Here is a 124,191-nt window from a genome sequence, read left to right on the forward strand (position 1 = left end):
TCTTGTGCTAAATGTTGACGTTTCTCTGCGGGTAATTTATTTAGAATTACAGGGACTAGTAGTGATCCATACGTATCGTCTGTCTGTCCGAGTGACTCGAGACCTCTTACATACGTTTCTGTCTTATCATAATAGTTACGGAGACCAGTAATTGTATTAATTGGAGCCTGTAAATCAAGTAAGGCCTGCATGTAGGTTTGGACGATTTTATGAGTTTGCCCGTATCTTTCCTGGAGTAATGAAATTGCTTTGTCGTAATTTGTGTTCGTACATTGTCGCAAACGGAAAAAGTTCTTTAATAATGGCAAAGAACAGAGTAGCACCTCTGAAACAACTGACAATACCCAGATTAGAATTGATGGCTGCCGTAATTGGAAGCAGACTTTTAGCACACATTAGGAACACTTTGCATATAACCCGTGCAGTTTTATGGAGTGATAGCCAGATAGTTTTGACCTGGTTAAATTCAAAGAAAACTTTAAAACCATTTATTTCAAACCGCGTTAAAGAAATTACAGAGCTAACAGAAGAGTTGACTTGGCGATACTGTCCAAGTGAGTCAAATCCGGCTGATTTACTGTCAAGAGGGATAACCATAGACAAATTCAAAGACAACCGACTTTGGATGCATGGCCCAGATTGGCTCACAGTAGAAGATAATTGGCCAGAATGGCACACAGATGAAGCAATAATTTTATCCACTATTGCACAGCAAGAAGTCGTAGTAGATACCGTACAAGCTACACAGAACAAATTTACTATACACATGATACAAGGGATCGGAAATGTCATCGATTTGAATAAATTCAACTCATTCAAGAAACTTCTTCGAATTACTGCTTACTTGAGAAGATTTATTACAAACTGTAGAACACGAGCTATACAAACAGGTATGTTAAACACGATCGAAATACAAAACGCATCTATAACGTGGATACAATACACACAGAAAAAGCATTATTCAGAAATCATTCAAGATTTGCAAACAGAAGAGGGGAAAAACACAACCTTGTCAAACAACTCAAATTATACATAGCTAAAGACAAATTAATTCGCTGCGACGGACGCATTCATAATGCACCTCTTGAAGAATATACAAAATTCCCGATATTGCTACCCGCAAAGGACAAATTGACACAACTTATCATAATGGACGCACATGTAACTCATTTTCATTCAGGATTATCGAGTACCGTAACATTACTACGCCAAACCTATTGGATTCCATCGATACGACAAGTTATCAAGAACATTATACATAAATGCGTGATCTGCAAGAAAGTTGCTGGTCGACCGTATGCCGCTCCAGATCCACCTCCTTTACCTAAAGACCGACTAACAGAAGCACACCCGTTTACAGTAACCGGGGTAGATTTTACTGGCGCCTTGAATGTTAAAACCATAGATGGACTTACCAGTAAAGTATACATTTGTCTATTTACTTGTGCAAACAGTCGTGCTGTACATTTGGAAGTAGTGATGAATTTATCTGAAGAGACATTCATATTAGCGTTTCGAAGATTTGCCAGTAGAAAATCATTACCAAAAATTATGATTTCAGACAACGGTACAACATTCATTGCAGCTGCCAAGCAATTAACAAGATCATCATCCGTTATAGACAAACTGAACACCTTGGGCACTACATGGAAGTTTATACCAAAAAGAGCACCGTGGTATGGTGGATTTTGGGAGAGGCTTATAGGACTAACGAAGGACTCTATCAAAAAGGTATTAGGGCGTTCATTGATTCAGATTGAACTATTAAGAACCATTGTTACGGAAGTTGAAGCTATACTCAAAGACAGACATTTAACATACGTATCATCCGACCCGTTAGATGAACCGCTCACCCCGTCCCACTTACTTTACGGGCGTAGAATAACATCACTACCTTACCCTACGAATCAGGAATTGGAACATTCACAAAATGATATAACACATAAATCTACAAATAAACTGTTTAAGATGAAATCACAGATTATTCAAAGTTTTTGGTATAAATGGAAACATGAGTATTTAACAGCTCTACGAGAATATAATCGCAATACAGGGAACAATAAACAGCTGATTAGCATTGGAGACGTGGTACAAATCTATGAAGATTCGCCGAGGATAAAATGGACACTAGCCGTTGTCGAAAAACTCAATGTAGGAGGAGACGGACAAGCAAGATCTGCCGTCATACGGACAAAAAATGGACTAACATCGCGTCCGATCACAAAACTGTACCCACTTGAAGTAAGTTTGAATAGCGATGATGACAATACAGACGGTGCAACTAAAACATGTCGCAAAGCTAAAATGGTTGCCATGGAGAAGATAAAGAAATGGACTAAGTGAATTATACAAAGACTTTAAATGTGTTAATAGCGAGATTCAATTTAGTTTTTCATGGACATTAATTCATTTGAGAAATGCTTAAAGTTTTCAGTTATTTTATTTTCTTAATGGCTAAATTCAATGTAATTTAGTAATTTTTTGCTAATTTCACTTTTGTGCGGCCCCCAGTATATCGTAAATACCGCACACTGGACGTTTACTATGTACCGCGCTTTATGTAACGTCACGTCACCTTGACGTGTTACTATGCTTTTCTAATACATCTATCAAATAGTCAAGACGTCTTTTATTTCTATCACCCACTTTATGATAAGTCTGTTTGACGGACGGATTCTAGCGATTACATGACCTTTCTGCTGTATTGATCGTTAATATGATCTTGTCCTTTACATTAATGACATATTTGTCGCGGAACGTAAATAATCTGTTTGACGGACGGATTCTAGCGATTACATGACGTACTGTTGTATTGATCGTTAATATGATCTTGTCCTTTATATTAATGCAATAGTTGTCACTGGACGTAAATAATCTGTTTGACAGACGGATTCTAGCAATTACACGACCTTACTGCTGTATTGATCATTAATATGATCTTGTCCTTTACATTAATGAAATATTTGTCACGGGACGTAAATAATCTGTTGGACAGACGGATTCTAGCGATTACATGACCCTACTGCTGTATTGATCATTAATAAGATCTTGTCCTTTACATTAATGAAATATTTGTCACGGGACGTAAATAATCTGTTTGACGGAAGGATTCTAGCGATTACATGACCTTACTGCTGTATTGATCGTCAATATGATCTTTCCTTTACATTAATGAAATATTTGTCACGGAACGTAAATAATCTGTTGGACGGACGGATAATAGCGATAACATGACCTAACTATTGTATTGGTCGTTAATATGATCTTGTTCTGTACATTGATGAAATATTTGTCACAAGACGTAAATAATCTGTTTGACAGCAATCAATCTAGCGGTTACTAAACCGGTGGCAACACAGATAAAACGACACACTAAAAGACAACTTAAATTGAAATGCATAATTAAATTACTTTTTCTACAGAGTTATTCTATAAGTATATGCGCTGTATAACGTTCATACACCAATGACACATAGCTATTCGATAGATAGAAACCATATATATCGCTCATTCACCAATGAGACAGATTTATCAGATGGGTATAAACCCTATATAACGCTCATACACCAATCTACATGTACATTGTAGCAAGATAGCAGCTGCCTTAATTTACAAATACACGATAGTTAGTAGTATCGGTTTAAGGGAAAAAGTAAAAGTTTGAAAGTTATACAATTGGTTCGTCCCTTCGACTCTTATCTGCTAGTACATAGAGGAAGAGAGCAAATTATGTTTGAAGACTCCAATCTTCATAAAAAAGAGTCAGATACTGATTGCCATCAAGAAAAGGAGAAGTAACACCAGGAAAATAAAAGTCGTCCCGTTTGTCATACAGCTGTAAAACTTTCTTTAAAAAAACCTCTTGCCTGATGTTTTCCGTGTTTCAGGTTTTTTTTTTTGTGTTTCTTGTTTTTAATGGGAATGAATCATGCAATGACTCTGACCATGAATACATATTATAAAATGTACTATTTAGTTTCTCTATCGGATAGTTTCGAACTTTGTTATTCTTGAGTCTTTTTATAACGTACTATACAGTTTTGTGTATTCTCATGGTTGATGTCACATGGTAATTGGTAGTTGTTTATATCCTTGTACTTCGGGCTTTAGTAGCAATGGCGATCATATCACATCCTGTCGTTTTATGTATAACATGATAATAAACAACTTACAATTTCTTAAAGCTGTATTTATTATAAAAAAGAACAAAAATATTATGCAAAACAGTAAAAACATGTAGATAAATAAAAATGTAAAAAACAAATCATTAAATACAACAGTAAAGCTCAGAGTATATAAAGTTAATTATGTTTTCTACAAGCATCCGTGCAGTATGTACTTGGTGGACATTTATTCTGGTTGCATTGGGAGACACAAAATTGGTCGGCATACGGATTTCGACTCTTAAACAGCGGAGTAGCTTTGCATGTACCAATTTTATGACCTAAATTTTATGACCTAAAATTGGTAGGAAGCTAAATGGGCGTCCTTGTTGAACACCGGTACCAGTACTAGAAAACTGACTGGTTCCTGACGATGAAATACCTATATCTGCACAGCCATAAAACTGTTCTTGTGGTCCGCAACCAATACAACATTTATGGTTGTTATCACAATTATAGGAGTTCCCTGCAAAAAAATAAATAAATATTGGAATTTTACATTCATTTTTTTCTATCAATTTTACAAAAAATATATGTTTGTCTACATTGTACATAACAATTTGTCAAAAACAATTGATGACAAAACACTATGTAATAAATTAGCCCAAAGTATCAATCTGTTTTCTGCTCGTTGCTGGGGTTGTTGTCGCCTCGACACATTCCTTATTTCCATTCTCAATTTTATTTTCTACGCCAGTATATATTGCAACCTGTGTAAATGGAGCACTTGTCAATGTTAAACAACGTATTTTGTTTTATAGGGTTTGATTTCAGCAAGTTTCACTGTAACTTTGACACTTTAAGAAAATACGCCGTCTGCAGTAACCCTCTTAATGTAGCTTTCAGTCAAACGTCTAGTAACACACAGAAATATTGAAATATAAATACAAGACAGTAAAGATTGTTGTTCGCCATTATGATCAGTATGAACCGGATGCATATACGGATAGGAACATACTGTCGTCAGTTGCTGTAATTAATTGATTAATAAAACAGTGAGTTGAGTATTGTTACAATATAAAAATAAAAAGATTTGCTTTAAGGAAAAAGAAATTTCCTAAAATTGTATATAAATAGGTAGCGATAAAAGAATGTCTTACCCGTATTCCATTTCCACTGTAAAACGCACTGCTTGCATACCAACCCTTGAGGGAGTACCAAATGAACTGTATATGTACCAATTGCGCCTGGTTCGTAAAACTTAATCTGTCCACTGGGTTGTTGCAGTAGATATCTATCTAGACATGCTTGTGTAGCTGGTTGACGTGGATTATTTACTGGACAGAGACGGAACTCAAAGTATCCAAGATGAGTAGCAGTGACTTGGACTTTTACCGCAATTGTCTGTCCTGATTTATAGTGTCCCGTAACAATACCGTTTGCATATTTACCTCCAGCCTCGTTATCATGAGCTTCATTCCAAGGGTCTCCGCATACTCCGCATTTTCCACCATTCACTGCCCATTGTTTCTGTAATATATAAGGTGTTCAGGTACATTTCAATAATGTACAATAAAAAAATGGGATTGATTTGATGTACTCATAATAAAAACAGGAATGAAAGTTTAGTTTTCCTAAGAATACAGATAAAAGATATCGAAAAACTTGGAAGAAGATGAAAGATAATTTGAATTTTAAACCAACAAGTATTGAGTAATATGGTAAGCTACCGTAACATGATAATAACTATTTTCATTTGACAAAAATATCAAGAAATTGAATACTGCCATTTTGTTTTATCAGAAACAGGAGTGAAGGTAATACTACTTCATCCATTATCCATTTATTCTCATTCATGAAAAAACATGTTAAATGTGCCATTTTCTTATTTATTCTAGACCAAATACAACGAGCAAAACTATAAAAAATATCAAAATGGCATAGTAATGTTCAACTACCGGAGGACATGACCCTAAAACAACCGGGTGCACTACTCCAACTTTCTAAAACGTACCCATTCAATTTTTTCATGAAGATGTAAGTTTCTTTTTAAAATAACACGGTATATTTGAATAATTATCCCACAACTATTAAAACAGCATTGATGAAACTGCTTATAGTTAACACATTACTGATCCAAAGATTTGTCTAGTATAACTCAGATGCTATATTTATCAGAGTTAAGAACTAGATGAAACAGTTCGTTTGTACTGATTAGTTATTAATTTTCACTAACCAATTCCTGTACTTTGTATTGTATACTTTGATATATTTGTCTTGATACTTACATTGAACCCACCACAATATAACTGGTTATCGTTGTAATTTTTAGGTGTATTGTATCCATAACGCCACATCGTAGATCTACCGGGAGGAGAAATTAGTCTTCCGTGTCCCAAAACGGATGCAATAAATGCGACCAGTACTGTGATTTGCAGCAACATATCGATATCCTGAAGAAAACCATGTAAAAGTAAATAAATACATTTTTTTCCATATTTTATAAAAAAAATCTGTGCATGTTCACTGTCAAGATAATTTACAAGTGTTGACAATGTCAAAACCTTTTCTTATGTATTCACTGGTCTTCACGTCTAGTGAATAAGCAACTGTTTTCGTCTTATTATTTGGAAGTTATACAACTATGAAATGTTTTAAATAAATGTTTATTGCGTTAAACACAATATTGCTTGTAAAAACGAAAACGTATATATTTTCACTTACTTCTGTTAAATGCTGAATATTGCAACTTTTAGCTGTTTGTATACAATGGTCCAGATGCTTCCGTATTTATAGTAAAAAACACGGATATTCAAGATGATCAGTAAAGATTAATTAGTTTACTTTTAGATAATTCATACTTTAGTCTCTTCGAAACGTACGTATTTTTGGGAAAATAATTGATTGAACTTCTTTAGTGATCTGCACTTATATCTTTTCAAGGTTAAAGTGATCTCGGGCCATTATAATGGCGTATGTGACGTCCCATGCTTTGTGTTAACTTGAAACCGTTACGTTCATCGTATCACTGAACGTCACAAAACAAGGGATTAGCAATATACCCTTACAAATTGAAGAAAAGAAAAGGAAAATGTTAAAGAAACACTCGGTTTAATTATATCATTTTAACTTTACTTTCTACTATATATAGATGATAATTCAAAATTTGGTGACTATGTTATACACATCTATTCCATCGAACTATAGATAAAAGACACAGCAGCTACAGTTAAGTCTGTCTCATGTCTTGATTTACATCTAGAAATTGACAATGAGGGTCGGTTGAAAACAAAGCTGTTCGACAAACGAGATGATTTCAGCTTCCCAATTGTGAACTTTCAATTTCTAATTAGCAACATTCCACAGTGCCTGCATATGGAGTATATATCTCCCGCTTAGTACGATATTCCCGCGCTTGTATATCCTATTATGATTTCTTGATAGACGGTTGTTTCTAACAAGGAAACTATTAAACCAAGAGTTCCAAATGATTAAATTGAAATAATCCCTTCGTAAATTGTACGGACGACATCACGAGTTGGTTGACCGTTATGTAAATAAACATTTCACAAATGTTATCGGATGTTTCTTACGTCGTAACTGCAATAGCCTACCCTTTTTGGTGAATGTGACCTACCGAATTAGACTATATATAGCTATTTACCGGGTTTGTAATATTATGTAAAGCAGGATCTGCTTCCCCTTCCGGGGCACCTGATATCACCCCAAGTTTTTGGTGGGGTTCGTGTAGCGAACATTCCAGAAGCACCTGTATATCGAGTATAAAACTCCTTGTTGATACAATTTACCATTTTTCGTCATTTTTCGTCGTTTTTTGTTTTTTGTTTTGTTTTCCTTTCCCTCAATGAACTCTTATTGCCTGTTGATTGTATATCTTTTATTTAGAAATTGGTTGTTTGTCACAATTCCCTTACGAGTAGGTTACAGTAGCAACTGAGGGGTTATCATTACAACTATTTAAGAGACCAATTCATATATGTACTCAAAAAGAAGATAATATTTTCCCCACTTGTATTGTTTTCTTCAGAATTGACGTTTTCTTAGTGATCTTGACTTAAGTTCTTTTTTATTTATTTTTGGTGTTGCTTGCCCGTTTTCAGTGGCATGCTTAAACGCGAATACGATTACCGATACTTTACGAACAAATGGTAATCATTATATCTGCAATTGTTCGATATCTAATAAATTCAATTTCTGTCTAAATTGAAACAAAATTTAAAACTCTCTTGATAACAATAGAAAAGAAAGACAAACGGAAAAATAAACAAAATATAGAATTATTACGAAAGACTAAGTTATCAAACCCCATAATTAATTAACCGACCAAATGATTCAATTAATGACTGATAACCGCTTGTTTCATATTGTCTAAAAGAAAGGGAACTAGATTGTTTCTTGTGATCTGACCAGGATTAGGAAGTAAATATGTGTAAATCACAAACAAGATAAATAACAATTATTTCCTAATGATTTCTTTGCTCGTAGTCATTAAGAAATTTGTGTTAAAAACATGTCTGGATATGAAGAAATGAGGAAGTAATGTCCGACTTCTCGTTGAAATTTGAGACCAGAGAATTTTGAGACCTCCTTTATTTTACTGTTCTGCTCTAAATCGTTATAAATAAACTCATCATAGATACCAGGATTACATTTTGTATTTACGCCAGACGCGCGTTTCGTCTACAAAAGACTCATCCGGTAACAAAATCTTTCAGCTTAAATTGGCATAAACATTCTTATATTGCAACAGCATGATAAATTTGTTCGAAGAGGATCATTATTCGGCAAAACAATGATTTTTACGGCCAGGCTTTCCTATAAAATCCACCAGGGATCTGCCAAATGAAGAAAATTTCCAATGACTAGATGTTTACCCAGAAAGACAAACAAAAAGTAAAATCACAAAAATACTGAACTCCGAGAAAAATTCAAATGTTCAAAACGGAAAGTCCCTTATCAAATAGCAAAATCAAATGATAAAACCCATCAAACGAATGGACTACAACTGTAATATTCCTGACATGGTACAGACATTTTCAAATGTTTGAACCTGGTTTAGGCACTCAATTGACCATATAGAATATCAAATCACAACACACATTATCACCAGATAAAAAAACCTTTTTACTTATCAATAATAACATCAGGCGTAAGATGAATGCTCTGACCTTCAGATCAATGAGTAATGCATGTATACAATAATTCATCTGGGAAACAACGGAACTATGTTGCTTTGTGGATGATGCTAACAGGATTTGGAAGTACTTGTAACTACACAAATATAATAATTCTCCTTTATCTTAAAGTATATAAACTTTACTCTGAATCATTAAAAATCTGCACCAAGACAAGTTCACCTTGTACTTAGATCTCTCAATACATCCAATATATATTAAATTAAGTAGTGCAAAGTTTAAGGGGGTTCCATGCATAAAAGCTTTTATGTAAAACAAATACAATAAACTTCGTTTCTTCGACTATTTTATTTTTCAATATTTAATGATATTAAAACTGACTGTTTATGTTTATTGTTAACAAAGAGCAACATGATTGGTGCAGCATGACTGATCACAACATTATCCATCCCATATTTAAGTGCCATTTTGTATTACAGATTGCTTTTTAAATAAAATGTTGATAAAAACCACTTCATACCAATTAAATACTGTGTTTCCTGGCTAATAGGCTATAACAATTAGTCAAACCATATGTTGAAATCAAAAGCAATAAAAAGTAGAGGTCAATCGGGCTTACTCTGTTTTATTATAACATCAGGCCTGTTACGTCCAGACATTGATCAATGTGTTATTTTATACACAAATTATTTTCTACTTTTTAATATCGTCCTAAATATGAATGAAATAATTGCAATTTGACATTAAATAAGCAGCAGCATCTAAATTAATTGATCTCTTATTTCTCTTGTTGGGGCACCCAAAGTAGCGGAAGTATTTATACCCCTGAACTTACATCCTTGGAGTATTCCTCTTCCCTCTGACACGTCATAAGTCAGAAAAAACAAATATTTGACTGAAGAATACCAAATCATTTTATCGTTTAACCTTAGTAGTATTTAGCCAATTCTGTTTCTTTTCTAGGGCACATAGCTCCTTACGTGTTAAAGTACATAGTATACAGCCTTGGCTTTCACATGCTTCAGTTCCAGTGATCCCGATGAAAGGAAAACTACCAGCTGCAACGCCCCCAATATACAAAATTGTTCTACGTTTTCTAGCACTTTACTTGTAATACAGCTGTTGTATGACTGCTAGTTTCCGACGGTATCATCGACTAGGAAGTCAATGCTTTGATACAAATATGATTGATAAGATTTGTAATTTGTATTCTTCCTTTTTGTGTTGAGATTTTTTCCTCGCACAAAGTCTACCATACATTGATTTTGGTAACTGTTCATGCCCCTGTTTTGGCACATCGCTCCTAAAGTATTCAAAAACTTATAAATCTGTATACATTTTTATATATAATGGCATTCAAATTTTATGATTTTGAGCGTTTGGACGAAGGTTTATCAAGAAATTCCTTCGATTTACCTACATTTATAAAGTGTTATTTTAATTTTATTTAATCATACAAGTACAGTTTGAACGAATCAGCAATATATTTTGTAAAGGGTTTTAGTACACAAACTAGCTATGAGTGTGCATAAATTCAGGATTTTTAATTTCTGTAAATATAACAAAACGACATTTGATATGTTGGGGTGAAAGTATGCATCTGCAGGATATTTTTGTTTTTAAACTTAGACCTTAATAAATATAGTTTGTTTATACTCATGATATGCATCTGGATTTCTGCAAGATGATGATATACTTTTATTTTACATATTTGATACGATGTTGAACACAAAATGTTTTAGGATTTTTTTCAAAAGGAGGGCCAGTTTTGTTTGCTAAACATGAATTTACAACCTAGACCTGTTATATCAACTGAAAATTTAAAGATAAACTGCTGTACCCTATTTTTTTTTTATATCTTCACCTATTATGTCTGTTTGTTTTGTTAACGTATCGTTGTCAATATAAAGGAATTTGATGCGACTGTCATACAAGTGAGAGGTTTATCTAGCTATAAAACCAGGTTTCTACGTAATAAATGGCTATACCAAGTCCGGAATATGACAGTTGTTCAGAGGCAGTTACCGTATGGACAACACTACATTATGTTTTCTAGAAAGTCATTTATAGGGTATTCTCGAAAAACAAATTTTAAAAATACATAATTATACGAAGTATTACAATGACCTATTGAAATCAAAAAGCTTAAACTCGCATCTGATCAATTTTGCGTTAGGAAGTTGAATGAGTATACATTTTAATAGCCTTTTATCAGTCCGTTATCACTCAATGAACCTTGTTTTACAATTCTTCTTCCACTTATATCATTTAATGTTATGACCATATTTGTAAATCTTATTTACAATTTAAATGTTAAGATAAGAAATTGAATGGTCGAAAATAAATCAGCAAATCGAAATATTTATTTGAAATTGATAAAGATAAAATAATGTAAATATTAAAACAAACAATAAAAACAATGGAAGTTATATGAACCACGTTAGTTTTCTTTTTGTGTTCAAAGCCTTTTGCGTATTTTCCCAGTCATAATACAATGACATGAAGGCGAACAAACGTCATACACCTGCTGGTCAACGACAGGGACTACCCTTTTACACCATTGTGGGATTAACAGATGTATAGGTCACTTATCAATACTCAACGCAGTTTTACATTTTAAATACGTATGTTGCGAAGAGATTACAGAATGTGTTATCTTATAGTAAACTTATTAATCCGCGTGTATTCACTGCTATATCCGTCACTTTTCCTATAAATATGGAAGCACATGTAACATTGTATACAAACAAAAGCACGTGGAGAACTAGGTAAGAAATAATAAGTTGATTTGCCTCTTAGCTTTATATATTACAATATAACATGTATTGTCATACTACAAGATCAAAAATTATATAATGTAAATCATTTTTTTTTTAAATGTTTTTATATGTACGCTTTTTTTCGCACAACGATGAAATAAAGAAACTGGCATCCACGAATTAATCAAATTTATTTGTGCAACTTAGTTGACAAAAATATTTATGTGAACAACACATTATTAATAATATTTTATATACAGGTTAAGTACGCTTTGTATAGCTGCAATTTTCACTCATTCTTTATCTTCAAAATAAGCTGATATCTTTCCCAGTATTGATGTAGAGCTCGATATGTTGCAATTTTGACATATGTCTAATCTGAACGGCCGTCTATTGAAGTCTTGATGTCTTCAGGTTTTAGTGATGTTCGGTCGCTGTCCCATTATTGTATGACACACACGATCTTCTTTCATAATTGGTGTAATTAGGGCTAGCATTGGGTCAGGGTTTTAATTCAGTATGGTGATGCAGCATCTTAAAGCCCCAGTCCCACTAGACCACGATCGCACCACGCTCACCGCGATCTAAAATAAATTTAGATCGTGGTGAGGTCGCGGTATGAGCGGCATGAAAATGTTAATTTTCGTTGCTTTCACGATGCTACTACGTCCTAATTACGCGTCTACAACGATCCCGCTACGATTAAACCACGTTCTCACCGCGCTTATTCTGCGACCTCACTACGCTTATAAAGATCTTTCTACGCTCTTCACGTTCTTACTACGACCATACCACGAGTTATCCGATTGCAACACGATATTACTGCGATTATAGCACGTTCTTACCACGATTATACTACGTTCAAACCGCGATCTTACTCCGTTCTCAGCAATACCGTCAATATCGTGTTTCATATTAATATAGTTCCATTCCTTCTATTTCTGATTAAAACGGAGATTTCTCAAAAACAATACATTCATGCCACCAAAATCTACTAGAACACGTGGGCGTGGTGGTAGGGGTTGATGTAGAGGCAGAGGGAGCAAAGTATGAACGCCATACTAAACTCCAAATAGTACACAAAAAACTAAAATAAAAAATAGTACAAGACTAACAAAGGCCAGAGGCTCCTGACAGGCGCAAAAATAGTGGGGTTAAACATGTTTGAGAGATCTCAACCCTCCCCCCTATACCTCTAGCCAATGAAGAAAAGTAAACGCAGAACAATACGCACATTAAAATTCAGTTCAAGAGAAGTCCGAGTCTGATGTCAGAAGATGTGACTAAAGAAAATAAACAAAATGACAATAATACATAAATAACAACAGACTACTAGCAGTTAACTGACATGCCAGCTCCAGACTTCAATTAAACTGATACTATACACATAAGTAGTATAATACTTGTCATCAAGAGATGTCGGAACGACCAATCAAACCTAAATTACAACCTATTGCTGGTCCATAAAGCTCAAATGACGATATTTTAGAGAACGATAGCAGAGATGACACAGATGTGTCAATATATGTAGAAAAATGTGGTATGAGTGCCAATGAGACAACTCTCCATCAACGTAAACATCTATAAAAGTAAACCATTATAGGCTAAGGTACGGCCTTCAATGCGGAGCCTTGGCTCACACCGAACAGCACGCTATAAAGGGCTCAAAAAATACTAATTTTAAACCATTTAAACGGGAAAAACAAACGGTCTATTCTATATAAAAACGAGAAGCATGGTTGAGCCGTTAGAGCAAATGGATAAATACATTCAGACAAACAAAATCTAGGGAGTTTTTTTTATATATTTTATGGGAAAATGACAATAAAAACAATGGTCGTAGTGTGAACGTAGTAAGGTCGTGAGAAGAGCGTGATAAGGACGGCAAGGGCGTGCTAGAATCGTACTATGGTCGTGAACAGCGTGGTAAAGTCGTAGTGGAAGCGTAGTTGGGTCGCGGTGAGAACGTGATGGTCGTCGTAAGGTCGTGATAACGTCGCTGTGAGATCGTAGCGCAATCTCTCCGAATAGAATCACGCTTTCGCTACGCTCTCGCTACGATTGTACAGCGACCTTTGCGATCTTCCTACGATCTTAGTGCGCTCTCACAACGCTTCTACTACGACCTAATTTCGCCACGACCGCACCACGATTGTTTTGAACATGTTCAAAGTTGGCCACGCTCTTCACGATCTTGAAGACCTCACCACGACCGTGGTACGACCTTACTGCGACCTACACGATCGTACCACGATCATCAAAATTTGCATTTTTTTCACAGATCGTAGTGCGATCGTGGCCTAGTGGGACTAGGGTATTAGTTTATCATTTTGCTCCACATAATTAGCTCCAGCCTCCTTTGAACAATAATTTTGTTCCGAGTTCCACCAATAAGGTTTGTGGCTACAGATGTTGTAATGATGGTTCGACAAAATTGCTTTGAGCCCAAAGGCAGCCATGGAACTAGTGCTTTACATATTATATATTTTTCTTATGTTGCTTACTTCTTGTTGAAAACAACCAAAACTTAATATATTTACTTCTATAATGAATTTGTAAGCATTTCATTTTATTTTATCACTTGTACTTTACAGGAAAAGAATATGTTGTGTCAGATTTTTACATTAGCTACATTAATTGCTGCCGTTTACGGGCACGGTAGGCTTATCTCCCCTCCTGGAAGATCCACAATGTGGCGGTATGGATACAACACACCTAAGAATTACAACGATAACCAGATGTCTTGTGGAGGGTTTTATGTAAGTTGTTATAGATATCTTATTTTTTAAACTAGAAATTAACCACAATTTAAACGAAGAATTAATAAAGTTTTATTGTAACAAAGTAGATATGAGAAAAATATTCCCTTCATACTTATAATAAGGAAAATGTGCATCGTTAATAAACTGGTATTATAATAGCTCCTGTTGAATGTTTATCAGCCTTGTCCATATACCAAGCATTAAATATACGTGTATTTCTTTCTTTCAGAAACAATGGACACTAAATGGAGGACAATGTGGAGTATGTGGTGACCCTTGGAACGAGGCTCATGACAACGAGGCTGGAGGAAAATATGCAACAGGCAACATTGTTAGTCAATATAAGACAGGACAAAATATTCAAGTTAAAGTTCAGATCACTGCTACTCATCGTGGATATTTTGAGTTCCGTCTTTGTCCGGTTGACAATCCACGTCAGACAGCCACTCAAGCTTGTCTAGATAGAAACGTGCTAAAGCAATCAAATGGACAGTCCAAATTTTATGAACCAGGAGCAATCGGAACATATACAGTGGATCTTATTCTACCTCAAGGTTTAACCTGTACGCAATGTGTATTACAGTGGAAATGGAATACTGGTAAGATAATTTGACTGAATTTGTGAACAGTTGTCTGATACATAAACATTAACTTTTTAATTTGATATATCTCTTAATTTTTCATAAAAAATTGCTGCTATTAAGTATTGAAATGTTTGACGATGGTAGATGTGCAAGAAGTTATAGCATGATGCCACAAAATTCATTTCTAAAATGTACACATACCGTGAGGTTAAGAGTTTCGTTAATACAGATAGTGTATCTATTATGTAACAGCATAATGGGTAAAATCACTATATAAAGATCAAAATTGGGAATATATGTCCTTTCAATTTTTAACAATATTTTGACTAAGATCACACATCCATTAACGCAAAAAAAAAAAAAACAGGCCTGCATTTACAGGTTTTGACAAATTTGAGTATTTATCTATCTCTTAAATATATAAGAAGAACAACGTTAATCGATATAAAATGCTATTGGTACTCATTTTAACGACTCAATTAAAGCGTTTAGTTGCCTTTTAATAACCTTATATTTATATATAACCTTGTCTGAAACACAAATATCTTTGTCTTAATGATATACAGTTGGTGCATATTAATCTCTGACGAGCTAATGTTTGCCTTTGTATTATTATATTTTGTTTCTGCAAATTCGGACTGTTGGTATTAATTATTATTTTTAAGTATGCAACAATACTATTAGAAATATGTAGAATCCTTAAGGTAACACCCAGAACTAATAAGTTACGTTTTGCTACCAATTACAATTATTTGGCATACTATAATGTGTTAGGATATGAAAATTGTTTTCCATACTTTAACAAATATTTATTTTCTTCTTGCAGGAAATTCATACAACTGTGATAACAACCATAACTGTTGTATTGGCTGCGGACCACAAGAACAGTTTTATGGTTGTGCAGATATAGCTATTTCATCGTCTGGGACAAGTCAGTTTTCGAATACTGGTGTTCACCAAGTACGCCCAGTGGGGTTTTTACCCATTTCAGGACAAAACGTTGGAACATGCCAGGCAACCCCACTGTTCAAAAGTCGTTATAGATATGCCGATCAATATTGTGTATCTCAATGCAACCAGAACAAATGTCCACCGCGCATATACTGCACCGATGCTTGTAGATCTCACTAAAAACTCTTTTTGCAAAATCTATACTCATTTTACTGAAATGTTATTTGATACAAACTATTTTTTTATAATTGTATATATTTCTATACAGATATTTATTTACTGTTATTGCATAATTATTGTGTGGTTTTTTTTTACATTAAAATCATAATTTTATAAACGCATTGTCTTTTTATATACTTTAGATAATTAGTTATTCTTTTTAAGTTTTCAGATATTTTGTTATTTACGTACATTGTATTGTCATCCATGAAAGCAGTTGAGATAAGAAAGACACATCTACAGTTCAGTTCGTATATGAACAACAAATGTATTTTACATTTTAATGTAAGTGTGCCAGAAATCATATCTGATATTCTTCCTCAGTCATAATAACCTTCCATCATTACCGAACTGAACAAAGAAATAAATCGACGGGTGCCGTATACGGTGCAGGAAATGCTTACCCTTACGGTGCACCTTATTTCCCTCCCGGTTTTTAGTGGAGTTTGTGTTGTTTCTTATTTCTTATTTATAACTGTTGGTGTAAATGTCCCTTGGTTTTGTGAGTCCTTGTTTACTCCTTGGGTTTGACTGTTATTGTCTTATTACCGATTTCGTCAGATGGAATACAAAAAAAAAATAATTCCAAAATCACAAAACCTTTTCATGATGATTTTTTTTGTCATGACGAAATATACATTAAAACCAAAAGATATAACAATGAAAGCAATGTTTTGTCGTCTAGGATATAAGACAAATATATTTGTTTATGTAATAACATTAGGGATCATGTAGATAAAAGTATAACATTCACCTACATATATTAAAAACAACTGCAACGTTGAATCAAAATATTAAGAGAACATATCCTATAACATAGTAAATGGATTATGATATGTCTGACTGATTTAAACTTGAGGAAATTTGGATTAAACCAGTTATAAAGTACTAAAATGTATCCAGTACGTACAATTGAAACCATCGTTTTATTAACACATCACCCATTATGCGAATATATACATAAGTGAAGGTTTACAATCGCACGAAATCACAACGCTGGTCACCGTAAAACTAATGTAGTAAGGATTGGAATCGTTTGTCCTTACAACTTTGTTGTGGCAGTTTTTGTGAAAAGAGCACGACCCTTTTACTGAAGTACATATAGTGGTTGCGTGCATCAGGGTAGCGTATTGTGATTACCAAACTTCATGCTCACTATCTAATATCAAAAAATGAAGATTTATTAGATTTTCGTTTGAAATCGTAAATCTGTGTGAATAACGAGGAAAACATCAAGGTTCTAGTTTCAGTAATATTTGTAATTTCAAGTTCACGGGGATATATGAGATGCACTTAACTAAAGCTTGCACTTACTATAACCCACGCTCCATACACGATATTTAGCTCCAACAATTTAACTAATTTCAATTTTAACCAAACTTTTCAAATGATTACTAGTATTCTATAGAATATGCTAATCTTGTAATCATTTGAAAAGTTTGGTTAAAATTGAAATTAGTTGTTTTTAAATTGTTGGAGCTAAATATCGTGTATGGAGCGTGGGTTATAGTAAGTGCAAGCTTTAGATAGTAAACTTATTTCAAAAACCTACAATTCAACTGTACAGCTTAAACTTATATCCGCGTAAACAAAGTGTATTCTCATTAAAATTTAGCTACGGACAAAACAATGTAATAAGAGTTTATTTTTAATTTTTATCATTTTTTAAATAGAATCGCACAAACGCTTGTCGACACGATATTACTTCAAACAAATAAAATTAATCAGACAAAATTTAGTTTTAAGTAATATTTTAGACGTCTCGATAGATGGTGTGCAGATTAATAGTTGTCATGATTAAATGTTAAAACCACAATAGTCTAAATTGATAATAAATAGAACAATAGCAGTCAATTCCACGTCCTTGAATAATCTATTGTTAGTGTATTGAATTAAAAAGACAGCAATATTCTTAAAAGTATATATATACATGGTCGGAGTAACGTACAGTTTGTGTAATAAATATAAAAAAGGTGATCAGTATGGATTACACAATTCTTCTGCTTGTGACATTTTGCATAATTAGCAAACTTGTATGTGCAGATTTATGTGAACTAAGTGCTTTATTTGCAAACTGCTCAAAGCGTGGTTTGTCGGAAGTTCCTCAGAATCTGCCGGATTATATAACTAAACTCGAATTATCAGACAATAACATTACAAAGATAGAACCAAAGGCATTTAAACGATATGGTAAGCTAGTAGTTTTACACTTAGCACACAACAAAATAAGTATCTTAGACAGTGATGCATTTATTGGCTTATGCGAATTAAAGGTGCTTTCTCTAACAGGAAATCTATTAGATCATACAAAATATCCGAACAATGTTTTCCGTCCGCTAAAGAACATACAAGAACTTTATCTGAATCGAAACCTGAGACGTACACCTCCGTCTAAGCAAGAACAAACTTGTAAATACTCCGACAAAGCCTTCAGCTGGATGGTTAATCTAAACATTCTGTCAATAGATTTATGTGGAAGCTCAGATTTTGGCATCGGATTTCTCAAATTGATACATTTGCAGAATCTTACATTTGATTATTGTCTAGCTTACAATTTAACTCGAAAAACCTTTAGTAATTTTCGAAATTCCAACGCCACTGTGCTGAATCTCAGTCGATGTGAACTGTATGAAATGAGAGAATCTATTGACGCTGGAATTTTAGATCCTTTTTCAAATGTGACAAGTCTGGATTTATCAAACTCATATTTTAGCCTGAAGCACGCCCTGAAGCTTTTGTTGCCATTCCGTAATAAGAAAATGGATATGATAAATTTTCATCGTGTAAGTCGGAATGATAGAAGCAGTCCAAATAATCCATTTAAAGTTGTTATAACAAGTGAAATGATGCAGTTTCTTAGAACTATCTGTGTGAAATCTCTTATCCTGTCATACAATGGAATTGTAGATGCAAAACCCAACTCATTATTTGTTTTTGATCACCCAGAGTGCTTTGTGAATATTATAGTATCAGCAAATAGTTTATGGTTGGAATATCCTCTCCAATACATCGAGGTTCAAAAATTATTAAGAACTATGATTAATCTTCGACTATTCGATTATTCATACGTCCCGGTTAAGTTTACAGATATGAACTTTATACTCCCGTCAAATTCAGTGATCTCAAACAATCACATGTTATATACAGATAGAACCGTAACCAATGTAACGTTGTATCTTCCACCTAAACTGGAACAGTTGCGATTCAGTCATGTAATGGCGGCGTCCAAACTGTTCAGCGTGATAATTAGAAATACACTTGCACTGAAAATGTTAGATTTATCGTATGTTTCCTTCAAAGAATTTCCTGATATTTTCATGCCTGAAGGTAACGTTATAGAACATCTAGATTTTTCAGGAATAGATTCTAGATTATATGTTGATAAAGGAGTTACTGAATTAATGGGAGAAGTAAAAACTCTCCTCGTACGTGATGCTAAATTAGACCTAACATTTAGAAAACGAAAAAATGTCTTTAAATATTTAAGAAATCGAACAATTAGTATTTATATTTCTCATAATCATATCTGGGCCCTTCCGAAAACATTTCGTGTCATGACCAATTTAGAACACATTGATTTATCTTATAACTCATTCCGAAGATTTCCGAAGATATTGAAATCATTATATAATCTCAAAAAAGTAGATTTGAGATTTAACAAGTTACTAACCTTAGACAAAAAAGTTACACAGTGGGCTGACGATGTAAGGAAAAACCATAATTTGTCATTACTATTCGCAGGGAATGAATTTGCTTGTAGTTGTGAAAATCGACACTTTTTGAGGTGGTTAACACAAACCAAGGTTTTATTGGACAGAGACGGGCATTATCATTGCCGATTTCCTAATGGAACAAGAACAAATATTACTAATGTTATGGAACAATTCCATGATACATTTTCAGATTGCGATGCAATCGCTTGGTTACGTATAGGTGTCATTTGCATCGTTTCGTCCTTTGTCATCATTTGTTTATCAGCTATACTTTATCAGTTCAGATGGAGAATGGCATATTTTTTCTATCGAAAACTAAAAATGAACTATTCAATTGAATCGGACGATGTTGAATTCAGGTATGACATCTTTGTTGCATATGCATCTGATAGCTGCGAATGGCTTAAAGGTTCATTAATACCGATACTTGAACAAGAATGGAAATTGAGTGTTTGTGTGAAAGATCGTGATTTTCCGGTAGGGGAAGACCGAGCAGATACTGTCATCAACAGCATGCGAAATAGTAAATTTATAATTTTTATAATTACACCAAAATTTATCAAAAGAAAATGGGGAAAATTCGAAATTGAAATAGCTAAATATGAAATGTTTGAACAAAGAAAACAGAAACACATTATTGTCATAATGAAAGACGGCACATCAAAAGAGGACGTTCCTATTGAATTTAGTCTTATATGGAAAGATGTCATAATGATCGAATGGCCAAGCGATGATGTGAATACCGAAAATGTGTTGTATGATCTAAAGTTACAATTGAGTTGAAATTGTGGTATCACTTTTAGGAAGTGGTGTAATAAACTGTAAGTTTGATAGAGCTATCTTACTAACATGTTCATATATCAATGAAGAGTTATGAATATTGACATAAAGAGACGTTCAATTTACGTTTTGTCCTAACTTGACTGGTACAAAACTGAATTTATCTATTCTTTGCAAAACAATTGGGATATGTTTTCCTTCGATTAACTCTTTTTATAAAAGAGAGACGAAAGATACCAAAGACACATTCAAACACATAGATCGAAAATAAACTGACAACGACATGGCTAAAACGAAAAAGAATACCTTACAAATAATAGTACACAAGACACAAGAAGTAAACCTATATAGACTAAGCAACACGACCCCATCAAAAACTGGGGGGGGGGGATCTCATAATCATGTATAAACATCTCGACAAACCTTAGTATGCTTTAATTTTGATATAAAGTATGTGCATGTGAATAACTTCAAAATTCTCTTTTTAAATATTGAAATAATTATTTTAACAATAATTTTATTTCCTGTTTATTGTAATTATTGTAATAACATATATCTATATCATGTTATTTTGCTATAGACATTCATTCATTTAGTTCATAAACATAGGTTAATGTAGTCATGTATAGCTTTGGTGCATTATGTATGTAAATACATACTGCAATATTGAAGACATTATTAAAACACAATAGGTGCGCATTGTATCAATATACAAAGACATTGTATAAGATGTGACATGTGAATACAACTGCAAATGTATATCAATTTAATAAAACAAAATTTATCATTTATAACTTATGTAATGTAGTATTGTATGATGTCACGGTATTCCATTGACCTTGGATATAAACAGCGATGTATGTATTTTAGTTCCATGCCGATTGCAGATCCAGTTTACTCCTAGCTCACACTCATAACTTCCTAAAAAATAAAATGTTGAACTTCAGAACTTTTAGGAATAAATACAGTATTAAGATATACAACTACGAGTATTGATCGAGGATAGCCTTACAAGACAACGAACGTATCAACTTGACAATAGATGAAGATAACACAATATTTTTAATCAGCAGTGCAAATTTGACTTTTATTTATAATTTATGCAAATATTTATCTTATGAGTATATGTAATAAGGAAATAGTTTACGAATGATTTCGTCGCACAAGAAAACCCAAAAGCAAAAAAAATTAAAAGGTCAAACTGCACTGAAGAAATTGTCATCGAATTATAAAGTTTTTAATATAATGGAGAATGAAGATTACATTACTACATGTACCAGTATACTTTTCATAGTATAAACAGATATTTGCAATTGTACGTAAATAAGTGTAAACATATGTATTGGTATACAGGTATAATGAGTGAAAACACAAAAGATTAAAGGGTAAAATATTACATGAAATAATTGATTATTGGTCAATACTGAATTATTTAGCAACAAGTGAGTTAAAAGGTAAAATATTGCCGCATAATATCAATATCAACTGATATAAAAACACATGTATTTTTATGAAATTTCGTATAAATAGTATCCACGATTACCATTAATACCGTAATTTCCACCTAAACTATCGATTCGTGAAAAATTATAAGTATCGACTCCAAAATCTACTTATGTATATGTATTGCACAGTAAGACTATTACTCACTAGTTCCGTTACAACATTCAACCCCCACTTAACTGTCGTGTCGTGGGAAATTATAAGTATCAAACTAGAGAAATTTATTATATTATAAGTTCTTATCAATAAATACTATAATGTCTTTATATTTCCAATAACACAAAACGATAAGCATAAGGTGTTTTCAATTTCCAAATGCCATATTTGCTTTAATTGATCTGAGAGTCGTTATTTTACCGCTGCAACTAACCCTTTGGGATAGTCACCATTCTTAAGTAGGGAAATATTTGATAAATATTTCATATGCCATTTATACCTAATTAATTTTCGTGGTTATTTGACGTGTTATAGTGAGGTGCTATCCTGCAAGTTACGATGGACACCTTATCGTTGTTTGAAACTAGTTTACAATGATAAGAAATAATTCTATTTTTAATTGAAGTGATAATATGTGACGTCCCTTTCCGTATAAACAATTTGGTTCTGAGTACATGTTTTCACTTTGAGAAAACGTTTCAAGCATTCCAAATGAACGTTTTCAATTATATCATTTTTCCCATATCAACAACAATAAAGGAGGATGGGCTTAAGAACTTACTCAACAGGTCTATCCGACATTTAATAGACATAATATGTGTTCTGTCCTTCTTCAGTGCTCCATACATAGCTTTCGTTGCTATTTGTGGCAAATTTCTCTTGATTTGCTTGAATGGGGGCATAGAATTATTGGCTGTAGTTGTGACTTTTACAATGCTGTGTCTTGTCCACCACATCGTAGATAGTCTGTGTCCAAAACAGATACAATAATTTAACTACTATGCTTCGCATCAACACATTATGTTATTGTTTTGCAAAAAAGAAATATATCTGAAGTCCATTTTCACATTTTTGTCATTACTCTCTCCGTTGTGCATTTATGTTTATAAGCATTTGTTTTAAAGTATACACGTCTTGCAAATATAGTTACTTGTTTCGTGTTAAAAGTCGGATAATATATATTTTAAAGCGTTATGCATAAAACTGTTAAATTTTCAACTATTGTGGTGCATCATAACTTGTAAAAAATAAAACACTTTATAAGTTTTCTTATAGTTTTGAAAGTCTGATATATCAAAGTGTTTCTCTTGGTAAACAATGCGCCGAATGCTTCTGTATTACGTTTTGTGAAAGTAAGTAACGTATATTCAAGATAATACTTAAGATATGGTGATTGATAAGTTTGTTTGTAGGTATGTCATACCTAAATCTCTTTGGCACATATATATTTTAGAATAAATAATTGATTTATCTTCGCTAGTGATATGAACATATTACGTCTATTAGTATGTTAGATCAATATCTAGTCCTAACAATTATGTATGTGTCGTTGCATAGAGTGTGTGAATTGGACTTAGTTACGTTCTTTATCCTAAACAAAATCAAAAGTAAAAGACTGAGTTACCCTGCAAAGCCAATGATCATCAATGCGGGAGTAAATCTTCAAAACCTCTTAACCAATATCAAATGAGTGTTAAAGATTATCTCCCGTATTGGTTTTTGCACATTTCGACTAAAAGGTATAAAAAGATTTAGTTTAAAATTCGAGTACTAGAAAGGCTTAAATCTCTTAGAAATAGTCGAATCAAGAAATAATCTATCAGTTTGGATATAAACAAAATGTATTTTTATCTCACGGAACACAAAATGATAAAATAACTTTGTGTTACTTTTTGCTATGCATCTTCCTCATAAACACAATAGAAAAATGCACTCTATATTTTCATCTTAAATATATTATTGATATTATAGATATTTTAACCAAACATCTTAATACTCTAAATGATGAAAAACTGCAATGGTTCTGTATACAATCCGTTCCCATTTCTAATTAGTTTGACGCTGAATGGGGAATGGTCTAGGTAACAAATATAGAAACTTCACATAGTTAAAAAGTAAAATCATTGAAATTCCAAAGATTGACAACATTAACAACATAAACGAACCAAATCAAACCACCAAAAAATTACTCAAAGACTTTCAAAATTGTTCAATTTTACATACTAAACGTTCACACAAACAAATCCGTATTGTATTGGAGAATATTAAGCGCATGCAATATTTTATCTCGAAGAATAGGAACTATGGTCAGGATTAGGAAGTATATCATATAAATACAAACCATGGAGAAAATAACGCTTATTTATCTCTTCATTTATGTTTTACTGTTAAAGATAATTTAAAAATTTCCTCTTGAAACTTGTCTGTGTTTGTGACAAGAACAAAACAAAAAACCAGCAGTTGATTTTCACATTGAATGAAAAGACTATGTTTAAGACACTTGCATTATGTAAAATGAGGTAAAATGAAATGGTAGCAAAAACTTAAAAAAAAACCAAAAAAACTGATCCAAACTACTTATTGAAAGCATTTAACTTGTATATGATTTTTATCACTATTCTGCACAGAAACACCTTCTTAGTGCTATTTCTTTTTACACACATTCTACGGTGGAAGATGTAATAATCTTCCAATCTGGTGCAATACATTTGATACATGTTACCAAGCTGACATCTTGAAAAAAATCATATAACAACACAAACTGGAAGATGAACTTTGTAACCTTCAATTTTCGGTGACTAGAACTAGAAAATATTATTTTATCTGGGAAACTGGGGAAACCGTTCTTTGTTGTGATACTACCCGGATATGAAAGAAGATTTTATACGACAAACGGAAACAATTATCTAGTATCTTATGATATATGTACTTTACTCAGAATCATTACCAAACAATCTACTATAAGTACATTTCAGTGTACATTGGTTTGTTTTTATCATAGCCTCCAATATTTAAAATGCATGCAAAAATTATTAATAAAATGTGGCTGTCCTGAATACCTTTATAGGTCATATTACATACAAACAAGCGATTGGGATATTTTGATGTAGTGTGTATTCGCAAGTCGTTTTATTAATTTTTCCAGAGGACGCTTGGTAGACATCCCATCAGTTTCACGGTTTGATTCACGAACGGTTGACCGATACGATCAGCCAAACTCAAATCACAAGCACATGTTTTTTGCGGTCTTAAATCTTTGAATCCCAGTCATCTAATCTGTTAATTTAACCGATGTTAAAAATTCCTATGATACATATATAAATATTGTGGACAAGAATGATTTCACATGGCCAGTAAAGCTTGCATAACAGGAGACGCTTAGCCTGTCTAAGCACCATGTTTTGGTTCGTTTAATTCCCTCAGTTTTTGTTTTTATCTTGATTTGTACCTCTTTGATGGATTTATAACATTTCAATATCAGTAAACTGCTATTTTTGCTTATCATAACATTTCACTAAGTAGCATATTAAAATACCACTGATTTGTTCGGTTTGTAACAAGTATCGAGAAGTATGAAAGCTGGGTCTGGTGTAGACTGTACCTTAATTCTAAGGTTGTGGGTGGATTTTCGATTATAAGTGTGGTTGTGTATTCATAAAACACATTTTTATCAAAAAATGTAACAGATTTTTGACACACAACCCTCTATATGAACCACAGATGATTCCTTTATTAGTAAAATTCGCTAATACTGGTAAATAGTTACCAAAGGTACCAAGATTATAATTTAATACGCCAGATGAGCGTTTCGTCTACATAAGACTCATCAGTGACACTCTCAGATCAAAATTTTTATAAAGCCAAACAAGTACAAATTTGAAGAGCATTGACGACCAAGCATTCCAAAAAGTTGGGCTAAATACGACTAAGGTAATCTATTCCTGGGATAGGAACATCCTTAGTTTTTTGAAAAAATCTAAGTTATCAAACAGGATATTTATGAAAATGACCATATAATTGATATTCATGTCAATACTGAAGTTCTGACTACTGGTCTAGTGATACCCTTTGGGACGAAACGTCCACCACCAGTGGCATCGACCCAGTCGTAAGTGCATACAGAAAAAAACCTCATAAAAATCCCGCCACAAATTATTTGTGCATGTTCCTAGCCAGGAGCCTGTAATGTTTGCTGTTTCTCATAATTTGTTTATAGCTTCTTGTTTTGCATTGTTTGTTATTTTATTTTGTCGTTACACCCCTGTCCCAGTTAAAGGGAAGGGTTTGATGTCAACATACTAGTTTACTTCGTCATATTCTCTATGTGCATTTCTAAAGTCAGGAATCTATTATTCAGTGGTTGTCGTTTGTTGGTGTTTTACGTATTTGTTTTTCGTTCATTATTTTTTTACACAAACTAGGCCGTTAGTTTTTCTCGTTTGAATTCTTTTACATTTGTTGCCCCTTAGTTGTTAATTTCTTTGTCATTTAGTCTCTTGAGGAGAGTTGTCTCATTGGCAATCATACCAAGTCTTCTTTTTAAATTTAAAGGTATAACTAATACACTCTATATCATCTATTGGATACTTTCCATGAACATTTTTTACACGAAAGTTTTAATATGATTACACAATTATTGCACTAGAAACTATCATTTCAATAGAACATGTACCAAACTGACAGACAATCAGCAGAAGTACCAGATTATAGTCCACTATCAGCAGGACCGATCCAATGATGTGTACTTGACCTTTAGGTCTTCAGAAGTATACCTTGTAAATGATGCGTATCGAACAGATAGTCCATCAGCTACAGCAACGACCCAAAGATTTACCGAACTAAAAGGCCACCAGAAGTAGTATCGACCGATAGTATACCGATCTGAATATCAACAGTCAATGATACCGAACAATGTTAAATTGATCATACATCGATTAAAGTGCATACATCATGTTGTTCTAAAATAATTTCCATCAGTCACAAGGAAGCTATTAAACCAAGAGTTCCAAATGGTGAAGTTGAAATCATCCCTTCGTAAATTTTACGGACGTCATCACGAGTTGGTTGACCGTTATGGAATAACCGTTTCACAAATGATATCGGATATGTTCCTTACGTCGTAACTACAATCCCCTTCCCTTTCATGAATGTGACCTACCGAATTAGACTATTTACCGGATTTGTTATCAAATGAGCAACACGACGGGTGCCACATGTGGAGCAGGATCTGCTTACCCTTCCGGAGCACCTGATATCAACCCTAGTTTTTGGTGGGGTTCGTGTTGCTTATTCTTTAGTTTTCTATGTTGTGTTATGTGTACTATTGTTTGTCTGTTTGTTTTTTTCATTTTTAACCATGGCGTTGTCAGTTTGTTTTCGATTTATGAGTTTGACTGTTCCATTGGTATCTTTCGTCCCTTTTTGCAGTAGAGATTAAAAATATATCAGCAAAACATTAAAAAAAGCAAATGGACCTTTATAGATAGGCTAGATCAGTTTTTATGTAATATAGAGTTGAAATGATACTTAGAATACTATTGCATAATAGATTAATTTATTTCTAGACAAAATGTATATGTATCAATCAGTAATATCAGTTGTTAAAACATTCAGCACCGATTGTAGGGTAAACATAGTCCATCAGGAACAGTTTTGAATCATTGGTAGAAATTGTATGAGCTGTACATTTTCAGATGAAATGCATCATTACAGTGAGTGCTAGTAAATAAATTTGAGGTCAATTTTGAAAATATATCCTTTGAAAAATTGATTCATTACTTTATGTCGATTGTTAAGGCATATTTCTTAATAAGATTAAATAATTAATGATTTATCGAACATCGAGAAACCACTTGTACCTAAATATTACTAAGAATATCGTCAAAGACTAAGGACTTTGTACCCCAGGAATAGAATATTTGGCAGGAAATTACGAAAATTTTAATCCTTGATAATCTTTAATTTAACACCTTATTTGATATTTTTGACCTTAGATTCGAGCGTCATCGATTAGTCTTTTGTAGACAAACAGCGAGTCTGGTGAGAAAAAATTAAACCATTGTAAGCAGAATGAGTTTAATAAACAAATCGATAAAGCGGACTTATGTAAATGATAAACGCAACATTCATAACACTGTACCTTATAACCACGTAAATGTTTGTTATTTTTCTTAACCTTTTGCGTCTTTCTTCAAACGAAAAACAATGAAAGTCAAAAATATGGAGGCGAACAAACGTCATAAACGACATGGTCATCGACTGGTAGTTCCCTTTTTATTAATAGTAGGATTATCAAATGTACAGGCATTTTTCCCTTATCAAAACAACATTCGAATTATTACATACGAATCATACGTATGTTGCGAAGAGATTAAAGAATGTGTTATCTAAATGTAAACTTATTAATCCTAGTCCATTCATTGTTATATCCGTCTCTTCTCCTATAAATATGGAAGCACATGTAAAATTGTATACAAACAAAAGCACGTGGAGAAACAACTTCAAAATAGGTAAGAAATATTAGTTTATTTTCACCGTAGCTAAATCTTTAGGCATATACATTTTTGTCATAATATTTGTAAGTTTTGATATAAATTCTTAAGATTTTTCGGCATCAATCACATTAAAATGTTATATTTCAGTGATGTGTTTTGGATGTGCAATTGACAATAATTGCGTTATTTGGAAATTAGGTATTGCTTGTAGACCTTCAATTGTCCCATTCCAAATATATTTAGACTCATTGATTGATACATATTAAAATAGTGTATAGACACCTATATATTGTTGAGGTATGATTTTTCCCATCTTCTTAACCAGAACTGCTTGATTCTAAATTGTTGAAACATCAAATATTGATATTTTACTTTACGTGTATATGAACTAATTATTTAATTTACTATTCTTTATAACACATTATTTGGAATTCACAGGAAAACAATATGTTGACACAGATTTATACAGTATGTACATTTATTGCTGTGGTCTTTGCGCACGGTAGACTTATATCCCCTCCTGGTAGATCCTCAATGTGGCGTTATGGGTACAACACACCTAAGAATTACAACGATAACCAGATGTCTTGTGGAGGATTTTATGTAAGTCTTCATACATACCTTAGGTTAAACTAGGAAAGGGTTCAAGTTGAATTAATGAAAACATAATGGTGTCTTGTACGACTAGATTTCAGAAACTCAGAACTGTCATTTACCTTACAAGAAGGTAATAAATGTGCATCTTTAATATACTAGAATACTAGTATATCTTTGAAAGAGGGACGAAAGATACCAAAGGGACAGTCAAACTCATAAATCTAAAACAATAAAAAATCTAATTTGAAATATGCATACTTATATCATGTATTTATGGTTCCCATCACAGTGCAAAGCTGTTTGTTTTATTCGATATGCACGCCATATTGACTTAACAAATTCTATAGATAACTTATTTTCGTGAGCGACTTATTTTCGCGACTTCCACGAGTAAAATAAATTAACACGGATATAAATTGTCGCGAATATGTCATTTAAATAGAGTAAAAGTAAGAAAACCGCGAAGAAAGAGCTCATCGCGACATAAAGTATCCAAGAAAAAAGTTTGTTTACAGTAACAATTCTGAGGGGTTGCCTCATGATTTGGCTAACGCTCTTTTATTAGATTCAGATATTTAACTCGGCACAGGTTCAGGACGGAGGACGATTTTAAATAAGTACATTAATGATGTAGTATGGCTAATTCAGACCCGATAAACAACATAAGCTTCATGTTCACGTAGTTTGTGAATCTGATACTGCGCATTAACTTTTGAGAAAAATTAAACTTCCATTTACTATAATTTTTCAGAAACAATGGACAGTTAATGGAGGAAAATGTGGCGTATGCGGCGACCCATGGAACGAGGCTCATGAGAACGAAGCTGGAGGAAAATATGCAACAGGAACTATCGTTAGTCAATTTAAGACAGGACAAAGCATTCAGGTTAAAGTTCAGATAACTGCTACTCATCGTGGATATTTTGAGTTCCGTCTTTGTCCGGTTAACAATCCACGCCAGCCAGCCACTCAAGCTTGTCTAGATAGGAACCTACTCAAACAACATAATGGTCAGTCGAAGTTTTATGAACCAGGAGCAATCGGAACATATACAGTTGATCTTGTTCTTCCTCAAGGTTTAACATGTACACAGTGTGTATTGCAGTGGAAATGGAATACAGGTAAGAAACATTATCTTATTTCAATCTATACAAATAACTAGAGATAAACAATTTAACAACTTTTACTGATAACCATAGTGATAATATAAAATTGAGAATGGAAATGGGGAATGTGTCAACGAGACAACAACCCGACCATAGAGCAGACAACAGACAGAATATTCAGAATATGTCTCCGTAAATCAATGCTGGTCTTTATCCACCTTTAAAAATGAAATACCACACTTTCCTATTATATATTGTGGCCTTAACTGATCATGTGAAATGATCTGAAATATTGATTTCTTTCAATGTCACATATTTTCAACAATTCACGTAATAGGTAATAATTATTGTATGTATATATTTGAGTTATTTTACTAGCACCAGGAACTAATAACGTACCTATTTCTATCAATTACAATAAGTTTGTCATATGCGTTCTGAACAGTTAAAAGCTTGCTCTGCTTGTTTATTATGTCTATTATTCTCTGATATTGTTTATTCTTTCAGGGAACTCATACAACTGTGATAATAACCATAACTGTTGTATTGGTTGTGGGCCACAAGAACAGTTTTATGGCTGTTCAGATATAGCTATTTCGTCGTCTGGAACAAATCAATTTTCTCATACTGGTGTTCAACAAGGACACCCAGTCGGATTTTTACCTATTTCAGGACACAATGTTAGAACATGCAAGGCAACACCACTTTTCAAAAGTCGGTATCCCTATGCAGACAGATATTGTTTATTACAATGCAACCAGAATAAATGTCCACCAAGTACATACTGCACTGATGCTTGTAGAATCCACTGAATGTGGACACATTTTACAAAATGTATACTCATTTACCTATGTTTTATTTGATAGAAACTTTATTTTGTTTACAATGTTTTTATAAATGTATTTATTGCTATTGCATAATTGTCGTTTTTTATAAATAAAATCGTTTATTGATAGATTTAGGTTTTTTTCAAACAAAAACAACTAAGTAACAGTCTGCAGAGGCGGTAAAGAGCTATTAATATGACAAAAGAGACGGATAGATAGATATTTTTTTCTTAAAGTTACAAGTTTAGATAGTAATATGAGGCAGGCATTGCCTGTATAAGGGGACGAAATCTGTATAATTTTTTTTTTTAATTCAAACATATTTTAACTCAAAATCTGTCAAAAAAGAAACGGTAATACCGTAACGTTTCTGATTTGATTTTGGTTCTGTTGTTAGGGATTTTAGTTGTGACGTTATTTTAGTAATGACGTCATATTCAATGATAACAAAGAAACGCTATCATCAGGTAATGTTTTTTCATATCAACGATTCTGACATGACGTCCTTCAAACGCTTTGAATACACACCCGTGGTAAAATATGAATATATTGTTAGAGCTGTCCCAATCGTACTCCCACGTCATATGCTTTTTTATGAATAAGATATACGTCGTCATAGAACGATGACGTAATAATATAAGCATTTTACGGGTAATACACGCTTGCCAAACCAAAAATCATCACAACAAGCATGAAGGAAACGAAAACAAACGATGCTTAAATGTGGTATAAGCAATACATAAGACATTATAAGTAAATTATCATTTAAATTCATTCAAAACTATCTAAATACGTTATTGTAAATACCTCAAGCATGTCACCAGTTCAGTTTGCTCCGTTCTTTTTACGCCAATTTAATAGTGTGTTTATTTATGAGGTCGGCAAATAGTGCCTCCACCTAGAGCGCTTCGATCCAAAAGAATTGCCGTATTTGTCCTATCGCTCAGGGTAAAATATTTGTCATAAAGGGCCAACCCGTGGTAAAATGACGATATATTCAAGCCCCATGAATTATTTCTTAAATAATTAAAAATGAAATTGTTATTGTGTTCCTTCCTATATTTTACTGGACTGATAAATATATATTTCACTCAAAGTCTCATGTCAAACGAGACCGGAAGAAGGAAGTAGATTTCTGCGCAAATGCGGGAATTAAAAAAAGTGACAAAAAAAAGTTAACGATTTTGAGTTCATCAGTACAATGAAAATTTCGGGAAATTTTCTCGATTTTTTTTTTTTTTTTTTTAATTTTTCTATTGTTATAGGGTACTTCGTCCCCTTAATACACTGTATCCATGAAAATAGAATACTCTTTAGAGCGTTTTGCAACACTTCCATCGAGATTGATTGGGGTTAAACTTAGAGTGCCCTTATATTTGTAGAAATTGCACAAAAGGAACTAAAAAAATAACAGCATACATGTGTGAATTGTTTAAAGATTTGATTAAAGAAATAAAACTAAATATTTATAACACAAAATTGAGGTGGAAATTGCCTTTCCTAATCATTTCTTTTTCCGAGGAAATATTAGTTTCTATTGAAGTGTAATTAATTGAATAATCAGATTCAATTCTTTGTCAGTTTTGTGCAGTGCATGCATTTTTAACTTGATCATCATGTGCAAAATTTGTTAACATTAGGACTTTCTATAATCACCTCTTCTTTCAAAGTTAATTTGCCATTGGTTAGATGTGTTTTATCATTTAATTTTGCCATTTGATTAGGGACTTTCCGTTTTGAATTTTCCTCGAAGATCAATATTTTTGTATTTTTATTTTTTTGTCAACAATTTAGCTATCTAATATTTGACCAGAATAACTATTTTACTTTTGAATTCACAAATGATAGATGATTAAGAATATACAAACTAAAAATTTAAATCAATGTTGTTTTGAGTGGTATTCAGTCGAATTGTAGGTATACTTCTTTTTGTTACAGTTGATCAACAAGGTTTCCAGTTTACAAGCCATCGGGGTTGAAGTGTGTTACTACCTTAAATTGAAACGGCAATGGCATGTATAATGCACGTACAATACGTTAATACGATAAAATAAAGAAGTATGAGTAAAAGTGCCACTTCGGTTTGAACAAAATTTATTTGTTTTAATTAAATGCACATGGAATCAGTCGTTCTAGTCCGATATAACCTCTTTTTGATATTTGAATGAGAATATCAAAAGTAGATTTGTCAGATTTATACACGTCTCTATCTATTTGATACCATCAAAAGCATAATGAAAATAATTCGATTAATCTACACGTATGCATCAACACTGAAGTACTGCCTTCGATACTGACGGTTTACTCAACTAGATTAGTTTTGATAAGAACAAAAAAAAAATAAAACATAAATCAACTAACTTATCAAATAATAAAGTAGATGGATTTTGATAAAAGCTTGTCCGATAAAAAGTTATGTATCCAAAATGTATTTGCTTAATCTATTTATCAGGTTAGTAATAAGGAAATCATATCATCTCATTTGTTTCCAAACAATTGGTATACAGGTATAATGAATGAAAACACAAAAGATTAAAGGGTAAAATATTACATGAAATAATTGATTATTGGTCAATACTGAATTATTTAGCAAGAAGTGAGCTAAAAGGTAAAATATTGCCGCATAATATCAATATCAACTGATATAAAAACACATGTATTTTTATGAAATTTCGTATAAATAGTATCCACGATTACCATTAATACCATAATTTCCACCTAAACTATCGATTCGTGAAAAATTATAAGTATCGACTCCAAAATCTACTTATGTATATGTATTGCACAATAAGACTATTACTCACTAGTTCCGTTACAACATTGAACCCCCACTTAACTGTCGTGTCGTGGGAAATTATAAGTATCAAACTAGAGAAATTTATTATATTATAAGTTCTTATCAATAAATACTATAATGTCTTTATATTTCCAATAACACAAAACGATAAGCATAAGGTGTTTTCAATTTCCAAATGCCATATTTGCTTTAATTGATCTGAGAGTCGATATTTTAGCGCTGCAACTAACCCTTTGGGATAGTCACCATTCTTAAATAGGGAAATATTTGATAAATATTTAATATGCCATTTATTCCTAATTAATTTTCATGGTTATTTATTTGAAGTGTTATAGTGAGGTGCTATCCTGCAAGTTACGATGGACACCTTATCGTTGTTTGAAACTAGTTTACAATTATAAGAAATAATTCTATTTTTAATTGAAGTGATAATAGGTGACGTCCCTTTCCGTATAAACAATTTGGTTCTGAGTACATGTTTTCACTTTGAGAAAACGTTTCAAGTATTTCAAATGAACTTTTTCAATTATATCATTTTTCCCATATCCACAACAATAAAGGAGGATGGGCTTCAGAACTTAATCAACAGGTCTATCCGACATTTAATAGATATAATATGTGTTCTGTCCTTCTTCAGTGCTCCATACATAGCTTTCGTTGCTATTTGTGGCAAATTTCTCTTGATTTGCTTGAATGGGGGCATAGAATGATTGGCTGTAGTTGTGACTTTTACAATGCTGTGTCTTGTCCACCACATCGTAGATAGTCTGTGTCCAAAACAGATACAACGATTTAACTACTATGCTTCGCATCAACACATTATGTTATTGTTCTGCAAAAAAGAAATATATCTGAAGTCTATTTTCACATTTTTGTCATTACTCTCTCCGTTGTGTATTTATGTTTATAAGCATTTGTTTTAAAGTATACACGTCTTGCAAAAATATTTACTTGTTTCGTGTTAAAAGTCGGATAATATATAATTTTAAAACGTTATGAATAAAACTGTTAAATTTTCAACTATTGTTGTGCATCATAACTTGTCAAAAATAAAACACTTTATAAGTTTTCTTATAGTTTTGAAAGTCTTATATATCAAAGTGTTTCTCTTGGTAAACAATGGCGCCGAATGCTTCTGTATTACGTTTTGTGAAAGTAAGTAACGTATATTCAAGATAATACTTAATATATGGTGATTGATTAGTTTGTTTGTAGGTATGTCATACCTAAATCTCTTTGGCACATATATATTTTAGAATAAATAATTGATTTATCTTCGCTAGTGATATGAACATATTACGACTATTAGTATGTTAGATCAATATCTAGTCCTAACAATTATGTATGTGTCGTTGCAAAGAGTGTGTGAATTGGACTTAGTTACGTTCTTTATCCTAAACAAAATCAAAAGTAAAAGACTGAGTTACCCTGCAAAGCCAATGATCATCAATGCGGGAGTAAATCTTCAAAACGTCTTAACCAATATCAAATGAGTGCTAAAGATTATCTCCCGTATTGTTTTTTGCACATTTCGACTAAAAGGTATAAAAAGATTAAGTTTAAAATTCGTGTACGAGAAAGGCTAATTAAAATCTCTTAGAAATAGTCGAATCAAGAAATAATCTATCAGTTTGGATATAAACAAAATGTATTTTTATCTCACGGAACACAAAATGATAAAATAACTTTGTGTTACTTTTTGCAATACATCTTCCTCATAAACACAATAGAAACATGCACTCTATATTTTCATCTTTAATATATTATTGATATTATAGATATTTTAACCAAACATCTTAATACTCTAAATGATGAAAAGCTGCAATGGTTCTGTATACAATCCGTACCCATTTCTAATTAGTTTGACGCTGAATGGGGAATGGTCTAGGTAACAAACATAGAAACTTCACATAGTTAAAAAGTAAAATTATTGAAATTCTAAAAATTGAAAACATTAACAACATAAACGAACCAAATCAAACCACCAAAAAATTACTCGAAGACTTTCAAAATTTTTCAATTTTACATATTAAACGTTCACACAAACAATTCCGTATTGTATTGGAGAATATTAAGCGCATGCAATATTTTATCTCGAAGAATAGGAACTATGGTCAGGATTAGGAAGTATATCATATAAATACAAACCATGGACAAATTAACGCTTATTTATCTCTTCATTTATGTTTTGTTGTTATAGATAGTTTGAAAATTTCCTCTTGAAACTTGTCTGTGTTTGTGATAGGAACAAAAGGAAAAACAGCAGTTGATTTTCACATTGAATGACAAGACTATGTTTAAGGCATTTGCATTATGTAAAAGGATGTAAATTGAAAGGGTAGCAAAAACTTTAAAAAAAAATCTGATCCAAACTACTAATTAATAGCATTTAACTTGTATATGATTTGTATCACTATTCTGCACAGAAACACCTTCCCAGTGCTATTTCTTTTTACACAAATTCTACTGTGGAAGATGTCATAATCTTCCAATCTAGTGCAACATATTTGGTACATGTATTGCTATTCAAAATACAGATAGTATTAAACGCATAATGTTTAAACAAAAAGATAAAATCAACTCACAGAATCTATTAGTGAACTCGATTGGCCGAATTGGACGTTAAACAAGCAACCAAAATGTTATCAAGCTGACATCTTGAAAAAAAATCATATAACAACATAAACAGGAAGATGAACACTGTAACCTTCAATTTCGGTGACTAGTACTAGAAAATACTATTTTATCTGGGAAACTGGGGAAACCGTGCTTTGTTGTGATGCTACCCGGATATGAAAGAAGATTTTATACGACAAAAGGAAACAATTATCTAGTATCTTATAATACATGTACTTTACTCAGAATCATTACCAAACAATCTACTATAAATACATTTCAGTGTACATTGGTTTTGTTGTTATCATAGCCTCCAATATAAGAAATGCATACAAACATTATTAATAAAATGTGGCTTTCCTGTATACCTTCATAGGTCATATTACATACAAACAAGCGATTGGGATATTTTGATGTAGTGTGTATTCGCAAGTCGTTTTATTAATTTTTTCCAGAGGACGCTTGGTAGACATCCCATCAGTTTCACGGTTCGATCCACGAACGGTTGACCGATACGATCAGCCAAACTCAAATCACTAGCACATGTTTTTGAGGTCTTAAATCTTTGGATCCCAGTCATCTAATCTGTAAATTTAACCAATGTTAAAAATTCCTATGATACATATATAAATGTTGTGAACAAGAATGATTTCACATGGCCAGTAAAGCTTTCATAACAGGAGACACGTAGCCTGTCTAAGCACCATGTTTGGGTTCGTTTAATTCCCTCAGGTTTTGTTTTCATCTTGATTTGTACCTCTTTGATGGATTTATAACATTTCAATATCAGTAAACTACTATTTTTGCTTATCATTACATTTCACTAAGTAGCATATTAAAATACCACTGATTTGTTCGGTTTGTTATAAGTATCGAAAAGTATGACAGCTGGGTCTGGTGTAGACTGTACCTTAATTCTAAGCAGGTGGGTGCATTTTCGATTATAAGTGTGGTTGTGTATTCATAAAACACATTTTTATCAAAGAATGTAACAGATTTTTGGCACACAACCTTCTATATGAACCACAAATGATTCCTTTATTAGTAAAATTCGCAAATACTGGTAAACAGGTACCAGGATTATAATTTAATACACCAGATGCGCGTTTCGTCTACATAAGACTCACCAGTGACGCTCTCAGATCGAATTGTTATAAAGCCAAACAAGTACAAAGTTGAAGAGCATTGACGACCAAACATTCCAAAAAGTTGGGCCAAATACGGCTAAGGTAATCTATTCCTGGGATAAGATCATCCTTAGTTTTTCGAAAAAATCAAAGTTATCTAACAGGATATTTCTAAAAATGACCATATAATTGATATTCATGTCAATACTGAAGTTCTGACAACTGGGCTAGTGATACCCTTTTGGACGAAACTTCCACCAGCAGTGACATCGACCCAGTGGTAAGTGCATACAGAAAAAAAAACCCATAAAAACCCCGCCCACAAATTATTTGTGCATGTTCCTAGCTAATTTTTGCTGCTTCTCATAATTTGTTTATAGCTTATTGTTTTGCATTGATTGTTATTCTATTTTGTCGTTACACCCCTGTCCCAGTTAAAGGGGAGAGTTTGATGTCAACATACTAGTTTACTACGTCATATTCTCTATGTGCATTTCTAAAGTCAGGAACCTATTATTCAGTGGTTGTCGTTTGTTGCTTTTTTACGTATTTGTTTTTCTTTCATTATTTTTTTACACAAACTAGGCCGTTAGTTTTTCTCGTTTGAATTCTTTTACATTTGTTGCCCCTTAGTTGTTAATTTCTTTGTCATTTAGTCTCTTGAGGAGAGTTGTCTCATTGGCAATCATACCATGTCTTCTTTTTAAATTTACAGGTATAACTAATACAGTCTATATCATCTATTGGATTCTTTCCATGAACATTTTTTACACGAAAGTTTTAATATGATTACACAATTATTGCACTAGAAACTATCATTTCAATAGAACATGTACCAAACTGACAGACTATCAGCAGAAGTACCAGATTATAGTCCACTATCAGCAGGACCGATCCAATGGTGTGTACCGGACCTATAGTTCTTCAGAAGTATACCTTGTAAATGATACGTATCGAACAGATAGTCTATCAGCTACAGCAACGACCCAAAGATTTACCGAACTAAAAGGCCACCAGAAGGAGTATCGACCGATAGTAAACCGATCTGAATATCAACATTCAATGATACCGAACAATGTTAAATTGATCATACATCGATTAAAGTGCATACAACATGTTGTTCTAAAAATAATTTCCATCAGTCACAAGGAAGCTATTAAACCAAGAGTTCCAAATGGTGAAGTTGAAATCATCCCTTCGTAAATTTTACGGACGCCATCACGGGTTGGTTGACCGTTATGGAATAACCGTTTAACAAATGATATCGGATATGTTCCTTACGTCGTAACTACAATCCCCTTCCCTCTCATGAATGTGACCTACCGAATTACACTATTTACCGGATTTGTTATCACATAAGCAACACGACGGATGCCACATGTGGAGCAGGATCTACTTACCCTTCCAGAGCACCTGAGATCACCCCTATTTTTGGTGGGGTTCGTGTTGCTTATTCTTTAGTTTTCTATGTTGTGTCATATGTACTATTGTTTGTCTGTTTGTCTTTTTCATTTTTCAATTGATGAGTTTGACTGTCCCTTTGGTATCTTTCGTCCCTCTTTTGCAGTAGAGATTAAAACTTTAAACAGCAAAACATAAAAAAACAAAATGGACCTTCATAGATAGGCTAGATCAGTTTTTATGTAATATAGTGTTGAAATAATACTTAGAATACTTTTGCATAATAGATTATTTTATTTCTAGACAACATGTATATGTATCAATCAGTAATATCAGTTGTTAAAACCTTCAGCACCGATTGTAGGGTAAACATAGTCCATCAGGAACAGTTTTGAATCATTGGTAGAAATTTTATGAACTGTACATTTTCAGATAAAATGCATCATTACAATGAATGCTAGTAAATCAATTTGAGGTCAATTTTGAAAGATGTAATATCGCTTTTAAAATATATCCTTTGAAAAAATGATCCATTACTTTATGTCGATTGTTAAGCCATATTTCTTAATAAGATTAAATAAATAATGATTTATCGAATATCGAGAAACCACTTCGATCTAATTATTACTAAGAATATCGTCAAAGACTAAGGACTTTGTACCCCAGGAATAGAATATTTGACAGGAAATTACGAAAATTTGAATCCTCGATAATCTTCAATTTGACACCTTATTTGATATTTTTGACCTTAGATTCGAGCGTCATCGATTAGTCTTTTGTAGACAAACAGCGAGTCTGGTGAGGAAAATTTAAACCATTGTAAGCAGAATAAGTTTAATAAACAAATCGATAAAGCTGACTTAATGTAAATGATCAACGCAACATTCATAACAATGTACCTTATAACCACGTAAATGTTTGTTATTTTTCTTAACCTTTTGCGTATTTCTTCAAACGAAAAACAATGAAAGTCAAAAATATGGAGGCGAATAAACGTCATAAACGTCATGGTCATCGGCTGGTAATTCCCTTTTTATGAATAGCAGGATTATCAAATGTACAGGCATTTTTCACTTATCAAAACAACATTCAAATTATTACATACGAATGATACGTATGTTGCGAAGAGATTAAAGAATGTGTTATCTAAATGTAAACTTATTAATCCTAGTCCATTCATTGTAATATCCGTCTCTTCTCCTATAAATATGGAAGCACATGTAAAATTGTATACAAACAAAAGCACGTGGAGAAACAACTTCAAAATAGGTAAGAATATTAGTTTATTTTCACCGTAGCTAAATCTTTAGACATATACATTTTTGTCATAATATTTGTAAGTTTTGATATAAATTCTTAAGATTTTTCGGCATCAATCACATTAAAATGTTATATTTGAGTGGTGTGTTTTGGATGTGCAATTGAAAATAATTGCGTTATTTGGAAAATTAGGCATTGCTTGTAGACCTTCAATTGTCCCATTCCAAATATATTTAGACTCATTGATTGATAGATATTAAAATAGTGTATAGACATCTATATATTGTTGAGGTATGATTTTTCCCATCTTCTTAACCAGAACTGCTTGATTCTAAATTGTTGAAACATCAAATATTGATATTTTACTTAACGTGTATATGAACTAATTATTTAATTTACTATTCTTTATAAATAAAGGCAACAGTAGTATACCGCTGTTCAAAACTCATAAATCCATGGACAAAAAACAAAATCGGGGTAACAAACTGAAACCGAGGGAAACGCATTAAATATAAGAGGAGAACAACGACACAACACCGAAACGCAACACACACAGAAACGGACCAAGCAATAGACAAAACACCACGAGAATAACAAATATAACATCAAAACCAAATACATGAATTAGGGATAGACAAGTACCGTGCCACGTCTTATCTAAAAAATAAGAGAAAACACAAACGACTCAACGTTAAAATGCAACACACACACAGAAACGAACAATATTATAACAATGGCCATCTTCCTGACTTGGTACAGGACACTTTTAAAGGGGAATAAAAGTGGTGGGTTGAACCTGGTTTTATGGCATGCCAAACCTCGCACTTTAATGGCAAAGTTAAATATAACATTGAAATGACAACATAATATTACAGGACTACAATACAAATAAAAAGGAGACCATATTAGACAAAGAAAAGCATGATTAATAGATAACAAAAAGCATCAGGTTTAAAATTCAATACGCCAAAAACGCGTCTAGTCCACACAAGGCTCAATAGTGACGCCCAGATATAAAAGATCGAAAGTGAAAAAAGTACAAAGTTGTACAGCACTGAAATCAAAAGTTGAAAAGGTTTTGCCAAATACGGCATTGTTTGTATAACACATTATTTGGAATTCACAGGAAAACAATATGTTGACACAGATTTATTCAGTATGTACATTTATTGCTGTGGTCTTTGCGCACGGTAGACTTATATCCCCTCCTGGTAGATCCTCAATGTGGCGTTATGGGTACAACACACCTAAGAATTACAACGATAACCAGATGTCTTGTGGAGGATTTTATGTAAGTCTTCATACATACCTTAGGTTTAATTAGGAAAGGTTCCAGTTGAATTAATGAAAACATAATGGTGTCTTGTACGGCTACATCTTAAAAACTCAGAACTGTCATTTACCTTACAAGAAGGTAATAAATGTGCATCTTTAATATACTAGAATACTAGTATATCTTTGAAAGAGGGACGAAAGATACCAAAGGGACAGTCAAACTCATAAATCTAAAACAATAAAAAATCTAATTTGAAATATGCATACTTATATCATGTATTTATGGTTCCCATCACAGTGCAAAGCTGTTTGTTTTATTCGTTATGCACGCCATATTGACTTAACAAATTCTATAGATAACTTATTTTCGTGAGCGACTTATTTTCGCGACTTCCACGAGTAAAATAAATTAACACGGATATAAATTGTCGCGAATATGTCATTTAAATAGAGTAAAAGTAAGAAAACCGCGAAGAAAGAGCTCATCGCGACATAAAGTATCCAAGAAAAAAGTTTGTTTACAGTAACAATTCTGAGGGGTTGCCTCATGATTTGGCTAACGCTCTTTTATTAGATTCAGATATTGAACTCGGCACAGGTTCAGGACGGTGGACGATTTTAAATAAGTACATTAATGATGTAGTATGGCTAATTCAGACCCGATAAACAATTAAGCTTCATGTGCACGTAGTTTGTGAATCTGATACTGCGCATTAACTTTTGAGAAAAATTAAACTTCCATTTACTATAATTTTTCAGAAACAATGGACAGTTAATGGAGGAAAATGTGGCGTATGCGGCGAGCCATGGAACGAGGCTCATGAGAACGAAGCTGGAGGAAAATATGCAACAGGAACCATCGTTAGTAAATTTAAGACAGGACAAAGCATTCAGGTTAAAGTTCAGATAACTGCTACTCATCGTGGATATTTTGAGTTCCGTCTTTGTCCGGTTAACAATCCACGCCAGCCAGCCACTCAAGCTTGTCTAGATAGGAACCTACTCAAACAACATAATGGTCAGTCGAAGTTCTATGAACCAGGAGCAATCGGAACATATACAGTTGATCTTGTTCTTCCTCAAGGTTTAACATGTACACAGTGTGTATTGCAGTGGAAATGGAATACAGGTAAGAAACATTATCTTATTTCAATCTATACAAATAACAAGAGATAAACAATTTTACAACTTTTACTGATAACCATAGTGATAATATAAAATTGAGAATGGAAATGGGGAATGTGTCAACGAGACAACAACCCGACCATAGAGCAGATAACAGACGAAGGCCACCAATGGGTCTTCAATGCAGCGAGAAATTCAATATGTATGAACACAATTTGCATCATTCAGAATATGTCTCCGTAAATCAATGCTGGTCTTTATCCACCTTTAAAAATGAAATACCACACTTTCCTATAATATATTGTGGCCTTAACTGCTCATGTGAAATGATCTGAAATACTGATTTCTGACAATGTCACATATCTTCAACAATTCACGTAATAGATAATAATTATTGTATGTATATATTTGAGTTATTCGTAGCACCAGGAACTAATAACGTACCTATGTCTATCAATTACAATAAGTTTGTCATATGCGTTCTGAACAGTTAAAAGCTGACTCTGCTTGTTTATTATGTGTATTATTATCTGATATTGTTTATTCTTTCAGGGAACTCATACAACTGTGATAATAACCATAACTGTTGTATTGGTTGTGGGCCACAAGAACAGTTTTATGGCTGTTCAGATATAGCTATTTCGTCGTCTGGAACAAGTCAATTTTCTCATACTGGTGTTCAACAAGGACACCCAGTCGGATTTTTACCCATTTCAGGACACAATGTTAGAACATGCCAGGCAACACCACTTTTCAGAAGTCGGTATCCTTATGCAGACAGATATTGTTTATTACAATGCAACCAGAATAAATGTCCACCAAGTACATACTGCACTGATGCTTGTAGAATCCACTGAATGTGGACACATTTTACAAAATGTATACTCATTTACCTATATTTCATTTGATACAAACTTTATTTTGTTTACAATGTTTTTATAAATGTATTTATTGCTATTGCATAATTGTCGTTTTTTATAAATAAAATCGTTTATTGATAGATTTATTTTTTTTTCAAACAAAAACAACTAATTAACGGTCTGCAGGGGCGGTAAAGAGCTATTAATATGACAAAAGAGATGGATAGATAGATATTTTATTTTCTTAAAGTTACAAGTTTAGATAGTGATTTGAGGCAGGCATTACCCGTATAAGGGGACGAAATGTGTATAAATTTATTTTTTTAATTCGATATTTTTACTCAAAATCTGTCAAAAAAGAAACGGTAATAACGTAACGATTATGATTTGATTTTGGTTCTGTTGTTAGGGATTTTAGTTGTGACGTTATTTTAGTAATGACTTCATATTCAATGTTAACAAAGAAACGCTATCATCAGGTAACGTTTTTTCATATCAAAGATTCTACACACCAGTGGTAAAATATGAATATATTGTCAGGGCTGTCCAAATCGTACTCCAACGTCATATGCTTTTTTATGAATACGATATACGACGTCATAGAACGATGACGTAAGAATATAAGCATTTTACGGGTAATAAACGCTTGCCAAACCAAAAATCATCACAAAAAGGATGAAGGAAACGTAAACAAAATGTGGTATAAGCAATACATAAGACATTATAAGTAATTCTAATATAACGTTCTTCTTAAGCTTTGGGTACAAAGCCTTGTTCTAATTCAAATAGAACATGGGCTGCACGTTATTGACGTCACAATTGAAATTGCAACGTCAGATGAATTTTGAACAACGCCAGAGATCAAAATGGACATTGTTGTTGGTGTTGCTCGCTAGTGAATTAAATAAAAACATTCTAAAAGTAAGTTTAAATGTTTCTGTTATTTTTTTATTGATAAACTGCTGATTTTCTATAACGTTTTTGGTTCATGAAATCAAAATGGCGACATTCCGAGCGTCTACTATAGGTCTGGTTTGAAGTGAAAAAGTTCAAATATTCCTATTAGAATCGAAATAATTCTATCCTGCCATGATCTAAGCTCATTTCAACATGGGTAGGCATTATATTTGTAAACATTTAATACCTCGCTAACGCTCGGTATTAAAATATTAACAAATATAATGCCTACCCACGTTAAAATGAGCATAGAGCATGGCAAGATAAAATTATTTCTTAAATTATCATTTGAATTCATCCAAAACTATCTAAATACGTTATTGTAAATACCTCAAGCGTGTCACTAATTCAGTTTGCTCCGTTCTTTTTACGCCAATTTAATAGTGTGTTTATTTATGAGAACTGCAAATAGCGCCTCCACCTAGAGCGTTTCGATCCAAAAGAATTGCCGTATTTGTCCTATCGCTCAGGGTAAAATATTTGTCATAAAGGGCCAACCCGTGGTAAAATGACGATATATTCAAGCCCCCATGAATTATTTCTTAAATAATTAAAAATGAAACTTTTATTGTGTTCCTTCCTATATTTTACTGGACTGATTAATATATATTTCACTCAAAGTCTCATGACAAACGAGACAGGAAGAAGGAAGTAGATTTCTGCGCAAATGCGGGAATTAAAAAAAGTTAACGATTTTAAGTTCATTAGTACAATGAAAATTTCGGGAAATTTTCCCGATTTTAATTTTAATTTAATTTTTTTATTTTTCTACTGTTATAGGGGACTTCGTCCCTTTAATACACTGTATCCATGAAAATAGAGTACCCTTTAGAGCGTTTTGCAACACTTCATCGAGATTGATTGGGGTCAAACTTAGAGTGCCCTTATATTTGATGAAATTGAACAAAAGGAACTAAAAAATTAACAGCATGCATGTGTGAATTGTTTAAAGATTTGATTAAAGATATAAAACGAAATATTTATAACACAAAATTTGGGGTGGAAATTGCCTTTCCTAATCATTTCTTTTCCCGAAGAAATATTAGTTTCTATTGAAGTGTAATTAATTGAATAATCAGATTCAATTCTTTGTCAGTTTTGTGCAGTGCATGCATTTTTAACTTGATCATGTGCAAAAATTGTTGACATTAGGACTTTCTATAATCACATCTTCTCTCAAAGTTTTTTGCAATTCGTTAGATGTGTTTTATCATTTAATTTTGCTATTTGATTAGGGACTTTCCGTTTTGAATTTTCCTCGGAGATCAATATTTTTGTATTTTTTATTTTTTTGTCAACAATTTAGCTATCTAATATTTGACCATAATAACTATTTTACTTTTGAATTCACAAAAAGTAAAATCACAAAAATACTGAACTTAGAGGAAAATCAATTCGGAAAGTCCATAATCACATGGCAAAATCAAACAACGAAACGCATCAAAAACGAATGGACAAGGACTGTCATATTCCTGACTTGGTACAGGCATTTTCAAATGTAGAAAATGGTGGATTAAACCTGGTTCTATACCGCTAACCCTCTCACTTTAATGACAGTCTCACAAATGATAGAAGAATAAGAATATACAATCTTAAAATTTAAATCAATATTTAGTTTGTCTTTATATTCAATCAGATTGTGTGTTGTTTAAGTTGTTTTGAGTGGTATTCAGTCGAATTGTAGGTATACTTCTTTTTGTTACAGCTGATCAACAAGGTTTCCAATTTACAAGCCATCGGGGTTGAAGTGTGTTACTACCTTAAATTGCGACGGCAATGGCATGCATAATGAACGTACAATACGTTAATACGATAAAATAAAGAAGTATGAATAAAAGTGCCACTTCGGTTTGAACAAAATTTATTTGTTTAAATTAAATGTACATGGAATCAGTTGTTCTAGCCCAATATATAACCTCTATTTGATATTTGAATAAGAATATCAAAAGTAGATTTGTCAGATTTATACACGTATCTATCTATTTGATACCATCAAAAGCAATAAGTATGAAAATAATTCGATTAATCTACACGTATGCATCAACACTAAAGTACCGCCTTCCATACTGACAGTTTACTAAACTAGATTAGTTTTGATAAGAACAAAAAAATAAAACATAAATAAACTAACTTATCAAATAATAAAGTTGGTGGATTTTGATAAAAGCTTGACCGATAAAAAGTTATGTATCCAAACTGTATTTGCTTAAATTATTTATCAGGTTAGTAATAAGGAAATCGTTTTATCTCATTTGTTTCCAAACAAGGTTATATCTAAATAGTTCAGAGATGGAGAAGGTCAATGATCTTTAACCTAAATGTGGTATCTTATTATTACGGATTTAAATACAGTTTCAAGAAAACTCGAAATCTTCTTGATGTATTATGTTAAGACTTTGAACTTGGTGAAGTATGTCAAAAGATTCGAACAAGAAAGACAACATTTCAGTTACTTATTAGTAATGGATATATTTAATGGTGCAAAAAGTAAAATCACAAACAAACAAAAAGAACTCCGAGGAAAATTTAAAACTAGTCTCTAGTCAAATGGCAAAATCAAAATCTTAGACACATCAAACGAATGGATAGCAACTGTTATATTCTGACTTGGAACAGAAAATGGTGGATTGAATATAAAACGAGGAGGTGTGGCTTGCTACCATTGAGACAATTAACTCCTCAGTTATTGCATATGCAACTAAAAACATTTACTAACGCACTTACTGTAAAGTAAACTATGGTATGTCCCAACATAATAAAAGATAAAAAAAATGCATTAAAGAAAAACATACTGCTTGATTGAATGATGATAAAACAATCTATGAAAAACATAGAAGAAAAGGAGAAATCAACGAAAAAAACAAAATCCCAGGTTTCCTGGCTTTAGCTTTTTGGAAAAGGCGTGTATAGAATGTGATGAGGTTAATCATGTTTTGGAGCAATAAAACCATTTATCCTTTAACCAAGTCATACCTAATGGAATTCTCCTTTAGACCCTCAACTACGACATAATGAAAAAAAAATAAAAACATGAGCAAAAATACTTGAAGAACCCGAGTCAAATTCAAATCCATTTAAACTGTCAGGTAATTACTAATTTAAACTTTTAATCATTTTTCTATGTTGTCTTAAAGAAAGACATATAAAGAGAAACTGTCACAACATGCCAGTTCATATTTTCAATGTGAATTACTAAGTTGTTAATACTTGGTTGACTGTAAAAAAAAAAATTGTTATTTTGGCAGCTTTTGTTTTCATGTCAGTTTACCTTCATTTGGACATTAATATCAATTTGGCTTGTTTTGTCAGATGAGCAATTAAGGCCTGGCGGGTAGAATTGCTCATCCTTCTTAGCTATACATAAACTTTACCTTTTACGATCATGTCTGTACATAAAATTTTATATATGCATTTTGAAGGTGTCTGGACGCTTTTGTTGGCTGCGAATCTTAATTTAAAAATAACTTAATTTATTGAAACCACAGGTGTTTTAACCCGTTTAAATGAAAAACAGGATTCATCAGAGAGGTAAACAGTTAAATGTAATTTCTATACTTAGATAATTATGTATATTAAATATATTTTACAAAATGAATTTAGGCAAAAAGTGTTAAGCACAAATGAATGTCCATAGCATCACAAATCGATTGTCTATTGGCTATTTTTTCCCATATTGTCTTCCCGTATTTTGTTTTGTAGATTATTCGTGTCGTTTGATGCATACATCACCTAAATCTATTAAAAAAATCATTAATTATGCCTTCCATATCTAACAAAACGTTTTATTTCCTGATTGATAATTACTATACTCAAACATAAAAATAAAATTTTAATTGATAAGAGTGTTCGGACATAATCTACATGAATAGTTCAACTTTTGATGATATAGATTTTTACAACGTAAAACACTGTTATGTTGAGATTTTTAATACATAGTTCAATTGCCAAGATAAAATGTTTACTACACAAGCTTAAAATAATATCCGAAATTTATCGTAGATAAAACTGTAGTACTTACACCAGTGTCCTAAAATAGGCTATTTTAAGTGTGGTGACATGCAACCGCAATTTTCTAAAATAGTAAAGTATAAATATAGTGAGGATGAAGTTTTCTGCTGTTGTAGTATCAAATTACTGTAGGAGTATGGATGGGAGATGGTATCTAATTGTGACAGTGACATTTTATATGATAGCCAACTTGGCATTTGCTCAAGTTTGTGATCTACGTGGTTTATTTGCCAATTGCTCAAAGCGTGATTTATCAAACATTCCTCAGAATCTTCCTAAAAATATAACAGAATTGGATTTATCAGAAAATTTCATAACCGAAATAGGAGCCAAAACATTCAACAGATATCGTAAGCTAATACATTTAAACCTTGCAAACAACAAAATAAACTCATTGAACAGTGATGCTTTTTCGGGCTTAAACGAAACAAAGGTGCTTATTCTAACAGAAAATCGATTAGATCATACAAAATATCCAAACAATGTTTTTCGTCCACTGAAGAACTTGCAAGAACTTTACTTAAATCGCAACATGAGGAAACCTTCGCCGTTCGAACCATTTTGCCATGGTAAACCTTGCAGATATTCCGATAAAGCGTTTAGCTGGTTGGTCAATCTGAATGTTCTGTCAATAGATTTATGTGAAAATCCAGAGTTTGGCGATGGTTTTCTAAATATGAAAAATTTGCAAAAGCTTACATTTGATTATTGCTTAGTTTGTGAACTAAGTAATAAAACATTTAGCAACTTTAAATACTCAAACGTCGAGGTATTGAGCCTTAGTAGATGCGAACTATATAAAATGAGTGCATCTATTGAAGCTGGAATATTAAATCCGTTTTCAAATGTGACAAGTCTAGATTTATCAAACTCTTACTTCAGTTTGAAGCACGCCCTGAAGCTCTTGTTTCCATTCCGCAATAAAACAATGGACATGATAAATTTCCATCGTGTAAGTCGAGGCTCTAGAACCATTCCAGAAAATCCATTTAAAATTGTTATTACAAGTGATATGATGCAATATTTAAAAACTATATGTGTGAAAACTATTATCTTGTCATACAATGGAATTGTTGATGTTAAACCTAACTCACTATTTGTTCATGATCACCCACAGTGCTTTGAAAATATCATAATGTCAGCGAATAGTTTTTCAGTGGAATATAATATCCAATATATGGAGGTTCTTAAATTAGCAAACGCCGTCAAAAATCTACGTCTCTTCGATTATTCGTACGTTCCGCTTCAGTTTTCCGACATGAAATTTATTCTCCCGCCAAATTCAATGATTGTAAACAATCATTTCCCATCACTGTATACAGAAACAAAACACCCTACTAATATGACGTTCAAACTGCCACCAAAACTGGAAATTTTGCGGTTCAGTTATGTTATGACAGGGTCCCGTCTGTTTAGTTTGATATTAAAAAATACACAGGCACTGAAATACTTAGATTTATCACATTTTGCCTTTCAAGAATTTCCTGATATTTTTATGCCAGAAGGTAACGTGTTAGAACACGTAGATTTTTCAGGAATAGATTCAAGACTTTATGTTGATAAGGGAGTAATTGAACTAATGAGAGATGTAAAAACTATCCTCTTACGTGACGCAAACTTAGATCTCACATTTAGAGAAAGGAAAAATGTCTTTAAGTATTTTGGAAACATTACAACTAGTATTGATATTTCTTATAATCATCTAGTGACCCTACCGAGGACATTTGGTGTGATATCGAATTTAGAACACCTCAATTTATCTTTTAACTCATTTCGAAATTTTCCGAAGTCTTTGACATCACTATATAATCTCAAAATTGTAGACTTGAGATTTAATCAGTTGCTCACTCTCGACAAAATGGTTACACAATGGGCGGACGATGTTTTCCAGAAAACGAATTTATCATTACTGTTAAAAGGAAATGAATTTGCTTGCTCTTGTGAAAACCGGGACTTTTTGAAATGGCTAACGCAAACAAAGGTTTTGTTGGATACAAATAGAACTTATTATTGTCAATTCGCCAATGGAACGAGGACAACTACTAGATTCGTTGTAGAACGATTTCATGAAACATTTTCAGATTGCGATGCAATCGCTTGGTTACGTATAGGCGTCATTTGCATCGTTTCGTCCTTTGTCGTCATTTGTTTATCAGCTGTAATTTATCAGTTCAGATGGAGAATGGCATATTTTTTCTATCGAAAACTAAAAATGAACTATTCAATCGAATCGGACGATGTTGAATTCAGGTATGACATCTTCGTTGCATATGCATCCGATTGCTGTGAATGGCTAATAGGTACACTTCTACCAATAATAGAAGAGGAATGGAAATTGAGTGTTTGTGTTAAAGATCGAGATTTCCCGGTTGGAGTAGATCGAGCAGATACTGTCATCAACAGTATGCGAAATAGTAAATTTATCATTTTTATAATTACACCAGGATTCATCAAAAGGAAATGGGGAAAGTTCGAGATTGAAATGGCTAAATATGAAATGTTCGAGCAAAGAAAACAAAAGCGCATTATTGTCATAATGAAAGATGGCACGTCAAAAGAAGACGTTCCTATTGAATTTAGTATTATGTGGAAAGATGTGATTATGATCGAATGGCCTGGTGATGACATGAACACAGAGAATGTTTGGTATGATTTAAAATTGCAATTAGGTTGATTGTAGTATTAGGTTTTTAACACCTTTCGAAAACGTATCTGTATCTTTTATTGTTAGCGTGTAGATACTGCTATCAGGGGATTTTGACGTTTAAACAGAAGGTTACAGACATATTGTTATGTTATCTAATTTAAACTGATTTAAAGGCATAAGTCACTAGTTCATTACAAAATAGGATTTTAACTTGAATGATTATATGAATGATAAATGTTTTCACATTCGAGAGTCAAATACTGTTAAATAAAAGAATGCTGTTTGTTTCTTATTGCGCTATCTTTAACCTTATCTTATGATCATTAGATGAGAAAATCCAAGAATGAGAAGAGTTAGTACTTGTACATTAAATCAAATCTCAAAAGTTGTTATTGCCATGTCTCCTCGTTTGTTAGTTTAAATTTGACCAAGTTTTTATTTGCCAAACTTTATTTATCCTATCCTTAATATCATTCCCAGTGTTAACTACTTTGCTGAGGGTACCTTTTTTCAAAAATAAGTATTTCAGAAATATATGACACTTGATAATTCATCTTTTCACTTTCTTGACACATGTTTTTTTCTGTGAAATATGTTTGCTAAAAAACAATATTGCCCAGAAACTATCTTATTATTAAATGGTCTCATAAAAGATACTGTACCTTTCACCTTCTTGCAAAAAGTTTTTTTTAGAAATCTTGTTCTTCAAATGGTTTAATCAAACTAAAATTGGTTATGGCTAATTTTATTGTTAAAAATGTATCATCTGAAATAATTAAGTTTGGCCACAATGTTAGTCTATCAACTGCTGACCTGGATTAACCTTCATCAGAACGCTCAAAACCAACTATTTGACCTTTTCTATCAATTGCATCTTAATCAAAGTTAGTTTGGTAAAACAATTGTTCTAGGCTCGAAAGATTTTGTTTTGGAAAAGAAAATGATGCACAGAGAGCATTGATGATATAATTAAAAGCAATGGTTGATTGAATGGCAACTCGACTAAAAATAGGCTACAAGGACAATTACTCTTATGAACAGTCAATTTTCAGTTTATATACATCCATGGTCAATGCAACACATTTTTTTATCGTTTTTTAATTATCAATGAATACATATATCTATCAAGAGGAAAGAAAATGAAATGAGGTTAAAATCACTCAAATGTTTATTATATAAAATATGAACACATTAAAACATGGCATCACATAAGCTATTCCTGTCATACATAAAGAAATTATAAAATGTCAACCAGTTTTGCATAATATTGATACAGAATTATATCAATGAACAATTAAATCACCAACATTATAAACAAAAAGACATATGAGAAATTAATCAAAGAGCAGATTGCTCTGAGGGATACGATTGCCATTGTTTTCATTGACACATGTATACATGTAGCTGGATAATATTATTTTCAAAACTAGTTCAACTGCACATGTAAAATGTAATTTACGTAATCTGAATAGTAACAAAATAGCCAATCCCGGTTAAAAGTGTATGAACAATGTACTTAGGCCTATTGTGTTTTATTTTTGTACTATCAATTCCAAGTTAACTTTCCACAACAGTCACTGAGACTCAGAGTGAGAGAAGTATTTCACTTCGTATCTTATCACCTATTTTCCTACGTTAATTCTAGGAGGAACCCCATTCCTAACTCTTTAAATATTTAATTTCCTTTGGGTCAGTGATCATGACTCCTTTCCGTACACATTCCTCGGTTTAAATTGCGATCGTTTTTAATATAATACGACGTTTATCGACAGAACGAGTTAATTTTTCTCAACGTAATGTTCTGATTCAGAATTCACGGAAGTGACTTCCGGAAGGGAGACAACTCGAAACAATCATATGGAAGACTCCATTTTGCCTAAAGGGGTGTTGAAAATAACCTTAACGATGTGGACTAATTTATTTTAATTTAAATAATGCATATGATATAAAATTATGCAACAACAATAACCCTCAATAGCAGACAAACTTAGAAAGGACCCATGAGTTACAAATTAATCAATTGAGTGGGGAATCCACAGCAACCATTTAACCTAGTACCCCTTGAAGTCAAGAAAACTATACGCATGCGCATAATTACCTAAACAACCCCTGTAGTAAGAACGTATATTATGCAATAATAATGGTTCTGTATTTTTCATGGCAGTACAATATCAAATATTAGTTTAAAAAATAACGGTGACATATAAGTAAAACTCCACTTCAGTTCTTATATGACAGAAATAGATTTATCGGAATTCAGAGAATTCTCGCATTTTATCACAACTGGGGAGTTCACTCTGACGTGTTTCTAAATCTATAAAAAAAAACACTAAATATTAATACTGCTTGATTCTGATTTTCCGTGTTGTTAAAAACACGCATATAAGTCAAGGGAAATATCAAACATGAAGATTATAAAAAGAACATTATAGGAAAATTGTTTAAGTTCAATCCCTTTGTTTGTTTTTACCTTTTAAACCAAGACAATCATAAGAATCTGAGATGATCCTTAATGTTTAGAATAAAACGTTTGACGTGAGGGCATTGTCCTGAGCCACTGGTATAAGTCTACAGATTGCTTGAAAGCCATCGTATCCCAAAAACCAATTGTTCAGAGTTTATTTGAAGGTCTTTCAACATCAATTTAAAAGTTGTTGATGAAAATCTACTTTCCGTTTACTCAAAGTTACCATTGGCGTCCAAGCATAGTTTTCTTCACACTGATTTGATAAAAACCAAGAATGTGGCCAAAGTACATGCCCCACTCGCACTATCCTTTTCCATGTTCCATAGACCGTGAAATTGGGTAATATTCTAGTCTGGCATTACAATTAGAAAGATTATACTACAGAGAACATATGTACTAAGTTTCAATTTGATTGGACTTCAATTTCATCAAAAACTACCTTGATCAAAAACTTTAACCTGAAACTCCCACTTTCATTTTCAATGTTTAGTGAACCGTGAAATTGGGGTCAAAAGTCTTATTTTTTAATTAGAATCTTTACAATTAGAAAGATCATATCATAAACAACAAGTGTACTAAGTTTCAAGTTGATTGGACCAAAAACTTTAACCTGAAACTCCCCCTTTCATTTTCTATGTTCAGTGGACTGAAATTATTCAAGTTGATTGGACTTCAGCTTCATCAAAAACTACCTTGACCAAAAACTTTAACCTGAAACTCCCACTTTCATTTTCTATGTTTAGTGAACCGTGAAATTGGGGTCAAAAGTCTTATTTTTTAATTAGAATCTTTACAATTAGAAAGATCATATCATAGGCAACAAGTGTACAAAGTTTCAAGTTGATTGGACTTAAGCTTCAAAAACTTTAATCGAACGGACGCACAGACGAACGGATGGACGAACGAATTTAACGAACGGAGCTGCAGACCAGAAAAAATAATGCCCCTCTACTATCGTAGGTGGGGCATAAAAATTATAGTTTTCAACGTACTGCCATGAAATAAGTGCAAAAAAAAAACTACTTCCGGTTTACTCAAGTTCACTTCCGGTTGATTATTTTCAATGTCTCATTTTGACCAACAGTGTGCAATAGACCCTAAGCTTTATTACGTACCAAGTTGGAGTAATAATCAATTAATCACTTCAGGTCCAATAACTCTTAAGATATCATTGGATTGTTCAGACCAAATGTATCATACCTCAATCCCAATTAGGTAAACATTTTGCACTAGTTCGTTTATACATATCTTTTTGCACTAGTTCTTTTATACATATCTTTAAAAGTGACAGAGATCAAAGAACAAGGAAAACTCAAAATTAAGAATTTGACCTTGACCTAATTTTCTATACTTTTATCACTTAATATGGTTTTCCAGTTTGAAAGGCATATCACTTATTTCAAATGCATTAGGGGTATATCTCTAATATGGATTCTTGGTATCGCTTCCGTCAAAATTGGACAAAACATCCTTCAGGTATAGGGAGCAATTTAGTTAAATAAATTTGTCAGTTATTTTTATTGTTAGGGAGGAGATCTCACCACAAAGAAAACAGTTTTTGGGGAGGTAACCCTTACAATAAAAAGACTTTGACTAAACAGGTTCAGTTTCAAAAGCGCAACCAAAAGCACAATAACTGTTCGAAATCATATGAAAAAAAACTAAGCAACATCTTGCGAAACCACAAATAGGTCACGTAACTTTGGCAGAAGGGGAAAAAATCAAAATTTCCACAGAATAGTCGAAAGACCTAATAACACAGAAATCTCATGTTGAACAGGGAAATATTGCAGCTAGACTATACAACTTTTACCAAATGTCAACAAGATAATTTTTCATTAAAAGAGGTTGAATAAATAACCCCAGTTTACATTAGCAATTAGAATGCCTAAAAATACAAAAATTGTTTTTTTTACACTCCTAACAACATCAAATTTTGTGACATTTTTTTTTAATTTGTGATCAACTCATCACATAAAACACAAATTTTTCCTGAATGTTTTTCATCTCAAGACTTATACTTAAGTTTGACAAAATTCAGCACTTCTGTAAAAATAATATTACAAAAAATATAAGCTATTTCATATTGTGTAAATCTATAAACATGACAAAACAATCAAATCTTCAGAACAAGAGGCTGTCACAACGACAGCAAACCGGATTTATTTACATTTATTTGTGTCCTGGCAATATCACAAGAACCATTACTGATGAATGGTGAAAGTGAAAATCATCAATATTAAATTTGACCTCCATTTTGTCATCAGTATCTACATTTTGAAATAATAATATTTGAAAAGCTTAGATTGAATGGTTCATGAGTAAATGCAACAACGTGAATGGAAACGCCATTTTACGATCTTTCAAGAACCATAACTCCTGAACACCATAACTCCTGAACAGTAAAAGTCAAAATCGTCATTATGGAACTTGACCTCTATTTTGTCATCAGTAACAACATATTAAAATTTCAAAAGCTTTGGTTGAATGGTTCATGAGAAAATGCACGGACACGACGGGAAACACCATTTTTCAATCTTTCAAGAGCCATAACTCCTGAACGGTAAAAGTCAAAATCGTCATTATTGAACTTGACCTCCATTTTGTCATCAGTAACAGCATATTAAAATTTCAGAAGCTTTGGTAGAACAGTTCATGCATAAATGCACGGACACGACTGGAAACTCCATTTTTCAATCTTTCAAGAACCATTACTCCTGAACGGTAAAAGTCAAAATCGTCATTATTGAACTTGACCTTCATTCTGTCCTCAGTAACAACATATTAAAATTTGGGAAGCTTTGGTAGAACAGTTCATGAGTAAATGCACGGACACGACTGAAAACTCCATTTTTCAATCTTTCAAGAACCATAACTCCTGAACGGTAAAAGTCAAAATCGCCATTATTGAACTTGACCTCCGTATAGTTGTCAGTAATAACATATTAAAATTTTAAAAGCTTTGGTTGAACGGTTCATGAGTTAATGCACGGACAACATTTGATTGCCGCCTTTCAAGAACCATAACTCCTGAACGGTAAAAGTCAAAATCGCCATTATTGAACTTGACCTTCGTATAGTTGTCAGTAATAACATATTAAAATTTTAAAAGCTTTGGTTGAACGGTTCATGAGTTAATGCACGGACAACATTTGATTGCCGCCCGCCCGCCCGCCCACCCGACCGCCCGGCCGCCCGGCCGCCCGCCGTACATCCCCAAATCAATAACCGACATTTTTGTCACAAAAATCCGGTTAAAAATACATTGAATATACAGTGGAACTATTGTTTTCAAAATTAAATAATTTTCATGAATTTTGTACGTAGAAACATATAAAATATTTGGGAACTCACAAAATATATATCTAAAATTGCACTGAATAAACTCATCATAGATACCAGGACTAAATTTTATATATACGCCAGACGCGCGTTTCGTCTACAAAAGACTCATCAGTGACGCTCGATTCAAAAAAGTTAATAAAAGTCAAATAAAGTACGAAGTTGAAGAGCATTGAGATCCAAAATTCCTACAAATGTTGCCAAATACAGCTAAGGTAACCTATGTCTGAGGTAGAAAAGCCTTAGTATTTAAAAAAATTCTAAATTTTGTAAACAGTTAAGTTATTATAGATATTTCATATCTTTTGGATAGTTTTGTGGTGTATCGTAAATTATACCATAGCTTTTGTTGAAACTCACGGCAATAACCTCACGAGACGAAGTCGAGTGAGGAGGCCGAGGGGTTTCAACAAAAGCTATGGTATAATTTATGAAACACCACAAAACTATCCAAAATATATGAAATATCTGTTTTAACCTATCGCATATATTGCTGTTTAAAAAATTTAATGTGTATTTCATATATTTTTGTTAGTTTACTTTAAAAATACTTTAATAAGAATCAGTCAAATTACCCTTTTTGGACCTTACACATTAAGCTCTGCCTACTTTCCGAAATAAGCACGGGCTTCTGAAACGGCGGGAACATCAGTTAGACAAGGTTTTTCGACAGCGATGAATGCACATCTACAGTGGTGACGGGTAACGTTACAGACAAAAGAAATTGGATGTTCTGCATATGACTGCAAGAGATATTTTAAAAGTTTTCATGGAACCCCAGATTAAAATGTGCAAAAGGTGAGTGTATTTTTTTATTTTATTAAAATGTTAAATGTTCGAAATGTTTAAATTTTTATTGGTCAAACTTGATTAATTTTATAATTCTGTGGAAATTTAAATCTCAAGAATCTTTTAGTGAGTTTGGATGAATAATTCCACGTTTTAATTTGTACCAGAAGCCCAGACGCATTAATTAACAAGGAATTCAAAATGTCCACGATTAAAATCGCATGCGATGTATATTCTAGATGAATTAAAACAAAATGTTCAGCTTCATTTAAAGGAACCTATCTATTTTAATTCTCAAACATAATTGTTATTACTTAAGCAACCTCGTTAACAGTTTAGATTTATATCAAATCGGATGAGAATCAAGGATTTTTAAAGGGGGGGCCAAGGGGTCTAGCAAGTCAACATTTAAGGTAAAACTATATTTAAAAAAAACTACGCATCTACATGAAGCTCCTTGAAAAGGGCGTGCCTTCCGCTACTTTCTCCCCCCAAAAATGTGCCTCGGCAATTTTAAACCCTTTTACCCAATATATTCATGTAACTGTACAATGGAGGCTATGGGACTACAATCTAAGTACACGTCAGATTCTGAATCACCGAAAATCAACTTTTAGAATGAAATTCAAAACAGTGTGGCTGTGGCCATTGATTGACACATTAAATTCATCCATTGACTGGGACAATTTAGGTGAACGTTTGTATGTAACGACCACTGCTCACTATGTACTTTTTAAAGACACTTAAACTATGGGGTCACCAAAGGTTCTCAACACCTTAATAAAGTAATTCGAAAAATAAATCAGAAATAACACGATGTTTTGATTTATATCAATTATATAAATCAAAACATAAAGGTTATTTCTGATTATTTTTTCGAATTATTTTATAATTAAAGGCGTTAAGAAACCTTTGGTAACCCCACAGTTTAAATGTCTATCGTATGTACGTCATGAACAGTGGTCGTTACAGACAAACGTTCACGTAAATTATCCCAGTCAATGAATGAATTTAATGTGTCAATCAATGGCCACAGCCACACTGTTTTGAATTTCATTCTATTTTCATGTATAATTTGATAATTAAATTTTAACACATTTTTACCTTTTTTAAAATTTGCTCTTGACAATTTTTTGTTCATTTAAAAATATAGGGACAACAGAGTTGGTGTACGTGGGTTCGATTCCCACCCTAGGCATTTTATATCGGCTGGTGCAAAGCGGGCAGTTTAGCTTAGTGGCCCCACATTGACTATGTTGTTCATGTGTCAATTTAAAAATTCAGGCGGCCTCCTTTAGGTCTTGCCATCTTTGTTTTTCTTTTCGAAAATCATACACAACAAAACCATGGTATAATTGTGAAAATTATACCATAGATAGCTATGGTATAATTTTCGGTTATTGAGATTTATACTCTTGTTGCATTCCCATAGGTTACATTGTACAGCTATAGGTTAATTTATAAATATAACAATATCAATGATAATTCATGTCATCATAAAAAGTGAAAGGAGCAAGTTTTAAAACATAATGAATCATTGAACATTTATATAAAACAATGAAAATACTATACATTTTAAATTTTAAATAGCCTAATTTTTAAATCTTCCCATCATAGTAATTCTATTTTGACCTTGAATAACCTCTAATAGAATTTCCATATCAATCAGTATCAAGTATGACAGTCATTATCTAATCACTCACTGTCTATATTTAGACAAGATGGTTTCCTTTGAATTTTAACACTGTAAAATTGAACGAAACTAAAATAGTCATCAATAGAAAGAGAATTAAAAGCAGGAAATGAAATATAAATACACTTTAAATGGCCAAAAATTGAACAAAAGTCTACAATGCTTTTCAACTTTGTACTTTATTTGACCCTAATATAACTTTTTGTTTCAAGTGTCGACCAAACACATGTGTGGCATACAAATTTTCAATGATGAGATGATTTGCAATCATACCATATCTCCTGATTTTATAAAAACTATCATGCAATACTAATGTAAAAATATCATGTATCTTTATATAGGATGTTGCAAGTAGGTGCTATAAAGATAAAAGAAAAACGTGTCAATACCACTCACCAATGAACATAATTAATCTGCAATACATCCAAATATTTAAATATAGGAAGATATGGTATGAGTGCCAATGAGACATCTCTACATGTTTTGCTCTTTTTAACATTTTTCACAAATATCCTTCAAGAAATGTAGTCATAAGATTGCTACAATACAAATTTTCATATAATTTCTATTTTCATGTGGCATAACTCTTGTAATAAACCATGTTAAAAAAATTGCCAATTGCTTAGTTGGACTTTGATCTGCACATACTATAGTTACTCTTGCATTGCTGATCAGTTTTGCATTTTACATGTTTATCATAGCTCATATAGTTTTCACAATAATGTAAAGAAAACAATATATTTCAAGGGCAGCAACTCCAAAACAAGTAAACAGTTTTCCACAATTTCTCAGGATGGATACAGCTTGTCATAATGATCATTTTTTGCAATTTTGATCTGCCACAGAAAAAGGAAGTTTTGTAAAAGTATTTTATTTTCATGCAATTCAAATTGTGGTTCAATACCTGTTCACAAAGATCTAACTTTCATTTTTTTCTTGTACCTGATTGAATCTTTCTGCAAAACAACAATAAACAAGGGAATAGTTTCATGAATTTCTCATAATAGCTAAATTATTGTAAATAAACCCACGAATTTAAAGTAATTGTTGAATTGCTGCCAAAAAATTTGCCTAAAATATCTAGCCAACTTTGAACAACTCAAAGAAATGTTGATCTTTCTTTTACTACCATATAACATGGCATGCTCCTTACAGACTGCAGATTAGATGGTTGGTTTTCCAGTTTGAATGATTTACACTAAAAAAAAATTGGGGCCCGTTATAGCTTGCTGTTTGGTGTAAGCCAAAGCTCTGTACCTTGACCTACAATGGTTTACCTTTATAAATTGTTACTTGGATGGAGAGTTGTCTCATTGGCACTCATACCACATCTTCCTATATCTATGGACACACTCCCCCCTCTGCATGGGTTTCACTGCCAAGTAGGACAAGAACAGAAGACAGTATAATACCCCAGTCAACTTTTTTGAAAATTATTTAACAATGTAAATGAGTATTGTCTTCATTAAGAAAAGTTAATCACCTTACATTCTGATGTGTTGTTTTAACATTTCTTCAAAAAAATACATGAGTTAAATTAGGCCATAATCAAATTAACATCATGTTAGATATAGATTAAAGTGACCACTTCTTTTTAAAGCTATCACGCTAAAAAATACATCTTTGAAACATGTGACACGTACCGGTATGTTCAACAACTAATCAAAGTCACAAAACTATGCATCTTTTACATGGGTCATGTTAATTTTACCATCTGACAGGTATCTGGCAATCTTTCAAAGATGCTGATAAATTATTTCCCTCCATACATGTGTATGTTGACATGGATGGCTAGGAGCACCCAAATGTTTAATTCCAGCTTCATTGAAAAGGAGTACTATAGAGTTATTGTAAAGGTATATTTTCCAATGGCTGAGCCAGACTAATAGTTTTGTTATAAATTAAGCCTTTGGTTTTCTCAATTGAGCTGTTTCATATTTTTCATGTTGGGGCCTTTTATAGTTGACTATACAGCATGGGTTTTTTTCATTGTTGAAAGCTGTACGGTTTCCAATAGCAGCTTATATAAAAAAAGAAGATGTGGTATGATTGCCAATGAGACAACTATCAACAAAAGACCAAAATTACACAGACATTAACAACTATAGGTCACCGTACGGCCTTCAACAATAAGCAAAGCCCATACCGCATAGTCAGCTATAATAGGCCCCGATAAGACAATGTAAAACAATTCAAACGAGAAAACTAACGGCCTTATTTATGTAAAAAAATGAACAAAAATAATTATCTTACCTCCTATACATTTCCAAGAATATGATTGGTTAAAAGCGTCCGCGTGCAAACCTTGTATATTTGATATTAGGTTAGTAGGGAGGCGGGGCTTATCTCATACACGGTTAGTAGTGGAGTTACGTCCCTTTATATTCCTTATTAGGTAAGAAGGGGGCAGGGCTTATTTCATACACGGTTAGTAATGGTGTTATGTCCCTTTGTAAAAAACAAAACGGTACTGAGAAAAAATCTTAAAAGTTCCAACAGACGAAGAAATTGATGATTAAGATTGAAACAAATTCATAAAACACATTTAAACCTTACAAGTCGTTATTGTTGGCATCTGTTTTTGTAGGATCAATGGAAGTATTTTCTTAGCGCTAACAGTATTGAAGACTTGATTGTTTTGAGAATCACTAGTCTTAATTTCACACGTTAAGATAGTCGGTAAGATAAATTCGTTACATAGTGTGCTAGTGACGTAATACGGTATTTATGGGGTCAGTAAATTCCATATGGGGATTCACTGACCCCATATATACCGTATTAGGTCACTAGAACACTATGTAACTAATAATATGTAAGACATAAACAAACGACAACCACTGAATTACAGGCTCCTGACTTGGGACAGGCACATACATAAATAATGTGGCGGGGTTAAACATGTTAGTATATCCACTTCATTTGAACTTTGGCAGATTGTTGTTTCATTGGCATTCATGGAATTTCTATATTTATCATATATTTAATAACATTATGATAAATCTTAAGCATGCAATCTCTCAAGGTTACAGTTTGCTGAGAGAACTGTCACTCCATCCTGACATAACTTTCACATTCTAAGCTTTATGTAAGACTAAGTTATTAGTTCTTAATGCAGCATGCTCATCTCAGAAGCATAAATTAAATTTGGTCTTTGGTTAGACCTGGTCACAGAAACTGTTGTAATGATGATACAAAATAAATCTAATCATTGAATGCAATTCTATAAAACTATGGCACATACATAACAATATAGCACAGACATTACAATATAGCACAACAAGTAAAATAGAAGCACTTTACAAATAATCATTTCATTAATACTTTTTCATCATTTGATAATTTCATGTAATGGTAATGTCTAATAACATTGTTCAGCCTTGTTGGTTTAAAAAAAATCCATTTCACATAGAACATTCAACTGAATGAAGTGAAACTCTTTGTCTTATTCCTTACATTTGCATTACAACACAAATACAATAAAAAAAGATTCACAACATGCATATGGTGCATACAATTGATTTTAGTGCATTAACATTTCAAATTAGTGTGGATAACTGTGCCAAAGAGACTGTTAGACATTGAAAAAGTGCAAGACTAAAATATTTTTTTGTGGGATGTAAATAGTTTTCAATTGATAGAAATAGATTGCATATTTAGTTTGAAAAACAATATCAATAACAAAAACTTTTTACACAAATATATATATATCATCAACTTAATTTTAGTCTGAGTTGTTAAATGTTGTTGCATATTAGGCAAACTTTCAGTGCTATCGAAACCATTTTAAAAAAAAATGCATTTTTTCTGAACAAAATTACTCAGAATGTTTTATCATGTTTTATGTCATGTATGTTGTAATTTTAAAAAATATTGTGAAGAGATAGGTTTAACAAGAGCCTGTGTCGCTCATCTTGGTCTATGTGCATATTAAAAAAGACTATTTACCGGATTTGTTATCACATAAGCAACACGACGGGTGCCACATGTGGAGCAGGATCTGCTTACCCTTCTGGAGCACCTGAGATCACCCCTAGTTTTTTGGTGGGGTTCGTGTTGTTTATTCTTTAGTTTTCTATGTTGTGTCGTGTGTGCTGTTGTTTGTTTGTCTTTTTCATTTTTAGCCATGGCGTTGTCAGTTTGTTTTAGATTTATGAGTTTGACTGTCCCTTTGGTATCTTTCGTCCCTCTTTTTTAAACAAAGGACACAGATAGATTTATGACAAAATTGTGCTTTGGTGATAGTAATTTGTTTGTAGATCTTACTTTACTGAACATTCTTGCTGCTTTCAATCATCTCTATCTATTATGAACTAGGCCCAGTAGTTACAGTGGAAAATATTTTGTAAAAATTAAAAAAAATATGAAAATTGTTAAAAATGGACTATAAAAGGCAATAACTCCTTAAGGGGTCAATTGACCATTTTAGTCATGTTGACTTATTTAAATGTCCTTCTTTGCTATACATAATTATGGCTGTTAACAGTTATCTCTATCTATAATAATATTCAAGATAATAACCAAAAGCTGCAAAATTTCCTTAAAATTACCAACTCAGGGGCAGCAAACTAACAAGGGGTTGCCTGAATGGTCAGAAAATCTAGGGCAGATAGATCTGGACCTAATAAACCATTTTATATCCCTCAGATTTGCTCTAAATGCTTTGGTTTCAGAGATATGAGCCAAAAACTGCATTTTACCCTGTGTACTATTTTTAGCCATGTCGTCCATCTAAGTTTGCAGGCAGGGTCATTGAACCCAATTTTAAAATTTGATACCCTAATGATGATTGTGGACAAGTTTGGTTAAATTTGTCTTAGTAGTTTCAGAGGAGAAGATGTTTGTACAAGATTACAAAAATTTATAAAAAAAAAATTAAAATTGACTATATAGGGCAATAACTCCTTAAGGGGTCAACTGACCATTTTGGTCATGTTGACTTATTTGTAGATCTTACTTTGCTGAACATTATTGCTGTTTACAGTTTATCTCTATCTATAATAATATTCAAGATAACAACCAAAATTGGCAAAATTTCCTTAAAATTACCAATTCAGGGGCAGCAACCAAACAACGGGTTGTCCGATCATCTGAAAATTTCAGGGCAGATAGATCTTGACCTGATAAACAATTTTATACCATGTCAGATTTGCTTTAAATGCTTTGGTTTCAGATATATAAGCCAAAATCTACATTTTACCCCTATGTTCTATTTGTAGCCATGGCAGCCAACTTGGTTGGTTGACTTGGTCACCGGACACATTATTTAAACTAGATACCCCAATGATGATTGTGGCAAAGTTTGGTTAAATTTGGTCCAGTAGTTTTAGAGGAAAAAAATTTGTAAAAGTTAATAATGATTGGACGAAGGATGCCAAGTGTTGAGAAAAGCTTACTTGGCCCTTTGGGCCAGGTGAGCTAAAAATAATAAGTTGTTTTTGAGATTTTTATAGCCTTATTTGTACGCAAAATGTCCTAAAATCAAAGCTAATTAATACAATATTTTTTGTCCATTGATTACAAATTGTAATAATTACTGCATGCATGCACAAATTCTGTATTTATATTTAATAATATCAAAAGTTAGAGGAATCGGAAGATTTCCCCCCTTCCACTCTTAAGTTTGCTGTAAGTATATCAAACTTTCCAACCAACATTATCTAGCAAGGAATGAATAATCACAGTTTCAACTAGACCAGTATCAGTTTCATTAGGATCTTAAATTACTTCAATTACACCTTACATGAAGAAAAATCTCACAGTTTGATTTTCAAGTTTCTCATATTTTAGTTCATGCATAATAGTGTGTTCTAATTTTCTCTTAACATCAAGAATCTGATTCAATAGACAATTCACTGCCCCTTTTCCTGAGTGTTTTCTTGTGATGTAACTTTTCTTGTCCCTGTCTACGTAAAGCATTATTCAGTCTTGTGGCTCCCCACATCCACAGCCATTCAGGAATACTATCTGATATCCATGCCTTTAATAAAATATAGCGATATAACATATATGGATAAAAAAAAGGGAGATTTAATGAGACAACTATACCTAACAAAGACCAAAAGATGTGAATGTGCAACTGTAGATCACCAAACAATGTTCAATAATGAGCAAATTTCAAAACATACAGAAAAATTATAATTGGTCCAAGATTGACAAAATGTGAAACAATTTGGCCTAATTTATGCTAAAACAATCAAACACAATCATCAAACAAAACCCCACAACAATCATAAAATATAATTTTGGTAGGTTTTTTGTTGCTTAGTCTTTAGTTTTCTATGTTGTGTCTTGTGTACTATTATTTGTCTGTTTGTCTTTTTCCTTTTGTAGCCATGGCGTTGTCAGTTTATTTTTGATCTATGAGTTTCACTGTCCCTCTGGTGTCTTTGGCCCCTCTTTTGGGTACTTATCAAATCAAGTTACTTATTCTCTCAACCGCTATCAATTTAAAACAATTAATGAAATGACAACATGTTCTTTTGTCTTGGAAATGATGGCTTTGAGTATTTAAAACCACTTCAAACATAATTTATATGTATATCACAGGATAAGCATGTACCTGTATAGTATGTGGCCAGTATCCTGATGTTCTGCTACTGTATCCCAGTGTAGCTATTGCTGATTTAGCATAGGTATCTGCTGATGGTATAAATAAACCAGGTTTAGATAATGTCTGACTATAACGTGTCATTCTAGTCGCAACATAAAATGGCATCAGAGACTGTACAATGACTCCCGAGTCCCGGTACTCATATTGTAATCCCCTTGCAAAATAGTCCAGGAAATACTGAAACATAAAGTAGCATCTTATTCAGCTTAATGTACATTAATTATTAGAACATATACAGATTTTGTTTGATTAATTTCTTGATTGATAAATCGTAGTATAATGTTCATTCCAGCATTGTGCAACTGTGTTGATTCATACATATATGAAAAATGTCTTTAGAGTTGTTAATAATACATCAGAATTTCATGGTTAAGTGAGTAATGAAGTTATGTTGTGATTTAGTGCAAGAGATGTTTAACTTTGTGTTAAAGGAGAGCTGTGGTGTAGTGGTGAGCGCATCAGACTACTAACACAAAGGTTCCTGGTTTTATCCCCGTTCTGGGGAGAAAATTTCAGGGACAAAATTGGCGGCTCTCCCTTGACATCATTTACAAGTATGGTCTTGAGAAATGATGATGGTCCATAGAAAGGGGATGATAAATGGATGACCCATGTTAAGAGAGAGCTATATCTCATGCATGTAAAAGACACCCTTGTAGATTTCGAGAGAGTAGGCTAATGCCGCTACAAGGCAGCACTTGCACCTGCAAAGTGGAAAGGGATTAATATAAGTTGCAATAACTTGTTTCACAATCCACTATAAATAAATATGTTTAAACTAAACGATGTTCATTTCATTGATTAAACAGCGACTTAATGTGCACTGACCTATATTTGAAAAAAAGTTAAACATTTTACCCACAAAATTTATCTAAGGAAGGAAAAAAACATCAAGTAGTCATTAGAAAAAAATAATTCAAAATGTCTACATTCTTCTTTATATCTATCATGTCTATATCTACAGTTCTGTACAGATAATAATGCTACACTTTTGACTGAAAGCATTTGCAATCAAGAAATCATTAGATGATTACAACAATGAAATTACAACAACAAACTAGAGGCTCTCAAGAGCCTGTGTCGCTCACCTGTTACTGTATTTACTGATGTCGACCATCTTGGGTGGTAGGCGGGGTCATTAGACACTTTTTTAAATAGATACATTAGTGATGATTGTGGCCAAGTTTGGTTAAATTTGCCCCATAGTTATAGAAAAGAAGATTTTTGTACAAGTTACAAAAATGACGAAAAGTTGTTCAATATTGACTATGAAGGGCAATAACTCCTTAAGGGGTCCTCTAATAATTTTGATCATGTTGACTTATTTGTAGATCTTACTTTGCTGAACATTATTGCTGTTTACAGTTTATCTCTATGTATAATAGTATTCAAGATAATAACCAAAAATTGCAAAATTTCCTTAAAATTACCAATTTAGGGCAGCAACCAAACAACTGGTTGTCAGATTTATCTGAAATTTTGAGAGGAGAAAGATCTTATTCTGATGGGCATTTAAATCTTGAAAGATTTTCCCTAAATATCTTAGTTTCAAAGATATAAAGCAAAAACTGCATTTCACCACTATGTTCTAATTTTAGCCATGTCGGCCATTTTGTTTGGTAGGCGGGGTCATCAGACACATTTTTTAAACTATATACCACAATGATAATTGTGGCCAAGTTTGGTTAAATTTGGCCCAGTAGTTTCAGAGAAGAAGATTTTTGTACAAGTTACAAAAAATGACGAAAAGTTGTTAAAAATTGACTATAAAGGGCAATAACTCCTAAAGGGGTTGACTGACAATTTTGGTCATGTTGACTTATTTGTAGGTCTTACTTTGCTGAACATTATTGCTGTTTACAGTTTATCTCTATCTATAATAGTATTCAAGATAATAACCAAAAACTGCAAAATTTCCTTAAAATAACAAATTCAGGGGCAGCAACCCAACAACATGTTGTCCGATTCATCTGAAAATTTCAGGGCAGATAGATCTTGACCTGATCAACAATTTTACACCCTGTCAGATTTGCTCTAAATGCTTTGGTTTCAAAGATATAAGCCAAAATATACATTTTACCCCTGTGTTCTATTTTTAGCCATGGCGGCCATCTTGATTGGATGGTCAGGTCATCGGACACATTTTTTAAACTAGATACCCCAAGGATGATTGTGGCCAAGTTTGGTTAAATTTGGCCCAGTAGTTTCAGAGGAGAAGATTTTTGTAAAAGTTTACGGACGACGGACGCAGGACGCCGGACGACGGACGACGGACGCCAAGTGATGAGAAAAGCTCACTTGACCTTTCAGGTCAGGTGAGCTAAAAATGAAAGCTAAGAAAAGCACATGCATGTCATCAATAGTTTTGTTCCACTTGTTTATAAATGTGAATTTGAATATAGTGCAAATAAATATTGTGTTAATAATTGTTAATTTAAAAAAAAAAGAACTTTCTGGTATGTGTTTTTGTTTGCTTCTTCTTTCCCTGATTTTCACTTAGGAATATCTGAAATTAATAGTTTTCTAGAACAATAGTGCTCAGTCTGTAGGAATACAAAAAGAAACACCCAAAATGTACCATTTTAAACCTAATCATGTAAAATAAAACAATTTGTTGATACTATTTATTAAAAGCTGTCTGATTTGTTGCTACAGCTATTTTTTTAAACATGCATAAAGTATTAAAATGAAACATCAAAAAGAATGATTCAAAATTAATTTTACAGAAAATTTATTCTTCTAATATTTTCACTAAAAAGAGAGACAACTACTTTGAAACTTTCATAAAGTGACACTGATGATTATTCACTCTGTCATTTTATTCCTTAAGCCAACATAAAATGTCCCTTTAGCAGAATTTATAGATAATAGTTTTATATTTTCTTTTCCATAACCAAAACATCATATTAATCTTACAAATTATTTGAAACAAAAATGTAAGCTACAACAAATAGGATGTTATAAGCATGCAAAAGACGTACTACTCTAACACTATTCTAACCGTTGTAGCAGCATACACTGTCATTTGTGGAGTTATTTTTGAACATGAACCTGAGGACACCATAACTATAGCTCCCTTTTTCCTGTAACAAACAATTGTCAAACTCCAGTTTAAAATTTTATCTTGCCACACAATCAATTGGATGAGAAAGATATGCTAAAAAACCATAAAAGTACATATCTAAAATCAATGCACAATTTTCTAAGACTGCATAAGTTGTCAACTAAATATCTAAATATTTGTTATCATTAATATCCTTAAAGTAAAAATCCATGTTGGATCCAGGGGTTCAGTAGAGAGCTTCAACCCCCACACTTCGGGCCAAATTGTATTAAATCTTATTTTTTTCAAGACATTTTTATAAATGTTTTAATAGTCCACCAACACAATTCGATATGCTCAACTTAGTAGTTTATATTCAATTATTGGGAATTATGACCCCATCCCTTTAAAAAAATCATGGATCTGCTGTTGAAAATAAATATAGATGTCAGGCAATAAATGATTTGAGAGCCCACAAAAAGATTATCCAACAACAACATTAGTACATTGAAGAAAGTATCCTCAATTATTTCTCCATTATCATATTTTTGATCTGGATTGCTTCCCTTATGCACATCCTAACATCATAATGTAGTTTTATACCAACATACATCCAGAGGTCTATGAAGAGTTGCACTTACATGGATCCTAGAAAATGTTTATGTGCCAATTCATTTTTATCTTTATATATATAAATTCTGGTCATCTAATAGAAAAATCTCATTTTGATATTTTCAACACTTTTATGGTTTTTTAACTGTCTTTCCATAAAAAAATAAACAGAAATGCATATGTTTCATTCAATCTTCTAACCTTTGTTGCTGCATAAACAGTCATTTGTGGTGTGATTTGGGAACTTGACCCTGAGGCAAGCATGACAACTGCTCCCTTCCCTCTACAACAGAAAAACATCTAGTCCAGATACATGTATATACATATTCAACTATTTTGTCTTTAACTTTCACTTAAAAAAAATATGGAAAGTTAAAAACAAAATAAACTACTGTAGATCCATTTATTTTTCATGGGTACCAATTTTCGTGCATTGAGGAAAACTTACACTTAAGTTGATATTTCTTTTTGGGGATTTGTTAATTTCTGTCATACAAGGCTATAAAAAAGTTGTAGTTCTTTGAACATTTGATTTCTTGGTTCACCTGTACCTATGAAATCCATGAAATTTGGTATCTAATGAAAAATAATAAATTCACAGTATTAGTGAAAACCATCATTCCATAAAGTACTTAATTTCTGAACTTCAGAATATTGTTTTGATTTTTTAATTTTTGTACAATAATCATGCTTGATTTACCCTCTTTACTATATGCAAGGAGCGCAAGTTTCCAAATCACAAAAAAGAAAGAACATAACAAATTTTAACCAATAACTTGATATCTAAGCTAAAATGTTCTACATTGATATTGGTTTAAAGCTTATATAAATGAAATATCTTTTTGGTACCTATATTTAGTATACATATATATATATATACTAACCTTTGAACCATCTGTGGCATTATAAGGTGTGTCATCTAAAAATAAAACTTAAGAATATATTTTTTTCTTCAGAATATCAATAAAAAACTTCACCATAATCAACTTTATTATTGTTAATGTGAATAGTAATACATATTTATTAAACAAAAAAATCAAGGTACAGTTAAACCCTGTCACTGACCCTTGCAAAAACTGCTCTCAGTGTAAAAAGAAATTAAAAAAAAAATTATAAGTAAAAATAATTTGTTTTGCCCTAACCAATTGATACACATGATGAAAAGAAACTAGGGTTCATCATTAATCAAAATAATTCAATAAATAGCATATCAATGAAAGGCCTACTGGTTAAGATTATGATAAATCTTTAATTGCTGTATTTTTAATGATATGCGATTTTTTTATTTTATTTATATACAAAAATATCAAAAAGTTATGCCAGAGAGATTTTGTTTGTTAAATTGCTGTTATGTATAGATTATCGGGTTTTCTACTCATTGATATCGTAAAATATCAGCTGCGAGCCACAATGTGAACCTTTTTGGCGAGTGAGCTAAAAAGTTTCACATTGTGTCGAGCGGCTGATATTTTACGATATCTATACGTAGAAAACCCGATTATCTGTTTATCGTTCTATTAATGGTCTTTTTTCCTCTCCCTAAGACGGTTTTACGCTTGACGAAAGCAAGCTTGATAACGTCTCCTCTCGCATTGTGACGTCGCTGATAACTTCTCCTCTCACATTGTGACGTCGCCGATAATGCCTGGTCTCGTTTTGAAGTCTTGATACGAGAATTACTGAGCGACAGAGCAGGGTTATATAGGCGTAGGGAAGGACGATAAATTGACATATACTCCACAAGTTATAATCTACCTCTAATTTTACATACCATAGTTGCTGCTGCCACATTCACATTCACAAGTGACCATAATCTCTGTAAAATATAAAAATATCATCAAGATGTCTGCTGAAATACTCACAGTTACATGTGTCCACAATCTTTGTAAAATATTAATTACTATAAAATGTTCATTGCCACAACAAAATTCTTACAGGTGTATATATAAACATCAAGCCAAGAAGAAAAAAAGATTATTTTATGTGTATATAATAAAGTGTATTGTATATGATATGGCTTCCTCAAAATCACACACTATATGAACCATTTACCAATAAATAATTCCTTTGGCAAACTTTTTATAGAAATTTGTCAATCTATTTTCAAACTGTTGTGGATAAATAAAGTGTGATATTAATGACAAGACTGATGATGACAACCACTTAAGATGACAAATCCCCATACTAAATAGATAGGCATTATCAGTTGACACAATAATAATGGAAAATATCTTATTTTTCATATTACTATACAATTCTACATACCTCAACAGGTACATCTAAGAAAAGCTGAGGAAATTCATACATCACACCAACATTGTTTACTGTAAAATAAAATGAAATTGGAAGATTTGCTTTATTATATCTGATGAACAAGGGAAGGGAGATTTGTATTTCAAAAGATTTAATGGCTTGGGAGTATATTATCAGATTCTGATATGTTAACAACATGGTGGCTTGGGATATTATCAGATACTGATATGTTAACAACATGATGGCTTGGGAGTATATTATCAGATTCTGATATGTTAACAACATGGTGCCTTTGCATTTTCTAAACATGCTTTTTAGGTAAAATAAAAATTAAAGATTATATTGTAAAGGTTTAAAAAAAAAGAAGCTATTTATTGATGTATGTGGAATGACAGGGGGGAGAGATATCAGGTTGCAATAAATTGTAAATTTTCAGAAAAATAAATAAGATTACAAACCAAGAAAGAGTAAGTAAATGAGTACATTCCACATCTACTTTACTCATTCTTAAGATTATATTTATAGACCAGTTGCAATTTCCCTAAATATTTCATGAATATTCATGAATTCATTCATGAATATTCAGTAATGATTAAAAATCAAAGTAAATTTGGTGCTGTGAGATAGCCATCTATACTTGTACATTTCAATTAGTTATAAAATATAGAAAAGAACTAATGACACATAATTAAACACAATTTTTGGGGGGCAGATGGGGGAGGAGAATTGCTTAAGCCAAATTAACACTATTCCTGAATGAATGCTTAAGCTATAGAGTTTTAATCAAAGAGCAGAATGCTCTGAGGGATACGATTGCCATATAGTTTTCATTGACACATGTATAGCAGTTCTGCCAACTTTTCATTAAGCAAATTCGTGAGATTTGGCCAAAATAGAAAAGATCAAAGAGGAAAAAATTGATCCAAGGATACTGCTGCAAAAAAGCATGAACATGCGTGAGTCTCACACATTTTTGGCAGCCCTGGCCTTGATAGTCCAAATAATTATGACGTCTTGAAAGGCTATTATAGTTTTTTTTCTTTGACGCCTTACTTCGACGTCGTAGAAATGGGGTTCCTCCTAGAATTAACGGCACCCATAGAAAAAGTCAAATCGACTTAAAGAAAAAAAATATAATAGCCATCCAAGACGTCATAATTATTTTCAAAACTAATTCAACTGCACATGTAAAGGTAATATAAATCTGAATAGTCACTCAACTTTAAAAATAGCTAATCCCAGATACAAGTGTACGAGCAATGTACTTATTGTGTTTTATTTGTGTGCTATCAATTCCAATTTTACTTTCCACAGCAGTCACTGAGAGAGAGAGAGAAGGTATTTCACTTCATAGTTCGAGATTACTCTGATGTCCGACGGCTGATTTGCCAGACAAGATGGGACCGTGGGGGACTTTTATGCTAGTATACTTAAATTACAAACTTAAATAGTCCCAGTCCCATATATTATATCAAGTATTATTGGATGCCGAATTGAATTTTAAATAGGTGCCGATTTGACTAGATGCTGAATTAACCAGGTGCCGATTTGACTTGTACCCAGTAATCTCGGGACTATTCACTTCGTATATTATCACCGTTAATTCTGAGGCTTGTATAGGGTATATTGGGATACGGGATATTTGCCATTTTAATTTTAGGGATATGGGATATTTGTCCTAAAAGTAAATGGGATATGGGATATTGATGCATTTATAAGGATATTGAATTTTTAACATGAAAAAAAATAAGTGGAATTTAAAAGTTAAGTACAGAAATATTTACATCTCACTTGATAAAATTGCCCAAACAAGTTTAATATTAAAGGTCATTCTAGTGCTTTGTTGATTTTAATTGAGTTTATGGTCGTTTTATTTAAAAGTCATCCAAACCCAAGCGAAAAGTATTGATCTATTTTCAATATTATATGCTCATATGTACTGATAATTTTAAAAGTATTTGTTTTGCTTTCCATACTTCGTTCCTTATTGTTAATTTTCCTTTTTTGGATGGTGATGTTCCTTTAGCACTATCTTACGATGTTTCTATATCACAACACCTCCGCTATGCCCGTGTCTGTTGTAACGTTTTGGATTTTAATGAAAGAAATCTATGTATTACTGGTAAATTATTAAGTCAGGCCAAATAAAAATATATGTGTGGTTCCAGTAACCCTACTGTCCCTACTTCTTCGGCTTAAAAATAGCCTACCCTAAAGATTTTATTGTCATTTTTCATTAAGCACTGTTAAAGTCAGAATGTTGCTCCCATAGACTCAATGTAAAAAAAAAACATAAAATAAAAAAAAATCTCTACCTACCTACCCTATCTTTTTTTCAGATGTAACTGGAACCACACATACTTTTTTATTTGGCCTCAGGGATTTCGTTACCACAAATCACTTAAAATCTTTACTAAATTCTAGATTTGGTTTTGAAGTTTGGTTCTACCTGTAGAAAACTTATTTCAAATGGGATAGCACATCCTCATTTTTACGGAGATGTTGTTTACCGTGCCATTGGATGCTGGATGTGTAATGATTGATAATTTAGTCTCAGATGCATTACTTTTTATTAGTTGTAATTGGCTTTGAACTAGCTGTCAGTAACTGCGAGTACTCTCAGATCTGTATTTAGTGTCTTTTTGTTGATTGGATGTACAAGTACTCGGTCACGTTCACTCTCTGTTTTTAAGGTCTTTCCTTTTTCTATAAGGAAAGACCTTACTGTATTTCTTCTGATTATTATTATTATTATTATTAAGGTCTTTCCTTTCTTAAATGGAAAGACCTTACTGTATTTCGTTTGTTTATTATTATTATTATTATTCTTTTTCTTCCGCCATTTTCAAAGTCAATCCCCAAGAAAAGTACGCAAGATATCAAAATAATCTTTGGTACCAAGTATCGGGTCAATAAAAGCTATCTTGTATTAAGGGCACCGAAGTGTACTATTTACGTTATAGGAGTTATCTCCCCAATTACAAAAAACACTGTTATCGCTATAACTCATGAACTATAAGACTTAGCGGCAAATGGTTTTTTTTAAAATGTTCCTTGCCAAATGATACAAGTTCAAATAATTGTAACCGAAGCGATCCAGTGACTTATTATAGGAGTTATTTCCCCTTGAATATTTTAATTTTCAATATGCATATAAATCTCATGAACCGTAAGTCGTAAAGACTGCGGGTCTTCAGATTTGAGTTCATTGGACCAAAACTTAAAAATATAGGTCAAGGTCAAAGGTCAAGGTCATATTTTAGATTTTCAAAAGTTTTTCATTTCCCTATAACTATTGAACGGTTATAGATACAGAAAATTTAAGCAGTGAAAAATGATCGGTACTTAAAGGGGCAACTTTTTTACATTATGACTATATTGATTTTACCATCATGTAAGGGACATAACTCCCACTAATGGTTTTTAAAAAGCCATTTTTAGGCAAAACTCTTAAACAAAAGATCCTTGACCCATAGGGTCTTTTGCAATGACCTTGTGGAGCAATGACCTTGACGAAGGTCACAAGGTCAAAGGTCAAGGTCATCAAATTATGTGGTTTTTGGCACTATTTAAACAGTTTTATGTGTGTTTGAATCCAAACCAACCAACCAACCAACCAATCAATCATTCAATCAATTAATCAATCAATCAATCAATCAATCAATCAATCAATCAATCAATCAATCAATGTTTCCGTTTAATGTGTTTCATAAGGGATCCAAGGTGGGTTTTTTTGCTTGTTTTAATTGAGCCTATTAAACGTGTTTAACCAACCAACGTGTTTAACCAGCATATTTAACCGACGTGTTTAACCAACCAACCAATCAATCAATCAATCATTCAATACATGTTTCCGTTTCATGTGTTTAATACGGAATCCAATGTCTCTTTTTTTCGCTTGTTGCAAGAGACCCTGTATCAAGTATTTAACTAATAAACCAACCAACCAACTAATCAATAAATTTATCAATCAATATATATATGATATATTTATTTATGACAGTATAATTAAAAGAAAATGGAAGGAAAGACGTATCAATTATTCAAGAAGAATTGAACTTTAATTATTATTATTATTCTTTCCGCCAAACTTTAACGAAATTTCCCAAAAAAAGTACGCGACATGTTGAAATGATATTAGGTATCTAGTATCGGTTGACCAAAAGCTATCTTGTGGTGAGGGCACGACCCCGTAACATTTCCTTTATAGGGGTTATCTCCCCTTACACCGAAGACCTTGTTATCATTCTAACTCCATAACCATAATAGGTAGAAAAAAAAACAAAGGGTGGAATTTGTTCAGGAACAGACCCTGGTGCTTCGTTACATTTGAATTGAAAAGATTCAACGACTCATTGGTAGGGTTATGCTCCTTTGAAAATTAACAAATGTCGGTTGGCCACTAAAACTCAAAAACTGTAAGTTGTAGCCACCTAGGATCATCACCAATGATCATCAATTCACATGAACATGAAAATTGACCTAAGGTCAAAGGTCAAGGTCATGACCTATATTTTGACCTTAGCTTGTTATCAGATTTACTAAATAACCGTAAAAGATGGCTGATAAAATGTAACGGAGAAAATATGTGTCTTCTCGAGATCTACATTTGTTATGTTGGGTTGAAAATCATTGGACCAACTGTTATGGAACTAGGGCCCCAAAACTGTTTTTGGGGTCCGAAATGATGATTGTTTGCTTGTAACTCAAAAGTGGTTAGAGATAGAAAGAAACTTTGAATTGCAAAAATGATCAGCATAATAAGATCTAAAAAGTTAGGTTAAGGTCAGAGGTCAAGTCCCTAGCACCGACATAAAACACCTTAGCAACCATATATTTTTGAACTTAGAAGGCTATGAATAATATAAATATGACATTTTTATTACTGGAAATGACATTTTTGTCCCTAGCAACGACATACAAGTCCTTAGCAATCACTTATTTTTTTGACTTTAAATACTATGAATAGTACATATGACATTTTTAATAACTTATTTTAGTATATTTATCCTTAGGAATGATTTTTGCCCTAAGCAACCACTTATGAACATAAAAGTCCTTAGAAACTATATATTTTTTAACTAAGAAGGCAATTAATAAAAGAAAAAAGGAAAGACCATTCAATTGTTCATGAACAATTGACTTTTTAATTGTTAGATGTATTTCTATTTGTATCCATCTGATGAGTTAAGCCTTTTTCAACTGATTTGTATAGTTCGTTCTTATGTTGTACTGTTCATAGGCGGATCCAGGGGGGGGGGGGGGGCGGCCCTGGGGGCCCAGGCCCCCCTTTTCGTGGGAAAAATTTGGTTGATTATATAGGGAATCATTGAAGCATGACTGGAGCGGGCCCCCCCTTAGGTCAGTCCGCAGGCCTCCCCTTAGGAAAAGTTCTGGATCCGCCACTGCTGTTACACCACTGTCCCAGGTTAAGGTCAGAGCACGTCCCATATCAAAAAGTAGATATTTCGCCGTATAAACTACGTTAATAACGAATAGTTACTAAATAATCAATGTAAATTAATACATTTTCTTTCTATTACTGTTGTTGTGAGGAAGGAAATTAAAAAAAAGTAACAAAAATATTGGGATCTATGTAATTAATAAAGTTCAAGATCACAGAGTCAAATGTTGTGTTATTTCTTTGCAAAACAAGGGCTGTGCAAATTTTGCCTGCTGTAAAAATATTGCAACAGTTAAGTGTAATGTAGGTACATTAGCAGAAAGCTTTCTTGTGTTAAATTTTGAGTTATTGAACTTGCATGCTAAATATCCACTTTTTGATATGAACGTGCTCTGACGTCTGGCAAAACAGCCGTTGGATGTCAGAGCAATCTCGGACAAGAGACAGGGTTGAGTCCTTCTGTTCTTTCCAACATAGGTTAACGTGTAGGATGAAGTTTCTTATCAATGAAAGAAGAATGCTATCAAAATTAAATTTTACAGTCATATACATCACGGTTTGAACAATTAAAAAAAAAGTCTGAAATTAGACCCCTTACACTAAATTTATCGTTTATGATCACATAAAAAGAGATTGTTATACAAGGCTCTAAGATGGAACACTTCATCTTTTGGACACATATGTTCTTATTTAACACTGGAAGTATGCACTGTAAATTTCCTTTAACACAGTTTGTTTTCCCTGTCAAAATTGTTGACGTTGTGATGATGAGGAAAAAAATGGCTTGGGAATGAATTTATAATGATTTTTTGGGATATTTCAAAATAGTTTTAGGGATATGGGATATTTGTAAAAAATATTTATTGGGATATTAGGGGTAAACATTATAGGGATATGGGATATTGGGATAAAAACTTAATGGGATATGGGATATTGATACCCCCCCTAAACAAGCCTCAATTCTAGGAGGAACCCTATTTCCCAGTCCCATATATTATATCAAATATTATTGGATGCCGAATTGACTTTTAAATAGGTGCCGATTTGACTAGATGCCGATTTAACCAGGTGCCGATTTGACTTTTTCTATGGGTGCCGATTTTACTTGTACCCAGTAATCTCGGACTATTCACTTCGTATCTTATCACCGTTAATTCTAGGAGGCACCCCATTTCTAACTCTTTAATTATTAATTTCCTTTGGGTCAGTGGGCATGAATCCTTCCGTACACACTCCTCTGTTTAAATTGAGATCGTTCTTAATATAATACGACGTTTATCGACATCTAACGAGTTAATTTTTTCTTGACGATTTTGACGGGAAATACTTCTGAAAGGGAGACAACTCGAAACGATAATATGGAAGACTCCATTTTGGCTAAAGGGGTGTTATAGGTAAAACTTCATTGATTTTAATTTAAATGAGGCATATGATTTTAAATTATGCAACAACAATATTAAACCCTCAATAGCAGGCAAACGTAAAAAGAATCCAATGAGTTTCAAATTAATTAATAAGCGGGGAATCCAGTAAACCACTCAATCTGATACCCCTTGAAATCAAGAAAACTATACGCATGCGCATTAATACATAAACAAACCCGCGACTTGCGATTTGGAACAAGAACGTTTATTTAATTTATGATATGATTAATGAGTCTCAATTTCTTTATGAGAGTACAGTATCAGTTTCATAACGGTAAAATATAGAAAACTCCACTTCAGTTCTTATATGACAGAAATAGAATTATCGGAATTCAAAGAACTCTCGCATTTATCAAAACTGGGGAAGTCCCTCTGACGTGTTTCTAAATTTATAAAAACACTAAATATAAATACTGCTTAATTTTGATTTTCCGTGTTGTTAAAAACACGCATATAAGTCAAGGGAAAAATCAAACATGAAGATTATGAGAAGAACATTACAGGAAAGTTGTTTATGTTCAATCCTTTTGCTTGTTTTTACCTTTTAAAGCAAGACAATCATAAGAATCTGAGATGTTGCTGAATGTTTAGAATAAAACAGTTGACGTGAGGGAATGAGCCCTGAGTCAACGGTAAAAGTCTACAGATTGCTTAAAAGCAATCGTATCCCAAAAACTGATATAAAATTGGAAAGTAATTTTTCCTAATTGTTAATATATATAATAAAATTTTATTGTGTAAAATCAGATGTGGGATTACTTATCGTCACGGGAAGGTGAAATAACATATCCAGAAATGATAGGTTGTGACATCTTTGTGAATCAAGAGACATACAGATGATGATTATCATCATATTATGTCATGTTATGGTCTAAATCAAGGAAGAAAGAGGTTGTTACCACACTATTGTACTTTTTGTCCAAATATAAATATCAACAGTTAATGAGATCTATTTACTATATTGTTCTTGCAGACCTATGTAGATTTATAAAAAATATAGACGTGAGGGGGACTCCTACTGGTAAGTTTGTAATTTAATGTTCATGTTTGTATTGTTCACATGTACTTTAATATTTAATGTTATTGTTTATACATATATTTCTCTGTAACTATGTAATTTGTAGTTAATGAGAAACAAAATTCATTCACTCACAGTGAGACATCCACCTTGAAGCAAACAAACTGGTCTCAATGTAAGTTCAAGGTGGTACCAAGCACAGATTGAGTTGGATATGAGATAAAAACTTACAGCTAATTATTTCCTTCTTCAACAATGTCTTTTTCATGAACAATAATATTCTTTATTTGAATATACATCTCAAAAATTGTGTTCAATATTGCATCTGCTGTATCATTATCATGATTATACAGAATGAAGTTTTATACCTAGTATACCAATCTCTTTGTCTTTAATTAGGCTCCAAATCTTCTCGTAAATTTCTTTTCCATGAGCAAAGTCAACAGCTATTGTACAGGTTTCCACTTTATATTGTTCTTCTAATGAAATAGAACAATACATTGTAACATTTAATGTATACAAAAATACCACAAACATTTATAATACATTTTATCTTCCAAATGTAAGATATAAGTGACTAAAAACATGTGCTATAAATTGTATGAAAATGGATTACTTACTATATTGTACCTTACTATTTGTAAAAATTTTGAATTTCATTTCATCAGTATACATGGTATATTTATGTTTGTTTGTGTAAATTCAGAACATTTTACAATGTCATAAATATTTCTATCAAAAGTGTGATGGGATAGGCGTCTTGAATGATAAAACATGGATTTCACAAATGTATATAGCACTATTAATACGCATTGTTTCCTAAAATTGTAAAAATTAGTCTAATGGTCTTTCCCTACGCCTATATCACCCTATTCAGTCTTTCCAAAATTCTCGTAGCAAGGTTTTATACGAGAGCAGGCATTATCAGCGATGTCACAATGTGAGATGAGATGTTATTAAGCTTTCTTTCGTCAAGAGTAAAACTGTCTTAAGGGAGGGAGAAAAGACCAGTTATAGAATTATAGATAGATAAACAGATAATTGGGTTTTAATTGTATAGCTATTGTAAAATATCAGCCACTTGACACAATGTGAAGCTTTTAGCTTGTTTTCTGCAATCTCGTTCCAAAAAGATTCATATTGTGGCTTACAGCTGATATTTTACAATATCAATGTGTAGAAAACCCTTTATCTATACTCGCATGTCTGTCTATGGTTCAACAATTTCAAATATAAATGCACAAAATTTACAGTGACCTATAATGGATAATAATTTCTGTGTCATTTGGTCACTTGTCAAGAGTTGTTTCATTGGCATTAATCATACCACATCTTCTTTTTTATATACACAAAAATTTCTGAATTTACAGTGATTAATAATCAAATGTAATACTGTAAACCAATAAACCTTCACGACTTTGGCTAGTAGAAAAATAATGTGAATATAAATCATCTTAAACATGTACATTATGTTTCCAAAATAAAGTTGCCAGGTTATAAAACTACTTGAACAGGATACCAATTGAGGAGATCATTATAAATACTTGGGTAGAACTATATCGTATACAGTATACATTTGTACCTATATCTTTAGCTGCTCTGTATAATTTATTTTCTCCTCTACTTATCATAACAATATTCAATCCTCTATTTGCAAGTTCTTTGGCATAGGCTAATCCAATACCTTCACTACTACCAGTAACAACTGTAAATAAATATAATATGATTTCATCATGTAATACATAAACACAGGAAATATAAGAAAAATACAGGAAAAAAGATATTGAAAGCTTGTGAAAAAGTGATCTGACCAACACTGACAATGACAGGACTAACATTGACAATGACAGGACCAAATGAAAATTCTATTAATATCTTTTTTATTTCTCAAAGGATTTATCTCAAATTTGAAATCTAATAAGATTTCATCATCTTTTATATATATCATGATCATCATGTACATGATGTATTTATATATATAAAAAAAATACTAGAAAAATATTTAAGGTTGCTACAACCTGACCAAATAATGTTGACAATAACCTGACAAACAATGGCAACATCACCAAGACAGGACCAAAAGAAAATGCTAATAATTGTTTATACAGTTATAAGGACTTCATCCTCTTTCTCGTCCTGAACACCATGAACACTACTAGTCCAAATAATTATGACATATTGCAATCCTTATTTTTTTGCTGTGACAATTGAAAGAATCAAAATAGCCTTTCAACACGTCATAATTATTTGGACTATGAACATTGTATGAAATATTTGCCACTGGACATAGACTCATAGTTCAATAAATCAATCAAGCAATCCTTTTTAACCTGCAGCATTTCGAATGTGTGAACAAAAGCTTTGTTATCACATGTCAGAAAAAGATAACTTATTTCTCTAGAATAAAATTACCCGCCCATGGTCCAAAACGTTTTTTGTAGTTGCTGATATACGACAGTTTGCTCAGGAGATGGTCGTTTGTTGCTTTTATTAATCCTGTGAGACATTGAAGCGTTCGTTTACAAGCATACAATACACCAATAACTGCTAAAATATCTCTGGTATTTGTACAGGTTCTTTCTAATTCTTTCAGGAGAAAGTCGAAGCTGTCAACTACTGCCATTTCCCGACCTTTCAGTTACTTTACGGTAATCTACTAAACCTTTACTTTTCTAGCCTCCAATAAAAGAGTAGATAGGCCTAATACCGAAAAACAAAAACGAACAAAAGAGACTAACTACATATAATGATTTTTAAAGAGCCAGTCTGTGATAAAACCATGCAAAATGGTCCAAATCCAAAATATTCCAATCAGACTGATATTTTGTATTTTAAATACCTTATATGTAATAACTATTTGTGCAAAATATTTTGAAAAAATATTCAACCATTATTTGTGTATGCCGAACATTGATTTCGATAATTGTCCATTTCTGTACTAACAAATGGCCATTTTAAGCCTATTTTAGGGTATTTTGACCTGATTTTTTTTGTTTTATAGAAAAAATACAGCTTAATGATAACAAATATCTTAACAAACAACTTAAAATGAAAGGAAATTATGATAATTCAAAAAGTTGTGAGATTTCTCAATACCCCCACTGACAGGTTTGCATGGTTTTGAAAAAGTGCCGATTCAGCAAAATTTGTATATTTTTAAAGGCTTGAATCTTGTAAGATCATGTTTTATTTTCAATAAAATGTATTATTCTATATTGGAATTATTTGAGTAGGTTTCAGAGGCGTAGCATCCTTATTTATATTGGTACGGCAGAAAATCATGATGGGTCGCGAAGCGACGCATCCCGCCTCGTAGAGGCGGTTATGCGGCAAGGGGTTCGGGGGCCGCTGAAGGCCCCCGAGAAAATTTTAATAAATAGAGCAAATTCCTGCATTCTGACAACCTCCAGACACTTAAATTTGGTTCTCTAAAACCCTAGTTTTATGGGCAACAATTTAAAATATGACTCTTTTTTTTTTAAATCAAAATATAAAAAATTATGATAAAAAGTGCAACTTGAATCCTGCATTCTGACAATCTTCTGACACATAAATTTAGTTCCTAAAAAATTTGTTTTATGTGCAATTATATTACTATTTTGTGTTAAAATCAATTTCAAAATATAGAAAACAGAATTTGAAACATGAATCGTGTCGAAAAGGCAGCAATTAAACTTTATCAAAAAAGTTGAAGGCCGTTGAACATCTTAGCTAAACTATATAAAACACTCCTGTTTGGCAAAATAACCTCAGTCAAGAGGAAAATCTACTTGTGTTTAAACAAGTTTAACAATTTTAAGTAGATTCAAAGCCATTTGGAATATATAGTATTTCATGGTTAGGATCGTAATTGGGTGAGACAAAGTCCTGGACACACACCAACCCGGTACATATCATATAGGAAAGATCAGACAAAAAAATCAACTTTTATTTGCAGTTATTTGCCTTTTTGTTTACAGGGAGACTGCTTGATATATGAAGATAAATACTGATTCGAATCCCTAAGTATTGTATTTCTGTGATTATATGCATATGACATGTATACATGTACATGTTTTTTTTATATGATATGTTTTAAAGAAAAAAAAAAACAGGTATTTAAGAGGGAAAGGTTGGTAACCGGGAAAAAAAATACATAACAGTTAGATGCAGAAAGTTCAAGGAATATAATGGAATAGCATTTTCTAATAGCATTAAACGTGTTTGTAAACCGTCGAAGATCAGACTTGGGGCTTCAGTAACTAAAATTAAAAAAATTCACTGTGACTAGGACTGGTCTATCATTATGTACTTTATTTCTAAGGATCATGCAAAGGTTGGCACGTCTACTATGTGAATGCTAGATTTATATCCACGGCGAATATTCGTAACACTTGCTTTCAGATTTTAGCGTCACGGAACGCTAAATACTTTTAGTTTTTTTTCGATATCACACAGTAGATTGCAGATTTGTAGAGTGTATAACTCCAAAATTACGAGAAATAATATACAACCAAGTGTCGCACGGAACTTTTGAACATTTAGTTTATTATATATAAAATTCACACTATAACTGTTAAATGAAGAAAAAAAATTGTTATTTTCCAATAAAAATGTGTTAAATTACAAGTAAAAATCGCATTCAGTTTTTTTCGTATGTTTTGTTCAAAATGCAACATTCTTTGCAAACACTTCTTAAAATCTTGAAGGAAAACAAAACGCCATATATACAACGCACATTAGCAAAAATGAAAGACGCGATCACAAAAATTTACCATAGCACAAATGATATCACACATTCACAATGGCGTGATGTATAAGTACCGAGCCACGTCAAATAGATATCACCAAAACATGACTATTGATAAAACAGTAAAAATGTGTTACTGTATATGGTGTTGTTGAAGTTGGATTATATTCCGATCGTCTTGGTGCCTAGAAGCAGAATGTGCATTTTAACAATGTGCAGATCGTTTATTTGTCTCTGTAGCGGATAGATCAGCACGCAATAAAATTGGGACAACTCGTTTATATTTTAGTCATGATTACTTAAACTTTATGGTGTATGCATACAGAGTAACTGACAATATTTTTGTTGCAAAAAATAAAATAGCAAAAATACCAAACCCCGCCCAGGAACATTCAAAACGAAAATACCGTTATCAAATGGTAAAGTCAAAAGCTCAAACACATCAAACGAATGATTAACAACTTTCATATTCCTGACTTGGTACAGGTATTTTCTAAAGTAGAAAATACTGGACTAAAACTGGTTTTATAGCTTGCTAAACTTTAATCTTGTATGCCAGTCGCACAAAATTCCATGTTTGCCGCACAACGTTTGTTTCTCCATTTGAGAGTTCTAACTTTGATTCTTCCATGCCATTTGTGTTTAAACCAGAACAATTGTAGAAGGCAGTAACATGCTATTGATAGTACTATGACTGTTCATGACCATATGCATGGTCAATTAAAATCTTTTGTAAGTATAAAAAATCCATACTTTGATTAATACAAGGCAATTATTCGTTATCGTATCGTATACGAGTTTTCGAACTTTGCTTACGAATGTATACCGTATATTGCTATGACTTCTACATGGACCTTTCTATCATGATTTTTTTCTGTAAAATCTTTATTTTCTTTATTTCCGTTGAAAACCCTTATTTTTTTATATTTTTTATATAAATTTTAGGTACGGCATGCCGTACCAACGAACATTATTGGTACGGCGAGTGCCGTACCTGACGTACCGGCTGCTACGCCCCTGGGTTTCTCTATATGAATTGAATTTTGAATAAAAAAGCATATTCACCTGAGAAAGTGTTATTCACCGCACTAAACGTCACGCGCTTTTACATGCAACGTTATGGTAAAATGTTTCGTGTAAAAATTTGTTTTGGTATATGTTTGTCATTAAATACATTTTCTTTTCTCGGAATATGGAATAAAACAATTACTGTCTTTTGTTTCGTTCACTTCGGCCGTCGGCCTCAGTGAATATCATTTTTTCAAAAGTCAATAAAACCGCATATTTACCTCATCAAAAGACAGTAATTGTATAATATTTCATGAAGCTTATATATTTACCTACAAAATGCAAGAAAATGGTGCTCGGCAAATGATACCTTCTTAAGATAAAGAATAATTAAAGATAGGCGTGATGGCCATTTTGCCGATTTTTTTAATTTTTTATCTGTTTCAATAGAAACTTTTCAAAAGTATGTAATAGTCAAAATATAAGAAAAATAATGACTGAACTAGTGTTTACTGGTTATATTAATTGAATAAACCAAGTTTAACATAGTTTAAATTAGAGTAAAGGAGTAAACCCGGGAAGACCGCTTTTTTTTTGCATTTTTTGCCCCTAAACTGAGCATTTTTACAATATGTTTAAAATATTAATTCATTCAAAAGAAAATTACTTTAGTAACTTAAAAATTGGTTGTTTTATTAACAATACTATGCACACTCATCAGGTAATATCATCATGAGTTCTTCATAATTTTAGCATTTTATAATAGTCTAGTTTTTAGACGCTTTTTGTCTAAATTCAAATTAAAGTGGCCACAATTGAGTTCAGTCTTAAATTTTTAAAACATGTTGTATTTGATAATGATTCATAAAACTGTTTAACATATAAGAGATAGAGACTCAACATGAATGCAACCCCTTGCAATTTAGACAAAAAAAACTATCATAAAAGTACTAAAAATTCTAAGCACGTCTCCTTCAGATGAAATCGGGGTATTTTCTTTTCTAAAGTAGTATGAAAATGTAGACAAAATTGTACAAACTGCGCAGCCTTGTACATTCATGTTATCTATTTCCAGAAAAGAGTTACATTTAATTGTTTTGTGAATTTCATAGAATTGTGCCTCTTACCTAGAAAAGTGCTATATTTTGTATATTGTGATAAAGCTTTGTGCCAAATATAAAGAGACTACTCCTAGTAGTTCCTGATAAAACTACAACTGAAATTTTGTGACGCTGACACGAACCAGTTAGTTATCCCTATGTCAATTCTGGGAGAACAGTGGACATAACAGTAATGTTAAGTTTCCTCCTAGAATGTAATCTTTAGCAATTTGAGGCATGGGAATAAGACATGCAAAATACAGTTGGCCTATTACTACCAGCTGTGACAAACACAAATATTTCAAATTGAAATAACATTTATTTCATAACCACATGTAATAACCAAATACTTCACAGGGCGCAGCTTTATACGACCACAGAGGTCGAACCCTGAACAGTTGGGGCAAGTATGGTCACACCATTTTGATTGTGATTAAATAGTTGACACAACAGAATGAGTGTGGTCTAAGAACTTAAACTTAAAAACTTAAAAAAAATTAATTTGACATTTACCCATTATGGTCCAATATCCAAAATCTAAATACATGGTTAGATTCAGCATATCATAGAACCCCAAGAATTCAATTTTTGATGAAATCAAATAATGTTCAATTTTATACCCTTTAGACCTCAATGTGGATCAATTTGATAACCGGACCCAAATATTAAAAATCTAAATACATGGTTAGATTCAGCATATTGAAGAATCCTATATATTCAATTTTGTTGAAATCAAACAAAGTTTAATTTTGGACACCGATTTGGACCAACTTGAAAACTGGACCCATAATGAAAAAATCTTAGTACATTTTTAGATTCAGCATATCAATGAAACCCAAGAATTAAATTTTTGTTAAAGTCAAACTTAGTTTAATTTTTGACCCTTTGGACCTTAATGAAAACCAATTTGAAAACAGGACCAAAAATTATACACAGATAAATGGTTAAACTGTCGAGCAGACATACAATTACCCGGCCACGCCCACTTGTATTTTTGTCCATCTGATGAGTTAAGCCTTTTTCAACTGATTTTTATAGTTCGTTCTTATGTTTTACTGTTATACCACTGTCTTGGGTTAGGGGAAGGGTTGGGATCCCGCTAACATGTTTAACCCCGCCACATTATTTATGTATGTGCCTGTCCCAAGTCAGGAGCCTGTAATTCAGTGGTAGTCGTTTGTTTATGAGTAACATATTTGTTTTTCGTTCATTTTTTATATACATAAGGCCGTTAGTTTTCTCATTTGAATTGTTTTACATTGTCTTATTGGGGCCTTTTATAGCTGACTATGCGGTATGGGCTTTCTTCATTGTTGAAGGCCATACAGTGACCTATAGTTGTTAATGTCTGTGTCATTTTGGTCTCTTAACTGTAGACAGTTGTCTCATTGGCAATCATACCACATCTTCTTTTTAGCTCACCTGGCCCGAAGGGCCAAGTGAGCTTTTCTCATCACTTGGCGTCCGTCGTCCGTCATCGTCGTCGTCGTCCGTCGTCGTTAATTTTTACATAAATCTTCTCCTCTGAATTTACTGGGCCAAATCTATAATTTGTCATGGTGTAAACTACATAAAAATATAGAGACAAAATCTTCAAGCAAAACGAAAAAACTTGTTGAATTCTGACTATCTAAGTGAATTTTCTATGTCCAAAGACCACAACTCCGCACACAAATATCAGACTGGAACAAAATTGAATCACTAAATACCAAAGAAAAGAAAAAACATTCAAAATGTCATTTTGTCTTTAAAAAAATGAGTGATTTCCGTTTGAACAGAAATCTTCTAATGAATAAGTATTTCATCAAAAATTTAATTCTAGAGAAAGGGGTTCAACTGAACAAAGAGAAAAGCTTAAAGCATGAATAATGAATTTGACCTGTAACTTGTCATGATAAATCAATAAACCAAATATCAAATCAAAATCTACAAGCACAAAAAAGTCTGATTTGCCGAACTGACAGATAGACAGACTGACAGACAGACAAACGCAGTGCAAACCCAAGTCCACTTAGACGTTAGCCGTTAGGGGACTAAAAATCAAAATCTCAAAGTATCAACAAACAGGAAAGAGATGCTCTTTGGAGAGGGAACATTCAAGATAATTTTGGAAAAGCTTTCGATTTTTGAAGTAGTAGGGTCACCTCAAATGTCTTTCTTTTATCTTGTTTAATCTGAGATATAAATCAAAAACTTTTATATGGCACATTATATATGCACATTTAAACTTTTTTCGTAGATAAAAAAAAAATGGCCACATTTGTTTTACATACGCTCTAATAGACACAACTTTCTTATCTAGACACTCAATGAGTGATTGCCCCTATAATTGGTTGCATTTCAATCAAAAGTTTCAAAGAGGAAGATTTTTTGAAGTACTGGTATGTTCACAACTCTGTTTCATGTAACAAGCTTTTTAAAAGACTGTCATCAATTGAAAGTATGTGAAAACCAGGTGCTCCGCAGGGCGCAGCTTTATACAACCGCAGTGGTTGGACCCTGAACAGTTAGGGCAAATTAAATTTGGTCACAATGTTCAAGCTTGGTGCTGTCTGAATTTGGATTGTGATTGAATTTTTGACAAAATAAAGGTTTTTGTTACAAAATAAATGTGGTCAAAGATCAACAAATCTATTGCACAATACTGTGCAATTGAAGATTTCTTCTTGAAAATTTTCAAAATTTGAAATTTGAAAAATTTTGAAAAAAAAGAAATCCCTTAAAAAATTGTTAACAAATCCCCCCCAACTTATTGAAACCCCCCTTTAAGCAATAACTCTTAAATACAATCCCATCCTTTTCTTTTTAGTATAGAACCTTGTAGTACAATTACAGAGAGATACATATACTTAAACCCAAGTTATTGTTTGGAAACTAGAAACATGCTTCTTTTTGGCCCTTTTTTGGCCCCTAATTCCTACATATTTTGGGCAATTAATCCAAAACTAAATCCCAGCCTCCCCTTTGTTATATGATACATTGTGGTACAATTTGAGAGAGATCCATACAATTACACACAAGTTATTGTCTTGAAACTAGAAAAATGCTTGTTTTTGGCCCCTTTTTGGCCCTTAATTCCTAACTTTGAACCCCTGACCCATTTAAATGAATCCAACCCTTTTACTTGTGGTTTTAAACATTATGATACAATATGAGAGCAATTGAAATACTTATACACAAGTTCTTATCCTTAAACTTTAAAATGCTTGTTTTGGGCCCCTTTTGGGCCCTTAATTCCTAAACGGTTGGGACCATCATCCCCAAAATCGATCCAAACCTTCCTTTTGTGGTATTGAACCTTCTGAAAAAAATTATAAAGATCTATACACTTAAACTAAAGTTGTTGTCCGGAATATAAGTCTACTTTGATCAGTTTTAGTTAAAATATGAAGGGGCAAAAACTATTACAATTAGTGCATTTTATAGAAATTAGGGAGCATTTTTTTACCAATTTCCCAATATTTGCCAGGCTAAATTTTTTTACTTGTCTTAGAACTGATATGCACCTTTAAAAAAATCCTAAAAGTTGAAAAAAATAAATATGATCTTAAGAGAAAACACCTACTGAGTACATGTACTACATGCAAGTTATCTAATACATCTGTTGCACGAAACCTCTCTGGCAACCTGCCAAAAGGTAAAAAAATGTCAAAATGCATTTTTTCTTTTTTTTTTATAATGTTCTTTGCAAAATATAACAAGATAATGCTATATTTAAGAGATATATCAATTATCCAGACCTTTAAAAAGTACCTAAATATGTTGATTTTTTTTGCATTTTTTTTTTAATAATTCATAAATATGCAAATGAGGCTGTTAAATGGAAAATAGTGTGAATTAACACAAATTTTTTTTTTATCTTAACTCCTAAATACCCCAAGATTTTGGAAATATATATAATGTTGCAAAGTTGTAACTACCAATTTGGACGAAATTTGAGATTTTGCATGGTTTTATGGCAGACTGGCTCTTAATATAGTTAGTTATCCCTGAGATTAATCTCATGTTATCCTCTTTTCGTGGAAAATAGGAATGGAGCGGCAAACTATACCGTGATATAACTGTTTGTTTTCCAAAAAAATATTCTGATCCCCAATAAGATGAAGAAAAAAAATATTGTGGTCAAGGCTGCATGCAAAAAATAATATTCTGAACTCAGATTTCCCTATACATTAAAGTGTTAAACTTGAAAAAAATAATAATTATTAGATTGAAAGCGTCAAAACCTAAAAAAAAATCTGATTTCTGAGAGAAAAACCCTTATCATGACCCCCCTTTTTTTAAGTTAAATTGTTGCTCCCTTTTATGGTATATTGAAAATAAGTTAAAATTCGGAAAATAAATCATGAAATATTTAACACAGAAATGGGAAAAAACAAAAGGGGAGATTAGTTAGCTATAATATGATTTAAAAGCACTTGGCTATTGGGGAAATTCTCATATTTACACAAACGTATATCTAAGTTATAAAAAGTATAAAATAGCCAATTTACAATGCGTATGCGCGAGTAATATGTACATGTATCAGCATTTCGTGTGTATTTTAGTCTAGACGCCATCTTATTAACTATCGAGGTGACATCCGATGACCATGATGACTGCCGACGGCATTATCATAAATATAGATAATATGAGGCAGGCATTACCTGTAAATGGGAAGTCTGTATGAATTATTTTTTTGTAACTTAAATATTTGTTTAAAAAAAAAGAAACGGAAATACCGTAACGTTTCCGATTTTGGTTCTGTTGTTAGGGATTTAGTTGTGACGTTATTTAAATTATGACGTCATATGCAATGTAAACAAAGAAACGCTATCATCAGGTAACGTTTTTTCATATCAAGGAATTATTAAAAATGAAATTGGTATTGCGCGTTCCTTCCTTTTTTATACTAGACTGATAAATATATATTTTACTCAAAGTTTCATACAAACGAGAACGGAAAAAGGAAGTACATTGTACATTTCTGCGCCAGTCCGGGATTTCAAAACACGACAAAAAAAATTTGAACGATTTTGAGTTCATTAGTCAATCTCCGGCGCAGAGATCACATATCCGTTCCGTTCAATACTTTGTAACACTACACTCAATATGACCTCTGCCATACCTTTTTTTTGCGTACTTTTTTGTTCCCAATCTCTAATCAAAATCTACATTACTGTTTATTTAATTAAGATACTTTTTATGGGAAAAAACATAGAAATTCTCATTTTTACGAAGATAAGTTATCAAACGGAAAATTTTGCTATGTTTAATAACTTATACTTAAAGTTGCATTTCCGTTAGAGATTAAATGTCTTTCGTAAACACAGCTGGTTGTGAAGGGACTATTTTGTTACCGTTATTACCATTTTTTACTATTTCACATTAATTTTATATTAATTTCTACCTATAATTGCAATTACTATTATGTTCTGTAATGCCTGTAATTGTACAGATTCCCTGAGACATCATTTTAAATTTTGACCCTGCCACGTTGTTTTTTTTTTTGTCGCCGAAAAAACAACATGGTGCTTGTCATGGTGAAGTTTGATGTAACCCCATGTTTTCTGACATGAGCCCAACCTGAAGAAGATGGAGCAAAGGCAACATGTATTATACAGAAAATGTAAATCAATATAAGCCATTTGATAAGCAGAATAATTATTGGCAGGGCTTTTTTTTCCAACTTAGTTATCAAATAATTGGGGGGGGGGGGGGGGGGGGGGTTAATGTATACAGACAACACAGTATTTATAACAACAATAATTGTTCACCTGTATAAAAACCACCCTGCTAGCCACTATTAAATAGGTCTTAAACAAAAATACCCCACATCCATAAGTGGACTTCAGCTGGCCTCTACACATGCTACATGTACATGTATGTAAATAATATCTGTATTCTAATATTCTAATTTCTATTGATACATTTGTAAATCAAGATACATTGTATATGTAGGTTGTCACGTCCTTCTCTATGGAAGTGAATTGTGGGGTTTGTGCATTCTTAACCTGGACAAAAGATTAACACAAGGTTCAAATGATGATTTAGAAAGACAAAAAATTAAATTTTGCACCTGAAAAGGTTCACATTTGATATTGTTAATATGTACTTGGTGCCACTAAATATGCTTCTAATATTGCCAGTATGGAAGAACTTGGTCGTTATCCAATCTCTATATTTGTTATTTTGCAGTCTCTTAAATACTGGCTACAGTGTTTTCCTTTTTTCACTAAGGTAAGGTGGGTGTTTTAAAAAAATAACTTGCAACCGGGTGGGTTTTTTTTTAAATGTCCAACCTTTTTTTAATTTACTGTGGTGCACGTGGGGGTCACAGAAATAAAGATTAGTATAATATTCACATTTAATGGAGTTGAACAAACATAAGTAGAAGTAGTCATATTAATTGTCAAATATTCTTTGATTTTATTTTTTCAAAAATTTATCTCTTTTATCTCTTCTTTCATTTACAATTTTATGCATCAGCATGGACTTAAGGCCTTTCGATCCAGGTTTCTGTCCTGTTTCTTGCTTGTGTGCCGTATTTTTGGAACACAGAACAGTAGTATCCTTTCTCTGTGACTATAAGTCATTTGAAGTCTTGCTCATATTTGACTTCACTTGCGTGTCTTTTCCGTTGTTTGGTTGATTTTTGTTCAATTTCCACAACTTCAACATTATTATCAATTTTATTTAGTATTTTCTTTATCATCATCGTCATCTGCCTTTCTCCGCCCCCCCCCCCCATATTGATTAATGAAAACATTGAAATTTGACGATTGGACGCCATCTTTGTCAATGAAAACAAGGCGGGATAAGTATTCAAATTTTAACGGTACGGAACCGAAAAAAAATCCGGATTTTGAAAAAAAAAGCCGACCACCTCCTAAAATCGAAAGGTGGTCGGCTTTCAAAAGAAGGTGGTCGGCCCACCCGGCTTAAATACCGAATGGAAAACACTGGGCTATATTTGTATAAATACCCTCTTTTGAATTTTTCAAAATTAGCTTATAAGTCAATCGAAGATGTTGATTGTACCTTTCCATGTACCTTCAATAAACACATTTTTCAGTTTCTAAAATTCATTCGTTTTGACCATGTTTGGAATAATAAAGGAACTATGTCAGAAGGAAAACTCATATCTGCAGTGAAAAAGATATTACAAGAAAGATATGGCAATTATTTTTTCTCATGTTTGTCAGGTGAAAAGCAAAACAAACTACCAAGGCTCCGTGTTGAAGGCCGTACTTTAACCTATAATGGTTTACTTTTTAAATTGTTATTTGTATGGAGAGTTGTCTCATTGGCACTCACACCACATCTTCCTATATCTATACACACATATTACAAGTTAAAAAAGGAATATAAACCTGAGACTTATACAAAGTTAAATATCTCAAAACAATATATTAGACAATTATGTAAATTAAGAATTTCTAACCACAATTTACATATTGAAAAAGGCAGATATAATAATACGCCTTTGGATCAAAGAATATGTAAACATTGTATTGATAACAAAATTGAAGATGAGTTTCATTTTATATGTGAATGCAACCTCTATCAAGACGAGAGAGAAAAGTTTTATGATGACATTGTTAATATTATACCATGTTTTTGTAATTTAAAAGGTTTTGATAAATTTAAATATTTAATGGACTGTTCGGCGACTGATGTTCTCACCAGATTTCTTATATATATAGACAAATGTATATTGATTAGACATTCATCAGTGGGAATAATTGCATAATATTGAAGTGTGAGTTTTGTCTCTTGCTTGTTATATTAGTGTCAAAATTGTTGGCTGTTATGTTTTATTGTTGTTTTCTTTTGTATATGTTTTTATATGTGTTCATGTGTTTCAGCGATGATCCTTTTGTACTGAATTTTATACTGAATAAAATTAGTTAGTTAGTTTTACTTTAAAAGTTTACAATTTTTATTCTTTGATATAACTTATCCACATTCATACCTACACAATTTAGTCCTTATAACTATGATGTCTTGCAAGTATATTTTTAATTTTTTTCTGCCAGGATGAAGATGTTTTTTAATAATTATTTTGACTACATTCAATACCCATAGGTTTATTTTAACATCAGCTAGTGGGCCCCCACTTATGAAAATTTCTGGATCTGCCACTGATAATCATATTTGTACTTAAAGTCTAGCACCAGTTCCATGTTGTACAGTTTGTCCAGAAAGAGTCCAACAATTTTTTCCAATTAAGTTGGTTCAGCAGGGGATGCAAGTACAACCGACACAAGTAAGAGTAAGTAAAGTAAAAGTACTCGCATATCATTCTGTTTTCTAGCAAGCACTAGAGAGTGAAGTGTTTAGAAAGCGTCAAATTAAATATGATAGTAATAAATTGTTAAATGATAGTAGATGCATAACTAAATCAATACTTATATCTTTCTTAGATTCACCATAGTTTGTTTAAAAGTAAATCTTTTTCTGGTACAAATGTGGTAGTTCAAATACTTTGTGCACTAATATGTGTTAGTTTTCCTTTTAGTTTTGCAAACAAATGCACACAAAGAAAGAATAGATAGGGACATAGGCTCATACAAACAGCTGGTGAAAGTTTTGCCAATTTATTTGAATCTGTTTTTTTTATTATTCATTTATAAAGGTAGAAATCATAGTTATGTAGTTTATGTCCATGTGACATCAGACACAAAAAAAAATATTCCCTGAATTTTTACAAAGGCCAAATGATACCATGATGGATTGCTTGACTGTAAACTGTCAATATAATGAATACACTGAAATTAAGAACACTTTAAGTTCTAGACAATCAAACAAATTAATATTTGAATAAGTACAAATGTATACTTTATACTGAACATGAAAAATGATATATATTATATAAACTCTTATTAAATGTGTATGACTTAACAGAAATGTGGTTATAATTCTCATTAGAGCTAATTTCCTAATGCTTGTAAAATAAGACTTTGGTTGGCTTGCCTGCAATGTTAGCTCAATCATTGTACTTAAGATTGACATCTGCAAACAATATAGATAGGCATAGTTATTTAAACTTGTATATTATATTTCAATTTAATATTAATTGTACAATATACAAACAAAACAAGCAAGCTAACCAAATTCTTACTCTACATACATTAGGAAATTATCTCTAACTACTGCTTCTATAATTTCCTTTCATTTTAGCAGTTTTGACACCGTTATGCCAAAAGATGACTTTAAGGGGCATCTGGAGTAAAAAGACAGACTACTGAGAATAACATGAAATTAATTATATCAATCAAATTATAAAATATTTGACAATTTTATTTTTCAACTAGAAACACAAATGTTTAAGACTGATTAACTTCTCTGAAGTAGTACATTACATACTGTCAAAGTTTTATTCACAAAATTCATAAAGCTACATAGTACTGAAGTTTTATATAGTTTCTAAATGTTGGGCTATTCATATATATCTTCTGTGTCATTACTATATTTACATGCAAACACAGGATCATACAAATCATACATAGTAAACATTGTAAAAAGATGTTCATACATGTACAGTGTATGTAGAAATTGAGTCAATATCTAGCTATAGGAGTAATTAAACACTTTTAAAAATACTGTCTTTATTTTTAAATTACCGTTAATCTAAATTGCAGTTCTTCAAATGACCATGAGTACAGTTGTAAATTGTTAATGGAAGAAGAGGAAGAAGTTGATGGACAGGAATACAGTAATCAGACAAAAACAATTATGCATATGTTGAATACAACAAGTGGATTTTTTTTTAACTATGCCAGTTTATTAAGAATAGACCTAATTTGTATATATACACCTTAAAAATATTTAATTTTGCTTTATTCTTTTGCAGGAAACCAAGTATGATTCTTTTGCAGGAAACCAAGTATGAAATTGAGAGGGTTCAGTATTTCTAGCATATTATAGTATTCAGCTGATCAAGCACAAGCCCCCATTTGTTACTTTGCAACTCACTAATTGCTTTATCTTTTGTTTTTGCTTCAATTTACTCATTTGGCCCTATGTTGCTTCTCGCTTTTTGCTTGAAGATAAAATTTATGCTCTATAATAACAAAGTTCATTATATATAAGTCTGTAAATAAGGGAAATACACTTGTTGTATGTTGGTTCGAATCCAACTGCAGACGAACAAATGTAAGCTAGTTAAGCTTATGAAAGCATTTTTTTTTTTATCATTTTACAAAATAGCAATGATTTTTAGGATAATAGCTTCTTTAATAATAATTGGAAAATAACTTGTATATTTTCCTACAGACTTTTGTTTTTTATTTAAAAAAAAAGAAAGAAACACCATTCATTTAATTGGCATTTATGCACACAAAAAAAATAAAATAAAATATAATACATGTAAAATAGATCAGATTGATATTAAAGAATGCTTTCACATTTTGCTTTTCACCTCTTATAGTGTTGAATTCACTATTATTTTCTACATATTGGTGTTGGTGTTTAAACTAACAGAAAAATATACCAAACTGGACATATTTTTATCCTGTAAAAGTTACTCTCCATCTGCATGAGATAGTAGCACAGACTAATTTGTAGATTTTTAAACAAAATGCATAAGATAGAAAAACAAAATCATGTACCATATGTGTAGCATAAATTAGAATGCACAGACACTGCAAAGTCATATAAACTTACAGTTTGGTTAACAAATTTTCTAAAAAGGCTGTAACTTATTTGTTTTCAATAAACAATTACTGTAGTGGTAGCCATAATTTGCCACCTGATGAGTACCCTTGGCAGGGACGAAACAGTCAACCTACATCTTTATGTTAAAGAAAAGATATTACTTGTTTATATATTGATACATTTATATTTTCAGTAGGTGTTGATTTTTTTTTATATATATTATTGTATTTTTGGCTAAAATGAATTATCTGATGCACTCCTTCATAATGCATTTTACTCAAAATATCTAAAATCTGGTTTTTTTTTCTTCAAATATTACAACTTTAACTTTTTGATTTGGATCCCAATTGTAGTTTCAACACATTTTTTTATAATTATGAGTAGACTTATATTGCCATCTTATAGTCAACAGGGAAGACTTTTAACTGCAGAAACTGAAATTGAAATACAAAATGGTGCATATTTGTTGGTTCTTAACCTGATTTTAAAGACTGTTCCTAACTTTCTAAAATTTAAGTTTTTGTTACTCCTCAGGTCCATACATGTAGTTCATATGCATACTATGGACAGGAAGCTTGAGATGGATTTGGTCCCAATGGTTTAGGAATTAGGGGCCAAAAAGGGGCTTAAATAAGCATTTTTATTTGTTTTTGCACAATAACTTTAGTATAAGTGAATAGAAATTTATGAAAGTTTCATGACCTCAAAAGGAAGGTTGAGGTTGATTTTGGGGGTTTTGGTCCCAACTGCTTTTGAAAAAAGGGCCAAAAAGGGGCTCAAATACATTTTGTAAGCAGTTGATTTTGGTTTTCGCTCAATCACTTTAGTATAAGTAAATAGAAATCTATAAAATTTAAACACAAGGTTCATGACCACAAAAGGAAGGTTGGGATTGATTTTGGGGGTTTGGGTCTCAAAGATTAGGAATTAAGGGCCAAAAAGGGGCATACATAAGCATTTTTCTTGGTTTTCACTCAATTACTTTAGTATTAGTAAATAGAAATCTATAAAATTTAAACACAAGGTTCATGGCCCCAAAAGGAAGGTTGGGATTGATTTTTGGGGGTTTTGGTCCCAACAGTTCAGGAATAAGGGACAAAAAGGGTCCAAAATTAAACTTTCATTAAAAATTGAAATATAGGGGTTATTTGATATTCTGAATCTAACCGTGTAATTAGATTCTTAATTTTTGGTCCTGTTTTCAAATTGGTATACATTAAGGTCCAAAGGGTCCAAAATTAAACTTAGTTTGATTTTAACAAAAAATGATTTCTTGGGGTTCTTTGATATGCCGAACTTAAACATGTACTTAGATTTTCGATTATGGGCCCAGTTTTTAAACTGGTCTAAATTGAGGTCCAAAATTAAACAAAAATTGAATATATGGATATATATTTGTTATGCTAAATCTAACCATATGTTTTTAGATTTTTGAAATTTGGGACCAGTTATCAAATTTGTCGACATTGAGGTCTAAAAGTTTCAAAATGGAACTTTATTAGATTTCTTCAAAAATTGAATTCTTGGGGTTATTTGATATGCTAAATCTAAAAATGTATTTTGATTTTGGATATTGGACAATAACAGGTAAATTTCCAATTCAATTTTAGACCACATTCATTCTGTGTCAGAAACCTATTTTGTGTCAACTATTTATTCACAATCCAAATTCAGAGCTATATCAAGCTTGAATGTTGTGTCAATACTTGCCCAACTTTTCAAGATTCGACCTCTGGGGTCTTATAAAGCTGCGCCTTGCAGAGCATCTGGTTAAAGTTATACTTCTTTATTATTTTAGCTCCTTAGTCTAGTTTGGACAAATTTTTAAATGTTTAGGATTAAGATGACTTTTAAATTTGAAGTAATATTAATTTGAGTCAAATAAGGGTCTTTTATGCCCCTACTCCTTTGAGATATTGAATAAAGTGTTGACATTTAAACGGCTGGATCGACAAACAATGGCATACCATGTATATCCCTAACTTCATAAAAACCAGAAATTACAAAGATAAAAAAAAAAAAATTATATTTTCAGATCACAATTATGTTAACCTGATCATAGGAGGTTTATCTAGAAACGTGAGAAGCATTACAAGCCTGCATAGATTATACACACAAATGGAATAGACTCTCACTTTAAAAGAACTTACAAACAAGACTTATGAACTCATAAAAAAAATGATTCATGTTTCGATGAGTGAATTGGAGTGATTCTAATTGCACATGAAAATTTGTGTGCATTTAATGCATGTATTAATAACAATGAATTTTATTAATTGTTGTTTTGAAATTTTGTATGTCTTCTTAAATCTATTATGAACATATTGTTGTTAACAATTAAAATAGAAATAAAGAATACATTTTATCAGTTTCAGCCAAGTAGTATGGAAATATAAATGTCCTTCACATTGTTTACATTTTTAAAACTTCAAAAAAAGCCTTTTGCTTTATAATACTCATAACTTCAGTAATGTTCAGATAAGACCATGAAGGCTGATTTAACTTTTTCCCTAAGACTTAAGCATATGAATTCAAGGAAATATTGGGTATGAGTCCATTGGACAGCATTCCAAAACTCAAAATTCTAAATAAAAGACTTCAGTTACAAATAAAGATCTGCCATCAACAAAAAGAAAACAGTAATAACAGTTGTCTTGCAAAAAAAGATACAATTGGTTAAATGCATCTTAAACTGGATACATGTACATCATGTCTGTGCTTGATTAAATGGTTGTATTGATGCATAAGAAAGTTCAGTATTATTACCTCTTACAATGACAATTATTTCATGACCCACACAATGAACTTGCAGAGGGGATAATGTTTTTGACCTATGCATGTGTCTGTCTGTCTGTCAGTCCTGGTCTTCAACAACTTATCATCACAAATCCTCTGAAAACACACAACAGAACTTCATGAAATTTTATACATGTGCATATCAACAGGAAATTGTGATTCCATTCTTTTTCTAGAAGTTATTCCCCTTTGAACTTATTGGCCCCAATTTACTTCTGCAACAGTTTTTCATTGCAAAATTCTATGAAAACTCACAAGAGAATCTTATTAAGCTTTGTACACAACAAGGACATACTAGGTAGATGTGCATATTGACAAGAAATTATGATTCAATTTTTTTTCTAGTACTTAACATGTTTAAAGAGGAAAATTGTTATCAGTTGACTTATGTAAAGTTATGACTGAACTTAGGAATCTGGTGACATTTTGTTTGTCCAGTGACAATGTGGGGACGTGGGGTATGTGAATGTGCTCACAATGGTTTTTCAATGTATCCTGAATTCAATATGGCATGTATTACAAAATGAAAAATTCAAGCTCAATGTAGCTTCCAGGTTTTGTTGGCTTACTGAATAAAAAATATGAGATGTGTTTGTTGCCAGTGAGACAATATTTTTTTAGCAGTGATAAAGGGTCCAGAATTTGTTTCAACTTGAAATAATAGCAATTGATTAACAGTACATACATTCATCACTGGTTTAATGCACACAACTCCAATATCAATTATTGATAATGCCAAGAGTATCAGGACATAATTTGGGTGTAACAGCTACCAAGGTATCTGTTAGCTTAAAACCCAGTCCCCAATCATGTATATTAATAATAGATATTGGTTAATGTGCAGTAAAAGTCAAGATTATATGATACTAGAGAGAAGGGGTCAAAATGCAAGAATGAAAGTAGAGTAATAAAAACATTGTCATGTGTTATACTGCAAGATTCAGAATTTGAAAGAATTATTTCATATAGGTGTCTATGTACTGTAGAATGCTTGCACAAGAATAGGCTTCATAAAAGCAAAGCAATATATTTTTCTCATTTGGTAGCAAGAACTTTTATTAGGATAGGAACAACCCCACCAAGCTATGAGAGGCTTTCCCTCTGACAAAGGGTTATGCTGTTATACATGTATCACAGAGGTTTGTTAATATTTGCCATTTACCTTTTTTTAATGGAAGTTTAATGGATTCCTAATGGTATGGATATATTGGGCCATAAAAAAGAATATGTTTGCTTGTCCTAATCCTACCTACCCAGAAAATAACTGCCTAATCAAAATCTTTTATTGTCCTGATTTGAAGAAGTTTGTTTTTTTAATCAGAATGGCAAGAAGACTAATAAACATCTGATACTTCAATTTCTTTTTGTTGGAAAAAAAAGGAAATGCCTACCTACCTACCCACTGTCTCAACCTTTGAATGTACGGTTTGGGCGTCCAAATAATTATGACTTCTGGCAAGGCTATTTTAATTTTTTTTCTGTGACGCCTTCCTTCGTCGTAGGAGGGCATCCCAGAAAAAAATTAAAATAGCCTTGCCAGACGTCATAATTATTTGGACTAGGTTTGGGCAAACCAAAATATTTTTAAGTGTGGCCTTGTAGTAATATCTAGCACTTTATTTCAGATTTCCCAACCTTAGATCTTCTTAATTTCTAAATTTGTTCTTTTTGCAAAAACTTTGGAACGCAGGGAGGGGTTTTGTTATAATTTGCTGGGCATGTTGGGTTTACGTTTTTGTTTATCTATACAATTCAAAAACCGAAAAAAAATTACATGGGGGGAACCTCCTTTGCAACTTTGTTTCAAATCATTGTTTCAATAAGACTTTCACTTACATGTACTTTCTTCCCACTGGATAATTTGTCTCCTCAGTGGCGGATCCAGAACTTTTCATAAAGGGAAGAGGGGGGGGGGGGGGGGTGGGTATCTGACTGACCTAACGGGAGCCCACTCCAGTCATGCTTCAGCGATTCCCGATATAATCAACCAATTTTTTTCTCAAGAAAAGGGAGGGCAAGCCCCCTGGATCCGTCTATGCTTCTATGTCTATCACTAAAAATGAAGTGTGATTTTTGGGGGTTTCTTATGTTTTTATATGAACCCGGCAAATTGTAACAACCCCCTGTGGATTAAACAGAGCTGCTAAGTGGACAACTACCATCATGGACCATGCAGGATCAAAAGTGCTAACCGAGTGATAAAAACTTAAAAGACTCAAGATTGCCGTACATGTAGCCTGTAGGCAAAATTCATAGAATTTCTTCTTTTTTCGCTTCAAATATACTCCTCATAGTTACCAGGATTGAAATTTTGTGTTTGCGTCAGATGCACGTTTCGTCAAAGTAATTTTAAATCTTCAATTTGGCGACAATCCTAGTTGAAGGAGATGAAGCGATGAGATGATTCTCATAATTTCCGCCATCGCCACTTTACATGATTACTCCTAACCTTCCGCATAAAAAATTTCGACAGTCCTCGCTAGGTTGTGTATCACGCAAGGGACTTTGCAGAGAATACCGAATGCTTGTCGGCCATGAGGCCACAGACAACAATTAATTCCTCTATTAGTTCTTTATAACTTTTTGTCTCATTAAAAAAATTTGACCTAATCTTTTTGTCAAATTTTTTGTGTGTGTAATGTATAGTACTAGTCCAAAAACATATCAAAAATTCAGAAAGATTGCTCTGATGTAACTTACAAATTTAGCCAATACACATCCATACCCCTATGGACAAGTCAAGAGATGTTCCGAAAACTGAAAATATTACCTTTTTGCACTTGACCTAATCACTCTTTCCATATTAAAATCAGTTAAAATACCTTCAACAAAAAGTTATTTCACCTCTCTTCTTTCATTTCCACCCCATAAAAACTAACAAATGAATGAAAAAGGCAAAGAAAAAAAATAAAGAAAAAATACACTATAATTAAGGGGAACTATATTCGTGAACAACGAAAAGCGGGGTCATTAATTGTGGTCTTGGGCCATGAGGAAATTTCCTCATGGGGTCGGACAATGTATGGCAGAGGTCATATTAAGTGCAGTATTGCGGAGCATGTATGGAACGGATATGAACTCTGCGCCGGAGATTGTTCATTAGTATACAATGAAAAATTCGGGAAATTTTCGCGTATTTTTTTTTTTATTGAATTTTCTACTGTTATTGGGGACTCCGTCCCCATAATATGAGGCAGGCATAACCTGTGAATGGGGACGAAGTCTGTATTACATGTATTATTTTTTTACTTCAAACATGTTAATAAAGGATACGGAAATACCGTAACGTTCCCGATTTTGGTTCTGTTGTTAGAGATTTAGCTGTGACTTTCTTTAAGTTATGACGTCATATTCAAAGTAAACAAAAGAAACGCTTCCATCAGGTAACGTTTTTTTTCAAATCAAACAATTATTAAAAATGAAACTGTATTGAGTTCCAATCTTATATTTTACTAGACTGATAAATATAATTATTTTTTCAAAGTCTCGTGCAAACAAGACAGATTTCTGCGCAAATGCGGGGAAAACCGGAACAGGAACTAGATCTGAAAAAAAAAAGTTAACGATTTTGAGTTCATTAGTAGAATGAAAAATTCGGGAAATTTTCCCGATTTTTTTTTTTTTTTTTTTATTGATTTTTCTACCGTAATTGGGGACTTCGTCCCCATATAAATAGATAGTGAACTCGTGCAATTTAATTTGTCTGGGTCTGTTTGATTTCATATCAAGGTTAGAAATATCTGTTAATTATCGTTTTTACATGTATAAGAATGAAAGTTATAATTGTGGATCGAATCAGCCAACAAAAGGGTTTACCCTTGTTTCACTTTCAATGTTGACATTCTCTTCTTTTAAAAAAATTGAACACGCATAATGCATGCGCACTAAATTGAAGTTTCAACGAGATCGAATTATTCACTTGCAAGTGAATAATTAAGCAGCGATGTTTTAAAGCTTATATTGACAAAATTTTCAAAACTGACTGCTAAAAGTGTATTATTATTTCAATATTACACTTTTATTAATCATTGAACCAAAAAATACATATTTCAATTTTTTTCATATCTCGTAGCTAGTGCCCCTTTAACTGGGACTTTTATCATAGTCCTAGATTTATGTACGACTTTTATGCAAGAGGACACAATACATGTACGTTGTAGTAAATATTTGCAATTCAAGAACAATACAAATGCTCTCCAGAGTCCAGTAAGGCACGTCTTGGCGCTCATATATTGATTATCAACTACGTCTCTATACATGCTTCATCCAATGTCAGACTATAAAATATATAAGAAATGACTGCGTTAATTTGCTTTAGAGAAATTAACACCACCAATGTGGAAACAATAGCAGGTTGGCATAGATATACTTGGAAATTGGCGAACAACCTTTAATTTGTAACGAGATTCTGACCAGTCAAATGCAATAAGATGGCATCTAGCAGCTAGGAAGACAAGAGTGCACACACTGAAATGTCTCGCCTTCTTTACTTATCATTGATATTATGCTGATAGTCATAAATATAAAGCTTTATTACAACTGTCACATAAACTTAACATTAACCAAGAAAACTAAACATTGACCAATGAACCATGAAAATGAGGTCAAGGTCAGACGAACCATGCCGGGCAGATATGTACAGCTAACAATTCTTCCATACAACAAATATAATTAACCTTTTGCTTTTAGTTTAAGAAAAACAGACCAAAACACAAAAACTTAACACTGAGCAATGAACCGTGAAAATGAGGTCATGGTCACATAAAACCTGCGCGACTGACATATAGATCATACAATATTTCCATACACCAAATATATTTGACCTATTGCATATAGTACTAAAAAAAACCACCAAAACTCAAAAACTTAACTTTGACCACTGAACCATGAAAATGAGGTCAAGGTCAGATGACACCTGCCATCTAAACATGTACACCTTACAATCATTCCATACACCAAATATAGTCGGCCTATTGCATACAGTTTAAGAAAAACAGACCAAAACGCAAAAACTTAACTATATCCACTGAACCATGAAAATGAGGTCAAGGTCAGATGACACCTGCCAGCTAGACATGTACACCTTACAATCATTCCATACACCGAATATAGTAGACCTATTGCATACAGTATAAGAAAAACAGACCAAAATGCAAAAACTTAACAATAACCACTGAACCATGAAAATGAGGTCAAGGTCAGATGACACCTGCCAGTTTGACATGTACACCTTACATTCCTTCCGTACACCCAATATACTGGACCTATTGCTTATAGTATCTGAGATATGGACTTGACCACCAAAACTTAACCTTGTTCACTGATCCATGAAATGAGGTCGAGGTCAAGTGAAAACTGTCTAACGGGCATCAGGACCTTGCAAGGTACGCACATACCAAATATAGTTATCCTATTACTTATAATAAGGGAGAATTTAACATTACAAACAATTTTAACTTTTTTTTCAAGTAATCTCTGAACCATGAAAATGAAGTCAAGGAAATTGGACATGTGACTGGCGTAAACTTCGTAACATGAGGCATCCATATACAAAGTATAATGCATCCAGGTCTTCCACCTCCTAAAATATAAAGCTTTTAAGAAGTTAGCTAACGCCGCTGCCGCCACTGCTGCCGCCGGATCACTATCCCTATGTCGAGCTTTCTGCGACAAAAGTCGCAGGCTCGACAAAAAACTATTTGAACTTTGATTACACCCTGAATCACACTAATTTAGTTTTTTCCCAATCATAATCACAGCAGCTAAGGCAGTACTATCAGATATTTCGCTTGTTGTCAATTAAATATAAGATTTGTTCAGTCTATGTTCAAACTGTTCAGTATTTGTTATTAACCTATACATATCAAGGTATGTAATAGTAACATCATTCTACTGAATTGTCTGAAAGCGAAATGTCTAAAAAGTATTGCATTTACTGCATTGGTTAAGTCTAAAAATTGACTGATACTGTTAGAAAGAAAAGAGGCATCATCAAAAATAATATTTATTGTTGTACAGTAAGTACAACAGACCACATCAACTCCCCAAAACTGTGTTACACATTATCCAGATAGCTTTGGCAGGTACAAGCACAAAGTGTGATTGGATTAATCCATATTCATACTTGCCTACACAAATTTTATCCTTCACCTATCGAGACTAGCCATGATATTATGTCTTAAAAGTACAGCATGTATGGTATAAAAACCTGTTCAGTCTAGCTATACGGGATGAATACAAACGAGTCCAAAAAGAAATTTAAGAGGAAACATAACATGGTATCTGATACAATGATCGCGGATTTTATCATATTTAAGGAACTCTTGAAATATTTCAGGACCTGCAGAATTTGAACACATGATAATTATTCTGGAATTACATTGTAGAACTTCAAGAGTGTGACATATATAATTTGAGAAATCGGGATTTTTTAATATTAGAAATATTAGAAATAGAGTCAAACAACTAAGACTCAATCATGTTTGCATACTTATTTTGTTAGACATGAATCACCTTTCGATACAAGAGCTATAGCTATAGTAATAAGAATTGTTATATACCAGGAATTAAAGGGTGCGATCTATCACTTTCATTTGTAATAGAAATTGTTAAAAGTTGCTCAAAGAAATATAATTTTAAAATTCAAGTGAAAATATTTTTGATGTTTAAATTCAAATCCATCTTTAAGAGTGGATTATTTTTTTAAATTAATTTTACTGAGGCTTTGACCATTTATCTGATAATTTTTAATGATTTTTGGGTATTTATTTGCGTCAATCTTAGCTTTGATGTGACATGGAAGTCTCTTCCTAAAAGGACCCGAATGGAAATAATTTTCAATAACTTTTGTGGGTCATTGTAGGGTATTACGCTGCAGTGATAATATAGTCTATGAAATTAACTTATTATAATATAGTCTATTATAAAAATAATCATGGAAAATTTCCATATATTTACTTTTTCAATTAGATATTTTTTTAGTAAACATGTAAATATTGTTAAATCCATGTCTTTTATCTTGAATAGATATACTAGTATATGAATTGATTAATCAATGAAGAACTCCGGAAATATCATAGCATGTATAGTACGATAATTCGATCTCAGGACCTCCACGATCGTTTCATAATTGGATTATCAATGCTCCTAACATGCAGCTTTGGTAGAGCCCAGTTAGTAGTGTCTTATATTTCGGTCATACTTTCATTGAAAACTGCAATATTTTTAGAGGTCCATATCTAAAAATTATCAGAAATTGGGCGAAAAACAATTTTGACTAAATGTGTGTGTATATCAGACATGCAACCATTGTTCGTTTAATATCTCTTCGTTATCAATTTGGTAAACGTTGAAAATGGAACCGACAAAAAATGTCTGTCTGTGCCGAATGTATTAAAAAGCAATCACATCCGCTAGGAATGCTAGACGGATTAGTGTTTTATTAGCTTTCTTCAGTAGTATGAGTACCACACTCTCTACATGTTAAATTTATAATCCTTGCAAAAACTCTTTAATGTATCAGGGCCTTTGGCAGACAACATTTCTGCCCCTTTCAAACACTCCATCATTATAAAGGTTCTATCAAAGTTGTCATACCCTCATCCAGCTCATCATATATGTCTAGATATATATGAAACATTTGCCACTGGACGTTCAAATATCAATCAATCAATCCCGTAGTCTGCATGAAGCCTCATACTACTATCTAGTTTAACGGAATAACAAAAAAGCTCAAAGAAAGTCGCACAAACAAAACCTGATTTAGGTGAATCGATATGATCAATCGATGATCAACCTCGAGAGACTACAAATACTAGTGGAAAAACGGAAACTGATGTAAACTTTGTGAAGTGAAGGCGGAATCTCTTACTTAACAAATTTTCATCTACAGACTATACCAGTTTTTCGGAGATACCTTTAGAAAACAATATGGATTCATCCCAGATGTAATTAAATTTTATCAAAGTACTCCCTTTTGAAATTTGTTAACAAACTATATGTTTACAGGCACATTCCTGAACAAGTTTCAGTGGAGAAACATTGTCAATAGTGCTGTTAACCTAATTGAAAGACTACAAAAGGAAGAGCGAATGCGCAGGGACAACGATTTTCTCAATTTTTTAAGATTGTCTGAAAACAATAACTATGATTTCCTGTGGCAATATGCAAAAATTAGTGACAGAATTTTAACCGCGAAACATATACTAGTAGATTAACTCTGGACTACTCCCCTACTAGCGGAAATTGCAAACTGTGTGGACACTTTGTTCTAGATATACTGAACCACCAAATATGTATGTGCACAGAACTTCAATCACAGAGACTTTTACTATATAACAGATTAACTGAATTAACTAGTTTCAATTTCGTGTACACAACGGTTTTTAAAATCGGACGAGAGCTTCTCAGATCTTTTGCTTGGCAACCATGAAGATCTCTGTGACATTTCAATACCAGAACAGCGTTTGGAAGTCCTTAACGAAGGATTTTCCTTCCTAAAATACTGTTAACTGTAAATACTTATCCATTCCAAATATTAAGCTATTGACATTTCTAATTTTTTGATTTCAGAACTTTATAAGTGTACATATTTGCATTTTGTCTTTTCTCATATAGGAGGAAATAAAGTATGATGATACTAATACTTAGTCTAGTTTAACGGGATAACAAAAAAACTCAAAGAAAGTCGCACACACAAAACCTGATTTAGAAAAAGCTCATAAATCAATAATATCAGTATAAACAGTTGACATGCTTTATTTAAACAAATCTTATGCGTTTTTATTGCCAACAGTTATTAACCACTTAAAAAAATCACCAACATGTTGTATGGAAGAAAAGTGAAATTAACTTGAGGAAAATATGCAATAAATTAATTCATGACGTAATAATATTTTACAAATTGTTTTTACAATAATGAACATCTAGTTTAAACGTTACTTTTATTTAGAAAGTATTTTTTTCCTCAATTACACATCACGTTTTTAATGGTAAAGAAACAAAAAATATTCATGAAAAGCTAAAATTCTTCCAAAACATATTTATTATTTAGTTGCACAATGCTCAGTCTATAAATTTTCAATAAGTATATAATCTGATTAAATTACACAAAATGAAAGTTACATGATACTCAGTCTTGTTGACAATTAGTATATGAAACTTCACGGCTTCAATGTTTCAACACATGCGTACACACATCTTTTAGGTCGGCTTTGAATATCTACCCATGAAAAGTATTGTTCCAGATTCATTTTCACGGATGAAAAACAAGAACGGATGGTCTGCTTTAAACTCAAATGGCGGAAGTGGCATCATCATCCGGGTCATTACAAGGGCAGTGGCAGCAGCGGCTTCTGTTCCTTCCTCGTTCACTTCAACGAAAGCTTTGTGTATGGCGTCGCTCACATAAACATCTTTCCCACCATCTTGATAGATTCCACTAAAGTCAGCACTAGTATCGAATATTTTTGTGATGCCAAGCTTTGGTAAAACTTTAGTGAGATCAAACGTAGCCTCGATTTTAAACCTCGGTATTGAAATGTTTGTGTCCTGTTTATAAGTACTGTCAATGGCTTTTTGTAATGTCGAAACGGTCAGATTACTTTCTAACACTTCCAAACCCATCTTTTTGTTTGGTAGAATAATCAACATAGAAAGTGTGTCCCCTTTGTATGGCAGTTGCAAACACTTACAATCCATCTCGTCAAATTCACCGGACATAACTTTCATTTTACCAAACATCATATCTACTTCGATCACATTTTCGTCGTCCACGTGAAATGATTGCCTCGAAGTACTTTTTTCATCAAATTTGAGCTCCCAATCGCCTTTAAAATATATAGCATTTGTTAAAACCATCAGTGTATCCTTCGTCAGAAGATTCGGAGAAAGGAGATCCTTAATCTTATCCCTGGTTTGTTTTTCTATCCAAGAGTTAATCTGAATTCTTGCTTCTTCCGCTTTGTTTTCAAAGTCCATGAGTTGTACTTCACTGCCATAATATTTCTTAGCAGCATCGGTGAAATTTGTCTTCAAATCTACTCCTAGTTTCGAAAATAATCTATTGGCTATTGCCACTAGTACACCATTTCCTGATTTAGAACACAGTTTATTATGCAGTGAATTGTATCCTTCATGGGCAGAAGAATCTTTCTGTCCCTGAAGGTTTAAAGCAGATTCTAATTCTGTTTTAGTGTCACCATCCGTTCCCAAAAGAAGTAACATCAACGCAGCAGATACACTGTACGGTGACATAAACACATTTCCTTCTTTGTCTAATGCTTGATACAGTGGTAAAGAGAATTCAAGAACCGATTTCTCGAACGCACTATTCATTTTCGACAGTTCTTGTTGCTGAGACATGATTATTAATAATCCACTTTACAACAGCAAAACAGTCGGTTTTATTACAATCCTTCCTGGGTAGGCGTATTTAATTTACTGTAATTTATAAGTGTTTTACGATGCGGAAAGTAGCTTAAGGGGAAACACAAATTAAAATGAATGTGATCGATATTTACCACTTTGTACTTGTGTGTACGATAATGATCATATACGTAGATACATGTATATTATGTGACCTTCATGACCTTCACATGCATGATAAGAAGGTAAATTAGCCTTGGGTTCAGATATAGGTAAACGCATATTTTATGTGATTTTCTATCTTCACATTAGTCTTATAATAAACTTGGCTGTGGTGTTGTTAAGACTGATTAGATTATATTGTAACCCTGAGACTACTATATTACACTATATATATATGTGTGTTATAGTACAGTGTAACCCTACCTCTGATACCATACCCCCATCCTTTCCCGGACACGATTCTATGATACTTTATAGTATATTTTTAAAATAAGATAAAGTTGATTTTATTTTACATGAAACAAACTTAGTGACAATAGACAAAAAATAATATCTTAATATTACATATTCACACCTTAAGAACAATAATTTCAAGTTATACCATTTTCTTCACTTTAAACTAATTTTATTTATAAAAATGATGTGACATATACATAATATACTTTTTATCCCGTAATATTGGCCAATTGACGTTGCTAACTTCAACTACCAATTATGTATTTTCAAGGCAGCTAAATCCAAGTGCAACATATACATTGAGCTGCACAATTTTCTTATTTTCAAGGCAGCTAATTTCAAGTGCAACATAGACACTGAGCTGCAAAATTTTCTTATTTTCAAGACAGCTAAGTGCAACATATACATTGAGCTGCAAAAGTTTCTTATCATCTACATCTGATTTCACCTGGATAGATGCACGCTTGATAAAGCTAGTTGGTCTAGCGAAATATTGCGTTTACTATCATCATATTGTAAATATTTTAAACATTCTTATATTTACATACTAAATAGTGTGTTAAAATTACATTGTTAGGCAATCTATAAGTACAGTAATACATGCATGAATACAAAGGGATTCGAAAACAAGGTTTCCTTATACAGATTTCTCTCCTTAAACAATTGTCTTCACAAATGCTAAAATGAACTTAATTCAATTAATAAATTGTTAGATTATTATTAATATTTCAATTGAATGTTTCCTTTCTTGAAAATTATTGCCTTAACATATATAGATATAAACCATTGGAGTTTTTTTTACATTAAACTGATGTTGTTGGTTTTTTTCATTCCCGAATATCTAACTGTATGTTGTCCTCTACTAGTGATCTTCTCCTGACGGGATAGCAGCGGACATAGGGATACACGGTTTATCTTAATATCTTTGATGGCATAGTATATATAAACGAGTGTTGCACATATAATACAGTGACAAACATTCGAACAAAAACCAGGAAAACTTTACAGGTTGTTAGTGTTGTATATACAACGGATTGCCCGAATTTGAGGATTCTTATAAAGACATGTTGGTTGCCCATTTTATGTAGTTGATTACTAAATATAAAGAAGTACATATATATGTGCACTCTAATTTGACTCTGCAGTGTGGGTAGACAATCTAGCTTTGAGGTGGTCAATTCCAGATACATACTAAACAGCTGCACAATATAAAAAAGAAGATGTGGTATGATTGCCAATGGGACAAATCTCCACAAGAGACCAAAAATGACACAGAAATTAACAACTATAGGGCACCAAGCCGCTGCACGATATGTCCGTCATAACGTTCTTACATTAATAAAAAACAATCAAATATCAGATTTCAAATCAATAGATTTAAAAAAAAAATATGTTGTTGATACATAAATTTGCGTTTTAAGGTTGTAAAATAATAATAAGGTCATATACTTTGTTTTTACGGTATACATCATTCAAAGTGGTGTTGTACGCGAAAAAATTACAACAAAACATCGAAACATGCGTCAAATCGTCGCGATTTGGACCGTTTGTGGTCCCTCAGAGAAAATAAAAATGTAGGATATTCTCACTAGGAGTATATAAAATTTCATTCGGTTAAATCATATCTCTAGAAATAGGAAAATCTCCAAAATATAAAGGCAATTGTGTAAGGTTTCAAGTAAATCAGTACAAGCAAAACCATAAAATATTGGACGGTATTACAGACCACACAGATCTACATACCGCAAACATTCGATTCCTTCATAAAGTATGTTTACAAGGTCAGACACTAACACTATCGAAGATCACAGGGTCCAGATAGCCTTACTTGGTCCAGAAATAAACTGTGTTATGCTCAATCCAGATTAATGCTCGTACCCAGTCCCCATTTGCCTATCTAGGCTTTAAGAGTTGAAAATAAAATGAATAATAACAGATTTTTAACCGTGAACACTTAAAATATGATTACATGCATACACTGTTAATAATTGCAAGTTGCTAATAATTATTATCAGCACTAACATTTAGGAAAATTCATTTAAATTCACGATTTTTTTTATCCCTTTTTGTGATATCAAACATGACGCCATTTATTATAAATGTAGGAGCGAATATTGTCTTTCTCATACTAGCCATTAGCTTGAATGAAATTTATGAGTTTATGACTGTATCGTAGGCGATTGTTAAATGCTTCAAGTATATCATATTTGATTTCTCACGACCTTGCTGATCCAACAGTTTTGACATATTTACAAAATAGGCAATACTACTCAAAGATACATATTTATTCGATATAAAGACGTTTTCTTTAAGATGTGATTTTAAAATATTTCAATATGCAATGTCAATGCATATTACTCAAAGATTATACGATTATCTTGCTTCATCATGACAATTGATTGAAACACTTCTGTTAGAAAAAAATAAAACTAAGTAGCTTTAATAAGTTTCAGAAACTGACTTACTGAGAGTACTCTAATATCTGTATTTTTTTCTTTCTTTTTAGAAATTACACTACTAATTCATGGTCCCATTGCTTTCTATGTTAAGTTCCTCCATTTCAAGCAGGCACACCTCTTTTTAAGTTCAAATAAAGTTGCAATCATTGCATGTCAAAGCAACACTTTATGGTGTCTTGTACTGAAAAAATGAAGATACATTTAATGGCATATAAGAAAGAACTGGTTCCCGGAACTTCGGATGTACCAAAACAGGTACTTCAGATCTGACAAACAGACAAAATGTGCCCTCTTTTTGTAATTTGGTGCAGTTTTTTTAATATTCAAAATTAGTCCAAAAGTTTTCTACAATGATCACCAGTCCTTCAGCTTTCATTTAATGCCAAAAATACCTAAATATTCTACATATTTTGAAAGTTACACTCATGCGTATGAACTATTTTATGTTAAATATGTACTACTTTCTGTATGTGCTTTCTGGCCGGGCCCGAATTAGTGGTGTTAAACCCTTTAAGTCAGTTGTGTTTGCATCGGGGTCCCAGATTAAGGAAGGATTAAGAGCTCACACAATCGTGATTATTCCGCAACATTCTTTATCTGCCTATACAATGAAAGCCATGAGCCTGTATTTCAATGGTTGTCGTAACAAAAAAATTATTAATCAAAATTAAGGATAATTCAAAAATAATTTCTTAAAGGTTTTGCACATCAACAAATTTGGGTACAAGCTATTTTGCGAGGTTAAACTGTCAAGGGTTTTATAGTAATGGCTTTGATAAAAACACTTCTTGTTTTTAATTAAAAGAATATCCTCGTTCAGAAACGAGTTTTAAGAAGTTTTGTTTCCTTAAAAACAGCTTTGGCGCATTTACAAATTTGCGCTAATGTGTACAAGATATTTTTGCAATGATTAAACTGTCCGAGGTCTATAACATGTATAGGTGCCATTAAAAATAAACCATTTGTCAGAAGTATATGTATATGTATATGTATATGTATAGGTGTATGCAGCGCCTTATTTTTTTTATCTTTATTAAAATCAAACATCTCATTACATAAATACAATCATTGAAATGTATCTACTATCAGAGTTGAGTTACACAATACAATACATTTCTAATTACATAATACAAATTCTATCTTACAGTTATCCAAGATTACAGTTCATTAGTACATCAGAGATCAAATATAATCACATCACTGTCTGTTTTCTGCAGTATAGAATTATGCAAGAGGAAATTCTTTTCAAATATGTTGCTCATATTCTTCATTTGACACAAATATTCATTAAAATAAGTCACATAATGCCTCAATGTGTATTGAAAAAATCTTAAAATATCAATATTCGTCACATTACTTTTTACCAGATTTCTTCTTCTAAATATACAGTATCGTGCAACTGATAACATAAAGTTAACAAAACTTACATTCACACCATTGATTGTTACAGTTAAACCGAGCATAAATATTTGTTCATAAACAACAGAATTCACTTGATCTGAATCACAAGTATCTAATAATAACTTTACTTTTGTAATCAAATACTGATGAAAGTTATATAATTCAGAACACTTTATAAACAAATGCATAATACCTTCTATTTCATTACAACAAATATCACACAAATCATTATCTACCAACTTCATTTTTAATAAACGTTCGTTTGTAAATATACAACAGTGGGCTATTTTAAAATCAAGCTCCGTCATTAATGCATAATTCTTTCATCCTCTTGAAAGATATTCATCCATTTGTAAACAGATTTTGGTTGCTGACACAATTTATCTATAACAAGACAATATTACTGTTTTGATGAACACATCATACAATCAACAAGTTTACAATTCATATTCAAATTAATGTCAATGTTTCTATTGTTTGTTCTATGATACACCTCAGTCCCTACAGTTTTAGTCCACAATTCTGGTAAAGCAGACTGAAGTGATCTATAACGTTTTATAATACTATCCATATCATATTCATCATTCCCTTTAGCAACAATTTCTACAATAGCGTTTAGAGGTAAAAACCCAGGTTTCACCTCATAACAAATGTCTTTCAACTGAATTATTCCAGCCTCTATAAAATCATTCCATTAAATTGTTTTCCCACATATCAAAATTTCTGAATTACAAAATAACAGTTGATTATAAATATTTTCAACTGTATAATCAAAGGACACATTTTCTCGTAAAAAGCAAAATGATTTTAACATTTCTTTGTATATCACAGGAATACAAGACAGATATTTATCTTTTAATGACATGAATACAATGTCTTCTGCCAATTTCATATTCAATAATTTGGAAATAAAATACCTAAAAATGTCTTTCCATATTACATTATACACAGTGTAGATACTATTCTGTACGCTATCCGGAAGTCACGATTTTCGAAGCGATGATTTCCAACTGGCTAACAGGATGGTTTTGCCTACGGTAACTTTTCTCATCATTTGTTTACTCCTATATCTACAAAGTGCTTTGAACATCTTCAAGGTATATATAGCATCATAAATATGAGTAACTGTATTAGAATATAAAATATACGTGTGCATCACATCAACTTGGTAGAAAAAAGTGAAATCGATGGACAATTTTGCTCTCGTAGTACAAAGCAAATAATCTTTTATTGCAAATATTTGCATCAGTTTACAGTTAAATATATACTGTTTCAATATTCTTTTCGTATTTAAGTAGAATATTCGTATTTCCCATAAAAAATATGTTTTCCTTGAGGATCCCAAAATAAATTACTGTACGATCAGTCTAGAACTGACTGTATTCTAGAAGCGATTTCAGATTTTTTGACTGTATGACCAGTCGTGATTTTGAAGAAAAAACAACAGCAATTTAAAGGTATATACGTGTATATGTGATATTATGAACTATCCAGGGAACTATAACGTGTAATTACTTTCATCAGATAATACAAATATATTTCGGATGAATTTTTTAGACGGCAAAATAATTGTATTGTTGTTCCATCAGTCTTATTTAAAATCAAATGCCTAAAAAGTAATACATGATTCGCTTGTGGACTTTGTAATAGTGTGTCGTTACAGTTATCTGTTAAGCTATTACATTTTTAAAGATTATTTACACCGTCCGCCGTTGACCAATTGATGATAACATAAATCAAGCTTGTCTTTTAAAATAACAAAAAATGGATAAAGACAGCTTTGCGTAGGGGGATAATTCATGTGATATAATTTTGGTAAGTTTACAGAAATAGAAGGTCCATAATGCATTAATCGAGTAAAAATGGAGCAATTTCAGAAAACTTTAATGATTGGTTTAGGTGTTGGAAATACCTGATGGGTGCCCCCAATATAATGTAATGTTGAAGTCCGTATCTTATATAAAGAAACCCCATAAAAGATTTTTACTAAAAGTCGAAATAGACGGTACACAATACAGTCATTGTCATTTATGATAAGGAATCCGAATAAGATTAATTAATAGTTATATCAGTGACGGATTCAAAAAAAGGGGATCCGGCAGTTTGAAACTCTTTTTTAACCATCAATTCATTTGTATGGGAACATATATTTGGAATCCCCTTTTCTCCTGGATTGGACCCCTCTCCATTTAAAAATGGCCGGAACCCCCAATGTATATTAAGTGGTTTATGAGGAGATGCGCTTACAAAACCGGCGAAACATATTGTACCGGTCCAACGGACGAACGGAAAGACGGACTTCTTTATCACTATAACCCCCCGCTTGACAAAGTGGTGTACAATTGAGTGTCAAAAAGACAGTTTTCTCGTTTGAATTGTTTTACATTGTGTTATCGGGGCCTTTTATAGCTCACTATGCGGTATGGGCTTTGCTCATTGTTGAAGGCCGTACGGTGACCTATAGTTGTTAATGTCTGTGTCATTTTGGTCTTTTGTGGATAGTTGTCTCATTGGCAATCATACCACATCTTTTTTATATAGCTCTACATCTTAAACAAAGTGAAGGAACTGTGATCAATTATAGGCTACAGTACGGCCTCGAATGTGTGTAAATACATGCATTTTTATATAACAACTAAATCCGTGTGTTTGTACAATTTTAAGTATAACGGAGGACATTTCTGAAACTTATTTACTAGTATGTATACATCAAACCTTCCTCTTATTTTAGCAACATTTAAACATCCTTATACTTAATGTAGTAAGTCGAGTACACCCTATCAAGCAAAAACATGTTTCATAAGTTTTCAGGATGTGAATGTATTGAAATATATTTGTATTATTTAGAAAAATGCCACCTTCTAATGTATCGTAAATAACTTTGAAATCACCACTAGAATACAGTGACATAAAGACTGATCATACAGTTTTAAAATAAACAAGCGAGACTGATCGTACAGTGAGAAATTCAAACAAGTGTAATTTTCTTATTTCTGGCTTCAAAGATCTGGTTGAAACTTTTACCACCACTTGAAATATACTTCATTGAGTTAATTAAGTCTGGTTTTTACGTTAATTTGTACACTAAGAGGGCAAAAAGATTGTTTTTAGGTTCGCCGACTGATTTTTCTTAGTGATGCACTTGAAAATCTCTTGATTAAGGCAAAGACACGAACATTGAATGTGCGGAATTTAATTCTAAACCATTTGAGAATATCGATGTCGGCTGAATTAATCATTAAGCAATGTACAGATGATCAACTTACCGTTTAATTCAGTATACCCATCAAATTTAAAATGTGATCCAAAAAGTTCTCGCTTCGAAAATCGCGACTTCCGGATAGCGTACAGAATAGTATCTACACTGTGTTATAATCTCCATTTAAAAATCTGGCTTAAACTTCAATCTAAAAGCACAAAGTTTTGATTTAATATCAGGCAGTTGTAAACCACCTTTATTTTTATCACAAATAATAGTATTGTACTGTACAAGATGTGCACCACCATTCCACACAAAATTAACACATAGTCTCTTCATTTCTTCAATAGCCCATTCAGGCATAGAAGTAACAAATAAATTATACCACAATCTAGACATTAACAGAGAGGTTATTACATTTACTCTACCATGTATTGTCAATTTTCTTTGTATCCACATATTTAATAACATCTTAATTTTATTTAGTTTTCCTCTTCAATTCAATTCATTACATACATGTTCATTTTTGCCAATATAAACACCTAATAACAAAATTTCATTTTCACAAATTTTGAGACCATGGCAAATTTGTTCATTTTCTGTCATACAACCTTTCCCAATAGGCATTATTTCTGACTTTTGCCTATTTATTTTAGCACCAGAGCATTTACCATACAATTCAAAAACATTAAATACTTCATCAATTGACTTCTTATCAGATACAGTTACAGTAGTATCATCAGCATGTTGAAACATTTTACACACTTTTTCTGACATTGGAATATTGATTCCGGAAATATTACAATTATTGCTAATCATACATTGTAAAGGCTCAGCTGCCAAAACATATAACAGAGCACTAATTGGACAGCCTTGTCTTATTCCATTCTTGATAGAAAATACTTGGTTAAAAAACCATTACATTTTACAGAGCTATTTATTTCATTATAAAAAATTGTAATCCATTTAATAAAACTTTCACCAAAACCAAATTTCTCTAATACACTTAACATATACTCATGACTAAGCCTATCAAAGGCTTTTTCTTGGTCAGCTTTTACAATATATCCTCTATATCATCATTTTCTACTAAAGTTATAATATCTCGTACATTTGCAATACTATTAAAAATATCTCTTCCTACTATACAACATGTTTGATTTTCAGACACTATTTTTGGCAATACTTTTTTGAATCTATTTGCCATGACACGAGCTGAACATTTGTAATCAACTTGCAGTAATGAAATAGGTCTATAATTTTTAATACTTCTTCTATCACCTTTTTTCTTAAAAATTAGACTGACAAGTACACACCCGTGATATCGCGGGTCCGTGACTGAATTAAAGTATATAACTATGCCTAAGCCTTATTTTAGTAATTAGTTTTGTCATCTGATAAAGTCATGTCGATTATAAGAGTTTTCTCTGCTTTCAAATCTTTCTGTTTGAACCCGTCGACCTGGAACTTATCAATTATTGGTAATATTAATTATTTGGAAAACAAAAGGTCCTGGCTATCCAGGAAGGGAGTATTTTTTAATCAACATCATTGTCCTATATTAGTTATCTTAGAAAGTCTTGCTGATTGCTGAATAAAACTACAATAGGGAACAATTTGACAAGGATTGAATTTAGTAGTGTCAGCCCTTTGATTATGACCCGTGTATATAGCAAAATCCTAAATACACCGTTTGGTGGTGCGCCTGTCAAATGCGGAACGTACAGATAAGGTAATAGCTAACAGGTGAATATACTATTGGTATCGGTATCGGATTCGACCCGGAACTTGTTAATTATTGGCAATAATAATTATGTGGAAAACAAAAGGGTCTGGCGTGGTGTAATTTTTAATCTACACCATTGTCCTATATTAGTTATATATAGAGTTGAATTCTTTGATTTGTCGTTTTTACCCGATGACGGCTGACAAATTGGACCTCGTAATTTTAGTATTACAGATAACACCAGATCTTGATAAAATACCTACTTCATGAACAGCATTAAAAACTTTATATAATATCTCTCTAAGTGAATCGTAAAATGTACAATAAAATTCTGTAGTAAGTCCATCTGAGCCTGGGCTCGTATTCTTAGACATCGATGATAATGTAAAGCAAAATTATATCCGGGTGAAATTTGATCCGGAGGAAAAAATGTCACAGTAGTTGTTGAAATTTTTTATCCGGAGGAAACTATTTCCCTGGGATATTTTATCCTTTGCCGTGAAATTCTATCTGGGTAGTTAACTTATTGAATAGTTATTAGAAAAAAATTATCCTTTAAAAATACAATGAAATAATAATAGTGTATTTGAAATAAAGCGAAGTTGTTAAAAAAATATATATTATAATGGGAAATAATTTCACAAATTATCCTTGAAAAAATTTCCTGAAATATTCAAGTCAATATCATCCTTTTAAAAAGAAAATTATCATGAAACATAGCGAAGAAAATCAGAAGTAATTTCAAAGATCGTAATTGTGAAAATGATATCATGATTAAACAAGGTTAGTGAAATTCATGTAAAAGTGAGTTGTTTTCAGATCTCAGTACAAATATAAATTTAAAAGTAAGGTAGAAATATAGTTGCATATTGCTACTGTTAACAGTAATAGAAGAATTTGATTATGATGATATCTTTAACTATATAAATAGTTTTGCCTGGGGACAGAGATGTAGTTGTTGATTATATGGAAATCAGATAAATCATAGCATAACAATATATTGGAACAATAGCATGTTTAAAAGCTGGATAGTTTTTACCTGTGAAATGTTATCTGTCTTATTAAATCAAGTTGTAAGTCATCTTTTTATATAAATGAATATATAAAAAATAAGATTCAATTAAAAATTTCGCTATAAAATAGATTCAGAAATATATTATATTAATGTCTTTAAAATATAAATTGCTCATAATTACCTCCCTTTGATAAATTATGCAAATTTAGTCTACCTTTGTGAAACATTTTAGTCCGGTATATATTGATTTTTAGTAACTTATAGTAGTTAATGGGACTCTATTTCACACGATTCTGTGAAATATAGTACGGCAAATATATACCGGTACATACTATCCGCATTACACAGATAGATTTTCACTCCTCTGGAAAAAATCAACCTGTGAAATACCATACCTGGAAAAAGATTACCGGGACAAATTATCCTCAGGATAAAATATCACAGAGGAAGAAATAAACCGTTACAACGCCTCAGCAATTTCATTAAATGTTATATCGGAATCACAAATCTCTTTATCATCGTCATCAACCTTTTTATCAACATGTTGTAAAAAAACACATAGTTTATCAGTTTCTATCTCAACACAAAGAGTACAACGCTTTGTAAAAATTATATTCAATATCTAAAATTCCATCAGTATTATTTACAATTTCATCATTTTCATTATACAATTCTTTCACAGAATTACTTTCCTGTCTATACTTTTCTAAGTTTAGAAAATATTTTGTATTTTTGTCACCCTCTGTAGCCCATGTGGCTTTAGATCGTAAAATAGCACCTTTATATTTTTCTAATTCATATTTACCAAGATCTAATTTCAATGTTTCTAATCTAGTTACATCTATATCTATACCACTTGCTTGTAAAGCACATAACCTTTGTATTTTATTTTGTATTTAAAAAAAATTCCTTTTCTTTTCCTTAACTAAATCTAAAGAAAAAACTTAAGAATATATCTCAATTCGATATTTCAAATTATCCCACCAAATGAGTGGTTCACTGTCATATAAAGAACAATTCATAGATTCAACTATAATCTCTTTAACTCTTTTTACATAATTTACATTTGACAATACAATATTATTCAACACCCATATTCCAGGGCCTCGTTCAACAACACAGAAGTTAAAATTCATAAAAACATATGTATGATCACTAAAGCTTGTTTCATTTTAATACACATTTTGTACATTTGGTGATAAGGATTTACTAATTAAAAAATAGTCTATTCTACTCTGCTGCAATATATTATTACATATTCTTTTCCAAGAAAATATTTCATATATTCATTTCTTGCTCTCCACACATCAGATATATTACAATTACACATAGTTTTATTTAACTCTCTATATGCCTCATCAATACTATGTTTGGATTTACCTCCTTTGTCTAAGTTTGACAGAGTTGTATTAAAATCTCCACCTATTATAACATTTTGTAAATTTTCAATATAACTGTTAACAAACTTAAAATATCTTGCTCTTTCTATACAATTATTAGGTGCATAAACAGATACAAAATTAAAAATTTGACCATCCGTTTCATAGGAAACATGTATAAGCCTTCCTTCATTATCTTCATATAATACTAATTTTGTTTTATCTTTTACACTATTGGCAACCATAATAGCAACACCTTGCCTACCATTATAACCATTACATTCATATATTTTCCCTTCATACATATTTTGTATTCCATCAACATATGATTCATCCCAGAAAGTCTCTTGCAACAAAGCAAAAGTAGCCCTTCTATCATATAAAACAGATACAAAATTTTGAAAATTATTCACATTTTTTAAACCATTACAATTAAACGAACAAATCAGCACCATCATAATACAAATAAAATAATAAAATTTGTTATCCACTTTTCTTTTTATTTTCAGACACCTGAGAGCTTCTACTAGCATTAACATTAGGTTTAGGATTCAACGAAGACCTTCTTGTAAGCTTTCGTTGTTGCTTTTTATATTTCCTAAGCTCTTTAGCAAAGAGAGAAAAAACATCAACCTCTTCGTTTGTGTCACCTCCTTCATCCATGTTTTCTTCAACATAGATAGAGGAGTTATCATCACCATCACCACTACCACCCTCTGCGCTGTTCAAAATAACACCACAAAGGGTGTCGTTTCGTTTTTCTCAATGATCTGGATCAAAATCCCCAAAATCTAAATCTTCATTTACAACTTCTTCACTTAGAAGAGTGCTATCTCCGTTACGTTTAACTTTTTTGCCAGTTTTTTCATCTTTTTTCTCTTCCTCAACGGCACAAACACTGGGAACAGAGATATCAACTTCATCATCATCTTTCACAACTACATCAATATTTTCATCTGATTCGGAACAATTATCGTCCGAATTAGCAATTTTTCTCTTTCTTGTCTCATGCTGTACACTATTATCCACGTGTACGACAGCTTCAATAATCAATTCATTTTTATTTTTATGAATATCATCGACCCGACCTTCACTTTCTGGTACATCGTCACTTTTAACCTCGGTTTGTTCTGACACTTCATTATTGGTTTCTTCTTGCGAAGTACTCGTATCCTCCCGTGGCTTCCACGTTGTTTACCTCATTCACGCAACTACACACCATTTTATCACAAACATTGAACTTAGCAATGATTGGATGCAGTCGCGTTTTCAAATTGTCTCCCTTCTGACATTTACATTTCAACGGTAGTTCATGACAATGTCCACATTTTGCTGCACGACACCTTCTCGCAACATGATTAATGTACTCCACAACCACTACAAATAATGTAAGAACAGTTTTTGTGAACATCTTCAGGTGAAAAGCATTCTGAACATACCTTTGTCTGGTTATTGTGAACACATTTGTAATACTTTATATTTTACCAATCTTAAAAGGCATATTCCATGGAAGTGCAATTATATGAGGTGGAAAAACACATTTGACAAAACGCGTTCCATCGGCTACCTGCGTACCCGGTACAACTCTTTTGAATACTGGAGAAACGATTTTAATTCCCCTATCTCTCAACATGTCTATAATATCATCATCATCAATGAATGCTAGGATGTACATGAAAGACACAACTGTCGTATCTA

General features: G+C 32.3%; 8 protein-coding genes across 9 annotated transcripts; 5 read left to right on the plus strand and 3 right to left on the minus strand.

Moving 5' to 3' along the window:
• Positions 1-4,290: 4,290 nt before the first annotated feature.
• Positions 4,291-6,968, minus strand: LOC143082582 (uncharacterized). Its single transcript, XM_076258321.1, has 4 exons — positions 6,828-6,968; positions 6,392-6,556; positions 5,264-5,633; positions 4,291-4,629 (listed from the first exon to the last, which is right to left on the minus strand). Exons 2-4 carry the CDS (start codon positions 6,545-6,547, stop codon positions 4,445-4,447), a joined length of 711 nt encoding a protein of 236 aa, XP_076114436.1. The 5' UTR covers positions 6,548-6,556; positions 6,828-6,968; the 3' UTR covers positions 4,291-4,444.
• A 4,921-nt stretch (positions 6,969-11,889) lies between these two features.
• Positions 11,890-16,652, plus strand: LOC143082583 (uncharacterized). The gene is made up of 4 exons (XM_076258322.1): positions 11,890-12,027; positions 14,613-14,777; positions 15,010-15,379; positions 16,191-16,652. The coding sequence occupies exons 2-4, from the start codon at positions 14,622-14,624 to the stop codon at positions 16,493-16,495; spliced, it is 831 nt and encodes a 276-aa protein (XP_076114437.1). The 5' UTR covers positions 11,890-12,027; positions 14,613-14,621; the 3' UTR covers positions 16,496-16,652.
• Positions 16,653-18,366: 1,714 nt separating this feature from the next.
• On the plus strand, positions 18,367-21,812 carry LOC143081569 (toll-like receptor 2 type-2). The gene has a single exon (XM_076257369.1). It carries the CDS (start codon positions 18,517-18,519, stop codon positions 21,028-21,030), a length of 2,514 nt encoding a protein of 837 aa, XP_076113484.1. The 5' UTR covers positions 18,367-18,516; the 3' UTR covers positions 21,031-21,812.
• A 7,054-nt stretch (positions 21,813-28,866) lies between these two features.
• Positions 28,867-31,619, plus strand: LOC143081570 (uncharacterized). Its single transcript, XM_076257370.1, has 4 exons — positions 28,867-28,976; positions 29,400-29,564; positions 30,310-30,679; positions 31,172-31,619. The coding sequence occupies exons 2-4, from the start codon at positions 29,409-29,411 to the stop codon at positions 31,474-31,476; spliced, it is 831 nt and encodes a 276-aa protein (XP_076113485.1). The 5' UTR covers positions 28,867-28,976; positions 29,400-29,408; the 3' UTR covers positions 31,477-31,619.
• An 8,985-nt stretch (positions 31,620-40,604) lies between these two features.
• On the plus strand, positions 40,605-44,092 carry LOC143081571 (uncharacterized). Its single transcript, XM_076257371.1, has 4 exons — positions 40,605-40,701; positions 41,819-41,983; positions 42,727-43,096; positions 43,645-44,092. The coding sequence occupies exons 2-4, from the start codon at positions 41,828-41,830 to the stop codon at positions 43,947-43,949; spliced, it is 831 nt and encodes a 276-aa protein (XP_076113486.1). The 5' UTR covers positions 40,605-40,701; positions 41,819-41,827; the 3' UTR covers positions 43,950-44,092.
• Positions 44,093-48,925: 4,833 nt separating this feature from the next.
• LOC143082584 (toll-like receptor 2 type-2) lies at positions 48,926-51,849 on the plus strand. Its single transcript, XM_076258323.1, has one exon. It carries the CDS (start codon positions 49,012-49,014, stop codon positions 51,589-51,591), a length of 2,580 nt encoding a protein of 859 aa, XP_076114438.1. The 5' UTR covers positions 48,926-49,011; the 3' UTR covers positions 51,592-51,849.
• A 10,824-nt stretch (positions 51,850-62,673) lies between these two features.
• LOC143082585 (inactive hydroxysteroid dehydrogenase-like protein 1) lies at positions 62,674-82,885 on the minus strand. Of its 2 annotated transcripts, none has more exons than XM_076258326.1 (9): positions 82,632-82,885; positions 81,802-81,924; positions 80,588-80,698; positions 72,386-72,444; positions 71,892-71,936; positions 71,005-71,039; positions 69,467-69,548; positions 66,415-66,642; positions 62,674-65,832 (listed from the first exon to the last, which is right to left on the minus strand). In XM_076258326.1, exons 1-9 carry the CDS (start codon positions 82,840-82,842, stop codon positions 65,680-65,682), a joined length of 1,047 nt encoding a protein of 348 aa, XP_076114441.1. In that variant the 5' UTR covers positions 82,843-82,885; the 3' UTR covers positions 62,674-65,679. The 2 variants fall into 2 exon arrangements, with proteins under 2 accessions (XP_076114441.1, XP_076114439.1); XM_076258324.1 differs by lacking the exon at positions 69,467-69,548 and adding an exon at positions 70,322-70,403 and having other exon boundaries at positions 82,632-82,884.
• Positions 82,886-109,515: 26,630 nt separating this feature from the next.
• On the minus strand, positions 109,516-111,041 carry LOC143082586 (leukocyte elastase inhibitor-like). Its single transcript, XM_076258327.1, has one exon. It carries the CDS (start codon positions 110,850-110,852, stop codon positions 109,692-109,694), a length of 1,161 nt encoding a protein of 386 aa, XP_076114442.1. The 5' UTR covers positions 110,853-111,041; the 3' UTR covers positions 109,516-109,691.
• Between the last annotated feature and the right edge of the window lie 13,150 nt (positions 111,042-124,191).

This window comes from Mytilus galloprovincialis, chromosome 7, assembly GCF_965363235.1.
Source record: "Mytilus galloprovincialis chromosome 7, xbMytGall1.hap1.1, whole genome shotgun sequence".
Classification (NCBI taxonomy): Eukaryota; Metazoa; Mollusca; class Bivalvia; order Mytilida; family Mytilidae; genus Mytilus; species Mytilus galloprovincialis.

Excerpts from the sequence above, each read along its gene's own strand:
- LOC143082582 (XM_076258321.1), bottom strand. The coding sequence starts at position 6,547 with ATGTTGCTGCAAATCACAGTACTGGTCGCATTTATTGCATCCGTTTTG. Across the intron at positions 5,634-6,391 it reads TATATTGTGGTGGGTTCAAT|AAACAATGGGCAGTGAATGG; the intron begins GTAAGTATCAAG and ends TATATATTACAG. Across the intron at positions 4,630-5,263 it reads ACAGTGGAAATGGAATACGG|GGAACTCCTATAATTGTGAT; the intron begins GTAAGACATTCT and ends ATTTTTTTGCAG.
- LOC143082583 (XM_076258322.1), top strand. The coding sequence starts at position 14,622 with ATGTTGTGTCAGATTTTTACATTAGCTACATTAATTGCTGCCGTTTAC. Across the intron at positions 14,778-15,009 it reads TGTCTTGTGGAGGGTTTTAT|AAACAATGGACACTAAATGG; the intron begins GTAAGTTGTTAT and ends TCTTTCTTTCAG. Across the intron at positions 15,380-16,190 it reads ACAGTGGAAATGGAATACTG|GAAATTCATACAACTGTGAT; the intron begins GTAAGATAATTT and ends TTCTTCTTGCAG.
- LOC143081569 (XM_076257369.1), top strand. The coding sequence starts at position 18,517 with ATGGATTACACAATTCTTCTGCTTGTGACATTTTGCATAATTAGCAAA.
- LOC143081570 (XM_076257370.1), top strand. The coding sequence starts at position 29,409 with ATGTTGACACAGATTTATACAGTATGTACATTTATTGCTGTGGTCTTT. Across the intron at positions 29,565-30,309 it reads TGTCTTGTGGAGGATTTTAT|AAACAATGGACAGTTAATGG; the intron begins GTAAGTCTTCAT and ends ATAATTTTTCAG. Across the intron at positions 30,680-31,171 it reads GCAGTGGAAATGGAATACAG|GGAACTCATACAACTGTGAT; the intron begins GTAAGAAACATT and ends TTATTCTTTCAG.
- LOC143081571 (XM_076257371.1), top strand. The coding sequence starts at position 41,828 with ATGTTGACACAGATTTATTCAGTATGTACATTTATTGCTGTGGTCTTT. Across the intron at positions 41,984-42,726 it reads TGTCTTGTGGAGGATTTTAT|AAACAATGGACAGTTAATGG; the intron begins GTAAGTCTTCAT and ends ATAATTTTTCAG. Across the intron at positions 43,097-43,644 it reads GCAGTGGAAATGGAATACAG|GGAACTCATACAACTGTGAT; the intron begins GTAAGAAACATT and ends TTATTCTTTCAG.
- LOC143082584 (XM_076258323.1), top strand. The coding sequence starts at position 49,012 with ATGAAGTTTTCTGCTGTTGTAGTATCAAATTACTGTAGGAGTATGGAT.
- LOC143082585 (XM_076258326.1), bottom strand. The coding sequence starts at position 82,842 with ATGGCAGTAGTTGACAGCTTCGACTTTCTCCTGAAAGAATTAGAAAGA. Across the intron at positions 80,699-81,801 it reads CAGAGCAGCTAAAGATATAG|AAGAACAATATAAAGTGGAA; the intron begins GTACAAATGTAT and ends CTATTTCATTAG. Across the intron at positions 65,833-66,414 it reads ACTGGCCACATACTATACAG|GCATGGATATCAGATAGTAT; the intron begins GTACATGCTTAT and ends ATTTTATTAAAG.
- LOC143082586 (XM_076258327.1), bottom strand. The coding sequence starts at position 110,852 with ATGTCTCAGCAACAAGAACTGTCGAAAATGAATAGTGCGTTCGAGAAA.